Source organism: Hyperoodon ampullatus (genome assembly GCF_949752795.1).
Source record: "Hyperoodon ampullatus genome assembly, chromosome: 2".
Classification (NCBI taxonomy): domain Eukaryota; kingdom Metazoa; phylum Chordata; class Mammalia; order Artiodactyla; family Ziphiidae; genus Hyperoodon; species Hyperoodon ampullatus.
In genome coordinates, this window is record NC_136915.1 from 100,131,995 (window position 1) to 100,259,147 (window position 127,153).

Below are 127,153 nucleotides of genomic sequence, written 5' to 3' on the forward strand. Positions count from 1 at the left end.
TCCTTCCCTCCGTTTTGTCATCTGTAAAATGGGGACAATAAAAGTATAAATGTCATTACATGTGAAACTCAATTGACTCAGGAAAGGAAAACTTAGCTGTTGGAGAGCTACCACATGCTAGAATAATAGACCAGAATCAAGAAAATGAACATTAATAAGCCATGCAATTAAAAACTAATAACAGCACAGAGAATACAAACTTCATAACAATTCCCATGAAAAAGACCCAAAAGTTTTAATTAGCCACAAGCTCAGTCTGAAACAAGAGTGGGACACATTTACCATGAGAAGCTTATGCAATTATAGATTATATAATAATAATTATTAACATATACTGAACACTTACTATGTCCCAGGTGATACTCTAAGTTTTGTACTTTACCCATTTAATGCCCCCAGTTACCCTATGAGCTGCTACTTTCATCTCTAGCTTATAGATGACAAATCTGAAGGAGAGAGAAGTTAAGTAAATTGCCTATGGTCACAGAGCTTATTAATAACAGTGCTGGGACAGAAATAGCAGAGCTGTGCACACTTCAGACCACATCTGGAGTTACTGGGTTCGTTCTGAGTACCATGTCAGATACAGCCACATTGTCCCTACCCAGATGCCACCTCAGCCTTCAACTGTTCTATGCCAACAGGTTAGGAGGGGGAGGTTAGGGATGGCGTAGCTTAGAATTAAGCCACCCACTTAGGTCCAGGCTCTAAAGGCCAAGCCATGACATCAAGACATTCACATTGTCCTTCAGATCATCTTACTGCTTATCAGACAAGAGATCCTGTGCCTCGTGGAAGGGCCTTGGGTGCCCTATTGCCCCTGAATTGTCCCATCTCTTCCCCCTCTCTTCTCTCTCAGCCCATTCACTTGAGCCCGATAAATTGATGGCTACCTGCCATTAAAAATGATGGTACCAGAAAGTGAGGCAAGCTGGATATTTCTTTGAAGTCTCATACCTTCTAAAAATTCATGCAAATTTTGTACTCTCCGTGATATATCTAGGTTTGTTTTAATATAAAAATGATATTTTAGGCAACTTACCACTGAGTAAAATTGATGCTCTGGAGTGATGAATCACAGTTTTCATAGAACTCCTGGCACACTGCTACATGTCCCCAGTTTGAAAAGTTCAGAACTGCAGACGCATATTTCATAACACAGAAAGATGTCCAGGGCATATCATAAGGTAATAAGAGGTTACCGCACAGTATGAACAGTAGGCTTCTATTTTTTGTATCCCCTCTGGAAGGCTACGTGTTACCTCTGGGTTGTAAGACTGTGGGTGAATTTTATTTTGCTCTTTTTGCTTCCTATATAATTTTTCTAAAATAAGCATATATATTATTTGTGGGGGCAGAGTATGGGGTTTTGTTGTGGTGGGTTTTTGCAGGGGGTTGTTAGTTTGGCTTTTTAAGATTTAAGAGTTCATGACCACCTGAATTTTCCAGACACTTCCTTCAGCTGGCTGTACCTTTCAGACCCTGAGATCTTTGCCCTCTGAAGCAGGGGAGTCAAGTAAAATAAAACACCATACACTCAGATTTAACCAGACATCCTCCCTGGCACCCCACCTTGCTCTTTGTCAACTTTGCCGGCAATGACCTTGAATACCTAGGATACTCACACAAGTCCCTCTCACCTTTGAGGTTTGCTATGGGACACCCCAGTGGTCAATCCCAACTCTGCTTAATCTTGCAGTAAAATGTTTCTGTGTCCTCCCCACACCCTCCCAACAACCAGCTCCTGCCTCCTCACCTCCAGCCTTAATGCTGCTGGCTCACATGTACCCTGCAGGTCTAGGAGTAAAGGCCTCCCCACATTGGACTGTGTAACTCACACTGGATGCGCCTGAATGTTGTCACAACTCACTGCACATTTGGAACCTATGGCTCAGCTCTCAGCTTCTTCCCCAGAAGTTGCCCCACTACAAGTTAGTTTCCCAGTCTTCTGTCCCTACTTCGTACCAGCTACAGGCTGGGACTTCAGCTGGGCTATCAGCTAAAACATCTACACTTGGCCTCTCCATATGGTTTTTCACTTGGGTCAGTTTGGGATTCTTCACAAAACGGGAAGTTCCAAAGAGAACAAGATGGAAGCGCATGGTATTTTTATGACCTTACCTCACACAGCAACACTTCTGCCATTTTTCATTGGTCATGGCAGTCATGAAGGTCTTCCCAGGTTCAAGGGAAGGGAGAATAGACCCCATCACTTGATAGGAAGAATGTCACCACATTGCAAGAAGAACGTGTGGGATGGGATATGTTGTGTCAGCCATCTTTGAAAATTGTGATCTACCACAATTACACAGCCAGCAAATTGGGTAGAGCCAGTATTTGAACCCAGATCAGCCTAAATGCAAAGCCTGTGCTCATAAACCATGGCAGTACACTACCAAGAGAGTTTCATAATGCCTCAAGCTCTGAGTCTGGCATACAGAGTACAACACGTCATGAAGACGTTAACCAAAAGCATGTCCAGAAGAGGGAGGCCAAGATGATGAGATGCCCAGAAACAATGACATATGATTTAACAAATAGTTGAGGAGATTTAGCCTGAAGAAGACAAAACTTAAAAGTAACTTGGAAGCTCTCTCAAATCTACTAAAGATGAATCTGTGGAAGAAGGAAGAGATTGTGTCTTGCCTCCTCCAGCGAAGGAGGAGACAGGCAGAATCCAATCCACTGCAGCAGTTCAGTACACATGGCAGAGCACTGGCTTTGAAACCTTACTGGTTTGGTAGGCAAACCAGGTTTACCTCCTGGCTGCACCTCTTAGGCAAATCACTTATCTTCTCTAGGTCTCATTTTCCACATCTGTAAAATGGAGATAATAAAACCTATCTTACAGGGATGTTGTAAAAATTAAAGATGATACAGGTAAAGTAATCTGACATACAGTAATTACTCAATAAATAATAGCTGCTATTTTTGTTCCTGTTGTCATTGTTGTTCATTAGAGCTATTCAACAATGAGATTGGCTGGCTTTCAAAAACATGAGGTCCCAGAAAGAAATTTTATACTTAACAATGAGAAGTATCTAGATGGAATGTTGGACTCAAAGCCAGGAAGCTCTGGGTCCTTGCCCACCTTGGGCTCACCAGTGATGAAGGCCAACCCAGGGGGACTTCATTGTCCCTTGAGTGGACTTAGCCTTGGAGCCTGCTGGAGCCCTGGTAGCACCGTCTAGGAGAGAACAAGAGGAAGCCAGGAAGGCATTGGGCTGAGAAGGCAGCACTGGATCCCTGAGGGAGGCCTGGGTATAGGCAGCAGAGGTCTTTGGGCCAAGGCAGTAATAGAGTCAGAAAGATGTCAGCGGGACTCTGGAAACATCTGTCTAGATTGGATCTACCTAAGCAGGGCTCCTGGGGAGTCTACAATCCCAAGGAGAAGGACATGGTGAGAATGTTATGAGCTGGGGCCCCAGACATCAAGGGTGACCCCAATAAGCACTGATTGCAAATCAGGAAACCAAGACCTAAATCAGATCTTATAGACTGGCAAACAACATAGGGGCAAGAGAGAAGGTAGTGAAAACAAGGGGGGAAGGGGGAACCTGATAAAAATAAACAAACAAAAAATAATAATTTGTATAGCACTCACTATGTGCCAAGCATGGTTTTAAACATATTATGAATGTTAACTCACTTCACCATCACAATGGTCCTATAAGATATGTGTTGTTATTATTATCCCCATCTTACAAGTGAGGAAACCAAGGTATAGAGAGGCTGTTACTTGCCTAAGTTTTCACAGGTAGAAGTTGTCAGAGTCAGATTTGAACCCAGGAAATCTGGTTCCAGCGTTGTGATCTTTACCACTCAACTCTGGCGCCTGTCCAGGTGCATATACCACTTAATTTAATTTTAGAGGTAATCATTATTGCCTCTGTTTTCAGAGGAGGAAAATAGAAGCTCAGAGGAATAGAGAAGCTTCCCCAATATCAAACAGCGAATAGAGAACTGAGGCAGGATATTAACACAGGTCTGTCAGCTCCTGCAATTACAAGCAGTCCTCTGTTTAACAGGCACAAGGACTTAAGACCCACCAAAGGATGTTTGGTACCAGCTAAGAGCGACAGGAGCAATTGATTCCACTTGCTATAGCCAGGCTATGAGCCAAAGTTGTCCTGGCCTGCCTTGGGCTGAGTGGGTCAAATTTCAAGGTCATGGTTGGGTCTCAGTGCCCTTACAGGGACAATGTCCCCAAGATAGGTCAGCAGTTCCCTTCCCCCAACTTGCCACATCTCCCCCACAAATGCAGGCATGCCTGGGCTTGGTGTCACGTGATAAATTCCAGTCTCTGACAGCAAAACTCCCAGGACCCATCCCTGTCTGCCTATTAAACGGCAAGACCTTTCCCTGACTCAACAGGGAAAACTTCGGAGGAAAAGGAAAAAAGACTGGGTTTCCAGAACATTAAACTTCCATTGCCACTACTGCCTGCCAATCTCCCTGCTAATCACTTGGAGCAAAAAAAGCCAGTGCACATTGGAGGGCGCGGGAGGTGGGGTAGATGCTCACTGCAGCACTGCCTGCTGACAGTCCTTGTTTCTCCAGCAGAAAGGGACCTTGAAAGGTCAGTTCATCCCTCCTCCTGCCCTGGCCCAGACTCACTTCACGCAGAGAAAGAAACCTGGCCTAGCCAAAGGGACAGTTCTCCCTCCATATTTGGTAACAAAAATATCAACCAGAGTTTATTCGAGAACCAACAGATATTTAGTAAGCACTGTCCATGCGCCAGGCACTGGTCTGATTAAATAAGGTTCCAACCCTCTGTCTCCATAGTTTATCATCAGGGGCTTAAGGACCAAAGAAAGGAGTAGTCCTCAGATTTGAGGATATAAATACTGAAAGCCTTTCTCTGTCACTGTACTCCACCGCCTCCACCAGGACCTCACAAAGCACACATTCCTTCTGCCTTCTTTGCTGGCTTTCTTTTTCTGGGAAGGATTTTCACGTACAGCAACAGACTGCTCCAACACAAAGGTTCAGTGGAGTTTGACCAGCAGTTAGATAGAGTGAAAAGATCACTGAACTGGGTCACAGTGTGAACCTGGACAAGTCACTCAACCTCAGTGATTCTTAGTTGTGTTATCTGTAAAATGGGATTACTTATACCACCTTCTTCATAAACTGTTCCTCCCATTCCAATCTCTTTAAAGAAGCCTAGCTCACCATGCTGGCATATATGATAAGAGCATATTTTAGAAAAAGTGCACAAAAAAGAGTAATCCTAGGGTGTGGGGAAATGGGCCCTTTTGTGCACTGCTGGTAGGAGTATAAGTTGGTGCACCTTTTATTGTGGGGGGGAGGAGGTGGCAATACATTTGAAAGAAAAATTATTAAACTCATCCTTTTCCTCAAAATCTTTTTTCCAGGAATTTACCTTAAGGTGTGTGAAAAGATACACATCATAACAATGGTCATTACAACATCAATTATAATTATTCCATTTTTATTACATCATACCTACAAAAAGTATATGTAATAGATATTTACAGGGAACCCTCCTACACTGTTGGTGGGAATGTAAGTTGGTGCAGCCACTATGGAAAACAGTATGGAGGATCCTTAAAAAAATAAAAATAGAGTTACTATATGATCCAGCAATCCCACTCTTGGGCATATACTTGGAGATAACTATAATTCAAAAAGATACATGCACCTTTATGTTCATAGCAGCACTATTCACAATAGCCAAGACATGGAAACAACCTAAATGTCTATCAACAAATGAATGGATAAAGAAGATGTGGTACATATACAATGGAATACTACTCAGCCATAAGAAAAGAACGAAATAATACCATCTGCAGCAACATGGATAGACCTAGAGATTATCATACTAAGTGAAGTAAGTCAGAAAGAGAAAGACAAATACCATATGATGTCACTTACATGTGGAATTTAAAATATGACACAAATGAACTTATCTACGAAACAGAAACAGACTCACAAACATAAAGAACAGACTTGTGGTTGTCAAGGGGAGTGAGGGGAGAGGGATGGATTGAGAGTTTGGGATTAGCAGATGCAAACTATTATATATAGAATGGATAAACAACAAGGTCCTACTGTATAGCACAGCGAACTATATTCAATATCCTGTGATAAACCATAATGGAAAAGAATATAAAATATATATATATATTTATATATATATATATGTATATATGTATAACTGAATCACTTTGCTATACAGCAGAAATTACACAACATTGTAAATCAACTCTACTTCAGTAAAAAAGAAAAAATAGATATTCACATTTTAAAGAAGTGCCATAATAAAAAAATACATAGCCAAATATCCAACACCTATCTTAATAAAATATTCACAATACATTTAAAGCCCCCTACATGCCCTATCCCTTCCTATGCATCTCCCTCCTCCTACTCCAGTAACCCACTACCCCAAATTTTGTGCTAATTATTCCTTTCCTTTCCTTTTCTCTATAGTTTTATCACACATCTATGTATCTCTTAAAAAAAGAAAAGTTTCATTTTTCCTATTTTCGATCTCTATCCAAATATGGTCAATTTGTGTACTTTTGTTCATGATTCTAGATCTAACTTGATTTTTAACCCCACAAATTATGGGGTTGTGATGGGGGGATGATGATGATGATGGTGATTTTATACAATCAATATTTATTTATGCATCTATGATATCCTTTCTTCACCATTCATTCTTGCACTTCAAAACTCCTCCTGGGATCATTTTTCTTCTTCCTGGTACATATTTGTATAGGTTCTTTTAGCAAGTGTCTCTTGGTAATCAATTGTATCACTTTTCTTTTTAAAACATTTTTAACTTGTTTTTATTTTGCCCTCACGTTTAAGAGAAAATTTTACCAGGGGTAGAATTCTAGCATATTTTCACTTAGCACGTCAGAGCTATCATTCCATAGTCTTCTGGCTTCTGTTGTTGCTGTTGATGAATAAGCTGTGGGTGGAATCCTCATTGCTTTGTAGGTAATCTACCTTTTCTCTCTAGCTACTTTTAGGATCCTCTCTTTTTCTTTAGTGTTCTGTTTTTCAACAAAATGTTGACTTCTTTATCTTTATCCTGTTTTGGATGCACTGGGCTTGCTAAACTGAGGACTGATGTCTTTCATCAGGGCTGGAAACTTTTCCGTCATTATCTTTTTTAATGCTTCTCTCCCATTCTCTCTGTCATCCTTTGACACTCCAATTATACATATGTTATATCTCCTCACTCAGTTCTTTATATCTCCTCACTCTTTCATCTCTTGTCTTCCTACTGTATTCTAGGTCATTCTTCAGGGAAACTTCCAGATCACTAATTATTTCTTCTTAATTCAGTTGTGTCTAGCTTATGATTGCATACATTGAGTTGTTCATTTGAATGATTATACTTTTCTACTTTCTAAAATTGTATTTTTTCCCTTTTACATCTGACTAGGTTATTCTGATAGTCTTTTGTTCCCTCATTATACTTCCAATACTCTCTTTTATTTCATAAACAAATTAAATATGTTCATTTTATATTCTGAATTGGCTAAGTACAAGTCATTACAGTCTTTGAGGAATTTGTTGCATATACTGAGCCTCATTCACAGTCATTTATTTCCTCATGTGTTTGTTGAATTTTTATTGTGAAGTCCATGTGCCTTGGAACTTTATCTGTGGGACTTCTCTGAGGCCAAGGTTTAAAGAGTGTTCTTTCAGAGAGGATTTTCTTTCAAGAACTGAGGCTCTCACCAATGCAGGATAATTCAAATTTTCAGAATGGAGTTTTAGGTAAATTCAGGTTTAAGATTAGGAATTCTCCAAGAAAAAATTTTTCTTTATGTTCTTTCTTCTGTTCCACCAAGAGTCAAGGATGATAGCAAGTATCTTCATAAACTTTCTCTTTATGTGGAGTGTGTTTTTTACAGAGTCCAGGCTGCTTGGGCACAGGGCTGCATCTCCCATCTGTCACGTATATGGTCCATATTACCTATTAAACTCCAAATAGACTCCAAGACAAAGACCAGCTCTATAGTTTACTTATCCTTTCAGCTTCATATTTTCTTGTGTTTTTTGTCTCTAAGAAATTCTCTTTATTTTGTGTCAACTCAACCATGTACTCATGCATTTTCAAATGAGGAGGAAGTATATATATTCCATCATTTGGGGGGCATACTGTCCCTGGAGAAGTTTCATGGAACATCTAGTCCACTATATTTAATGAAAAGATAACTGTAATTATATTTATTGGCAAGGGAAAATGTCAACGTAAAGAGTGAGTATAAAAAAATTTTATATAATAGTGTTCTCTTTGAATCATAGTTTGTTGAGTAATGCTTACTTTGTCTTTTGTGCTTTTTTCCATACTATTTAAATTTTTGTGATGGGAATTTATTATTTTAACAAAAACAATTGTCTCGGTTTTACTCACACTATTATGCAGATATGCAAAATATTTGTGGCTTTTTTATTTCTCTGTAGCATGCTTAACTGCACTTCTAGAAACTCCATTCTAGCAGGAATTATAGGACGAAGGAATAGGAGACTAGTGGACCAGACCCAGTATATGGGTCTCCCCAGAATTGCTTGGCCCTACTTGCCTCTCTCCTCCACCTCATGTTCAACGTGTAGCCCTAGCCACCACTGCCTCATCTCCTAAAACTACCTGCTGTCTCAGCCTTCTCCAAACTGAGGGCTTCAGCAGGTACTCCTTTGTGCCTGCCATGGCAGGAGCCACAGCAGCTCTGGTGACCAGGTCTGACTCAACAAGACCTATGAAAATTCTCTTTCCTCTCACCACTTCCAGACTCAGATAAAGGGGTGTTTTTACTTAGTGCTTTGTAACAAATTATTCAAAAACTTGGGGCTCAAAGCAACAAACACTTATTACCACACGTTTTCTGTGGGTCAAGAATCTGCAAGTGGCTTAGTTAAGTCATTCTGGCCAAGGGTCTCTCATGAGATGGCAGTCAAGATGATGACAAGAATTGCAGTCACTGAAGGCTTGACTACACTTCAGTGAAGTTGGAAATTGGAAATCCATTTCCAAGATGGCTTACTCTCATGGATATTGGCAGGAGGCTTTAGATCCTTACCACATAGGTCTCTCCATAGGCTGCTTAAGTATCCTCACAACATGGAAGCTGGCTTCTCCAAGAGCAGGTAATTTAAGAGAAAGGAGGAAGATGCAAGCACCTAATCTCTGAAATCACACACTGTCATTTTCACTTTATTCTATTGTTAGAAGCAAGCCAATAAGACCAGTGCACACTTGGAGAGGAATTAGGCCTACCTCTTAAGGACAGTATGAAAGAACTTGTGATAAACAGACCTATCACAAGCAACGAAATTGAAACTGTAATTAAAATCTTCCAACAAACAAAAGTTTAGGACCAGATGGCTTCACAGACGAATTCTATCAAATACTCAGAGAAGAGCTAACACCTATCCTTCTCAAACTCTTCCAAAAAATTGCAGAGGAAGGAACACTCCCAAATTCATTCTACAATGCCACCATCACCCTCATATCAAAACCAGACAAAGATATCACAAAAAAAGAAAATTACAGACCAATATCACTGATGAACATAGATGCAAAAATCCTCAACAAAATACTGACAAACAGAATCCAACAACACATTAAAAGATACACCATGATCAAGTGGGATTTATCCCAGGAATGCAAGAATTCTTCAATATACACAAATCAATCAGTGTGATACACCATATTAACAAATTAAGGAATAAAATGCATATGATCATTTCAATAGATGCAAAAAAAGCTTTTGACAAAATTCAACACCCACTTATGATAAAAATTCTCCAGAAAATGGGCATAGAGGGAACCTACTTCAACATAATAAATGCCATATATGACGAACCCACAGGCAACTTCATTCTCAATGGTGAAAAACTGAAACCATTTCCACTAAGATCAGGAACAAGACAAGGATGTCCACTCTCACCACTCTTATTCAACATAGTTTTGGAAGTCCTAGCCACAGCATTCAGAGAAGAAAAAGAAATAAAAGGAATACAAATTGGAAAAGAAGAAGTAAAAATGTCACTGTTTGCAGATGACATGATACTATACATAGAAAATCCTAAAGATGCCACCAGAAAACTACTAGAACTAATCAATGAATTTGGTAAGGTTGCAGAATACAAAATTAATGCACAGAAATCTTTTGCATTCCTATACACTAACAATGAAAAATCAGAAAGAGAAATTAAGGAAACACTCCCATTTACCATTGCAACAAAAAGAATAAAATACCTAGGAATAAACCTCCCTAAGGAAGCAAAAGACTTGTACTCAGAAAACTATAAAGCACTGATGAAAGAAATCAAAGATGACATAAACAGATGGAGAAATAGTCCGTGTTCTTGGATTGGAAGAATTAATATTGTGAAAATGACCATACTACCCAAAGCAATCTACAGATTCAGTGCAATCCCTTTCAAACTACCAGTGGCATTCTTCACAAAATTAGAATAAAAAATTTTACAATTTGTATGGAAGCACAAAAGACCCTGGATAGCAAAAAGCAATCTTGAGAAAGAAAAATGGAGCGGGAGGAGTCAGGCTCCCCAACTTCAAACTATACTACAAAGCGACAGTAATCAAGACAGTATGGTACTGGCACAAAAACAGAAGTACAAATCAACGGTACAGGATAGAAAGCCCAGAGATAAACCCCACACATATAGTCACCTAATTTATAACAAAGGAGGCAAGAACATACAATGGAGAAAAGACAGCCTCTTCAATAAGTGGTGCTGGGAAAACTGGATAGCTACATGTAAAAGAATGAAATTAGAACACTCCCTAACACCATACACAAAAATAAACTCAAAATAGATTAAAGACCTAAATGTAACACTGGACACTATAAAACTTTTAGAGGAAAAACACTCTTTGATGTAAACCACAGCAAGATCTTTTTTTGACCCACCTCCTAGAGAAATGGAAATAAAAACAAAAATAAACAAATGGGACCTAATGAAACTGAAAAGCTTTTGCAGAGCAAAGGAAACCATAAACAAGATGAAAACACAACCCTCAGAATGGGAGAAGATAGTTGCATATGAAGCAACAGACAACGGATTAATCTTCAAAATATACAAACAGCTCATGGAGCCCAATATCAAAAAAACAACCCAATTAAAAATGGGCAGAAGACCTACATAGACATTTCACCAAAGAAGACATACATATGGCCAAGAGGTACATGAAAAAATGCTCAACATCACTAATTATTAGGGAAATGCAAATCAAAACTACAGTGAGGTATCACCTCACACCGGTCAGAATGGCCATCATTTAAAAATATCTACAAATAATGAATGCTGGAGAGGGTGTGGAGAAAAGGGAACCCTCCTACACTGTTAGTGGGAATGTAAATTGGTGCAGCCACTATGGAAAACAGTATGGAGGTTGCTCAAAAAACTAAAGATAGAGTTACCATATGATTCTGCAATCCCACTCCTAGGCATATATCCAGAGAAAACCATAATTTGCAAAGATACCTGAACCCCAATGTTCATAACAGCACTATTTACAATAGCCAGGACATGGAAGCAACCTAAATGTCCATGAATGGTTAAAGATGAATGGATAAAGAAGATGTGGTGTATATATACACAATGGAATACTACACAGCCATAAAAAAGAATGAAATAATGCCATTTGCAGCAACATGGATGGAACTAGAAATTATCGTACTAAGTGAAGTAATGCAGACAAAGACAAATACCATATGGTACCACTTATATGTGGAATCTAAAGAAACGATACAAATGAACTTATTTACAGAACATACTCACAGACATTGAAAACAAACTTATGGTTACTAAAGGGGAAGTGGTGGAGGGATAAATTAGGAACTTGGAGTTAGCAGATACAAACTACTATATATAAAATAGATAAACAACAAGGACCTACTGTATAGCACAGGGAACTATATTCAATACCTTGTAATAAACTATAATGGAAAAAATTATGAAAAAGAATATTTGAGAAAAAAAAGATACTCTTCTTTCTTCCTCCACATCCTGTCCCAAACACTCAATCTTCCCCCTTAATAGGCAGCTCAGTTTGGAACCATTTTGCTGATTTTGAACTTAGCAGTCCTTCCAGGGTGTGAGTTCCTATACTTACCCCTTTGATCCAGAATAAGAAAGAGCTCTCTCCAGCCCCATTGTCTCACCTCACGGTTAGGAAATAGAGATCAAACACAAGGATGTTTTAAGACATGAAAAGAAAAGCTGTATGTGAAGTCATTTTGCAAACTGTAAAGCACTGTAAAAATATCAAATATTATCTCATGAAAGAAGACTTCTCAAACAGCTGAGAAGAGTACTTCTACTAATGTTGTCTCTCTAGATACTTGTCTTTTGAATGATGACACTTGTCCCCAGGGGCCAGGAAGGATCAGGTCAGTATCAGGAGGGAGGCTTCTTTAAATCACTGATGAGAAAGGATGAAGAAAGCGGGGGCACGTGTGGAAAGTCATTTTCAGATGCATCTCATCTGCCTGGACAACCACTGGCTTCAGGCATCCACTAGTGGGGTAGATTAGAGAAGCTTAAGGAAGGCATCCAGGGAGGTGCAAGTCACAATGCTGAGATGGTGGCAAACCAGAACCCCAAGACCTTAAGGCAGACCACTTCTGCAGTCAGGGGCAGAGATATACCCAGGCCGCACTCTAAATTCACTCTGCCGGGCAGAAGAGGAGCTGATTCATGTCTCCAGCAGGTATGCCAGAGAAAATTCAAATTGATCAAAAATTAAATATTCATAGGACACTATTCATTAAGATTCATCTCACTGAGTGGATGAAATGAGGCAAGGGAAGAAATTAGCTTGCTTGAGAGTGTCAAAGTGATTATATGATTAAATTGCAATTTATAATTTCTCCTTCAAAAAAAGCATTACTTCTTTCTTTTTTGTGTGTGTGTGGTACGCGGGCCTCTCACCATTGTGGCCTCTCCCATTGCGGAGCACAGGCTCCAGACGTGCAGGCTCAGTGGCCATGGTTCACAGGCCCAACCACTCCGTGGCATGTGGGATCTTCCCGGACTGGGGCACGAACCCCTGTCCCCTGCATCGGCAGGCGGACTCTCAACCACTGCGCCATCAGGGACGCCCAGCATTACTTCCTGACTTGTGTTTACTGCGCCCCCTTATTGTTTAGGCCTGAGCGGAGGGCGCTCAGGATTAATGGAAGATGGGAAGGCTCCAAACACAGTGCCTGGTCTCCATCCTTCACCCCTACCCACAACTGACTCCAAAAGAGGCCCTTCACCCAGGCTTGAGGCTTTGCTCTTCATGCTAAGAACAGGGCCTCCAGAAGCAAGCGACAACCTCCTCAGAGAAAACCAGACAAATCCCCACAGGGCCACTTGGCTGGATCGTGTCCAGGCTCAGGCCACTGTCTCTTCTTCCTGTTAGAAAAAAAAAAAAAAATTATATATATATATATATATATATATATATATATATATATGAAATACAATTTTCCTGTAGATCGCCAGTGTCCCTACAGGGCATATCTAGATGGCCCTTAGGGAAGTCCCCTTCCAGCCATCCTCCATATTCTTCCAGAAGGAGGTATCCTTCTTGTACTCTTGGGTCTCCCTCCTGAACTTGATGCAGAGCTGTACAGAACCTCCTTGAGACAAAGTCAGGGTCAGGTAATGACTTGCTAAGCTCACCCACTGAGACTCCATCATTGAAGGTTAACAAGCCAGTTCCCCAGTTCCTACCAACAAAGGTCCCTGGGGAAGTAACCAGAATTCAAGAACCCAACATTCCAGGGACAAGAGAGTAGGCGTTCCCTCAGGGAGCCCGCAACCTTCAGCTGGTGGATCCTCTCCACCTCACTCCCGCATCTGGTGACTCCCAAATTAGGCTAAGCCTGAATCCAGTGAAAACCAGGGACACTCCCAAAACCCTGTCACACAGAAACTAGGCAGCTTTAGTTTCCCAAGTGAGTTCTCCAGAACCCTAAGGATCCTGAGGATGCAGCCACCCTGGGGGTGGAGGGGGCATGCAAGGAGCAGCAAGCTCCAACTGGAGCCCTGTTTTATTTGCTTCATACATTACGCTTCTACGTGTGATTTCATTTCAGGAAAGGGTTTTGCTGCTAAAAATAATTTTAAACCACCAAATTAGATGACCTCTCATAAGCCCCTTCCAGCCCAGAAGCTTGATTCTGATTCTCTGACTTCAGTGGTATAAAAACAAGATGTACTCTGAGCTAGACAGTCTCCATTTTCTCCCCTTACCACTCGCTTTGAGAAGATATGCAATCTGTCTGTCTGTCTGCCTTTCTAGAATCCAGAGACTAGCTAAAATGCTATGTATGGGTACGGAGGCAGATGGCTAACTGTTTATCTCACTCTGTCTCTCTGTCTTCTCCCATCTTGTCCTCTCACTGTCTCTATAATTCTGTGTGTCTCTACTGCTATTGCCCAGTGAAGATTTAGAGGCTGGCTCCAGCAGCTGAGAAGGGTGGTATTAATTCCAAGCTTGTTTCCAAACACCAAGGAGGCCTGTCCGGGTTAATTAGTTGTGCAGGCTTTTCTTCAAGTGAGCGAGCCGGCAGGGTTTTTTACAGCTCTGTCACTGCGGTTATTTTTCGTTTTCTGTTTTATTTGGAAATACATTCATCTGACAATAAATAACATCCGCCATGACTAAGGCCAATAAAAGCAGTGAGCAGCCCCTCCAAGGGTTTGGGGGGGCCATGGTCAGAAGACTTTGAGGCCCAGTCCTCCTACCCCAAGAGGTGTTTCCAGGCCCTTGGAGAGGCAGGGAGGATGTAGGTGAGGCCAGTGAGAGGAGGCTAGAGGAAGAGGCAGGACCAAGGTGTGTGGACATGGCTACAAGTGAAGAAGAAATACCCGCTGGTGAGCAGAGCCCACAGCAAGGGGGCAGGGGCCTGAGGGTCTCGCATAAAAGCATTGAGGGTGGGCCTGCCTCATGATAGGGTGAAGGCAGAAGATTTGGTTCCAGGCCCCAATGCTGTGTGATCTCAGGGAAGTGTCTAACCTCCATGATTCAGTTTCCTCACTCTTATAATGAGAAGGATAATAATCACTTTCTACTCAAAGTGGTTACAAATACATAGGAGACAATGGAAATAAATATGCTACACAAACAAAAGAGATTCTCCTCTTTCAGATGAAAAGAATTGCTCAGGTAGACGATCCTGGAGTGTGTGGTCAGGACCCTAGGCCACCCCAGGAACAAATTAATCTGAAAATGTTAGAGAAGGGATTTGATGAGGAAGCATCAGCCTTCTGTCCAGAGGGTCTGTACTGATGACTTCAACATGATCACAGAGTTTGGCCCATTTACAAGTTGACCACAATCTCACCATGGCTAGTTCAGCTCTTGCACAAGCCCCAAAAGGGCAGATTCTGTTAATCCAAACAAAAATTATTATGGGAAGTATTTCACACTGATCTACAAGTAGTTACTTAGGGCTTTAGGTATGATAGAGGGGGAGGGGGAAGGGTGCAGAAGGACCACAGCATAAAACCAAAGAGGCAGAACAAAATATTGGTAGAGGGTATGAGCTTGGTATTTAAATCACCTGTTTATATCACTTTATGACTATAAACCTTAGAGAAGCTATTTAACATTTTTACCTCCTTTTAGTTTTCTCATCTATAAAATGGGCATAATAATGGCACCTAGCTCCTTGGATTGTGGTGTGAGGACTGAATGAGATGAAGTAGGTGACATGCTTAGGACAGTATATGGCACATGGCAAGAGTTCAATAAACACTAGCTATCCTTATAACACATAAAAACTAGGCAGGACGCGGATAAATAACTCACACATGTATGAACTTACTACCAATTGAGAGCCTGAGTGCACAGTAAACAATTTCAGTCTGATGGGATTTAATCAAGGAATGCTTCCAGGAAGAAGAGCAACTTCAACACAGTTAAAAGGAGAAGAGACAGGATATTTTTGTGTACTGCTGGGCAGATCCTCACGTGTTTTCCCATTAATGCTAGAATTGCAGCCAAGGACACGAGAGCCAAGTAACCCACAGAGAAGTACTAGCAAGCCGCCAGCAGATGGAGCCAGCCTCCTCCACACGGAGCTGATGGAGGCACCAGAGCCCCTGAAATCAACCAGCATCCAGCCCACCTCCAGTCAGAATAGAAAAGGACCGAGAGACAAGGAGAGAGTCCCCAGGCCTGTGGGGACAGTTTAGGCCTTCTTCTCTTCTCTTCTGTGGAGAAGAGATGGGAGTGTTTTCCTGCCCCAATACAAAGGGAAAGAGGATGCACAGACCCCACCATGCCTCAGAGGCTCAGAGCATTGCCAAAGAGTCCTTTGATTCCGGGAGCCAAGGGCTGCAGCCCAGTGCTCTGTCTGTTCCACTTCTCCACTGTAAGAAAGAAGAGCAGAGCTCTTGACATTCATAGCCTGAGGTCTAGGATTATACTTGAATATAAAGACTGATACCCACTTCAGGCCTGGAGATTCTGAAATTGGGAGGCCCACGGCAATAGCCTACCCAGCAGAGCTTGAAGGGACTTGGTATAGCATGACTGGGAAGAAGATGGGAGGCAGCTCTTCCATCCTAGATCCAGGTGGCCCTTGAAGGCCACAATCACTCCAGCAAGCCCTGTAGCTCCATGTGGAGATGCACAAAAGTCAGCTCCAGGGCAGAAGCCAAAGGTTTGCCCAGGTTGCTGCTGAATCAAAAGTTGGATACCTAAGCCAGAGAATGGAGTAGTTGGTAGCCTATATCACTGGTGAGGCCAAAGGGAGGTATAGCTGAGGGGACTGGGGGTAAGAGGAAAGGATGGTCCTCAGTGATTGAGGAGGGCTGTGGTGAAATCTTCAGCTTCTAACAGAACCAGAAAGAACCAAGAAGGGATAAAGGATGCATGACACCTCCCTTGCCCTCATAAGTCATGTCAAGAGGCCTCTTACTCCCCATCCCTCCTTCCAACCTCAAACAGAGATGCTAAGGCCTTGAAATGGAGGAGGATGGGTGCCTTCAAGCCAGTCCCCACTTCCCTTCCACTGCCCCAAACAACAAGGGCCCAGCTCTAGCTTATGCTGGCAGGGAGGGAAAAGAAGAGCTTTGAATCAAGTTTGCAATGAAAGTTTTAAAAATGTAAAAGACTGAGTCTTAATTACCGGAATGAAACTGTTGTAGTAACCGAAAGTGGCTGGAAAGTTATGGAACCGGACCAAGACATCGTTAAGGGAGCTGCTCCCAGCAGGAAAGAGAGATTTGGCTCCGTATAGCCAGGGGAAGTTACTGGAAGAAATAAAATTGTTTTGTGCTTATATTCCAACAAGTTGAGACTCCCCAGTAAATCAGGCCCAATTACATGCACACAGGAAGTAAGAGGACCTTGGAGACCTGTGTCCCTATCGTCAGAGCACCCTGAGGAAGGATAATGACTCGCACAGAACACATCCTGCTCTTTCCCGTTCAGGTGCTGTCTCGCATCCCAGGGTAGAGACCTTAAGTGAAGGAGGGGAAATATGTCCTCAGGCTTTTAATGAGGCACTTAGAAAGAGGAACACGACCGTTTCTTCTTACAGGAATCATCAATGGATGTGCTTGCAGGCAGCTGAAAGAGATGGTGCAATTTGCTTACTTCTGGTGCATTCCAGGAAGCATTACCTCTGCCTCATACTAACATCCTCCAGTAGTCCCCGCCTGGAACAACCAACAACCGCAGAGGTCTTTTGAGTTTCCAGGCTGCAAAAGGCAGGAGAGGAACAAGTCAGGGGACACTACCGGCCCTGGGACACAGAAGCAGCACATCCAGAGGGTCAGAAGACTGCTGTAGGGGCTTGATCCTCTAGTGGAAAATGAGAGGAAACAAAGTTTCTAAAGAGCAGGGTGGGAACTGGTTCATAGAACAGGGTGTTCCCTTGGCTAATTTCCACCTAGGGGAAAGGGAGGAACATTACTGAATGCCTGGACTGTATCAGGCACCATGTTCATCCTCACCTTGTTTAATCCCCCCACAACCCTGTAAGGAAGGCGTTCTCTCCATTTTACAGCTGAGGAAACTGAGTCAGAGTGGTTGCCTAAGGTTACATGTTGCTGGGATATGAACCTCAGGTCTGTCTGTATAGCATACATGGAGATTTACTACTATTGCCCCTTCAGTAAAGGACTTGCTGCCCTGCTGCCAAGAGTGTTGGTTCTAGTTGCCCCCAGCAGTTAGTTTCTTCAGGGACCCGTCAGCTTTTGAGATACAGTCATGCTCTTCTCAGGGGTGGCTGCCAGCCAATGGATGAGCAAAACCGTGATACACAAGCCTAGCCCTTGTCTACCAACATGGAACTCCTCTAACAAGAATTTTGCCCCAGAGTGCCCCCATTGGACTGGCAGAGGCTTCGTCAGTTCTGCTTCGCAGGCTGAGACCTCATCCTGGCCAATCCTGCTTCCTGCCTCTTCCTTTAACAGGTGTTACTCCCCTTTTGTACACTTAACTCCATTTTAGCATCTGGTTCCCAGAGACCCCAGCTGGAACTCCCAAAGGTCTGACTCCTAAGCTCCTACTCATTCGACACTTTATCCTCACTTTCACTCACCCTTGAAGCAACATTGCTGCAGCCCAGAGAATGGCTTCTTATTGGTAGCCTTAGCTTCACCCCTTTCAGAGGAAAGCTACTAAGGTATAAGGATTAGAGGAATTCCCCAACAGTTAGTTATCCTTGACTATTAGTTGCTCAATGCTCAAAGTCAGTGGTTAGCATTCAACCGTACTTTGAACTCTAAGTCCAAGTAAACAATTGCCCTCACTTTCTCCATTTCTCCCATGTCAATTCCACCCCTTTATTTGCCATAAAATGGGGTTGAGATATAGTTTTATTGTATGTTGTGCTTAATGAGAATGCTTTATGATTCCTGTCTTCCATATAAAAGCAGATGAGCACAAACAAACCAAAAAAAATGTATAAATTGTACTTCACCAAAATTTAAAACTGTGGGGCTTCCCTGGTGGTGCAGTGGTTGAGAATCTGCCTGCTAATGCAGGGGACACAGGTTCGAGCCCTGGTCTGGGAAGATACCACATGCCGCAGAGCAACCAGGCCCGTGAGCCACAACTACTGAGCCTGCACATCTGGAGCCTGTGCTCCGCAACAAGAGAGGCCGCAATAGTGAGAGGCCCACGCACTGCGATAAAGAGTGGCTCCCGCTTGCCATAACTAGAGAAAGCCCTCGCACAGAAATGAAGACCCAACAGAGCCAAAAATAAATTAATTAATTAATTTAAAAGAAAAAATTAAAACTGTGAAGCAAAGAGAATACTTCCTAATTCATTCTATGAGGTCAACATTACCCTAATACCAAAACAGATAAAGACATTACCCAAACAAAAACCAAAAAACCTACAGACCAATATATAATACACCACAACCACATGGGATTTATCCCAGGTATGCAAGGCTAGTTCAACATTTGAAAATCTATTAATGTAATCATCACATCAACAGGCTAAAAAAGAAAACTCACATGATGATATCAATAGAGGCAGAAAAAGCATTTGACAAAATTCAACAGCAATTCATGATGAGAACACTCTGTAAGATAGGAATAGAAGGAAACTTAACCTGATAAAGAATATCTATAAAAACCTACATCTAATATCATACTTAATTGTGAGAAACTTGAATCTTCCCCACTAAGATCAGAAAGTAAGAATTCCCCTCTCACCAGTGCTTTTCAACATTGTACAGAAAGTACTACTTAATGCAATAAGACAAGAAAAGGTATACATTTTGGAAAGGAAGAAATAAAACTATCCTTGTCCACAGATGGCATGATCATCTATCAATGTGTAGAAAATCTGAAAGAACTGACCAAAAAAAAAGAAAAAAACTTCCTGGAACTAATTAGTAATTATAGCAAGGTTGCAGGATATAAGGTTAATATATAAAAGTCAGTCACCTTCCTATATACCAGCAATGAACATGTGGAATTTGAAATTAAAAGCATGATGTCATTTACATAAGCATGACCCAAAAATGAAATACTTAAGTATAACTCCAACAAAATATGTACAAGATCTATATAAGGAAAACTACAAAACTCTGATGAAAAAAATCAAAGAATTAAATAAACAGAGAGTTCTATTTATTCAATAAATTCCATATTCATGAGTAGGAAGACAATATTGTCAAGATATTATTGTTCTTTCCAATATTTCTTTCCAACTTGATCTATAGATTCAATGTGATCCCAATCAAAATCCTAGAAAATTATCTTGTGGTGTTGATAAACTGATTGCAAAAGTTATATGGAGAGACAAAAGACTCAGAATAGCCAACACAACAGTGAAGGAGAAGAACAAAATCAAAGGACTAGTAGTACCTGACTTCAGGACTTCTTAAAGCTACACTAATCAAGACAGTGTGGTATTGGCAAAAATATATATATGCAAACAAGTCAGTTGAACACAAAAGACAAAAGAAAGGCCAGAAATAGACCCACATAAATATAGTCAACTGATCTATCATAGAGGAGCAGACACAATACAATGGAGCAAATAAAGTCTTTTCAACAAATGATGCTGTGACAATAAATATCCACAGGCAAAAAAATAATAATAATTTAGACATAGACTTTGTACCCTTCACAAAAATTAACAAAAATTGATCATAGACCTACATGTAAAACAAAAAACTATAGGAACTCCTGGAAGATAACACAGGAGAAAACTTAGACGACCTTGGATATGGCAATGACTTTTTAGATAACAACATGAAAGGCATGATCCATGAAAGATAAAATTTATAAGCTGGGCTTCATTCAAATTGAAAATATCTGTTCTCTGAAAGACAATGTCAAGAGAATGAGAAGACAAGTCACAGCCTAGGAGAAAATGCTTGCAAAAAAACCATATCTTATAAAGAACTGTTATCCAAAAGTACAAAGAACTCTTAAAACTCAATAAGAAAACAAACAATTACGAAGTGGGCCAACGACCTGAACAAACACCCTACAAAGAAGATATACAGATGGAAAATAAGCATATGTAAAGATGCTCCACATCATATGTCACCAGGAAATTGCAAATTAAAACAACTAAAAGATAACACCACACACCTAGAATTGCCAAAATCCAAAACACTGACAAACCAAATGCTGTCAAGGATGTGGGACAACAGGAACCCTCATTCATTGCTGGTGGAGATGCAAAATGGTACAGCAGCTTTGGAAGACAGTTTGGTGGTTTCTTACAAAACTAACCATACTCCTACCATACAATTCAGCAATCATGCTCCTTGGTGTTTACTCAAAGGAGTTGAAAACTTATATCCACACAAAAAAACTGCACACAGATGTTTATAGTATCTTTATCCATAATTGCCAACACTTGGAAGCAACCAAGATGTCTTTAGTAGGTGAATGGATAAATAAACTGTAGTACATCCAGACAATGAAATATCATTCAGTGCTAAAAAAAAAAAAAAAACTGAGCTATCTAACCATGAAAAGACATGGAGAAACCTTAAATGCATATTACTAAGTGAAAGAAGCCATAATGAAAAAGCTACATACTTCCAACAATATGAAAAAGCTATATGCTTCCAACAATATGACATCACAGAAAAGGTAAAACTATGGAGACAGTAAAAAGATCAGTGGTTGCCAGGGGCGAGAGGTGGGGAAGGATGAATAGAGCATAGTCAATTTTTAGGGCAGCAAAAATACTCTGTATGATACTATTATGATGGATACATGTCATTATACATTTGTCCAAAACCATAGACTGTACAATACCAACAGTGTACCCTAATGTAAACTATGGACTTTGGGTGATCATGATGTGTCAGTGTAGGTTCCTCAGTTGTAACAAAAGTACCACTCTGGTGGGGGATGTTGATAATGGGGGCATAATGCACTTTTGGAGGGGCAGGGAATATATGAGAACTCTGTACCTTCCTCTCTATTTTGCTGTGAACCTAAAACTGCTCTGAATAAAAATGAAGTCTTTTTTTTGTGGTATGCGGGCCTCTCACTGCTGTGGCCTCTCCCGTTGTGGAGCACAGGCTCCGATTGCGCAGGCTCAGCGGCCATGGCTCACAGGCCCAGCTGCTCCGCGGCATGTGGGATCTTCCTGGACCGGGGCATGAACCCATGTCTCCTGCAATGGCAGGCGGACTCTCAACCACTGCGCCACCAGGGAAGCCTGAAGTCTTTTTTTAAAAATTTAAAACTTCAAAGGACACTATCATGAGTGAAAATAAAACCCACAAAATGGGAGAGATATTTGCAAACATATATCTGATAAGAAACTAGTATCCAGAATATATAAAGAAATCTTACAACTCAGCAATAAAAAGACAGATAACCCAATTAAAATAGGCAAAGAATGTGAATAGATATTTCTCAACAAAAATATACAAATAATAAATACATGAAAATGTTCAACATCATTAGTCATTAAGAAAATGCAAACCAAAACCACAATAGCATACTACTTCACACCCACAAGAATGGTTATAATTTAAAAAAAAAAAGAAAGAAAGAAAAGAAAAGAAAGAACAATAACAAGCATTGGAGAGGATGTGGAGAAATTGGAACTCTTATGCATTGCTGCTAAGAGTGTAAAATAGTACAGCCACTTCAGAAAATGTTTGTCAGTTTCTTAGAAAGTTATACATAGAATTACGATATGACCGAGCAATTGACCTCTTCAGTATATACCTAAGAGAAATGAAAACATATATTTATACAAAAACTTGAGGGACTTCCCTGGTCATCCAGCAGTTAAGACTCCACCCTTCCACTGCAGGGGTTTGATCCCTGGTTGGGGAACTAAGATCCCACATGTCATGCAGTGTGGTCAAAAAAAAAAAAACAAAACAAAACTTGGGGCTTCCCAGGCAGTCCAGTGGTTAAGACACCATACTTCCACAGCAGGGGCTGCGGGTTCAATCCCTAGTAGGGAAACTAAGATTCCACATGCCGTGTGGTGTAGCCAAAACAAACAAAAAAACAAAGACAAAACTCATACACGAATGTTCATAGCAGCATTATTCATCATAGCCGAAAAAGTGAAAAGAACCCAAATGCACATCAATTGATGAATGGATAAACTGTAGTATATTCATACAATGGAATATTATTCAGCCATGAAAATGATTGAAGTATTGATATATGCTACAACATGGATGAACCTTGAAAACATTATGCTATGTGAAGAAGTTATAAACAGAAGGCAATATATTGTATAATTCAATTTATATTATATGTTCAGAATAGGCAAATTTATAGAGACAGAAAGTAGATTAGTGTTTGCCGGGGGCTGGGATGAGAGAGAAATGGGAGTGACTGTTTAATGGGTACAGGGTTTCTTTTTGGGGTAATGAAAATGTTCTGGAGTTAGATAGTGGTGGTGGTTGCATAACTTTGTAAATATACTAAAAACCACTGAAATGTGTACTTTAACGAGTAAGCTTTGTGGTATGTGAATTATAGCTCCACAAAAAACCCCTAAAACTGTAAAATTTATTTAAAAAAAGAAAGAAAAGAAAAAAAACTTTTATGAACTTGGGTTAGGAAAAGATTTTTTAGAAATAGTACCAAAAGCACAATCCATAAAAGAAAAAAATTGATAAATTGGACTTCATCAAAATAAAATTTTTGATCTATGAAAGACACTGCTAAGAGAATAAGATAACAAGACATATACTTGGAGAATCTCTTTGTAGAACATGTATCTGATAAAGGACTCATGTCCAGAATATATAACAAACTCTAAAAACTCAATAATAAGAAAGCAAACAACCAGTTTTTTAAATGGGCTGAAGATTTGAACAGACACTTCAACAACAACAAAAAAATGGCAGATGGAAAATAAGTATATGAAAACATGCTCAGCATAATTAGTCACTAGGGAAATGCAAATTTAAAACCATAAGAGGTACTGCTGTGTATCTATTGGCATGGCTAAAATTAAAGAGATGGCCATACAAGTGTTGGCAGAATATGTAACAGCTGAAACTTTCATGGTTCAACCATTTTAGAAGACTGTCTGGCAGGTTTTTCTTATTTTTAATTACACATATTCCCACCATACTCCAAGATATTGACCCAAAAGAAAAGACAAAACAAGTGCATAAAAGACTTGTATAAAAATGTTCATAACAACTTTATTTGTAATAGCCAAAAACTAGAAACAACACATATGCCTATCATCAGTAGAATGGAGAAACAAATTGTGGTCTATTCATACAACTGAGTACTACTCGGCAATGAAAAAGCATGAACTATTGATACACACAACAATACGGACGAATCTCAAAATACTTATGCCCAGCCAGACAAAAAAGGAGTACATATTATATGATTCCATTTATATAAAATTTTAGAAAATGCAAACTAACATATAGTGACAGAAAGCAGAGTAGTGGTTGCCAGAATCAAGAAGGGGAAGAGGCAAGAGAGGGTGGAAAAGAGAGAATACAAAGGGCACAAGGGAACTTTCAGTGATGGATGTGTTCACTGTCTTGACTGTGGTAATGGTTTCATAGGTATGTTAAAACTTATAAAGTTGTGGGAGGGATAATTAGGAGTTTGGGATTAACATATACACACTACTATATATAAAATAGATAACCAACTAGGACCTACTGTATAGCACAGGGAACTATACTCAATATTTTGTAATAACCTATATGGGAAAAGAATCTGGAAAAAAATAAATATATATGTATGTATAACTGAATCACTTTGGTGTACACCTGAAACTAATACAACATTGTAAATCAACTATACTTCAATAAAACAATTAATTTTTTTAACTTATAAAATTGTAAATTTTAAATATGTGCAGTTTATTGTATACCAGTTATAACTCAGTAAAGCTAGAGAAAGAAAGAGCATTCATGAGTGAAGATATAACTTATTGTACAATATCCTACAAGGTGGGAAAAGTCCCACTTAGATTCTGCTCCCAAAACTTTTAGTGCTTTAGGATGGAATGATCCCAGAAGGCCCAGAAAGCTGACCCTTCCCCAGATCTTTTATACAAATTTTTCCTTTATCTTTTACACAAATTTTTCCCTTATTAAATTTTTCCCTATTCCCTTCCCACACATCTTTCAAGCCCAGCTCAAATCTAATCTACTCCTTGAAACTTTCCTTGACTTCTCCAGGCAAGGTTTGTGGCTCAGTCTGTGCTCTCCTAGCACCTGAGAATCCAGTAATATATCCCCTTGACATCCTAGGAGATAAGATTCATGGTTTCAGCTGATCCCCCCAAATCCTAAAGGTCCACCACTTGCACTGACTTCTCATTTTACTGAGACACAAATTTGATTCCAGCCAGTTATGAAGTCCCTACAGAGGAGGGACTGGAGGTAGGTAGGGGCTAGGCGAACTCATCATCTCAGCCTTCATAGCTCAACTCAGCTTGCTTGGTCTCTACTTGTTATAAAAGTTTTTTTTTTTCCCTTTAAGAAGAATTGACTGCCCGATAAAAAGCTATCAGCCTGTGGTGGAAATGATGAGTGAGTGAAGCAGTCCAAAAAAGCGATGGTTCTTAGCCAGAAAATAGCTTTATAAATTAATCTTTTATTAAGAATCTGGGTTTAAGACTGTGTGCCTGGTGTTTCGTGAATGTGGCTGGGACAGCAGAAGGAGGTGAGTGGAGGCCGCATCCAGTCCCTTCACCTTCCTTCAATACTTTGTTTTTAAACATTGGAGTTTTATTTGAAAAAGAAGTTTGGTTTTGCATTTAAAAATGACAGCATTGGGACTTCCTTGGTGGCACAGTGGTTAAGAATCTGCCTGCCAATGCAGGGTACACAGGTTTGAGCCCTGGCCCGCGAAGATCCCACATGCCATGGAGCAACTAAGCCTGTGCACCACAACTACTGAGCCTGCACCCTAGAGCCTGAGAGCTACAACTACTGAGTCTGAGTACCACAACTACTGAAGCCTGCGTACCTAGAGCCCATGCTCCACAACTAGAGAAGCCACCACAATGAGAAGCCCGTGCACCACAACGAAGAGTAGCCCCCACTTGCTGCAACTAGGGAAAGCCCCCTCATAGCAATAAAGACCCAACACAGTCAAAAATAAATGAATTTATTTTTTAAAAATGACAACATTGGGGGACCTTCAAGATGGTGGAGGAGTAAGATGTGGAGATCACCTTCCTCCCCACAAATACATCAAAAATACATCTACATGTGGAACAACCCCTACAGAACACCTACCGAACCCTGGCAGAAGACTTCAGACTTCCCAAAAGGCAAGAAACTCCACACATACCTTGGTAGGGCAAAAGAAAAAAGAAAAAACAGAGACAAAAGAATAGGGACGGGACCTGCACCTCTGGGAGGGATCTGTGAAGGAGGAAAAGTTTCCACACACTAGGAAGCCCCTTCACTGGCGGGGACGGGGAGTGGGCAGGGGGGAAGCTTCAGCGCCACGGAGGAGAGCGCAGCAACAGGGGTGCAGAGGGCAAAGCGGAGAGATTCCCGCACAGAGGATTGGTGCTGACCAGCACTCACCAACCTGAGAGGATTGTCTGCTCACCCGCCAGGATGGGTGGGGGCTGGAAGCTGAGGCTCAGGCTTCAGAGATGAGAACCCAGGGAGAGGACTGGGGTTGGCTGCATGAACACAGCCTGAAGGGGGCTAGTGCACCACAGCTAGTCGGGAGGGAATCCGAGAAAATGTCTGGAACTGCCTATGAGTCAAGAGACCATTGTTTCAGGGTGCGCAAGGAGAGGGGATTCAGAGCACTGCCTAAAACGAACTTCAGAGATGGGCGTGAGCCTCGGCTATCAGTGCGGACACCAGAGACGGGCATGAAATGCTAAGGCGGCTGCTGCAGCCACCAAAACTCCTGTGGGCAAGCACAGGTCACTATCCATACCTCCCCTCCCGGGAGGCTGTGCAATAGGCCAGGGTCCTGTGATTCAGGGACAACTTCCCCGGGAGAACACACAGCACGCCTCAGGCTGTTGCAACATAATGCCGGCCTCTGCCACCACAGGCTCACCCCACATTCTGTACCCCTCCCTCCCCCTGGCCTGAGTGAGCCAGAGCCCCCAATCAGCCACTCCTTTAACCCCATCTTGTGTGGGCAAAGAACAGATGCCAGAGGGCAACCTACATGCAGAGGCAGGGCCAAATCCAAAGCTGAACCCCGGGAGCTGTGCGAACAAAGAAGAGAAAGGGAAATCTCTCCTTGCAGCCTCAGAAGCAGCGGAATAATTCTCCACAATCAACTGGATGTACCCTGCATCTGTGGAATACCCAAAGAGACAATGAATCATCCCAAAACTGAGGCAGTGGACTTTGCGAGCAACTGTAGACTTGGGGTTTGCTATCTGCATCTAATTAGTTTCTGGTTTTATGTTTATCTTAGTTTAGTATTTAGAGCTTATTATCATTGGTAGATTTGTTTATTGATTTGGTTGCTCTCTTCTGTTTTTATATTTTTTTCCTTTTTCTCTTTTTGTGAGTGTGTATGTGTATACTTTTTGTATGATTTTGTCTGTATAGATTTGCTTTTACCATTTGTCCTAGGGTTCTGTCTCTCTGGGGTTTTTTGGGGGGGTTTTTTGGGGGGTTTTGGTAAAGTTTTTAGCGCTTGTTATCATTGGTGGATTTGTTTATTGGCTGCGTTGCTCTCTTCTTTCTTTATTTATTACTTTTTTATTTTAATTTTTTTATTTTATTTTTTCTTTCTTCCTTTCTTTTTTTTTTTTTCTCCCTTTTCTTCTGAGCTGTGTGGCTGACAGGGTCTTGATGCTCCGGCCAGGTGTCAAGCCTGAGCCTCTGAGGTGGGAGAACCGAGTTCAGGCTGCTGGTCCACCAGAGACCTCCTGGCCCCACGTAATATCAATTGGCTAGAGCTCTCCCAGAGATCTCTGTCTCAACGCTAAGACCCAGCTCCACTCAATGACCACCAAGCTACACTGCTGGACACCCTATGCCAAACAACTAGCAAGACAGGAACACAACAACACCCATTAGCAGAGAGGCTGCCTAAAATCATAATAAGTGCACAGACACCCCAAACACACCACCGGACACGGTCCTGCCTATCAAAAAGACAAGATCCAGGTTCATCGACCAGAACACAGGCACCAGTCCCCTCCACCAGGAAGCCTACACAACCCACTGAACCAACTTTACCCACTGGGGGCAGACACCAAAAGCAATGGGAACAACAAACCTGCAGCCTGCAAAAAGGCGACCCCAAACACAGTAAGTTAAGCAAAATGAGAAGACAGAGAAATATGCAGCAGATGAAGGAGCAAGGTAAAAACCCACCAGACCAAACAAATGAAGAGGAAACAGGCAGTCTACCTGAAAAAGAATTCAGAGTAATGATAGTAAAGATGATCCAAAATCTTGGAAATAGAATGGAGAAAATACAAGAAAGTTTTAACAAGGAAGTAGAAAAACTAAAGAACAAACAAAGAATGATGAGAAACACAATAAATGAAATTTTAAATTCTCTAGAAAGAATCAATAGCAGAATAACTGAGGCAGAAGAACAGATAAGTGACCTAGAAGATAAAAAAGTGGAAATAACTACTGCAGAGCAGAATAAAGAAAAAAGAATGAAAAGAACTGAGGACAATCTCAGAGACCTCTGGGAAAACATTAAATGCACAAACATTCGAATTACAGGGGCTCCAGAAGGAGAAGAGAAAAGAAAAGGGACTGAGAAAATATTTGAAGAGATTATAGTTGAAAATTTCCCTAATATGGGAAAGGAAATAGTCAATCAAGTCCAGGAAGCACAGAGAGTAACATACAGGATAAATCCAAGGAGAAACATGCCAAGAAACATTAATCAAACTACCAAAAATTAAATACAAAGAAAAAATATTAAAAGCAGCAAGGCAAAAGCAACAAATAACATACAAGGGAATCTCCATAAGGTTAACAGCTGATCTTTCAGCAAAAACTCTGCAAGCCAGAAGGGAGTGGCAGGACATATTTAATGGGATGAAAGGGAAAAACCTTCAACCAAGATTACTCTACCCAGCAAGGATCTCGTTCAGATTCAATGGAGAAATTAAAAGCTTTGTAGACAAGCAAAAACTAAGAGAATTCAGCACCACCAAACCAGCTTTACAACAAATGCTAAAGGAACTTCGCTAGGCAGGAAACACAAAAGAAAGAAAAGACCTACAATAACAAGCCCAAAACAGTTAAGAAAATGGGAATAGGAACATACATATCGATAACTACGTTAAATGTAAATGGATTAAATGCTCCAACCAAAAGACATAGACTGGCTGAATAGATACAAAAATAAGACCCGTATATATGCTGCCTACAAGAGACCCATTTCAGACCTAGGGGCACATACAGACTGAAAGTGAGGGGATGGAAAAAGATATTCCATGCAAATGGAAATCAAAAGAAAGCTGGAGTAGCAATTCTCATATCAGACAAAATAGACTTTAAAATAAAGACTATTACAAGAGACAAAGAAGGACACTGCATAATGATCAAGGGATCAATCCAAGAAGAAGATATAACAATTGTAAATATTTATGCACCCAACATAGAAGCACCTCAATACATAAGGCAAATGCTAACTGCCGTAAAAGGGGAAATAGACAGAAACACAATCATAGTAGGGGACTTTAATACCCCACTTCCACCAATGGACAGATCATTCAAAATGAAAATAAATAAGGAAACACAAGCTTTAAATGACACATTAATCAAGATGGACTTAATCGATATTTAGAGGACATTCCATCCAAAACCAGCAGAATACACTTTCTTCTCAAGTGCTCATGGAACATTCACCAGGATAGATCATATCTTGGGTCACAAATCAAGCCTTGGTAAATTTAAGAAAATTGAAATTGTATCAAGTATCTTTTCCAACCACAACGCTATGAGACTAGATATCAATTACAGGAAAAAAAACTGTAAAAAATACAAACACATGGAGGCTAAACTATACACTACTTAATAACCAAGAGATCACTGAGGAAAGGAAATCAAAAAGGAAATCAAAAAATACCTAAAAACAAATGACAATGAAAACACAACGACCCAAAACCTTGGGATGAAACAAAAGCAGTTCTAAGAGAGAAGTTTACAGCAATACAATTCTACCTCAAGAAATAAGAAAAATCTCAAATCAACAACCTAAACTTACACCTAAAGCAATTAGAGAGAGAAGAACAAAAAAACCCCAAAGTTAGCAGAAGGAAAGACATCATAAAGATCAGATCGGAAATAAATGAAAAAGAAATGAAGGAAATGACAGCAAAGATCAATAAAACTAAAGACTGGTTCTTTGAGAAGATAAACAACATTGATAAACCATTAGCCAGACTCATCAAGAGAAAAAGGGAGAAGATTCAAATCAATAGAAGTAGAAATGAAAAAGAAGAAGTAACAACTGATGCTGCAGAAATATAAGGATCATGAGAGATTACTACAAGCAGCTATATGCCAATAAAATGGACAACCTGGAAGAAATGGAAAAATTCTTAGAAAAGCACAACTTCTGAGACTAAACGAGGAAGAAATAGAAAATACAAACAGACCAACTACAAGCACTTAAATTGAGACTATGATTAAAAATCTTCCGACAAACAAAAGCACAGGACCAGATGGCTTCACAGGCGAATTCTATCAAACATTCAGAGAAGAGCTAACACCTATCCTTCTAAAATTCTTCAAAAATATAGCAGAGGGAGGAAAACTCCCAAACTCATTCTATGAGCCCACCATCACTCTGATACCAAAACCAGACAAAGATGTCACAAAGAAAGAAAACTACAGGCTAATATCACTGATGAACATAGATGCAAAAGTCCTCAACAAAATACTAGCAAACAGAATCCAGTAGCACATTAAAAGGATCATACACCATGATCAAGTGGCGTTTATCCCAGGAACGCAAGGATTCTTCAATATATGCAAATCAATCAATGTAATAAACCATATTACCTAATTGAAGGATAAAAACCTTATGATCATCTCAGTAGATGCAGAAAAAGCTTTTGACAAAATTCAACACTCATTTATGATAAAAACCCTCCAGAAAGTAGGCATAGAGGAGACTTATTTTAACATAATAAAGGCCATATATGACAAACCCACATTGTTCTCAATGGTGAAAAACTGAAACCATTTCCACTAAGATCAGGAACAAGCAAGGTTGCCCACTCTCACCACTATTATTCAACATAGTTTTGGGAGTTTTAGCCACAACAATCAGAGAAGAAAAAGAAATAAAAGGAATCAAATTGGAAAAGAAGTAAAACTGTCACTGTTTGCAGATGACATGATACTATACATAGAGAATCCTAAAGATGCTACCAGAACACCACTAGAACTAATCAATGAATTTAGTAAAGTAGCAGGATACAAAATTAATGCACAGAAATCTCTTGCATTCTTATATACTAATGATGAAAAATCTGAAAGAGAAATTAAGGAAATTCTCCCTTTTACCATTGCAACAAAAAGAATAAAATACCTAGGAATAAACCTACCTAAGGAGACAAAAGACCTGTATGCAGAAAACTATAAGACAATGATGAAAGAAATTAAAGATGATACAAACAAATGGAGAGATATACCATGTTCTTGGATTGTAAGAATCAACATTGTGAAAATGACTACACTACCCAAAGCAATCTACAGATTCAGTGTAATCCCTATCAAACTACTAATGGCTTTTTTCACAGAACTAGAACAAAAAATTTCACAATTTGTATGGAAACACAAAAGACCCCGAACAGCCAAAGCAATCTTGAGAAAGAAAAACGGAGCTGGAGGAATCTGACTCCCTGACTTCAGACTATACTACAAAGCTACAGTAATCAAGATAGTATGGTACTGGCACAAAAACAGAAATATAGATCAATGGAACAGCCCAGAGATAAGCCCACGCACATATGGTCATCTTATCTTTGACAAAGGAGGCAAGAATATACAATGGAGAAAAGACAACCTCTTCAATAAGTGGTGCTGGGAAAACTGGATAGCTACATGTAAAAGAATGAAATTAGAACACTCCCTAACACCATACACAAAAATAAACTCAAAATGGATTAAAGACCTAAGTGTAAGGCCAGACACTATAAAACTCTTAGAGGAAAACATAGGCAGAACACTCTATGACATAAATCACAGCAAGATCCTTTTTGACCCACCTCCTAGAGTAATGGAAATAAAAAACAAAAATAAACAAATGGGGCCTAATGAAGCAAAAGCTTTTGAACAGCAAAGGAAAACATAAACAAGATGAAAAGACAACCCTCAGAATGGGAGAAAATATTTGCAAACAAAGCAACTGACAAAGGATTAATCTCCAAAATATATAAGAAGCTCATGCAGCTCAATATCAAAAAAACAATCTAATCCAAAAATGGGCAGAAGACCTAAATAGACATTTCTCCAAAGAAGATACACAGATTGCCAACAAACATATGAAAGGCTGCTCAACATCACTAATTATTAGAGAAATGCAAGTCAAAACTACAATGATGTATCACCTCACACCAGTCAGAATGGCCATAATGAAAAAATCCACAAACAATAAATGCTGGAGAGGGTGTGGAGAAAAGGGAACCCTCTTGCACTGTTGGTGGGAATGTAAATTGATACAGCCACTATGGAGAACAGTATGGAGGTTCCTTAAAAAACTAAAAATAGAACTATCATTCGACCCAGCAATCCCACTACTGGGCATATGCCCTGAGAAAACCATAATTCAAAAAGAGTCATGTACCACAATGTTCACTGCAGCTCTATTTACAATAGCCAGGACATGGAAGCAACCTAGGTGTCCATGAACAGATGAATGGATAAAGAAGATGTGGCACATATATACAATGGTATATTACTCAGCCATCAAAAGAAACGAAATTGAGTTATTTGTAGTGAGGTGGATGGACCTAGAGACTGTCATACAGAGTGAAGTAAGTCAGAAAGAGTAAAACAAATACCATATGCTAATACATATATATGGAATCTGAAAGAAAAAAAAAGATGGGTTCTGAAGAATCTAGGGACAGGACAGGAATAAAGATGCAGATGTAGAGAATGGACTTGAAAACACGGGGAGGAGGAAGGGTAAGTTGGGACGAAGTGAGAGAGTGGCATGGACATATATACACTACCAAATGTAAAATAGATAGCTAGTGGGAAGCAGCCGCATGGCACAGGGAGATCAGCTCGGTGTTTTTTGTCCACCTAGAGGGGTTGGATTAGGAGGGTGGGAGGGAAACGCAAGAGGGAGGAGATTTAGAGATATATGTATATATATAGCTGATTCATTTTGTTATACAGCAGAAACTAACACACCATTGTAAAGCAATTATACTCCAATAAAGATGTTAAAAAATAAAATCTTAGTTATACTTTACAGCATTTTATGGGGAGAAGTTATACACTACAGTGGCATTAACAGGATTGGAAATTTGAAAAGGCTTTGGGCCTTGCCCCACAATAATGTCAAAACCTCCCAGTAGCTCTAGTGAGTACTCATCACAATGCATTATAATCATGAGTCTAGACTCTAGAGCTGTATTTTCTGGGCTCAAATATCAGTTCACTTCATAGCAGGGTGGGTGACGTTGAACATGTTGCTCAACCTCTGGGTACCTCGATTTCATCATCTTTAAAATGGCAAGTAAAATAGTACCTGCCTAATAGAGTTGATTTATATGATTCAATATGGCAATACATAAGAAGCACTTAAGTCAGTGTCTGGCCCATCAAAAAGTGCTCAATAAATGTTAATAGTTAGTCTGAGGATTTCCTCTGGGGCAGAGTTTATTAGGGACCTTTTCAAAATTTTCTAGTTCTCCAGTGGCTCATATAGTTCCTGGCACATGGTGTGTGCTCAATAAGAGTTAAAAGAATGGGTGAATGACTCAGCAAGTGAATGAGCTATGGCTCTGCCACTTTGTTCCTAAAGCCAAAATTCTGTCTGGTGTAACGGAGGCATTTGGCTTGGCTTATCTGGTATCCAGACAGCACTAATGTGGTCAACGTCCCCACCACTGTCACTTTCTCCTTTGCTATCAATCTGTAACTATGAGAATCATGGTGCTGTGACTGGAAGGGGCAAGAGGAACAGAAAGGTTGGTGGAGGATCATAGCTGTTTCCCATTTGACAATCATGGTAGAAAGATGACACCTAGAATCAGACAAAAGTCAACTAGAGCAGAGCTGCCTTGGGATTCAGCTGGCACCCTTGCCCCACTAGAGTTTATTCTCAACCCAGCACCCCAAGTGACCCTATTAAAACCTAAATTAAATCATGACACATGCCTGTACAAAACCCTCCAATGGTGCCTCATCTTATTTGGAATAAAACCCAAAAATATCACAATGGCCTATAAGGCCCTACATGCTCCAACCTGTGCTCTCTCCAGTCTCATCTCCTACCTTGCTCCTCTCTGCACACTCCACTCCAGGTTTCTTGCCGGATACTGACCTTCTGGCAGTCCTTCAAACACACCCAGAAGACACCTGCTTGCCGTCTTTGCACTCTCTGTTCCCTCTGCCTGGTATGATTTTCCCCAGCAATTCATGGTTCACTCTATCACTTCATTTAGGCCTCAGCTCAAATGCCACCTCCTCAGAGAGGCCTTCTTTGTCGACCTGTCTAAAACACATGAGAGCGGGGACTTTGTCTGTTTGATGCATTTCTCTATCCCCAACACCTTGTCGGGTGCCTAGCACATAGTACTCAATAAATACTTCCTGACTATTAGGTGAAGAAAACCCCAGGAATCCATCTGCTTTCAGCTTCTGTTTCCCTCCCAGGGCTGGGTTCTCCCTACCTGGAAGCTTCTCCCTGTATTGGGCTGTCTGTGTCCGAAGACGGTTCCTGCACCCCCAGGAGAATAAGGTAGATTCAAGTGTATTATTGGAACAAGAGGGAGCTGCTCGTTGGTGCGGAGACTCAGGGGTCTCTGGCTTGACAAAATGAATTCACCTTTGCTGGTGTTTTCAAGAAAAGATATGAAGTATAAGATGTTAAAGAGACAGAAGTACAGATTATCGTGACCCATTAACAACTAAAGTAATGGAGGGGGACAGAGACTGAAAAGAGAAAGAGAAGGAAAAATCTGAATCATTGTTGATGTTCTCCCTGGGGCAGGACTCAAGAATATGCATTTAATAAGTCCCCTGAGTGATTCTTAAGTAACCAGCTTAAGACAGGTCCTTAGAAAGGCTTTTAGAGATTTAGTATAGTATAAGGCCATACATTACGTGAGAAAGGCATGGGCCATCACAGCCAAATAGACCTGGGTTCAAATGCTGCCATCATTACTTATCATCTGTGTAACCCTCTGCTATTATTTAACGTCTCAGATCCCATTTCTAGTTAGAGTCGATAATGACATCTATCCTATTGCACTGTTGTGATGATTAAATCTCAACACATGTAATGTGCTTGGAACATAGTAGATACTTAATAGGTAGTAGTTTATTACTGTTGTTTTTTATGGCCTCTGTTTTCTGAGTGCTTACAACCTCCCTACAATGTTGTATTGACATTCTTGCCCCTCTACTACGTGACCTCACAGAGGTGAAAACATATAGTCAAAAGGCCCAGGGCTTCCCTGGTGGCGCAGTGGTTGAGAGTCTGCCTGCCGATGCAGGGGACACGGGTTCGTGCCCCGGTCCGGGAAGATCCCACATGCTGCGGAGCAGCTGGGCCCGTGAGCCATGGCCACTGAGCCTGCGTGTCCGGAGCCTGTGCTCCGCAATGGGAGAGGCCACAACAGTGAGAGGCCCGCGTACCGCAAAAAAAAAGTCCCAGTTCTTCTGCATACAGCAAAGTCTTCAGCCCATACCTTCCCTAGAATTCTTCTTCCCTCCTCTAGCATAGCTCAAGGAGCATATTTTTGCTTTTACCCATTAACCATTAATAATCCTTATATTTTTAGTCTTCACTCTACCAAGGCTGTCACATATATTTCAGGACAAAAGCTTGAGAAGGACGTGGAACAGACCCCATGATCACTCACCCACAGACGTCTGGCAAGTGGCCTGTGTGCATGTCTAGGACGTGGGTGTGCTTGGACTTAGAACTCCCCACCGCTGTGCACTCTCCTCTAGGCTACATTCACCATCATCAAGACCTCCTACCTTTGAGGGCAAAGAGGAAAAAGAGGCAGGGAGTACCTCTCTCCTGTTGCTTCCCGCCCCTCCTGCTTCCTTCCCCTCCCCTCTGGAGTACTGGTTGGAGAATGAGAGGGCAGCCAGTGTTGCTCTCCTAGCTTGGCTGCACAGACTGCAAGGACGGTCTTGAAGAGCCTCTCCCATCCATATCAGAGGTTGGCTAGCGTCTGTCTTCCGGTTCTACTCAAGGCTGCCAGCCTTCTGCAACTCCACACTCCCACCTGCTGGACGCTGCCTTGCGCGGATCCTTACTATCTGGGCTGTACTACTGTTTTCTGTGAATCCCTACTGTTTTCTGTGAATCCCCTACGCCACCCGCCCCTCACCAGGGCTGCTTTGGGAGCCACAGAACAGGGTGAAATGGAGGAAGAACGCCTATATCTTTCCCAGTCTTACTGTAAATCTTAATCTATGATATTGCGTGAACTCTTTACTCTCTCTAAACTTCAGTCTCTCCCAGGTTGTAACCAGAGAAAGATTCAGCACTGAGTTTCCTGCCTTCCTAGCATGAAATGGACTAGAATAAGACACCCACTCTGCCAGATGGAAAGAACTGGGGCTTTGGAGAGGAAACTGCTATAAATTTGAGAACTAGGGGGATAAAAGCAGCAGCATTCTCAGTAAACAAATGAAGAAACTAAGTCCCAGAGAATCAAAGTAAGCAGCTGCAGGGAACAGACTTTATTTATTCATTCATTTATTCAATTACTCAGTCAGATATATTAGTTGAGCCCCTACAGTGTGCCTGGTACTCTGATATATGGATGAGAACTCCGTTGTTGGACTTTAAGTCCCTTTGCTGGGCCACTCATTACCTTTCTCCTCTCCAACTCCTTGTCACAGTTTTCCTTCTGAATGTTTTTCCCTGTGCTCTTGGTAACCCTCATTCCACTAAAAACAAATTCTACATCCACAACACCCTCCAAGAACTTTCACTATATCCTCCCCCTCACTGTAACTAAAACCTGGCCTTGCCCCAAGGACACAGGTTCCCTTGCAGCCCTCTTGTGTGGAGGCCGCTCTCCCTCCCACATGAGTTCCATTTTCTAGCCAAGAAGGGTACACTTGGGGTCAGCACTCTCCCCTCCTGCCCCCACCCTCGCTGGCAGTTTCACACTATGGCTTTTCTACCCTCATTTAAAGCCCTCCTCAAACGGAATGGTTCATTGCTCTCTACCTCTTCCTTTACTGTCACTGACCCTGGCCCACACCAGCTGAGGACTGTCTCCACTTACCCTTACTCATTGACTCCCACCATGGTTCTGAGACAACTTGCTGACACCAACCCATCTGACATGCTAACCTCCCCTTAATTTTATCCTGATTACTTCAAATAACCTTCTATGCTGCTTTCAGCCACACTTTCCAAGGCCACACTTGGACCATTACTAACATTGCTCTATCTCTCAAAAATTAAACTTCAACATCCCACTTGGACCACAATCCCTCCAGCTCTATTCTATTCTTCCCACTTCACCACTCCCTAACCTCACTGAGTTCCAGCACCTTAACCTCTTTATTGCCTCACAGTTTATCTTCCTTCCTCCCTCAACCCCAGGGCTCAGTCCTTGGAAAACCAAGCTAGACCTCTGGTCAACAAGCTGAATGACTTCTTGTCAGCCTCGTCAGCACCCTTGCTCCCTTTTCCTTCTACTCCCAAGCTCTGGAAAGCCCTGACCCCAAGTCAGTCCTACAACTGCATGCTCTGCCCTTAAGCCTGGACTTCTGGGTCCTGCTGGAGAAAACTGTCTACTCTGGCACACTTTGGTCTTCTGAAAGGTTCTTCAAGGGCTATTACAAATCTGCCTCACTCTCCCCAAGGCCTCAGCAGATAACCTGTCCTCGTACTTCACTGAGAAAAGTAAAGCCAAGAACTCCCTCAGCTTCTCATCCTCCTTCTCTCATAAACACATTCTGACTACCCACCACATATCCTTCCTTATGGTCTCCAGGCTCAAAGGATGCTCCTCTCCTTGTTCAGAGTCAGCCTTTCCACCTGGGCCTAAATTATCTTCTGTGTCCTCACCACCTCTGAAATTTCTATTCCCCTCTTTTATTTGTGTATCAGTCAGGGTCCACTCAGGAGACAGAATACAAACCGGAATGGGAACAAACCAGAGGGATTTTAATATAAATAATTATTAACTATAACAGGGGATTACCCTCCAAGGAGAAAGAAAGAACTCAATGAGATACACAAATACCCGATATAGGGAGCAGCCAATACCTCTAGGACTGAGCCAGAAGAGGCCCCACCCCCTCAGCTGATATCTAGCCTGTGTTGGAAAGGGTGAGACCTTGACCCACTGGACAGCAGAGATGTTGTGCCAACAGAACTCACCAGGAAGCCACCCTCTAAGGTACATGAAAAAGCCATCTGCATGGAAGGTCTGTTCTGTAGAGCTTGAAAGGCCACCATACACTGCCCAGGAAGCCATCTGGAGTGCCAAAGGACCTCCTTGAGGAGGTGCTGCCCTGCAGAGCTTGCTGGGAAAATACCTGTTAGGATGGTGGATTAGAAAGCCACACTCTGGTATGCTGGGAGAAGGTGCCCACAGGGAGAAGCCATCTGCTGCTGGCCACCATGTGTGTTGCTGGTTACCACACTTGCAGCGGGCCACCATGAGCTGCTGGTGCTCTGATGCAAGAGCCTGCCAAGAGGAACACACAGGAACCAGGAAGAGAAGCTCTTTCCTCCCAGTATCTCTTCAGTGCCCTCCACTGAAAAAGCTTAACCTTGTGCCAGCTGGCAAAGGAAAAATGTAAACAGGGTCCAGCTCCATTTCCACAGAACAGGCAATGAAGAGTGTATTTGGAGCAGAGAGGCAATACATTGAAAACTGACTTAGTATCTTCCACTTCCCTTTCTTTACCAGCTTCTTTCACTCAGCCTACGAATATGTGCAAGTATTACCAATTAAACACACACACACACACACACACACACACACACACACACACATCTCCAGTCCCTATGCTCCCCATTAGTTATGACAATCTTTCTCATTTCCTTTTAAGTGAAGCTTCTGGAAAATATAGTCCTCACTTGTTGTTTTCTCTCTACCATATTCCTGTCACTCCTTTTTCTACTTTAACCTGGCTCCATCTACCACTCTCCACATAAATTTCTAGAGACCATCTCATCTGTGAAACTCAGAACATAATTTTTAACCTTACCTTTTTTTTTTTTTTTTTTTGCGGTACGCAGGCCTCTCACTGTTGTGGCCTCTCCCGTTGCAGAGCACAGGCTCCAGACGTGCAGGCTCAGTGGCCATGGCTCATGGGCCCAGCTGCTCCGCAGAATGTGGGATCTTTCCAGACCGGGGCACGAACCCGTGTCCCCTGCATCAGCAGGTGGACTCTCAACCACTGCACTACCAGGGAAGCCCTAACCTTATCTTTTTTATTTAACATCTAAGCACTTTAGGCTGTTGACAACTTCTCTCTCTTTCCTTGGATTCTGTGACATTCCTTGTAGTCGATTGCATTATTTGCTCAAAATTTTCTCCTCTTCCAGTTTTGCCATGTTTCACTGTGGGCAGAGAGTACTTCTCTGCCCCTATTTACTTTCGGCTTGGCTATGGGACTTGCATTGGCCAATGACATGTAAATTGAACTGAAAATTTGTCAGTTCCAAACAGAGACTTTTCTCCTCGCACTCTTGCACTCCAGCCCTCAGCCATACAAAGCAAATGCCCAAGCCAGCCACTTCATCAAGCTGAGTCCAGAATGAGAAACACATGGAGTAAACCTGAACACAATGCACAGCCTGGATCTGAGCTGCCAGAACTTAAGGAAAAGAAAACACCTGAAAGGAGTAGGGGGGGAAATCCTCAGGGTTCATCTCCCAACAAGAGAGGAAAACTTCCTAATTTACAGTCATCAGGTAGAATATTCAGAAGGGTATTGCTTCAGTAGTGGGCAATATTAGTCATAGATTAAAAACAGTTCTGGGCATGCCTAACAAAGCAAGCCTCAAAAGGACAAAATAGTTTCCAAATAACTTAACTACATTACAGAATAAAGCTCAAGTTATACTTATAGGAATACAAAAACATCCAGCACCCAACAAGGTAAAATACATAATGTCTGGAATCCAATCAAAAATTATGATACAGGGCTTCCCTGGTGGCGCAGTGGTTGAGAGTCCGCCTGCGGATGCAGGGGACATGGGTTCGTGCCCCAATCCGGGAAGATCCCACATGCCACGGAACGGCTAGGCCTGTGAGCCATGGCCGCTGAGCCTGCGTGTCCGGAGCCTGTGCTCCGCAACGGGAGAGGCCACAACAGTGAGAGGCCCGCATACTGCAAAAAAAAAAAAAAAAAAAAAATTATGATACAAATAAGCAGGAAAATTCAATCCATAATGAAGAGAAAAATTCACCAATGAAAACTGACCTAGAAATGACATAGATAATAGAATTAGTAGACAAAGACATGATAACAGTTACTAAAACCATATTCTATACGTCAAGAAGGTAAAGGAAAGATTAAGCATGTTAAGTGAAAACATGAAAGACATAAAAGACTCAAGTAGAACTCATAAAGATAAAAATGAAAATATTTGAGGTGAATAACAGCATATTACATACTAAAAAATAAAAGATTAGTGAAGTTCAAGACATAGCAACAGAAAATTATACAAAATAAAACACAAAAAGAAAAAGGACTAAAAAAAAAAAATTACCAGAGCATTAATGAGACAACTTCAAATGACCTATTATATATGGAATTGGACCCCAAAGGAAAAAAGACAGAGAAGTCAGAAAAAATATGAGAAGAAATAATAACCAAAATTTTTCAAAAATTTATGAAAATCATAAGTGCACAGATACAAAAATCTCAATGAACCTCAAGCACAAGAGACATGAAAAGCCAAAAGGCCTCATAAAATTACATCAAAACATAAAGTGCTTAGGGATAAATTTAACAATATATATACAAAATTCATATATGGAAAACTACAAAACATTACTGAGAGAAACTAAATACCTAAATAAATGGATTGAAAGGCACAATATCATTGTCAACTCTCTCCAAAATGATCAATAGATTCAACATAATTCCAATAGAAATCCCAGCAGTCTCTATTTTGTAGAAATTAACAAACTGAATTTATAATTTACGTGGAAGTTCAAAGGACCTAGAATAGCCAAGAACATTTCTTAAAAAGCTGGAGCTGGGCTTCCCTGGTGGCGCAGTGGTTGAGAGTCCGCCTGCCGATACAGGGGACACAGGTTCGTGCCCCACTCTGGGAGGATCCCACATGCCACGGAGCAGCTGGGCCCGTGAGTCATGGCCACTGAGCCTGTGCGTCCGGAGCCTGTGCTCCACAACGGGCGAGGCCACAGCAGTGAGAGGCCCGCGTAACGCAAATAAAGAAAGAAAGAAAGAAAGAAAGAAAGAAAGACGTTTATTTACCTAATGAGCCCTTGCATGTAAGGTGACCAAATGTCCCTGTTTGCACAGGACAGTCCTGTTTTACACCTGTTGTACTGATGTCATGATTAATAGCATCCCTTTTACTCTCAAAATTATCCATGTGTGGTCATAGAGTAGAATAAGTATTTACATGGCACTCACTTACTTTATGTCAAGCATATAAACATTAACTTATTTAACCCTGAAAGCAGTTCTATGAGGTAAAAAAACATTTTTAAAATAATGAAGCCAAGGCATAGAGAGGTTGATTAGCTTACCCAAGGTTACACAGAGTCAGTGTCTGAGCCAGGATTTCAATCAAGGCAGTCTGGCTTCAATGTCCTTGTTCTTAACCACGATGGTAGGCTAGCTATGACAAAGCTTTAAGAAATCATTTAATAAATATTGTTCATGCTTTCTATATGCCGACACTATGCTACAAATTATGAACACAACCATGAACCAGGCAGAGTCCCTGCTCTCAAGGAGCTTTTAGTCGGGGGAGACACAGACACAAGTAAAAGGACAGGAAGTACAGGGTGCATTGAGAACAAATAGAATGGGGCAGGGCAGGGGGGTCAAGCGGCATCTAATCTGGCCTTAAAAGATCACAGAAAGCTTCCTGGAGGAAGTGACATCTGAGGAGAGTCCTAAAGAAAGAGTAGTTAGCTGGGCTGGAAGAACGAAGAAAAGGCCGTGCAGGCAGAACAGCACATCAGAAGGTCCTGAGGCCAAAGAGATCATGATGAAGTAAGGGAATTCAAGTAGTTCGGTAAAGCTCTAGTACTGCCTGGGTCCAGGGCAGTTGCAAAAGTTAGAGCTGAAAATTCAAGTAAGCAGAGTCCGGACCAAGAAGGGATGTCGCTGATATCCTCACGTTACACTTTATCCTGAAGTTAATGGGAAACCCATGACTCTCTAGGAACTTAAGCAGAGAAGTGACCTGATCAAATTTTCACTTTAGAAAAATCACTGTGGTTTCTGTGTAGAAACGAATTGAAGAGGGAAGAGCTGGAGTAGACACAGGAAACCCAGACAGAAGGCTGTTGTCAGGATCCATAGGAGAGGGGAAAGTGGCTTGCACTAAGGTAGTGATAGGAAATGTGGAGAGATGGGGTGGATTAGGAAGGTAGAACAGGCAGGACTTGGTGACTGGCACGATGTGGTGAGTGGGAGGAAAGGAGAGTCATGGATGCCATGCAGCTGTCCTAGCCTATCGGAGTCTGGAGCTCGAGTCATAGATTTATTTGAGAGTCATCTGAGCAGAGGTGGTAACTGAGCCATTGGATTAGGTGGTTCACCCAGGGAATAGTGTAAAGTGGGAAGAGAAAGAAATGGCCATAAGAAGAATGGGAAGGAGAGGCAGGAGACCGACTAAGAGAGGATGATGTCATCATAGCCACCAAGAGAAGAAGGAAAAGGAGAGCAGTGTCTAAGGCTGCAGGGAGCACAAGTTAGGGCCCAGACACATCCGCATGGTTTATCAACAAGATGGTCATTGGAAATCTTAGGGGAGCACTTGCACAGTGCAAGCGGGAGTGAGGCTACAAAGGGATGAGGACAGGATGGAAGGTGTGGATGAGTCTCAGAAAGCTTGGCATTAAGGGAAGGGAGAGAGTGGGGGAGGTGGAAGTGGGGTCAGGTCCTGGAACAGACACCCAGCTCCCTGCTTTCTTACTGTGTCCTCTCCCTCCCTAATCCTGCCCACCAGTTCTGCTGACAAATACTGTAGGAGAACAGATGGCCATAATAGAAATAGTTAAGAAATCTCACTAAGTTCGTATTGCCATTTCCATGTTTTATAGTACTAGTCACCTAGAGAAGCCCCTCATGGACTTTATTCCTGATGGCATCTTCTGCTAGGCTGGCAGCCATCAGGGCAGAACTAGCATTCATCTCCATTAGCATCCATCCAGGAGACCATCTGTCTCAAGGGGATTATCTGTATTCCTGAGAACCACCCAAATGGGTCAGTGGATCCCTTTTGGACATTTCCTCAATCCCAAGATCATTTATTTGAGTAACTACCAGAGCCCAGGCACTCTTCCAGGAACTGAGGATTAAAAAGTGAGGAGTAAATCATGGTCCTGGAGGATCATCCTAAGGGGATTTTTTGGGAGGGGCACCTGAAATCTCTGAGCTTTCCAGGCACCTCCAAGGGTATGCCCCTAGGTTTCCCCTAGAAGGGTTTGCAGTAGTTTGAAATAGGTCATAAAATGTTATATGTCCCACCACAGAACTCAGGATTATCACCACAGTTGGACACTAGGAGAAATTATTTATAGAGCACTTTTATAAATACTGCACTTTCACTCATTCATTCATTCATGCATGCAATCAATCCATAAACATTCATAGAACAACTACTGTGTACCAGGTACTGTGTTAAGATACTGGAGATAAGAATCATGAGTGAAATAGACATGATCTCTGTCCTCGTGGAGCATACAAAAGAGTTATGAAAAGCCACATTAATCAAAATAACTGTACAAATGTATAATTACAAATCATGACACATGCTACAAAAGCAAAATATTGGAACCTACTCACTCTGTTGGGCTAAGGAAACTTTTCTGAGAAGGTAACATTGAGATGATGTCTGAAGGATGCATGGGCATCCTTCAGAGGGTAAGAAGAGGGTAGGAAGAACAGCCCAAGAACAGCCCAAGAACACAGAACAACATTAGCAAAGACGTTGAGGAACAGAAAAGCAGCCATCATTGGAGAAAAAAATTATTCTGACACTTGTTAAAATGGTAAGGAGGACTTCCCTCAGGACTACTGGAAAAGTGTCAAGACTATGGCAGTAGGGGAGAGAGATCAGGTTCAACTCCAAATGCAAACGGACGAATGGGAATTTATAACCCAAAAGCAGAGCGAGGGGGCTTCCCTGGTGGCGCAGTGGTTGAGAGCCCGCCTGCCGATGCAGGGGACGCGGGTTTGTGCCCCGGTCCGGGAGGATCCCACGTGCCGCGAAGCGGCTGGACCCGTGAGCCATGGCCGCTGAGCCTGTGCGTCCGGAGCCTGTGCTCCGCGGCGGGAGAGGCCACAGCAGTGAGAGGCCCACGTACCGCAAAAAAAAAAAAAAAAAAAAAAAAAAAAAAAAAAAAGCAGAGCGAGGAACTCAGTGGATGGAAAATCACTAAGAGGAGATATCAAGGGCAGGGAGATTCCTGTTAAACCGACTTAACAGGATTCCTGCTGAAGGCAGGCCAAGGACTTAGACATCAAAGGTGAGGGATGAAGCACTTCATCAGATATGATGGGTGTGAACTGACTTAGCAGGATTCTTGCTAAAACTGGGCTATGCAGGCCCAGAAAGGCCAGGGGGTGAGGGTGAGGAACCAATGTCAAGACCTAAACTAACCAAACCTAACTTGGTGAAGGAGAGAGTCTTTATCCCCAGTTGTCTAGGGCAGAGAAAGCAACAGGAAGAGGGGTAGTAGATGATTCTGGAGAGAGAAGCAGGAGCCAGATAATGAGGGCTTTGTGAATAGGGTTATCCTAAGACCCCTGAAAAGTTTCAATGGGGAGGAAGGGTTGTGACATGATTGGATTGTGTTTTCTTAAGATCTACTCAGCCTGCTGTGTGGAGGATGGAATGGAGGGGGAAAGAAGAAGGCTAGAAGACCACTTAGAAGGCTGCCACTGCCCTGGAGAAACAAGGTAATGGGCAGACCAAGGTGGTGATGGAGGTAGGAATAGAAGTTATGGAGTTGAGGTATTCAGGAGGTGAAACTGACAGGCCTGGGTGATACAGTGGTGGCAAGGAGAAAAAGCATCAATAAGTCTCCCATTATCTTGCTTCCTCTTTACTACAACCCTGTGAAATACATTATTATTTTCTCAATTTATGATAAGGGATTTGAAACTCAAAGTAGTTAATGACATGCCGGGGTCACACAGCTAGTAGGTCTGGCTCTCAAGTTACTCCCTTTCCATGATGCTACACAGGAGTCAACAATCTGTTCCTTGTGGAAGATTCCACTCCCTTTTGTGCCTCTGAAAGCTACACCTAGTCAATACCTCAAGCATTTGTACTTCACCCTCAACATTCCCTGTTTGCTTATGCAATAGCATAATAAATAAAATATTTTATCACAGAAGCTGCTGCAGTTTGAGTCAGTTGACCTCCAAGGACAGTATAAATAGATTCCTCTGTTGGAGAAAGTATCTTCATGGGCTTATCTGGCTATGAAGAGTGAGGGTCCCCGGAGAGAACTGAGATGAGAAAAGTTTGGCAATAAGGAATTAAGTCGTTCGGCATGACAAAGAGGAATTTTGCAGCAGGTACAATGGCCATCATTGTAATCTTAGCACCTGGCACACAAGAGCCAGTGTGTATTTTTGTTGAAACTCTGGAGGTAGGGCCCAGCAATCTGTGATTTATCAAGACCTTCAGGTGATTCTGACACACCCTCAAATCTGAGAACCTCAAATCTTTAAAAAACCTTTTTAACACTGTCCATAACATACCAGGCCCCCAAATCCTCAGTGAACAGCTGTTATACACAACAGTCTTTTGTTAGTAATGCTTTGGGCCCAAGCATTACAAAGGACAAAGACCAGCCATTCCAGAGTTTCTGACAATGACCAGCAGCAAGGCAAGTCCACGCCAAGGCAGAGTTGGGGCCAGGTTACAGAAGCAGCTGCAGCTCAAACGGTCCCAAGAGCAATTGTGAGACAAACCCTCAAATATGTAGTAAACATTCACTATTTGCTTCCCAAATACCCATCCCCTTTTTTTTTGGTAATAAATGAATAGATAAATGAATAAATGAATGAATTTTCATCTGTGGTTATAGCTTTTCCCCACACTTAATGCATAGCTCTAGATAGAGCACATGACCTAGATCTAGCCAATCAAAGCAGCACATGCCCTGGCCACAATGATTGAGTTCATGGTTGAACACACAGTCTAAGCAGAGCCAAGAAGACAGAGTGGGATTTTTCTCAGACATCTGGGAAAAAGGGAGGTTCTCCTTCCTATTGAATATGACTGGATATGAAGCCGGAACTCCTATGTTTATTGCCCGTTGAGGAAGAAAGCATGTCTGAAAACAGGAGAAACTCTACAAAAGTAGAGTTGAAAAATACAGAGAGAGCAACCTGGTGCTGGTAACATTTTTGAGAAGCCAGATCAAGCTTCATCTGAAGGCAGTCTACTCCTGGACTTTTTTATTGCATGAGCCAATAAAAACTAGCTTTGGCTAGTCTGGATGGAGTTTTCTGTGCTTTACATCTGGAGGAGTCCTGATTGTGGTGTAATACAGTGGGTTGAGTTATTTTATTTGGAAACTGTGGCTACAGAAAGCAGGAGAACTTGGGTCAACCAGCTACACAAATGTACCTCCCCTCAAGACTATGAGTACCCTGAGGTCTGGAACTGTGTGTTATTTCTTGTGGTAATGATAATAGACACTCAATGATTGTTTTAGGAATAAAGTGGGGGACAAGAGGAAGGCAAGGTGGCAGAAAGAAAAGGGGATGAGAAATGTATAGATTTCTCCCAATGGTGCAGGAACCCTCAGTCTCCTGGTCACTTTGCTCAGGGTAGACTAGACCCTGCAGGGGCCCAGCAGAAGCCATGAAGCAGGAAATGAGGGCATAGAAGCTTCTGTCATCAGGCTCCTCCAAAGGACCACTTACCAGGAAGTTGCCTAGAAATGATGGCACATCATTTGTAGGGTCATTACTTTCCCTACAAATATTTCTCCCTTTTGTGAACAACAACGACCCATTCAGCCCACTATGTGGTGCCTCAGCTGAAACAACAGACCAAAGGGAATGTGTAATTGGCTTTCATCAGATTGAAACCATAGGGCAGCCTGGCCAAGCCGAGGCTCTGTCTCTGGCCATAGCACAGAAATTATTTACTGCTTAATGTCAGGCCATGTGTGAACAAGAAGAGGGAATAGAAGGGGAAAGGAAAGAAGACCAGCCTTCCAGCTAGCTTCAGCCCTTCTGGCAAGGCTACTCAGCCTAGAGCTTTGTCTGAAGAGAGAGACAGAAGGGGGTCTGGCTCCAAACTTTTAGGGAAGAAGGCACCTGGGGCAGAGGAGGAACAGGAAGAGAGACAGAAAAGGGAGGGTTTGGAAGAGAGGGAAAAAGTTAACCTTTAATGAAATAAGTCAATTTACAAATAAAAAACAGTAGCCAACTGATAGCTTCCCCGCCCCCATTGGCCTGCACGAACCCTTGGAAATAACAAACATAACGTCAGTCAGTTCATCAACTCATCATCTGGTGTGTGTTTTTCAATTATAATTTAATAATTTCAAAGATTAGAATGAAAATGAAAACTTGAGACTCATCCAAAGGGACATAGAGTATTCTTCCAGGGACCTATGACTAATCTGTATTTTGGGGATAGAGGAGGAGTTTAAAATAACCCAAATCCTTGGGAACTTTGCTGGGTGATTCGGGAACTCCATGATTTTTCTCATCTACTTCCAGGAATTTTCTACCTGGGCTAGACTGTACCCCACTTACCTTTCCTTTTTGCCCCTCAGTGAGCTTTGTGTACCCCATCCTGGCCCACCAACTTCAGGGGAGCATGTGTATTCCACACAGGATGAGGGAGACAGGACTCAGGGTCCTCTGGGTGCTCTCCCCAAGGACCCTAACAGCAATATTGTTGTGCAGTTCCCAGGGTGCTGCCCTATTATGCATCTCCCCAAGCAAACTGTCCCAGGATCCCATGGCCTTCAGCCTTGGCTTTTTCATTGCCATTGTATCTCAGGAGCCTATCTTTGGATCTGAAGATCCAAAACACCACATGGCCTTAGTTTCCTGGTCCTGGGGAAGGGCTGCCAGGCAATGCCAGTAATGGCAAGAACAGTGAATCACACAGTCCTAGGCTCAGCCCACCTCTACCACCCACAGCTCCATGAGGCAGTGGTGGAATGGAAACAGAGACAGAAAGACCTACCTCTTTGATCTCAGGCAAGCTTCTCAGTTACCCCTTTCTTAAACTATCGAAATCTCAGTGATCTCATCAGTAAAATGGAGGTTATCGTAATTATTTTAAAGATTTGCTAGGAGGATGAAAAGAAATAATGTGCCTGGTGTGAGGTAGGCACTAAATAACTGGTTGATGTCGTTATCATTGTTACTATTTTTTTTTTTTTTTTTTTTGCGGTACGCGGGCCTCTAACTGTTGTGGCCTCTCCCGTTGTGGAGCACAGGCTCCAGACGCACAGGCTCAGCGGCCATGGCTCACGGGCCCAGCCGCTCCGCGGCACGTGGGATCTTCCCAGACCGGGGCACAAACCCATGTCACCTGCATCGGCAGTCGGACTCTCAACCACTGCGCCACCAGGGAAGCCCCATTGTTACTATTATGTGACCTTTGGCAAGACACTTAACCTCTCTGAACCTGCTTTCTTATGTGAAAAACTAGAAGTAATAAGAATTATCTCTTAGGATGATTGCAAGAATTATATATGTAAAGGAATGTATAGATTATATATGTAAGGATTACAAGGGCAATACATGTAATATATGTAAAGCACCTGGCACAGTGCCTGATACATAGTAGACACGCAATGTTAGATTTCTTTCCCTTTCCTTCCCAACCTCCCTCTGTGAAATCCAGGATAAGAGTTTCCTGGCTCCCTCGTGGTCAAGCTGGCCCCAACACTTAGCTTACAACCAGAAGAATCTGTCCCTGAAGGTGGTTCTTCCGAACTTCTGGTCCTTGGAGCACCCTACCTGCTGCGCTCTCAGCCCACACCCTTAAAAGAAAAAACTGTCTGCGGAGAGGCCTCCGCGGAACGCGCGGCGACGGCCAAGAGGGAAGCTGACAGCTGCAGGACTCGTCGCTGAGCACTAGGGGGAGCAATATGATCGAGAACACGGTGAGGGCCACGCCCAGAAATCTCAACTTCCCCTGTGCCCCAGTCGCCCAGGTCGGGCTGATCCAAGCTAGAAGAGAACCTTAAGGACTACTCAGAAAGGCCTTTGTGGGAGCAAATAATGAGAGAAAATGTAGGGAGCCGCGGAGAGCACACTGTCATTCCCACTTCAGCCTGGTCCCAGCCTCGAGAGCTCTCTGCCGCTGCTAGACTGCAACCTCAGGATCCCCTCCTGGAGGAGCCGGGTGGGGGCTTGAGGAAGAAGAGGTAAGGGAGCCAGGCCAGGTCACTTTTCCCAGTCACTCCAACTTTTACATCTAGCTCACCAAGCATCTTAGTAAGTCTCAGTGGGTCACAGCTAGAAGGAGTCCTATAGAGCCCCAGATGCTCAACCCTCAGATGTTCAGCTGGAGGGCAAGGACCCAGAGAGGTGAAGGAGTTTGAGCAAGATCTCCCAGGTAGTTTATCATCACTCCTCATAGGGCTTATCAAATACCTTCATGTCCATTATCTCGCTTGCATATTCACAACCACCTGGAGGAACTATTATTCCATTTTACAAATGAGGAAACTGAGGTTCAGGTAAGTGCCCATAGCTCTCCTCTTCCCTACTAAGTTTTCATTGCCACCCACTGTTCCCTTCTCTCTTGCTTTCCCCAGGAAGATTGCTACCCAGCTCCAGGTATTACATAAATCAAAATTTTAAAGATTTATTGCATTCCCCATCTTTCTAACCCATCTAGTATGATGGAGAGATGACAGAGCATAGTAATTGTGAGGGTGGACTTTGGAGTCAGACCTGAGTGAATATATTCCATCTTCATCACTTATGAATTCCATGACTATGGACTTCTTTGTACCTCAATCTCCTCACCTGCAAAATGGGAATATTCACATCTATCTCCTGGAATTCTTTTAAGGGTTAAATCAGATGTACTGTGAAGCAATTTCATAGTGCCTGGCATATAGTAAAGGCTTGAGAAATGCTTCTAGCATATATAATTATCATACAATTATAGAACTGACATGATTGTTAGGAATTAGTTCACTACTTTCATGCCATTACCAATGAAGCTAAATGGAGTTAAGTGGGGGTGTTACTGTGTGAAGTAGTTTTGCATACTGGTTTGAATGGTTCCCATCCCCACCCCCCAGAATCCATGTCCATCTGGAACCTCAGAATGTGAACTTTTTTGGAAATGGGATCTTTGCAGATATACTGAGTTAAGATGAGATCATACTAGATTAAGATGAGTTCTAAATCCATTATGACTGCTGTCCTTATAAGAAGAGGAGAGGACATATAGAGACATCAAGTCACAGAGGGAAGAAAGCCATGTGAAGACAGAGGCAGAGACTACGGCAATTCAGCTACAAGCCAAGGAATGCCAAGGTTTGCCAGGAAACCCCATAAACTAGGAAAGCAGTTTAAGTCCCATAAACCCACCCCTACCAACACCCCTCACCCAGGAACCGACCTGGTCAACACCCTGATTTCAGACTCCTAGCCTCCTGACTGAGAGAGAATACATTTCTGCTGTTTTAAGCCACCCAGTTTGTGGTAATTTGTTACAGCAGCCCCAGAAAACTAGAGTTTGTGACAGAGGGAGAACTCCAGCGGAACTCACAGTTTTTTGTTTTGTTTTTTTTACTTCCAGTCTAGCCCTCTTTTACTCCATCATTGCCTCCCCAAACCAGCAATAAACATTTATGGTACATCTACCTAGGAAGTTTACTTATTTGGAGAAAAATTAACACACACTATAATCTTTAGCACTTCTTACTGTTACCTGACACACAGTAGGCATTTAATAAATACTTACTGGCAAGTTGATAAAATAATAGATATAAAAATGGTATGTTGTTTTATACAAATTTAAGAAATTAGTACAAACCCACTTTCTACCTGTGTATGTACATCAGTGTGCCAGACTCTAATTTACACATTTTATATATTTGAAGAATCACAAAACTTCAGGTTCACAAGTCCTGCCCATGCACTAGCTCCTGGGGTGATGAATTAAAAAGAGAGTAATCTGAATACCCTCAGGACTCAATCCTACACGGTGGGGATGATCTCATTCTTGCTGGGTCCTCCCACACTCACTGAGGAGTGGACAAGTGGGAGCTCAGGGAATCAGGGGAGCTGCCGGTTGCTGTAAAGGAAGAAAGCACCAGGTCAGCCTGGGAGTAGAATGGGTGGTGGTGGGTTAACAAAGGGAAGGAGGGGAGGAGGGATGAGCTGATTCACTGGGACAACTCTTAGAGTGACTCAGAAGCCAGCAGAAAATAGCCTGTTCTCCCACATCTGCCTCATTGTCGGGCAATGAGGCACTTCCTCATTGCACACCCGTAAGGCAGGGCAAAAGGGAGGAGGAGGAAACAGAATTTTTCAAATTCATGGGCCTAGTCCAGCACTTAAACTCTGTGTTTTTAACCGTTTCAGACATTTTGTTTCAAGTGACGTTAGTATTTGTTGTGCACCTACTATGTGCCTGGCCCTTCATCTCGCCTTTCAGATCGTCGGTCTCCTGAATACAGGGAATGATGTCTTTCTGAAGTTCTGTATTTCCTATTTGTTACTTCAGAAGCACTTGGGCTGCTGTTGAGCACCTCAGTACAGTCTTTTTGTCCTTCATATATAGAGATGACCTTCTCCAGCCAGCAGTCAATAGGGGGAGGCATGGAGCTTGTTTCTGTCTCTAATGCTGGATTTACAGTCATCCAGACCCACTCTGGACCAGCCCTCCTGTGAGAGCCAAGTGTATGGTGAGCAGAATATAGCACAGGTTTGAAATCACACATCTTGTTGGAAGGTCTTTATTTACCATTTACTAGCTCTATAGCTTTACTTGATTTCTCTGAATCTCAGTCTTCTCATCTGTAAAATGGGAACCAATGATGTCTATCTTACAGGTTAGGAAAGATTTTTCATTTGGTAGTGAAGATTAAATATCATTATATGAAAGTACCTGGCACAGTGATGACATTAATACCAGTTTACTTCCTTCAAACGTATCAATGATTGCAGACTGACCACATCCTTCCACCAGACTCTAAACTGCATGAGGACAGGGCTGCATCTGTCCTGAGATAGTCTGCCTAGGTGAGTACTAGGCCCCTAATACTGTCTTGCTTAATAATAATTGTTAATATTAGAAATAATATATTAAAATTAATTTAAATTATTTATGCATTATAAATATTTAATTGTAAGTATTTATTATATTATATTTAAAACAATGTGGTTATTATTCTCTTAACCAGTTGAATCAATCTGTGAACCGGAAAAGGATCCAGAAACCTTGACCTAAGGAAGGGGTGCATCCTCTCCCGTTTCTGGGTTATTTGGTGCTGGTAAGGCTTGCTGCGACCACCAGCAAGATCTGCATTCCTGTGTTCACGAGGGACAGGCATTCCTGTGTTCACGAGGGACAGGCATTCCTTGCATCCTCTACTGTCCTGTGTCCCAGCGTCACTGCAAACGTGGTAACCCACAGCATAATGGAGCCAAGGACACAAAAAAAGTCCCCTCATTTGGAAAACATAGCGTAGAAAACCATGACACACAAATTTTATTCATTCGACTTCTACCTGGAAGGCAGGTCTGGCTGGGTTTGGGCTACCCGGTGTCCCCGCTCCAGGGGCTCCAGAGCTACTATTCTCTTCCAAATGTAATGTGAAAAGAGAAGGGGGGGGTCTCCGGGTTTTTCATCTTTGCGCCCTTGTTTCTAGCACAGGCTTCGTACGAGAAAAAAAAAAGAGAGCAGGCAAGCCACGTTACCAGGTTTTCAACAACCGGTTTTCTAAAGCAGACCCAAAGCGCACTTCATTTATTAACATTTTGGATGAAATGAAACGTTAATGTGCCCGATCAATCAGGGCACCCGAAACCCGCCGTTCCTAAACTGCCCGTAGCATGAGCGTAAACACGAAGCACTCGCCACCGTCCGGTCCAGAAATCACTTAGAAGGTGGAAAGTTGCAGAAGCCGGGCCGTGAGGGTCGTAAACCCACCCCCGAGCCCGGGCCGGAGGACTACGCTTCCTCCCGGAAGTGACGCGCGCTCAATCCCAGCTAGGCTCTCCCCAAACAAAAGGGATTTTGGGGCCCCGGGAGGAGCCTAAAAGACATTGGAGAAGCCCCTCCTCCAGCCGGAGCGGATTGGTGTCGGGGCTGGAGAGGCGAGAAGGGGATTGGCCCTGCCGAATGCCAGGGCTCTCGCCAGGCGGTCGAGGGGCGGGGCCTCGGGGGGCTGTGGATGGAGCGGCTGGCGGAGGCGGCAGGGAGCGGAGCCCCGAGCGCTGGGAAAAGGTAGGAGCCGTTGGCGCCCGGGCTTGGCGGCGGCTGGGAGGCCGGGTTCTCGAGAGAAAAGCAGGGGTAGGACCACCGGTGTCCTCCCGCCGCCGTCCCAACTGCCGCTCGCGCCCATCCCTTGAGGGGGCGGAGCCGTCTCCTCTACCTCCCGGTATTCCCTGAGGAGGCGGCTCCTCAACCTTCGAGGAGCCACTTATTGTCCCCCGTCAACCCCGGCTCCCCAGAAGGGGCTGCCCTCCTGACACCCTCCGTTTAAAGGGCCCCCTCGTCCAGCCCCTTAACCTTGGGAGAAGGCGTACGGGTTCCCATTCTGTAGACTGCCGTCCCCACCCCCATTTGTCTGGCCGCCCCCGGGAGGCCAGACATCCCTTCCTACACCTGTCCTGCTCGCTAGGGTGGGACCAGAGCTAGTTTCATCCGTAAGATAAAAATCAGTGTTTTCAAAAAAAAAAAAAGAGAGATGGGGCGATGCAAAAATCAGAGACCCGACCTAGACTGCCAGCTCCGCGGACGAAACGGCCTTCCCCCACTTGGGTTCTTCCCATCCCCCATTCTCTGATCCTCAACCTTCCGCCTGAAGCCCCTAGGATCCTCTTTTCTCCTGTGGGGCATCGAGGGCTCACCTGCTTCGGGACCTTTTTAGTCTCTGGAGGAAGGAGAAATAGTAACCTTCCCTGCCCCCCTTTGTACCTTTATTTCTTGAGGGAGAACCCAACCTCTAAGGGTTTTTTTAGGTTTGAGTTGCGTTTCATTTTTGCTTTCCACCCTGTTTCTTCCCTGAAAACTGGATGAAAAACCACCCTTTTGTATTTCATAGTGAGGTGGGCGTGTTGGATATCTACAGAGTTGGTTTTGTGTGGGTAGGAATGCAGTGTATATTGTTGGACTGTCAGTGAATAACAGCATGCTTTCAAGTGAAACAGTACAGATAAGTAAATAAAGAGCTTTAGATTAGGAATGAGCATCTCCTAGTCTCGGGTGGGCTGGTCTGTTGCTCAGGGAGACTGCAGTTAACCTGGAAAGTATAGTTCTGTTGAAACAAAAGGCAGGAAGTGTTTGAAGAAAATTCAGGTTCAGTGGTCTAGGTTTATGATTAATCTGGTCTGGTGGCCTTTGGTTACTCTGTAGCCCCTATTTTATGGTGGGTTTTTCCGTGAAACTGATATGTATATGATGTTGTTGATTGGTTTTACAAGACCACTATCATCTACCAAAATTCAGAGGATGAAAATTAAAAGCACATTTTAAATCTCAGCGATAAGGATAAATAAAAGCAAGGTAAACTCCAGCTATTCACACACATGTGACTACCAGAGAGTGTCCCTATAGTGTGCTCATAAAGGCCTTCATTTCAGCAGGTGCAAAATATTGATGCTTTTGGCCTAATGTTAATGCCATTGAATCCCTAGTAATCATCTATTGCTAGCACTTTCATATATTAAAATTTGCCATTTTTTTTTAGCATTGTTTCTTTGCTTTCGGTCTGAAGTCTGTCTTACTACTGTTATTTATAGCCAAAGATAATAACCATGGGATGCAAGGAGTTGGAATCATGGGGGCAATTATAACAGCTGTCTTTTACCTTCCTGATTAGAGTCTCTGAAGGTAGACTTTCTGAAGGTAATTAATTTTGAATAGTTAGGTTTGAAGTTTTCAGAGCCAGTCTCAGTGCTCACAGATCTGCTCAGTGATTGTTTCCAGATCTCCGATAAAAAGGCACAAAGAAGAAACTGTGGAGGGTCTCTCCAGCAAACACAAAGTGTACTGCGATAGGTGGATAAGGGCCCTTAGCAATAGCAGCAGAAAAGAACTAAAAGCAGAACAGGAATTCCCAAAAAGATATATCTTATTACATGAGCAGAGAACAGAAAACAAACTGAGGTTAGAGACTAAGGAAACCAAAGTTGTGGTGATTGCCAGGGCCTTAATGAGCAGAGAGGAAAAAGCAAATAATGCTCTTTGATTACTTGGCACAATAAGCAGGATCTGTTTGATACACATTTGGGTCTTGGAAATCTTTCCTTTAACTTTTTCAACACCTGTTTGGTTATGTCAGATGAAGAAAAACATTGTACGCAGAGATCTTTTAAGGTATATTTGTAATCTGCCTCATTAAATTATAAATTCTTTGAGAGAGGTATTAGTATGTTTCGTTTCATCTTTGTACCTTTCACAATGCCTAGTATATAGTTTGACTTCGTGAGCGTTTGTTGAACTTAGTTTGAAGCTGACCCCTTCAGGTAGACTAGAAGGATAATTTACTGATAAGATATGGCACATCTTGTTAGTATAAACAGTCCATAAAGAATTTAATATTAAATATTCTTCCTGTTTAGCATTTAAACAAAGGTGAAGAATTAGTGTCTGATTTTAGTTATTGGTTGGTTTTATTTTAAATATTTCAGTATCTAGCTCAGATGCCTAAGTAGGGGAAAATAAAGCTTGTATATGTCATGATCTCAGACATCTGATACAAGGATTTTTAGGCCACTGAATTGGTGTTTAGTGGCATGATACAAGAAGCAGAGATTTATTTCTAGAGGAAGTTTGTCCAGTCTATGGTGGTTGACCCCAGGAATAGCTTGTCAGCCTGTTACTAAAGGCCATTTTTTCTTATTTCCTGGATGTTTGCTGATAATAACTAAAAATCAAATCTTCCTAGTTTTAGTTCAAAGCATTTCAGTGAGAAAGTGGCTTATTTATGGTGAGGCTATAAAGTGTGCTGATTTACAGCACAGACTTTAAAGGCAGACCTGAGTTCAAATCCCAGCTCTGCTGCTCTTTTGCTGTATGACCCAGGGAAATGGCAGTTTTTTATCTTCACCATATCTCAGTTTCCTCAGCTGTGACTTAAAAATGACTTTCAGAAATTTTTTTTTAAAGATTACATGAACATGACATATAGGAAGCACTCAGTAACTGGTAGGTATTATTGCCATTACTATTAGCACTTTGCATGTGAGTTAAAGAATTTAATATTAAATATTCTTTTACTCCTTTAGCATTTAAACAAATGTGAAGAATTAGTGTCTGAGTTTAGTTATTGGTTGGTTTTGTTTTAAATATTTGAATATATAGCTAAGCTTCCTAATTAGAGGGAAACAAAGCTTGTATATGTCATGATCTCAGACATCCGACAGAAGAGTTTTTAGGGCAGCGCATGTGTCTTACGGTGTGTGTGTTTCATAATTATGTCATGTACCTTATCTTCCTTAAACGTTTTGGCCCTGGAAAAGGAAAGGCAAGGGATTCAACCATCTGATGTCTTCTCTCTGAATTGTCAGTTGTTTCACTCCACACTGTCTTAAGTACCTTCACCCTCAGTGTCATATAAATGGTTTTGTGGATGCCGTGATTATGGTGCAGGGTTGTACCGTCTGTGAGATTTAAGGGATTTTCAATGGTAATTTTGATTGACAGTGATTTTTGCCTTTTGAACAACTCTTCTACTACCCTCAGAGTAAGGAGCAATCATAAGAAAAACTCAAATGGGTATGAAGAAACTATGGAAAGGGAAGTTAAGAGTGGAGGTGGGGGAGTGGAGGACAGGGGGTTGTGGGCTGAGGAAAACAGGACTACAAGCAGGCATTGAAGTAAAGAATGTAGTAATATGGTTTCTCGACTATTTCCAAACTCTGTATTTCAAGTCCAAAGCCAGAGCTTCCACTCTAAATGTGTGCTTTGCTGCTAAATGAATCATTTCTGCCTTTTGGAGCCACAGAGAATGTAATCCTTAATTGTTACTGAATTTAAAGAATATAATCCTTAACTGTTAACTGAGTTCAAATAGAAGCTAGGAAGGAAAATAGGAGAGCACAGGACGACGGGGTTTACAGACAAAAAAGATTCCTGACCCTGGGCCTTGGGAGCATCTGCATGGATCCTTTGTGCAGAGCTGCTAGGGAAGGAGAGGCTGCAGTGTGCTCTGGGTCTGCTCGCCTAGAAAGGTGAGCCAGGGAGGAAGGAGTGCAGAGGGAGAAGCAAACAGGGATGAGTTGTTTTAATGAGAAATAAGATCTATAAATTATAACAGAGGAGAATGAACTGACGGGTAAGTTGTAGAAAAAAGGAGCACTAAGTTTGGGGTTTTTTGAAGGAAGGTGTTCCCCATTCCTTGGTTTCTGCCAAGTAGTCCTTTCTGTTGTAGTGGGTTGAACAGGAGTGAGAACAGAAACAATCTGGTTCTTAACTGGTTTAATATTTGATGGTACAAACAAGATCTGGTCTAGTCCTATGTATCAGCTTCTTCTCATTGCCTCTTGTTTTAAATTGAAGACACAGAAGAAATTTTCTGAAAAGGCTCCACCCCTAAAGACTTCTCTGCTTCTAAACCTTTAGCCTTCGCCACACTCACTGAGTCTGAACACGTTCTTCTTGGGGGTCTAGTTACTTCTCATTCATTCAGCATGTCTTGCATCACAGTCATTATTTCCCCCCCAAAACCCGTTCCTTTTCTAACATCCCTGTTTCTGTTAATGGCATCATCATTATAGTCACCCAGCCTTAAAAACCTCAGCTGATCTGGGATTATTTCCCCTCTTACCTCCTTAAAAAAACCAGTACCAAGTTACTATACATTCTTTATAAAGTCTCTTGCATCGGTCTTTTTTTTTTTTTTTTTTTACTATTCTTACTGCCATGATCCTAGTTCACACACTTTAACCTCATACCTGTACTGTTAAGTTTTCTCCCAACTGCTTTTTCTGCTTCCAGTTTCTCTTCAGTCAAATCAACTCTGTATGTCAAGCTTTAGCCTTCCTGAAACTATATTTTTATTGTGACATTCACCTAGTTAAAAATGTTTAGTGGCTTCTTATTTCCCAGAAGATAAAGTGCAGTTTTGTACACTGTAATTCAAGGTACTGCACTGTACATTTCTTTCCAGCCAGCATGTTTTGATTACCCCTTTGAACCAGAGACTGCTGGGTGCTAAGTTTATCAAGCTGAATAAGACAGAGTATTTGTCTAGAAGAGCAGAATCTTATGAGACAAAAGACAGCTATATAAATAGATGAATTGATGTAATAAAATGTGAAAACTGCTCTTGGGTTATGAATAAGATACATATCCATTATGCATTTAATATGATTTCAAAATAGCTGTGATATTTTTAGAAAACGCGTTTATCAGTATTATGAGTTAAAATTATAACTTGATTAAAAGCTGTAGAAATTCAGTGGAAGGAAAGGCAATCTTTTCACTTATATCCTAAAGTCACAAAAAGCCAGTCTAGGCAGAAGATTGTCCTTTTTCTTTCCCACGTAGTGTGCAGATAATCATTGGCCTGAATACGTGTTGTGTGTGTTCCTAAGCTGCCTTTCCCGGGAACTGGCCAGGCCATCTCCTTCTTGGAGCAGATCAACCTACCAGGTTAGAAGGAGTAAACTTGTTTTGATTTCTAAATTAGACACATGAGTGGTAGAAAGTGAGAACTCATTGGAAAAAGGAAAACTTCGTTATCCGTACAGATGAAACCAAATATATGCTCTCCAGGGATGAGAAATGAGAGAACTGACCAGTCACTAACTCATTTAAACCATTCAGTATCCCGTTAGAGTATGTATTGTCATCGCCATTTTATAGATGAAGAACTGAAAGCTCAGAGGTTACGTGGATCAAGGAAGTATGAAGTGGTAGAGCCAGGATGCAAACTTAGGTCTGTAGGGCTCCAAAGTCAAGCACTTTCCACTGCAACACACTGCCTCCCAGAAGAGTTACTGTCCCCAAAAAACCTTGGAGCAAAAACAATTGCTAGGTCTGTTGGTCATTTTCAACTGATATCAAATTGTTAAACTTTTTAAAAAATCAGTGGTCTGATTTAGAAGACAGAAGTTAAAAGGCAAAACAACATCATCAGTTATAATATTCTGTTACAGGCTTTTGTGAAATTTTTTTACAGTTCAGGGAGAGTCAGGTTATGGGCATAGCTAAAACACAGATACCTTGACTGTATTACAGTTCATCCTCCACACCATATGCTCTGTTTCTTCCTGGTTTGAAATCCTGATGGAGTCAACAACTTCATCCAACATTAATGTTGAATATTTGAAGGGTTCTTGTATTCCAGGCTGCCTGTAGAATTGAGGCCCATGAATCATTTTACTGGAAATAAGATCAATCTACATATTATTGTTCCCTCATTGTGGTATTTTACAAATCATGGTGGCATTATTTCAGAAAAGCAAAAATTTAGGGGAATGATGGACAGATAGATGATATAGACAGATATACGTATTTCAATGAAATCATGTTATAATTTCATTGAAATAAATAAAGCCACTGACAAATATACCTGAAATGGTAAATACTGCTGGTAACTTTCTGATATTAGAAGACATATTTTTAATTTTAATGAAAAAATGTGTTAATGTAAAAACTATTCTTCATTTTCATTAACGTACATTCCAGTAGCTTAACTAATGTAGCTCTTCTGGTTTGGTCTTGTCTCAGATGAGAATACTTGAAAAGGTGTAAACGGATATCCAGGTAGACAGACCTGTTTTTTAATAGCGTTGTGCCAGATGTCCTCATTTTGGGGGAGAGATGTTTGTATGCTTGTTTATGGGCATGAGGCCACTTCCTCCCTTTCTTCAGGATGCATATAAATGTTGTTGGCAACATGTAGGAGAGACAATGATAGAAACAGATGTACACACATAGTAAGTGAGACAGACATTCACACACACACACACAGATACACTAGAGATGTATGAGTCTTAAAACAGAGCTAACCAAAACAAAACCCTGATATCCATCATGGTGTCCCAGAAAGTGGATTAGACTGGATCTTAATAATTTTACTATTTAACTATAATCTTCAGTAATTCACTTAACAACTCTGGCCTCAATTTTCATCTGTAAAATGAGAGTACTAAATTAGATTATTTCTGAGATCCCTTCCAGCTCTGTGAATCATATTTTAGCTGATAAAATGAGAAAATCAGATGTGAACAGTGGTTACCAAGTAGCAGTGGTTTCTAAGGAAGCCTCTGGAATCAAATTACTTAGGTTCAAATTCTATTTCTGCCACATACTAGATGTGAGACTTTAAGTTATTTAGCCTTTGTACCTCAGTTTTCCATCTGTAAAATGGGGATGATGATGATGATGATGATGAACTTGTTGATAATGGTTATAGCATCTATCACCTAAGGTTGTAAGGACGGAATTAATACATGTCAAGTACTTAGAACACTGCCTGGAACATGTTTATGTTTAGCTCAAAAAGTGTGTATCTTTTTTATTATTGCTATTAAGCCTTGAATTCTTCTTAGAAAACTACTCTAGAAAACTCTGAGGAAAAAAATAATCAAATAAAACTCTGAGGAAGTGGTGATTAACATTGGTAAGCTCAATTATACTACTAATTTCTGTACTAAGTATAAATCTAGAATATCTGCTATCCTAGAATCAGCTTTGAGTAGAGTACTGAAAGCATTTTAAGTATTGATCTTAAAGAATAATCAGCTTTATTACAGAACCGGTTTCTTGAGGCCTCCTTCAAAGTCCATATTGACAGTATTGGATAAACAAGCACCTCAATCCCTTAGCACTGTTGTAATTTCTTTGTAAGTGCATTATTCATATTATATTTCAGGATCCTGAAATTTACAATCTCCAAAACTGTTTCAAAACCATTCTGTTTTATATAATCCTATACATAGTGTTGCTGGAAAAAGCAGACTGATAAGACAAAGCAGGGCATTCTTTGTTCAGGCATTCTCATGGTAAGGGGAAGGCTTTGATCTAGTTTCTGTAATAGTCTTTAAAAGTAGTAAACGGTTAGCATGTTGTATTAGTTTGCTAGAGCTGCCATAACAAGTACCACAGACTGGGTGGCTTAAACAACAGAAATTTATCTTCTCACAATCCTGTAGGCTAGAAGTCAGAAATCAATGTGTCAGCAGGATTGGTTTCTTCCGAGGCCTCTCTCTTTGGCTTGTTAAATGGCCATCTTCTCCCTGTGTCTTCACATGGTCTCTCCCTGTCCTGCGTTTTTGTCCAAAATTCTCTTCTTATAAGGACACCAGGCATATTAGATTAGGGACTACCCTAATGACATCTTTTTTTTTTTCTTTTCTTTTCTTTGGCTGCACCACACAGCATGCAGAATCTTTGTTCCCTGACCAGGGATCGAACCCATGGCCCCCCGCAGTGGAAGCACAGAGTCTTAACCACTGGACCACCAGGGAATCCCATGACCTCATTTTTTTTTTATCAATTAATTTATTTATTTGTGGCTGCATTGGGTCTTCATTGCTGCACATGGGCTTTCTCTAGTTGCAGCGAGCAGGGGCTACTCTTCATTGCAGTGCGCAGGCTTCTCATTGTGGTGGCTTCTCATGTTGTGAAGCACGGGCTCTAGGTGTTGGGCTTCAGTAGTTGTGGCTCGCAGGCTCTAGAGCACAGCCTCAGTAGTTGTGGCGCACGGGCTTAGTTGCTCCACGGCATGTGGGATCTTCCCGGACCAGGGCTCGTCCCGTGTCCCTTGCATTGGCAGGCAGATTCTTAACCACTGCGCCACCAGGGAAGTCCCCCATGACCTCATTTTTCACTTAATTACCTCTTTAAAGACGCTGTCTTCAAATACAGTCACATCATGGGGGTACTGGGGATTAGGACTTCAACGTATAATTTTGGGGTTAGAGGACACAATTTAGCCCATAACACGTTATAACACATAGACACATAAGAATACAAATACTCAGATAATATCTTTTACCTTCAACTGAAAGAAGATTGATTTGACATTTGTAGTAAAGCTTTTATTGCATAGTATTGTAGAATTCAGTAAAAAGATTTGTTTTTCTATGTTGGTTTTAGAATCTGTAAATAATAATAGCAGAAACAACTCTCTTTAGTAAATGTACAAAAGATCTGCTTTCATGATCAGAAAATTTATTTTCTGATAATATTTTGACATGTTTTTCTTTACTAGCCTAATCCTAAAATGCCAAAAGTGGAATGAGAGGTACAATTTGGAATGTTGTCACTCTCTTACCCCCAAACACATAAATAACCTTTATGAAAAACCGAAAGTGCCAGAGGGTGGGAAGGCTTAAATCTTGAGATAGTCAAGGTAATGTGTCAACACCTTCCGCCCTCAGATAGGAGGTTGCTTTGGATACATTTTTTTAAAAATAGCAGTGCACTTTTGTCCATTTTAGATTTGGTATTTATAAATGTGACATGTCTATTTTTTTAAATTTCATATATACTGGATTTTTAAGGAAGTACATTATCTAATGGAAAGCTGTCAGAACAGCCACTTTGTATGTCAGTGTTGACTCTTTGAATTTTTAGAATTAACTGGCCTCCCAAATTTTGGTTTTGCTTATGTGTACTGGAAAGAGTCTTTACATAATTGGAGCAAGTTTGCTTTACATCCGTGCTAATACCTTATCACTGATACTAAAAACTTACTGAATGGCCTGAATCTTAGTCAATTGTAGCCCAAGTATAAATTTCTTTAGTCTGATATCTGAGTATATAGTAAAGAATTGATTTTTATCCAGTTTTGCAAGAGTGGTCTCCTGGGTAAAATAACTGATTTCTTTTTTTTTTTTTTTTTTTTTTTTTTGGTGCTAGCCAAATGGATTTAAAAAAAAGATTTATGCAGTTTTTTTTTGAGGTGCTTCTATGTCCAGAAATATCTGAGACTCACCTTAAAAATGTTTTTTCTCTTTCCTGTCCCACATCACCCACCACATAGAAATAAGGCCTTCAGTTCCACATAAAGACATACACAAACCCAGATACTAGATAAACATCTACGTGTACTCCACCCTGCCCTGCCTTACTCCTTACATAGCTGTAGAAACTGGGGTGTTTCTTTTTCTGCCACCCAATCTCCATGTGGTAAAAAGGTAACAATGCCTTCTATCAAAGAATGAGTTCCAGAGCAAAAGCTGAGACTTCCTCAAGAAGGAAGAGGCACAACCAGAACCAGAATGAGTGGATGTTGGGTCAAGGGGAAAGGCTAGAATAAAATGAACAGAGCCCAAGCCAGAGCAGCATACCTCCATGGCAAAATGACCACTGCTGTTCAGGAGGTACAGTGGAGGTGCAGAGCCAGTGTCCTCCTTGATACCCATAATTCTTGTGGCTGTTGGCACATGAAAGTTCATACAGAAGAGATTCATGGACTTCCCTGGTGGCACAGTGGTTAAGAATCCTTCTGCCAATGCAGGAGACACGGGTTCAAGCCCTGGTCCGGGAAGATCCCACATGCCACGGAGCAACTAAGCCTGTGCGCCACAGCTACCGAGCCTGTGCTCCAGATACTGTGAGCCACAACTACTGAGCTCACACGCCACAACTACTGAAGCCCGCGTGCCTAGAGCCCAAGCTCCACAAGAGAAGCCACCGCAATGAGAAGCCCGCGCACCACAACGAAGAGTAGCCCCCGCTGGCCGCAACTAGAGAAAACCCACGCAGCAACGACGACCCAATGCAGCCATAAATAAATAAATAAATTTATTTAAAAAAAAAAAAAAGAGAGATTCATGCTCTCCTGACTGTTGGCCCTGACTTGGTGGGAAGTAGCATGTGAATAGACCATATTGTAAGCTGGGCAAACTCATGTTTGAAATCACTTATTAATAACTTAAAAACAAGTTTCATATGTAGTCTATAAATAGGCTCAGTTTTCCAGGGTATTAAAATATGTGTAACTTTTTATTATATATGTTTATATATTTTTTTAATTGAGAAAACTATAAAGCTTAATATAGCTACAGCTAGCTGTACCACAGTGTAAGATAATATATACAGACAACTTGTCCACAGGTGGTTTTTATTTCAAATTTATAGACTGTAGCATTCCGTAGGCAGAAATATCTACATCTAAACTCTAAGGAAAGTTGGGTCTTGGAGAGATTCTACCGGAAGGAATGAGCTGAGCATCTGGTTGAAACGATCTTGTCTTTCACAGTTACTTAATGGACAATGACAAGTAACAGCTCATTTAGAAAATAAGTGGAGAATGAGTCTGTAGACTACAATATGACATGCCAAAAATCTGGCAGTCATATTTCTGATAATGAATATGAAGTTAGAAACAGCCTTTTTCTGAAAATCTTAGACCATATAATTTATATATTGACAGAAATTGGAGTCGAATGGACTTGGTACTTTAAATACCGTAAATACAAGACAAAATTTATGTTTTATCAAATAAAAATTAGGGCCTATCTTTTTTTTTAAGTTTGTAGGGTCTAATACACTATTAGAAAAACATAAACCAAAAATTACATATAATTCAACACTTAATATTTGAAAATAAATGGGAAAAAGTAGAATCTGGGATGAGTAATAAGCCCTACAAAGTTGAGGTGGTGACAGATTGATTTGTTTGTTTATTGATTGGCAAGAGATGAGGGGATGAGAATTTTCCTTACACGAATTTGGCAGTTTGAAAAGTTCAGTTGTAATTATGTTATTTTTTTATCTGAGTGCATTGTGCATAAGTAATGGTGTTTCAAGCAAATAGGCTTTTATCAATTGAGGGAGAGAAAGTCAGTTTCTTCTGGTGACATTCATAAAATAGTCCTTGAAATGACAGTGAAAAGATTTTGAACGACCTCACCTTCCCTAATTATGATTGCAAAAGGGAAGTCAGATTCCTGATATTTTTTCCTATATTACTCAGCTTCAACTTGAAGAAGTGGCTATTTTCTTCTTTTTGTCTGTATCAACCAACAGCTGTCAGGCCTTATCAACTATAATGACAGTTGACATTCTTGGGATTTACCAATTGTTTATAGTATGGTCACATAGACAATAAATTTCTTATTATTTTGCAGCATTGGACATTTTTCCACCATGCTGATGACATTTTAAATATATTTGTCAATTTTCCCAAATTTTAACTGAAGAAAACCTTAAGAATTTATACTTGAGGACTAAAGTGTGACTGCCAGTTATCAGGTCAGTATCACCCCCATCCCCACCCTCATACCACCCCCAGGAATATCACTGCCATACTAAAACATAATGCAGTTTTACTATCGTTCATTTATATTTCAGACAAAAAGTTACTGCAATGTGTTGTGTGTTAAAATTAGATTCAAATGTAAAGGACAGCAAAGAACTACATTTTAATATTTATAAAGAATGGTTATAGGAATATGCGAAAACAGACCTCTTGGGTTTGAATTACACAGCTGTGGCCCTTTTTTTCCCCTCCTGTGTTGTATTTGTATTATATTTATTTCATGTAGACACCAAGCTAAATAAGTTGATACATTAGCAAAATGTTCCAGATATTAAAATTTGTGTGCAGAAGTTATTTACAAATGTAGAGGTGACATGAATATTGTCCTTTATGCCATTGACAAAGAATAGAATTTTTTCTTGCCTAGGCTAGACTGTTTTATAATTAAAGTGACTTAAGGTTGTTTGAATTTCACTCTTTTATGAGGATGTATATTTATCACAACAGATAAAAACTGTGATTTAGGTACAATCTGTTTTAGTTCTTTGTATATTTACCTGTAATTTTTATTTAATTGATTTCTCTAACAAATAATTCTTGATTTTCACTCATGAAAGCTTAGAATGGAACCATGAAGGACTTTAGAGATTATCTAGTCTGTTTTATTTTACCTGTGAGGAAACTCAATGCCAGAGCAACTAGGTAATTTTTTTTTCTCAAAGCCCTATAGCTATTTAGTAGCAGAGCTGAGACTAAAATTCTATACTCTTCACTCCCAGTCTGTTATATTTTACTATATCACACTGCATCCTTAAGCCACAGTTTTTAGATTTCTAAATGAGAATATTTAAGGAGTATAAAGATATTGAAGGAAAAAAGAGTAATATGTGTAAACACTATCATTTTTAGCTCTATTCCTAGTTGATTTACTCAGTGCAGTTGGTATTTATGGAGCACCTTTACCAAGTGCCCATTATTCTGCTTAACACCAGGGAGGGGTGAAAAAAGGAATAAAATGATAGGATTTTTTCTCTGCCTTATAATCTCCTTGAGAGAGACTAAAACATGAAACCATCAGGAATTGGGGGAAGGGTTTCATCTAAGAAACCAATGTGACTCAAATGGTAGTTTAAATTCCTGATCATTATTCACTCCAGGATGCTATCATCCTTCTTCATTTGTGGTTCCCAACTACAAAAGGGCAGCCAAAGTCACTTATTTCTGAAGTAATTGATCTTGGCTGCCCCCAATTTTGGTAATGCCTTTCTTGGAATTCTTTTGGAAAGTGAGAGAGGATAGTAGTTCTTAATAATTAAACCATTGATCAGCTTCTATCAGGAACTTGGCAAGATGTTTTATTTTTATTAACTCAATCTTTACAACAGTCCTATGAGTTAGATATCATCATTTTACTTTCACAGGTAAGAAAACTGAGAATCAGAAAACTTGCCCAGTCACACAACTAGGAAGATGTTGACCTGGCATCTATCTGACTGCAAAGCCATGTGTTTTTTCCAGCATACCATCTTATGTTAAGTGTAGCTTTATTAGGTTTGTTGTTTTTTTGGTTTTTTAATTATTTTTTAGCTCTTATTTTTAAAGTAACTGTTGTAAGGGCTCTCTAATACTGAAGTGAGAATGTGAGAATCACTTACTAGTCGCTAACCCTCACCAGTTAGAAAGTTAGCAGTTAGAGCTGAAGTTACATTGAACATGTTTTACCATGTGGCAAAAGATTTGTACAGTGTGTCCTGGAGCAACATCTAACAACACAGTGAAGTATGCATTTTCTACATGCTCTCATTCGCTTAAAGGCAGTAGCTCTGGAAGGAATCAATGCCTCTTTTGTGTGCCTCCTAAAATTTAATGTGCTCATAGGAGTTGGGAGTTACTGGAGGGTGTGTGAACTAGTCATGTTGTGATTCACTTAAAAAAAAACTATATGAGAGTGGCAATTTAGAAGTAAAGAGTGGGAGCTGTACTTTAGAAGTTATGAAATGTATCTTACCATACACAATGGTCAGAAGATCCTTCCAAGATTGTACGCCATCTAGCTTCTATCTATGTGTGGTTTGTGAGAAATTAATCTTATGGAAAGGACTGAGTTTATGCCATGTAATTTGCCATTTAACATATTTTAAAAGATGCAAGATTTCATAGAAATGTGAACTTGTTAAGTCAAATAAATTCAGTTTGTAGTAGCCTGGCCAATTAAGATGTTTAAACAATATATTTTAAGCAGTCATTTAAAAGTACATTTGTACATGGTTGCATTTAAGTCTTATTTTACTATATGAAATATAAATATTGTGATAGATGTTCTCTGTTAAAGTAGACAATTCAAAAGAAAATTCTCTCCCATACTCCCACCAAACATTATCTTTGCTCAAATTCATTTCAGCCAGTTTCAGAGGGATCCCACAATGTTTTATATACAGTTTTGGAATTTACTTATCTAAAACTGGGATATCTTTTCATGGTCAAACAGTTTTTCATTGAAATAGTATTCATCGTAACAAAATTTTACCTGAACTTCTAGTGAACAAAATTAGTGACTAATTCTTTCTGAGACCTTCTAGAATGTTTGTATATATGCCTGGAGGAAAAATGATGAAAATTTGATCTTTGTGAATGGTGATGAAATCAATAATTAAAATGAATTTTATTTTCTTTTACTGCTCAATTTATGATTAACATCAGAAAGTTCTTATTTTTCCATTTAATTATAACCATTTCCTTTCTTAAAGTATTTTCTACTCTAATTGTTGCTCTTTTCTTATCTGTCTCACTTTATTTTTTCTTTAATAGTATCAAATTAACTCTGTCTTCTGGAGATTGTCTGATTATTGTCCTTGTTTTAGGCTTTCAGGATGAATCTGGAAAAACTCAGCAAGCCAGAACTCCTAACACTATTCAGTATTCTTGAAGGAGAGCTTGAAGCAAGGGACCTTGTTATAGAAGCTTTAAAGGTATGTTTTAAAAAAAAAAAGAGTAAAAAAAAATTAAAAAAATAAATAAATAATAAAAAAAAAGAGAGAGAGAGTGGTCATCATATGTTTGAAAGCCATATCATTGGTTAACTAGGATATTTCTATAGCCCCAGTTGAAGTTGAGAGGCCTGGGTATATATATCAATACTTGCTATAGCAGCCACCTGTATGGTATGATTTTGGGACACTGATGAAGCCTTTCTGCCTCCAAATAGTTCCTTTAGTCTCTCTACCTGATGTCTAGACTTTGAACTTCATTCTTTAGCTTAGTAGCGTTAGCTGTTTCTGAATGCCAACCCCTTGAGAACTTGATGAGACCTGTTTCCTAAAAAATCTATATACACGCATATACCATAATTCAGGATATAATATCTGATAGATCAAGGACCCCATTAAGACCATGAATAGATTCCCTAGATCCCAGATTAAGAATCCTTACTTTTTTTTTCAGTATTTGATATCTGTTAAAATACATGGGGCTGGGGGGTGGTAGACGGCAACTCTACTTTCCACTCAATTTTGCTGTGAACCCAAAACTACTCTAAAAAAGTCTACATAAAAAAAAAAATCAATGGGGCTTCCCTGGTGGCGCAGTGGTTGGGAGTCCGCCTGCTGATGCGGGGGACATGGGTTCGTGACCCGGGCTGGGAGAATCCCACATGCCGTGGAGCGGCTGGCCCCGTGAGCTATGGCCGCTGGGCCTGCGCGTCTGGAGCCTGCGTTCCGCGGCGGGAGAGGCCGCAACGGTGAGAGGCCCATTTAAAAAAAAGAAAGAAAAAAAAAAAATCAAGAGGGCATAACTCCTTTAAAGGGTCTTGAATCTTTTACACCTTGGTAAGGATGTTTCCCAATCTGTCTTGAAATCAGATTTGGAGAGGGGAAGAAAAGAGCTTAAGGCTATCTGTGTGAGTAGTAGGAAGATGATACCCCCGTAGGTGAGGAGAAATGGCCAAAGAAGATGAGACTTGGGCATGCTGAAGAAAGCATAGTCTCTTCTGAAAACTATTGCTTTTTTGTTTTCCCTTAGAGCTTTGTAATGTGTGATAAGTGATTTCCAGTGGTTTCATTTCTCCGGAGTGCATGAGGCAGTTCCCTTCTGGTATGGGGTAGAGTCTGACTTATTTTCCTTTTCGCACTTACTTCAGTCTTGTTTTGCATGGTGTCCCTGGGGATCATCTGTTTATGGCTTTGACACATGTCTAGTCACGTGATAAAGTTCATTGCCCAAGTCTTTGCCTGTCATGCCACTAAGCATGACTGTGTGACCTTGGTAAAGTCATTCAGTCTGTCTGAAACAAAGCTTCCTTGTCTGTATTAAAAAGAAATGATTAATAACTAGTATTTCTGTGTAACATTATAATTTGCATGGCATTACAAATACCCCAACAGTGTAGGATTCATTTCTTCTTCTCCCTTTATTTATATTCTCTCAGTACATATCATGTACCCCATATCCAAGGAACAGTCAGTGGTAGCTAATCATTTGAATTGATGTCTCTAGTGGGCCCTCAACAGTGCCTGACTTTTTAATGACTCCCCTGCCAACATATATTACATAAAAACGTTCCCTCTGCTTGGTGACTCATTTCTGCCACATCCACAGGTCTTCCCCTTTTGTCACTATTGGGGATTTCTCATCCTTTCCCTGTACGTCCCTGAAAACTATTCTATTTCTCATAACCCCATCCCACTATTACCAGTAGTCCTAACCTGATTAAACCCAGGACACCCTCCTATTTATTTTCACATGTTTATCTGATCGATCAAGAGAAAAGAAAAAGAAGGATTGAGGAAAGTTTGAGTTAATTCCTAATCCTCACTCCTAATGCCTGTTGTTTTTCCTACTTCCTTCCCTTCTTCTCATCTGAGACCTCTGGCTCTCCTCTCCACAGGAATTACCAGCCTAGACCTGGAAGAGTTCCACTGCCTAGGCTGAACTAGAAAGTGCATTGTTCGTGTCCTTTTAGAACTCAGAAAGCATTTTCCAGGAGCAGCATTATTATAAATAGCAATCAGATTTTAGAAAACTACAATAGCTTGGTAGCATGTGTTAAATAAATAGCCTCACCTGAGGATCTGTCCCTGTTTGCACTGGGACTCCAGGAAGAAGTCTCCTGTAAATATCGCAGTTGACTTATACAAGAACTTCTGGGCCTCACCCCTCTCATAATTGGGGTAGGGGTTGGGGAATGGCTGCCTCTAACAGAAAAATTAGAGGATGACCTTATTTTCTCTTTGCTTTTTAGCTTTAGAAATGATACAAACCTGTGGAGCTTTATGTTTGTTTTATTGAGCATATAGATGCTCAATAAATAGTTGTTGAACAGATGAAATGTATGCCATTGTTTTAAAAGATTGCCATAATATTTCAAAATGAATGTTGTGAATTATTAAATTTTACAGCCTGCCTTATGTGTGCTTAAACAGACTGCCTTCTGGTTTTAATGTTAACAGATGCTAAGGTGCTTGTTGCATATGTTTTCCTAAAAAAATTTTTTTCTGCGTGAATCCAATTTTAGATACTTTAGGCAGCTTCTGACAAGTTGAAAGAGCAGCTTGAGAAGCAAGAGCTATAATTAAGAGAGCATTTTGATATAAGATACCATTCAGAACCAGGCACAAGTGTTGTATTTAGTCTGTGCATACAGCCTGTAAGTGGTAAAGTTCTCTTCTGAGGCTTAAACTATAGGCAGTTTAGGTGAAATGAATAGCTTCACCAGAAGTAATACATCTTTAAATAGTCTATTGTTAGATAAAATAAGTAGCAGCTGGGGGTCAAAATTGTCTCAGTCCTTTGAGAAAAGCAACTGCCATACCAGATTCTTAAAGTTAAAATGAAATCTTGTTTTATTTGTGCAGTAGGTTTTTGTTTTGGCTTGGGTTTTTTGTTATTTTTGTTTGTTTTTGGTTCTGTAGTATGTCAAGATTTCACTGCATTCTTTCTATATAGCTCTTGCTTAACAACAAACACTTGCTCTTCTTGGACTAATATGACAGCTCACTAATTTTCTTCCTTTTAGTATTCTTTCTTAATTCATGCTTAGTTGATTGAAAAGGTTTTGGTCTTTGTCCTAAATAGCTATGATTGGTTTTTCCTTTATGTTTAAGTAAAAAAAGCTTATCTTTTTTTCTTCTTACCTTTAAAAGAGATTTTTCTTAGACATAAAATCTATTCTTTAATCTTGCATCTCTGAACAAAACCATATGGTTCACTGTTGCTGTTAAATAAATAGTAGGTCACATTGGCAAGGGTTAGATTTATATAAGGATGTATTATAAAAGTTCCTGTAGTTTGTAAGTAAATCCTACCTATAAAGTTATAATTGTAAAAGAGCTTCATTCATTTTCCAAAATTTCTGCAAAGTTTCAGATTGCAACTACACCCTTGTAGAGCACCCATAATTCTTTTTCTCCCCGAAATTTTACAGAAGAGTGAGCCTCCTCACTCTTCTGTTGCAGCCTAGACATGTTTGGCATAGAACCAGAGAAGTCAATAGAAAATAATGTAATATTCAGCCTCTTCTGTATTTGAAGTCTAATTGTTACAGAGGCCATTTATACAGTATTTGGTCCTAATTGAACTTTATATAAAGTGATTTTCTGTTTTAGGAGGGATTACATCAGAGAAAAGCCTTCTTCATGAAAGTCTCTCCCTTTGACCCGACCACTTTATTTTCATGAATCAGAACACTATGGGAATCCCTTCCACAGTGAAAACAGATTACATTGCTCATGAACTGTCCAGGGGAGTTTGGGGTGGAACCACACAGTTCAGCAAGAGAGGCCCAGTTCATTAATTCTAAGAAAATCTAGGAAAAGCTTCCCAGCAGTGTCTGACTACTCTAGAAGAAGATGAGGGAACCTTAATTTTTAAAATTTGGAAAATAGATTTGACTGCCAATAAAAAGTCCAATTAAATAGTTTGAGTCTTCCACATTGGGTATATTATATCTGCATGTCTCAGATCTGATGCAGACTACATTAGCTATGACTAAGTAGAATCTACCCTGTATTAGTATCATTTTATTTTAAAGCATTCTTTAAATTGCTTCTGCAATAATAAATGGTAAAGTATTACAAGTTTCACATAGAATTAGCTTAAAGAGTCTTGAATTCCTTTCCACTGATACCTCAGTCATAAAACAGGTATAAAACTCTTTTAATGTCTAGGATATAACTTTGTTTGTTTTGGCCAAAGGCCATTGGAGAATTCCCCAGGCAAGAAAATTTACAGACAAAAATGTTGTAGACAGGACAAAGTTAGAAATATATTTAGAGTATGAGACTGTAATATTTAACTACTGTGAGTTTTTTAAACAGCCAGAATTAAAAATAAAAAATCTAAATGTTACATATGTGTCTGTGTTAACAATAAATGATTTATGCTTGCCAAAAATATTCTTAAAATAATAATAATTATAAGAGTCTTGTGGCAGTGCCAAAAATATAGAACAAACAAAAGTTATGGAAGGTGCTGTGGCTCAAGAAAATTACAAATACAAGTTCACTGTAGGTTGAATCTGACATCTGCTTTTGGTCATGGCCTTGTGCTTATTATGGAAGCAGGTTATTATAAAGGCTGGTCTGAGATGAGGAAAGTAAAATTGAATTTAGCAAAAAACATGCATTGTCCTATACTAGTAAGCTTGTCAAGTGTGTTTGCATTAAAAAAAAAAAAAAAGAGATCCATGAATATACTTAAATGTACTCAAAGTTGAAGCATTCTTTGTCACCCATAAGCCTGGACCTAACAATTCTTTGACCGAAAATGATCCCATTTTGATAGATGTTTTTAGGAAGAGCTTTTAGGATTGGAATAGGTAGTTTAAATCTTTAATAAACATCACATGAACATAAGCTTATAACCAAAAGAAGTCCAGTTTCTGCATGGATAAGTAGTGGGATATTAAGAAGCAAGTAGAACTTTATTTAGGGAATTGAATTATGGGGTTTTTAGATTTACATTCATAACCTTTACTATGAAACATGTTTTAGAAGGGAATTAATCAGTGGCCATTTGGGGCCAAGTTTTTATGTGTTTTATATAGTTGGAATTGCTGATACTTTTTATTCCTACTCTCTGAGTAATGTGCATACATGAAATCCTAGCTTTTCAAAAAAGAAGCATAAAGATAATTACTAGGCACTCTACAAAACTGTCAACTAGAACATTCAGTTAAGTGTAGCTGTTAAGAGCATGAGCTTTCATATCAGACATACCTAGGTTTGAGCTCTGCCATTTAATTGCTGTGTGATCATAGACCAATTACTTACCCTGTTAAGCTATATGGTAGAATGGTACGGTTATCACAAGAATTAAATGAGGTAGCAAATGCTAATTGACATACTCAGTGCTCATTTACTGTTAGTTATTATTATTAGAACATAAGTTTTAAAGTTCATCCATTTAGGAACAAAGGTATATTCCATAAAGCAAGATGTACCGATAATATGCTGTCCTTCATAAGAAAGATGAGCATTTTAAATTAAATCTTTGTTATCAGAAGGGCTTGCACTGTAGCTTGTTTTTCTTATGGGAATTGATGGTTTTGAGTTAATCCATCCCCACTCACAACCAAAAGCATGTATTTTGAGACAGCTGGCAAGGGTTAAGGGTGTACTGTGGGGCATGGAACAGATGTCATACTGCATTCCCTTCTCTCTCTCTTTATAATGAAAACAGGAAATACAGACATTGTGGAAAATTTTTTCAAATTGATTTTTTTCCATTGATTTCTTTGCTTCTCTATTTGCTCGATTTGACATATTTGTTATATTTTGGTTTTTTTATTTCACTTTACTGAGGTAAAATTGACATATAATAAGCTGCATATATCTACTGTATACAAATTGATGTTTTGATATATGTATCCCACATTAAACCATTACTACAATCAAGATAGTACACATGGGGCTTCCCTGGTGGCGCAGTGGTTGAGAGTCCACCTGCTGATGCAGGGGACACGGGTTCGTACCCTGGTCCAGGAAGATCCCACATGCCGCGGAGCGGCTGGGCCCGTGAGCCATGGCCGCTGAGCCTGTGTGTCCGGAGCCTGTGCTCCACAACGGGAGAGGCCACAACAGTGAGAGGCCCGCGTACCGCAAAAAAAAAAAAAAAAAAGATGGTACACATATTCATCACCCCTCAAATTTTCCTTGTGCCCCTTTGCAACCCCTTTAGCTAACCTTCCCCACACACACCCCCCACACCCCAAAACCACTAATCCTCTAGAGATTAGTTTACATTTTCTGGAATTTTATACAAGTAGAATCATACAGAACGTAACCTTTTTTTGGGGGTGGGGGGGCCTGGTTCTTTGACTCAGCATAATTATCTTGAGATCCATGTTGACGTTGTATTGATAGTTCATTCCTCTTATTACCAAGTAGTGACCATTGTATGTATGTACCACATTTTTTGTCTGTTCATCTGTTAGTGAACATTTACATTGTTTCCAGTCCTGGACTATTGCAAATAAAGCTGCTATGAACATTCATATATAAGGCTTTGTATGGACATGTGCTTTTATTTCTTTTGGATGAATACCTAGAAATGGAATGGAATATGTTTAACTTTTTAGGAAACTGTCAAACTGTTTTCCAAAGTAGTTTTACCATTTACATCCCGCCAGCATGTATAAGAGTTTCATTTGCTCCACATCTTTACCAACACTTGATATGGCCAGTCATTTTAATTTTAGCGTTCTAATAGGTATGTAATATCTCATTACAGTTTTAGTTTGCACTTCGCTATTGACTAATGATGTTGAGCATCTTTCCGTGTGATTATTTGCCATCTGTGTTGTTTTCTTCATAAAATATTTGTTCAGATCTCCTGTCCATTTTTTAAATTGAGCTGTTTTCTCATTACTGAGTTTTGAGCATTCCTTATATATTGGGATTCAAGTACTTTAATACGCCTTGCAAATATATTCTCCCGGTCTGTGACTTGTCATTTCATACTCTTAACTGTGTCTTTTGAAGAGCATAAATTTTTCATTTTGATGAAGTCCAATTTATCAACGTTTCTTTTATGGATTTTGCTTTTAGTATCACATAACTAAGATTTAGTGTCATATAAGAAATCTGCCTAAACCAAGGTCAGAAAGGTTTTCTCCTATATTTCTATAATTTTATAGTTTTAAGTTTTACACTTGGGTCTGTGATTCAACTTCAGTTAATTTTGTTATATGGTACAATATATGGATCAAATAAAAATTTTTTTGCATATGGATATTCAGTTGTTCTAGCCCCATTTGTTAAAAAGACTGTCCTTCCTCTGTAGATGGCCTTGGCACATTTGTCACAATCCATTTTCTCTATATTTTGGGGTTTATTTCTGGACACCCTGTTCTGTTTCATTGCTCTATTTGTCTACCTTGATGCCCATACTAAGTTAATCCTCCAACTTGTTTTCTTTTTGAAAGTTGTTTTGGTTATTCATGGTTCTTGGCATTTCCATATAAATTTTAGAATCAGCTTATCAATTTTTCCAAAAATCCTATTCGAATTTTAATTGGAATTGGAATTGGAATTTTAATTGGAATTGGAATTTTAATTGGAATTGCATTGACTCTATAGATCAGTTTGGAGAAAACTCACATCTTAACAATACTGTATTTGCTGATCTGTGAACATGGTTACTTCTCTCCATTTACTTAGATCTCTCAGCAGTGCTTTATAGTTCTGATTGTATAGGTCTTTAACATCTTTTGTCAGATTTATCACTATTTCATATTTTTATGATTATTATAAGTGACATTGTTTTAAATGTAAATTTCTGATTGTTTATTGCTGTTATACAGTCGTGAAATTGATTTTGTATATTGATCCTTTATCCTGCAACCTTCCTAATCTCACTTATTAGTTCTAATAGCTTTTTTATAAACTTCATTGAATTTTCTACAATCATGTTTGCAAATAAAGACAATTTTACTTATTTCTTTCTCATCTGATTTCCTTTCATTTCTTTTTCTTTCCTTGTTGCATTGGCTAGAACCTCTAGTACAATGTCAAGTAGAAGTAATGTGGATATCTTTGTCTTATTCCTGATCTTAGGGAGGAAACACTCAGTCTTTCATCATTAAATATGCTGGCTGTAGGTTTTCATAGATGTTCTTTATCAGTTTGAGGAAATGTCCTCCTATTCCTAGTTTGCTGAGAGTTTTTATCAGGAATGGATATTAGATTTTGTCATGTGCTTTTTCTGTATTTATTGAGAACTTAATTTTTTTTTAAGATTAAAAGCTCCAAGGTGTATTGTTTCATAGGTGTTATTACTATCTATACCTTCACCCCATTTATTAAGCCATTTCAGGTAACTTCAAGTTCATAAATTTACAATGAGGTTATAGAGCCCAACCAGGATGGGACAGAGTCTGTTCCAAGTTACGGGGGGACCACAGGGCTCCTCAGTTATATCTCTTCAGTGATACACCTGTGCTCCACTGTTTCTTCCTGCACATCTGAATGTGACCTTTTGGATTCTCTGGCTGTGGCTGATTTAGTCTCCTGATTCTAATGCTGTGCTGCTTTGTTGCCTAGAAGGTTGATCCGAGCTTCCAGGCCCCCTCTCTTCTTAGGCCTCAATTATGTACTGTGAGGTTCAGGATAGCTGGCCAATCTGAAGACTGGGAATGCTTGCTTAAAGGAGGAACTGCCATTCCAGCATAAACTGTCCTTAATCCTACAGCAGAAACTGTGTTCATTCTGGGAATGGTGAGTCCTAGAAGATCATGACCAAGAAGCAGATGTCCTAAGGGGCTTCCTCTGGGAGTTTTTCCCCAAGAGGGAGCCATGTGGCCACCTGCTTTTTGTCACATTTCTAATAGCTGCTCCATTTCCTCAAGGGCTGTTGTAAAATCATTTACTTTACTGTTACATAAGGTCTGTTGTTTCAGAAACTGGGCCCTTTCTTCTTTCGTCTTCAGCTTTTGCATTAAGACCTATCCTGGGTTGAGGCCCTTGCTCTCCAAAATTGCCAAACAGTTGTCCTGAAACTTCCCCAGCAGCTCCACCTTTTAGGTCAGGTCCTTTAGCTCTCCCTGAGTTTCAGTCAACTTTTGGTGCAACTGCTTGTTGATGGCCTCTAAGAGCTGGTTCTTATCCTTGAGCTCTTCCCCTGATTTCAGTTTACTCAATAGTTTGTAGCTCTTCCTGGTGGCAGTATCTATAGCTTTAACCTGCCCATTCTCTCATCTTGGTTTGATGATTTTTGTAACATTGTTATCTGAACCTCCTGAATGAGGTCTGGAAACATCAACTTCTTTGGACTTAACAGGAAGTAGGTTCTTAGAAGTGGCTTGAGTTTGTGCATCTGTGGGCAGGCCACTGCTGATAGCACAGAGGAGGGCTGCAGGGTGTACACTGTCTTAACCACTCTGTTCATCATAATGAGGTGGCACTGCTGGGGCCTAGGTGCCTGCTGCTTCTGTCCTCAGGCCTCATCCGAGAACTTAATTGGTTTTTAGGTCCTTGTTGTTTTTCTGAAATATTGTCTGAAAAAGAACTTCATCCCCTTTCTTATTGACCTTCTCTTAGATCAAGTACATTGATGTGGAGTAACTTTTTCAGCTTTGTTCTATGGCTTTTTAGAAACTAGAATTCTCTAACTTTATAATTTTGTGGAGTAGAGTTTAGTAATTAAATTATTTTCCCAGTGGCAAAAGTTAATTGTAACTTAAAAATCATAAACATTTCCAAAAGAGAAACCTGAAAAAAAACCTCTGCTGCTTTAATGAACTGCTCTCCTTTAAAGCAACTTTTATCCTTTGACTTTAATAGTTTTGATAGTTTATTGGCTTCTTATGATAAATAATTTTTCCAAAGAAGAAAAACAATATGTACATTTTTTTCACCTTCTGACAGAATATTATTACCACTTTCCTAGGAGTAACAAAAGCAGTTTATATATTTGAAACAAGCTTAACTATTATCTTTTTAAGTTAAATCATTTAAATTGTGTTTTAGTATATCATATCAATAGTCAGGAAATAGACATCAAAATGTACTATTCCTTTATTATCTCCCAGAAAACATTATTTTTCTCAGTGTTAATTTGGACCACAGGAAGAAAATTTATTTTAAAGGAGGCTGTATTTATTACTGACATCCCCTATATCTGAATGCAGCTCCAGAGCCAGTTGTTGAAGAATAGGTAGAAATACTGTTATTTCTGTTTTGTGCTTTTGAATAAAAAAATTCAACATTGGTTTCTTTTATTGAATTTATTGATCTCAGGACACCTATTTATTGAGGAGAGTTGCTGCAGTCTATATGGTTTTATGTGAAAGTATATTTAGAAAAAAACATTTTCTGTAAGTTACTTCAGATTACCCACCAAACATCCCATGATAACATAGTTATATTGATCTAGCTCCAATAAATTCTTTATAAAAAGTAAACTCTTGGTTAATGGCTATATGAATTGGTGGTACCCACATGGTGGACTGTTATGTGGCTATTTTAAAATATGATGCAGGGCTTCCCTGGTGGTACAGTGGTTAAGAATCCGCCTGCCAAAGCAGGGGACATGGGTTCGAGCCCTAGTCTGGGAAGATCCCACATGCCGCGAGCAGCTAAGCCCGTGCACTACAACTACTGAGCCTGCACTGAAGAGCCCGTGAGCCACAACTACTGAGCCCATGTGCTGCAACTGCTGAAGCCTGCACGCCTAGAGCCCATGCTCTGCAACAGGAGAAGCCACAGCAATGAGAAGCCCGTGCACCGCAACAGAGAGTAGCCCCTGCCCGCTGCAACCAGAGAAAAGCCAGCACGCAGTAACGAAGACCCGATGCAGCCAAAAATAAATAAATAAATTTATTTAAAAATATATATATATGATGCATATGAGGAACTTCTAATGACATATAGTGTTCCTACAGTGTAATGCTAAATTTATGAAGCAGATCATAACATTAAATATATCCTTTAGAATCGAATAGAATAAAATACCTAGGAAATAAACCTACCTAAAGAGGCAGAAGACCTGTATTCTGAAAACTATAAGACACTGATAAAAGAAATTGAAGACCACACAAACAGATGGAAAGATATATTGTGTTCTTGGATTGGAAGAATCTGCCTTGTTAAGATGACCACACTACCCAAGGCAATCTACAGATTCAATACAATCACTATCAAATTACCAATGGCATTTTTCACAGAACTGAAACAAAAATTTTTTTAATTTTTATGGAAACACAAAAGACCCCAAAGAGCCAAAACAATCTTGAGAAAGAAGAACAGGGCTGGAGGAATCACACTCCCTGACTTCAGACTATATGATAAAGCTACAGCAGTCAAAACAGTGTGGTCGGGCTTCCCTGGTGGCGCAGTGGTTGAGAGTCTGCCTGCTGATGCAAGGGACACGGGTTCGTGCCCCGGTCCAGGAAGATCCCACATGCCGCGGAGTGGCTAGGTCCGTGAGCCATGGCCACTGAGCCTGTGCGTCCAGAGCCTGTGCTCCACAATGGGAGAGGCCACAACAGTGAGAGGCCTGCATACCGCAAAAAAAACAAAAAAAAACAGTGTGGTACTGGCATAAAAACAGACACATAGATCAGTGGAATGGGATAGAAAGCCCAGAAATAAACCCATGCACTTATGGTCAGTTACTCTACAACAAAGGAGGCAAGAATATACAGTGGAGAAAAGACAGTCTCTTCAATAAGTGGTGCTGGAAAAACTGGACAGCTACATGTAAAAGAATGACATTAGAACATCCTCTATCACCGTACACAAAAATAAACTCAGAATGGATTAAAGACCTAAATGTAAGACCGATACTCTAAGACTATTAGAGGAAAACATAGGCAGAACACTCTTTGACATAAATTGCAGCAATATTTTTTTGGATAGGTCTCCTAGAGTAACAGAAACAGCAAAAATAAACAAGTGTGACCTAGTTTAACTTAAAACCTTTTGCACAACAAAGGAAACCATAAACAAAATGAAAAGGCAGTCTATGGAATGGGAGAAAATATTTGCAAACAATGCAACCAACAAGGGCTTTATCTCCAAAATATACAAACAGCTTATACAGCTCAATATGAAAAAAACAAACAACCCAATCAAAATTCGGCAGAAGACCTAAATAGACATTTCTCCAAAGAAGACATGCAGATGACCAATAGCCATGTGAAAAGATGCTCAACATCCCTAATTATTAGAGAAATGCAAATCAAAACTACAATGAAGTACCACCCCACACTGGTCAGAATGGCCATCGTGAAGAAGTCTACAAATTATAAATGCCAGAAAAGGTGTGGATAAAAGGGAACCCTCCTACACTGTTGGTGGGAATGTAAATTGGTGCAGCCACTGTAGAGAACCGTATAGAGGTTTCTCAAAAAATCTAAAAATTGAATTACCATATGATCCAGTAATCCCAGTTCTGGGCATATATCCAGACAAAATTATAATTCAAAATGGTACATGAGGAATTTTCGTTGTGGCGCAGTGGTTAAGAATCTGCCTGCCAATGCAGGGGACATGGGTTCGATCCCTGGTCCGGGAAGATCCCACACGCTGTGGAGCAGCTAAGCCCGTGCGCCACGACTACTGAGCCTGCGCTCTAGAGCCCACGAGCTACAACTACTGAGCCCATGCTACTGAGCCCACGTGCCACAGCTACTGAAGTCCATGCGCCTAGAGCCCTTGCACCACAACAAGAGAAGCCACTGCAATGTGAAGCCTACACACTGCAACGAAAAGTAACCCCACTCACCGCAACTAGAGAAAGCCTGTGCGCAGCAACAAAGACCCAACGAAGCCAAAAAAACAGGATACATGCACCCCTGTGTTCACAGCAGCACTATTCACAATAGCCAAGACATGGAAACAACCCAAATGTCCATCAGCAGATGAATGGATAAAGAAGATGTGAGATATATGTATGTGTATATATATATATATCTCCACTAGATATATACTCAGCCATGAAAAAGAACAAAATAATGCCATTTGCAACAACCTGGATGGACCTAGAGATTGTCATACTAAGTGAAGTAAGTCAGACAGAGAAAGCCAAATATATGATATCACTTATATGTGGAATCTAAAAAATGATACAGATGAACTTATTTACAAAACAGAAGTAGACTTGCAGACATAGGAAACAAATTTATGGTTAGCAATGGGGAAAGAAGAAGGGAGGAAAAAATTGAGAATTTGGGATTAACATATACACACTATTATATATAAAATAGAAAAAAAACAAGGACCTACTGTATAGCACTGTAAATCAACTATACTTCAGTAATCAATCATTGTCAGAAAAAGTTTTTTAAAAATAATATATATATATATCCTTTAATCTCAATTATAAAGAATAACATTTATTATCGTATATATAATTATATAACATTTGTGTGTGTGTGTGTGTGTGTGTGTAAATGACTCAAGCGAATAGATTGACATTTGTAGTTTGAGTGTGGTTGTCCCTGGGCGTGGAATCATATTACATTTTAATTTTTTTCATTAAAACTTCTGTATTATATATAAATAATTTAAAATCAGAAACATTTGTTTTTAAATAGCAGAAATCCTGTACAACTTCTTGCTCAATATCTGTTTAGTAAAACTCACTCTAAGAAGGTAACTTAACCATATATTATTTACTTTGTTAGGAAAAGATATTAGAGCTATATAGAACCACAGTTGAATTCTTCCTTTTTTGTTGTTCCTGATATTGTTAATATTATTCTTTTCCAACCCAGTCTAAATGACTGAATTTTCTCTGTCTGAAAAACCTAAGTTACCAAGTTATCCAATAAAGAGATCACAAAGTTTAGGGGGAGAAAAAAGAAGGCTGCGATAAAGATATCATACCAGAGTCTAAAGAGCTGTCTTTCAAACTTTTTTTTTTAACATCTTTATTGGAGTCTTTCAAACATTTTTTTAACATCTTTATTGGAGTATAATTGCTTTACAATGGTATGTTAGTTTCTGCTTTATAACAAAGTGAATCAGCTATACATATACCCCCATATCTCCTCTCTCTTGCGTCTCCCTCCCTATCCCACCCCTGTGCATGGCCACAAAGCACCGAGCTGATCTCCCTGTGCTATGTGGCTGCTTCCCAGTAGCTGTCTGTTTTACACTTGGTAGTATATATAAGTCCATGGCAATCTCTCACTTCGTCCCAGCTTACCCTTCCTCCTCCCCGTGTCCTCAAGTCCATTGTCTATGTCTGCATCTTTATTCCTGTCCTGCCCCTAGGTTCTTCAGAAACTTTTTTTTTTAAGGTTCCATATATATGTTGTAGCATATGGTATTTGTTTTTCTCTTTCTGACTTACTTCACTCTGTATGACAGTCTCTAGGTCCATCCACCGCACTACAGATAACTCAATTTCATTTCTTTTTATGGCTGAGTAATGTTTCATTGTATATATGTGCCACATCTTCTCTATCCATTCATCTTTCAATGAACACTTAGGTTGCCTCCATGTCCTGGCTATTGTAAATAGAGCTGCAGTGAACATTGTGGTACATGACTTTTTTTTTTTTTTTTTTTTTTTTTTTTGCTGTACGTGGGCCTCTCACTGTTGTGGCCTCTCCCATTGCGGAGCACAGGCTCCGGACGCATAGGCTCAGCAGCCATGGCTCACGGGCCCAGCCGCTCCACGGCACGTGGGATCTTCCCGGACCGGGACACGAACCTGTGTCCCTTGCATCGGCAGGTGGACTCTCAACCACTGCTCCACCAGGGAAGCCCCCATGACTCTTTTTGAATTATGGTTTTCTCAGGGTATATGCCCAGTAGTGGGATGGCTGGGTCGTATGGTAGTTCTATTTTTAGTTTTCTAAGGTACCTCCATACTGTTCTCCATAGTGGTTGTATCAGTTTACATTCCCACCAACAGTGCAAGAGAAATCCCTTTCCTCCACACCCTCTCCAGCATTTATTGTTTGTAGATTTTTGGGTGATGGCCATTCTGACTGGTGTGAGGTGATACCTCATTGTAGTTTTGATTTGCATTTCTCTACTGATTAGTGATGTTGAGCATCCTTTCATGTGTTTGTTGGCAATCTGTGTATCTTCTTTGGAGAAATGTCTATTTAGGTCTTCTGCCCATTTTTGGATTGGGTTGTTTGTTGGTGTTTTTTTTTGATATTGACCTGCATGAGCTGCTTGTTAATTTTGGAGATTAATCCTTTATCAGTTGCTTCATTTGCAAATAATTTCTCCCATTCTGAGGGCTGTCTTTTCGTCTTGTTTATGGTTTCCTTTGCTGTGCAAAAGCTTTTAAGTTTCATTAGGTCCCATGTGTTTATTTTTGTCTTTATTTCCATTTCTCTAGGAGGTGGGTCAAAAAGGATCTTGCTGTGATTTATGTCATAGAGTGTTCTGTCTATGTGTTCCTCTAAGAGTTTTATAGTGTCTGGCCTTACACTTAGGTCTTTAATCCCTTTTGAGTTTAATTTTGTGTGTGGTGTTAGGGAGTGTTCTAATTTCATTCTTTTACATGTAGCTGTCCAGTTTTCTGAGCACCACTTATTGAAGAGGCTGTCTTTTCTCCATTGTATATTCTTGCCTCCTTTATCAAAGATAAGGTGACCATATGTACATGGGTTTATCTCTGGGCTTTCTATCCTGTTCCATTGATCTGTATTTCTGTTTTTGTGCCAGTACCATACTGTCTTGATTACTGTAGCTTTGTAGTATAGTCTGAAGTCAGGGAGTCAGATTCCTCCAGCTCTGTTTTTCTTTCTGAAGATTGCTGTGGCTATTTGGGATCTTTTGTGTTTCCATACAAATTGTGAAATTTTTTGTTCTAGTTCTGTGAAAAATGCCTAGGGATTGCATTGAATCTGTAGATTGCTTTGGGTAGTATAGTCATTTTCACAATGTTGATTCTTCCAATCCAAGAACATGGTACATGTCTCCATCTGTTTGTATCATCTTTAATTTCTTTCATCAGTGTCTTATAGTTTTCTGCATGTAGGTCTTTTGTCTCCTTAGGTAGGTTTATTCCTAGGTATTTTATTCTTTTTGTTGCAGTGATAAATGGGAGTGTTTCCTTAATTTCTCTTTCAGATTTTTCATCATTAGTGTATAGGAATGCAAGAGATTTCTGTGCATTAATTTTGTATTGATTAGCTCTAGTACTCTTCTGTTAGCATCTTTAGGATTCTCTTTGTATAGTATCATGTCATCTGCAAACAGTGACAGCTTTACTTCTGTTCCGATTTGGATCCCTTTTATTTCTTTTTCTTTGATTGCTGTGGCTAAAACTTCCAAAACTACGTTGAATATCAGTGGTGAGAGTTTACACCCTTGTCTTATTCCTGAATTTAGAGGAAATGGTTTCAGTTTTCCACCATTGAGAACAATGTTGGCTGTGGGTTTGTCATATATGGCCTTTATTATGTTGAAGAAAGTTCCCTCTATGCCTTTCTGCAGGGTTTTTATCATAAACGGGTGTTGAATTTTGTCAAAAGCTTTCTCTGCATCTATTGAGATGATCATATGGTTTTTCTCCTTCAGTTTGTTAATATGGTGTATCACGTTGATTGATTTGCGTATATTGAAGAATCCTTGCATTCCTGGAATAAACCCCACTTGATCATGGAGTATGATCCTTTTAATGTGCTGTTGGATTCTGTTTGCTAGTATTTTGTTGAGGATTTTTGCATCTATGTTCATCAGTGATATTGGCCTGTAGTTTTCTTTCTCTGTGACATCTTTGTCTGGTTTTGGTATCAGGGTGACAGTGGCCTTGTAGAATGAGTTTGGGAGTGTTCCTCCCTCTGCTATATTTTGGAAGAGTTTGAGGAGGATAGGTGTTAGCTCTTCTCTAAATCTTTGATAGAATTCGCCTGTGAAGCCATCTGGTCCTGGGCTTTTGTTTGTTGGAAGATTTTTAATCACAGTCTCAATTTCAGTGCTTTTGATTGGTCTGTTGGTATTTTCTATTTCTTCCTGGTTCAGTTTTGGAAGGTTATGCTTTTCTTAGAATTTTTCCATTTCTTCCAGGTTGTCCATTTTATTGGCATATACCTGCTTGTAGTAATCTCCCATGATCCTTGTATTTCTGCAGCATCAGTTGTTACTTCTTTTTCATTTCTACTTCTGTTGATTTGAGTCTTCTCCCTTTTTCTCTTGATGAGTCTGGCTAATGGTTTATCAATGTTGTTTATCTTCTCAAAGAACCAGCTTTTAGTTTAATTGATCATTGCTGTCATTTCCTTCATTTCTTTTTCATTTATTTCTGATCTGATCTTTATGATTTCTTTCCTTCTGCTAACTTTGGGGTTTTTTTGTTCTCCTTTCTCTAATTGCTTTAGCTGTAAGGTTAGGTTGTTGATTTGAGGTGTTTCTTGTTTCTTGAGGTAGGACTGTATTGCTATAAACTTCTGTCTTAGACCTGCTTTTGCTGTATTCCATAGGTTTTGGGTACTTGTGTTTTCATTGTCATTTGTTTCTAGGTACTTTTTGATTTCCTCTTTGATTTCGTCAGTGATCTCTTGGTTATTAAGTAGTGCATTGTTTAGCCTCCATGTGTTTGTATTTTTTACAGTTTTTTTTCCTGTAATTGATATCTAGTCTCATAGCGTTGTGGTCGGAAAAATACTTGATACGATTTCAATTTCCTTAAATTTACCAAGGCTTGATTTGTGGCCCAAGATATGATCTATTCTGTAGAATGTTCCATGAGCACTTGAGAAGAAAGTGTATTCTGTTGGTTTTGGATGGAATGTCCTCTAAATTTAATCAGTTAAGTCCATCTTGATTAATGTATCATTTAAAGCTTGTGTTTCCTTATATATTTTCATTTTGGATGATGTCCATTGGTGAAAGTGGGGTGTTAAAGTCCCCTTCTATGATTGTGTTACTGTCTATTTCCCCTTTTATGGCTGTTAGCATTTGCCTTATGTAGTCAGGTGCTCCTATGTTGGGTGTATAAATATTTACAATTGTTATATCTTTTCCTTGGATTGATCCCTTGATCATTATGTAGTTTCCTTCTTTGTCTCTTGTAATAGTTTTTATTTTAAAGTCTATTTTGTCTGATAGGAGAATTGCTACTCCAGCTTTCTTTTGATTTCCATTGCATGGAATATCTTTTTCCGTCCCCTCACTTTCAGTCTGTATGTGTCCCTAGGTCTCAAGTGGGTCTCTTATAGACAGCATATATATGGGTCTTGTTTTTGTATCCATTCAGCCAGTCTGTGTCTTTTGGTGGGAGCATTTAATCCATCTACATTTAAGGTAATTATCGATATGTATATTCCTATTCCCATTTTCTTAACTGTTTTGGGCTTGTTATTGTAGGTCTTTTCTTTCTTTTGTGTTTCCTGCCTAGCGAAGTTCCTTTAGCATTTGTTGTAAAGCTGGTTTGGTGGTGCTGAATTCTCTTAGCCTTTGCTTGTCTGTAAAGGTTTTAATTTCTCTGTCGAATCTGAATGAGATCCTTGTGGGTAGAGTAGTCTTGGTTATAGGTTTTTCCCTTTCATCCCTTTAAATATGTCCTGCTGCTCCCTTCTGGCTTGCAGAGTTTCTGCTGAAAGATCAGCTGTTAACCTTATGGGGATTCCCTTGTGTGTTATTTGTTGCTTTTCCCTTGCTGCTTTTAATGCTCTTTCTTTGTATTTAATTTTTGGTAGTTTGATTAATATATGTTTTGGCGTGTTTCTCCTTGGATTTATCCTGTATGGGACTCTCTGAGCTTCCTGGACTTGATTGACTATTTCCTTTCCCATATTAGGGAAGTTTTCAACTATAATCTCTTCAAATATTTTCTCAGTCCCTTTCTTTTTCTCTTCTTCTTCTAGGACCCCTATAATTTGAATGCTGGTGCATTTAATGTTGTTCCAGAGGTCTCTGAAACTGTCCTCAATTCTTATCATTCTTTTTTCTTTATTCTGCTCTGCAGTAGTTATTTCCATTATTTTATCTTCCAGGTCACTTATTCGTTCTTCTGCCTCAGTTATTCTGCTATTGATTCCTTCTAGAGAATTTTTAATTTCATTTATTGTGTTGTTCATCATTGATGGTTTGCTCTTTAGTTCTTCTAGGTCCTTGTTAAATGTTTCATGTATTTTCTCCACTCTATTTCCTGGATTTTGGATCATCTTTACTATCATTACTCTCAATTCTTTTTCAGGTAGACTGCCTCTTTCCTCTTCATTTTTTTGGTCTGGTGGGTTTTTACCTTGCTCCTTCAACTGCTCTGTGTTTCTCTGTGTTCTCATTTTGCTTAACTTACTGTGTTTGGGGTCTCCTTTTCGCAGGCTGCAGGTTCGTAGTTCCCATTGTTTTTGGTGTCTGCCCCCAGTGGGTAAGGTTGGTTCAGTGGGCTGTGTAGGCTTCCTGGTGGAGGGGACTAGTGCCTGTGTTCTGGTGGATGAGGCTGGATCTTGTCTTTCTGGTGTGCAGGACTGTGTCCAGTTGTGTGTTTTGGGGTGTCTGTGACCTTATTATGATTGTAGGCAGCCTCTCTGCTAATGGGTGGGGTTGTGTTCCTGTCTTGCTAGTTGTTTGGCATAGGGTGTCCAGCAGTGGAGCTTGCCTGTTGTTGAGTGGAGATGGGTCTTAGCGTTGAGATGGAGATCTCTGGGAGAGCTTTCGCCATTTGATATTACATGGAGCCAGGAGGTCTCTGGTGGACCAGTGTCCTGAACTCAGCTCTCCCACCTCAGAGGCACAGGCCTGACACCTGGCCGGAGCACGAAGACTCTGTCAGCCACACGGTAATTATTCTTTCTAGTGTTGGACCAACAGTGGGGCAGGGAGAGTGGTTTGTCCAAGCTTAAATCCAGCTGGAGGAGGTCATGGAGAGGACCAAATGGCTGGTTGAACGGAGAGGCAGACCCAGGCAGTTCCGTGACTCGACTGTTAGGTTAGCAGGGGCGCCTTCCCCACATCCTCCAAACCTTTTATTAAATACATTTCATCATTTTGCCACAATCCAGGACACACAAACACACCCACATACATATATTAACTAAAACAAAAATTTCACTAAAATGTACAGTGTATGTTTTATTATACTCTGTATAATATTTACACTATACCATGCTATACTACACTATTTTCTTTTGTACTTTATTTTTCTTTAAATGCTGACTGTGACCCCGAGTAACCTATTTTCATGATCCACATCTAGAAATTTTTGCTGTAGATATACTTAGACCTATACAATAAAGTGTAAGTGTAAGGATATTTATTGCAGCATTGTCATAGCAGCAAAATGCTGAAAACAACTTACGTATTAGGGTTCTGGTCAGTAAATTATGGTATATTGTACAGTAGAATACTATGCAACCCTTAAAGAGAAGATCTTTATGAGAGCTAGATCTTATTATAACATTCTCCAACGTATAGTAAGTTAAAAAATAAGGCACAGAACAGTGTGCACAGTAAAAGAAAAAAGAAACAGTATTAAGTTGTAACTGGTGAAGCCAGAAATACATCTCACAAAGCCTCTTCCTTCCTTCCCCTTGACTTGGTTCCCTTGAGAATGGTAGGAGCTCCCAAAATGGTCTGCCCTGGGAAGGGAATGAAATTAGTGAAAGGAAAGTACCAGGTTTGGTGGTAGGGTACTCTGGCACAAAAGAGCCAAAAGAAGCAGGAAAGGCTGGTCATATGTATGGGATGTTTATAAATTGGGTATCTGTAAAAAAGAAGACTACATTCTTAAGTAATTAAGTATCTTTGTTGCATTCAAAAAAACATTGGGCCTCATACAACAATGAACTCAGTAATTGTCTGATCAGCTATTTGCTATTCTCTAAGATAATAGTAAATGAAAAAATAAGACATAGCTTTTTATCACATGTCATCATTTACATTACAAATTGTGGCATTTAGGAGGTTTAAGAGTAAAGGTGCCAGAAAAATAAGCACATTTATCATTTAACTGGCATCTTCCTATGGGCTGTTTTTCTTATGTCTTTGAGGAAAGAAAGGGGGAATTCAGATTGTAAAATGCTACCTATTTAGAGAATATACAGTTCTCTAGCAGTTGGGGAAAGCTTCAGAAAAGAGTATAGCAGTGGGGAATTTCATTGCATTTTCAGCCTGAAACTAAAACAAATAAAAAAGGGAAACAGCTTATTCCTGTTATTTTGACTTCCTCTTATTGTGTCTTCCTTGCATGTGTTAGCCTTGTGATTTGGGATTAATCAGAGGTTATTTCTAGTTGCCCCCATAAAGAGAAAAGAAACAAAGACAAAGAGGTTGCTTCTAAAGTTAAATCCTGTGGTCCATCGTTAAGTATTTCAGTTCAGCTAGTTGTCAGAGTAACTTGAAAAAATAGGAGGAAACCATCTTGTGTGTTCACTGAAAATCTTTATGGAAGAGGAGCATTTATAGAATCAAGCTGAGAATTTTATTATATAGGAAATTATTTCCTTAGAAAAGCGCAGCAGTAAATCTATTCCACCAAACTATTCTTGTATCTGCACAAGGATGCTCATTGCAGTATTGTTTAATACAGTATTTGAAAACTATAAACAGCCTAAAATATCCATCAGTAAAGTATAGGTGTGTAACTGGTACATCCTTATTATGGAATATTATGTAATTGCTTTTTTTTTTGAAGAGGAAAAAAAGTTATGTACTTACTGACTTAGAAAGTTCTCTAAGACACAATAAGTGAAAACAAGTTGCAAAACAGTTTTATAGAAAATAATATCTCTGTAATTACACACACACATACACACCCCTACACACACATCTGTGCTTGGAAAAGGTCTGGAAGGATGCCCATCATACTAAGAACCTTTGGAAAAGAAAGAGAGATTGGGTTATGTTTAGGAAGGACTTCAGCTTTATCTATGGAATTAAAATTTTATGAGAAAATAGTCATTCACTAATGATGAAATTAAAATAAAAATTATATTTGTAAGAAATATAGTGCAAGCAATGGGATGGCAAGGAGTTAAGAACAACATTTACTTTTTACCGATCTTCTAGATAGTTTATACTTCTCACAGAAGTCTGTGTTAATTCGAATATATAGTTAAGGGAGTAGAGACAAGTATAGCATGCCTAGGGAAAGCATGAGCTTGCTACCTCTGTATCCCTGATTTTCTCCCCAAAAAAGCAGACTAAATTTCTGCCTAATTTTCAAATTCTGCCTTTGTGCAGGATACCTAAAAGTTATTCGTCCAGAGTAGATTCTTTCACAGGTCATGGACTCAAATTAAGTAAAGCTGACAACATATGTATGAGAAGCCACATGATTAAAATTTTAGGAAATTTTAATATCATAGCAAGAGACCTACAGCCCTTCAAAGTACTTTTCTTGTCTTCAGTTTCATGTATGTAGTTCATAATATTTCATCATTTAACAACAACAAGGGACTTCCCTGGTGGCGTAGTGGTTAAGAATCTGCCTGCCCATGCAGGGGACTGGGGTTCGAGCCCTGGTCCAGGAAGATCCCACGTGCTGCGGAGCAACTAAGTCCGTGTGCCACAACTACTGAGCCTACGCTCTAGAGCTTGCGAGCCAAAACTGCTGAGCCTACGCGCCACAACTACGGAAGCCCACGTGCCTAGAGCCCATGCTCCACAACAAGAGAAGCCACCGCAATGAGAAGCCCGTGCACCGCAATGAAGAGTAGCCCCTGCTTGATGCAACTAGAGAAAGCCCACACGCATCAACAAAGACCCAACACAGCCAGAAATAAATAAATTTATTAAAAGAAAAACAACAACAACAAAAAGTATTTTCTGCCTCAAAAATCATCTTCACCCAGTGAGTGCTAAGATATGCATAAGTTCCAAAAAATTTTTTTAATTTAATTCACTACCTAACGTGTTGTCTGTTCAACAAAAGACTGAATTCATTGGTAGAAATGAGTAAGAGATAGTGTTACTATTTAATTCATAAGTCTCTTCTTACTGATTTGAAACTTCATGTATAGAACTTCTCATATAAGCATACCTAATAAATTTTTGTACAGTTGAATCATACTTAACGTGATTTATCTTTTTCTTTGTACTAGATTAGTAATAATTTGTCTATTGTGCTGATACGCTTCACAGATTATATATTTTCATCTCTCATTTCTTTATATTTCATATTTCTTTTTTCAGTAAATATAAGCTTCATGAGGGGCAGGTACTTTGTTTATCTTGCTGCATTGCATACCAGATATCTAGAACCTAGTAAGTTCTTCAGAAATATTTGTCATCCGAGAGAGTAAGTTAAGTCCCTTTAAGTTTAACTTGAATGTATTCAAGCCTCAAAAAATAGGTTGCCATTATACCGTGAGAAAACCATAATTCAAAAAGAGTCATGTACCACAATGTTCATTGCAGCACTGTTTACAATAGCCAGCACATGGAAGCAGCCTAAGTGTCCATCGAAAGATGAATGGATAAAGAAAATGTGGCACATATATACAATGGAATATTACTCAGCCATAACAAGAAATGAAATTGAGTTATTTGTAGTGAGGTGGATGGACCTAGAGTCTGTCATACAGAGTGAAGTAAGTCGGAAAGAGAAAAACAAGTACCGTATGCTAACACATATATGTGGAATCTAAAGGAAAAAGAAAGGTTCTGAAGAACCTAGGGGCAGAACAGGAATAAAGACACAGACGTAGAGAACGGATTTGAGGACACGGGGAGGGGGAAGGGCAAGCTAGGACGAAGTGAGAGAGTAGTGTTGACATATATACACTACCAAATGTAAAATAGATAGCTAACGGGAAGCAGCTGCATAGCACAGGGAGATCAGCTCAGTGCTTTGTGACTACCTAGAGGGGTGGGATAGGGAGGGTGAGAGGGAGACGCAAGAGCGAGGGAATATGGGGATATGTGTATACATATAGCTGATTCAGTTTGTTATACAGCAGAAACTAACACAACATTGTAAAGCAATTATACTCCAATAAAGATGTTTTAAAGAAATAAATGCAAGAACAAAGGCCAAAAAAATAGGTTGCCATTTATTAATTCATATTTTTGAGAAGAGAGGCTTACCTATAGTAATATATTTTGCCAACTAAAACTTGTCACTTGCCATCTGGTTCTACAAGAATAGAGTCACTAGCCACTGCAGTTGCTGACCTTCAACACACCCTGAAAGGAGTTCAGGGCAGAGCTCAGGAATGAGGCACTCTGTGCCCTGGAAGAAACTGTCAGAACAGGCCTTCAGGTAGATATTTTCAGGAGAAAATTTTACAAGCCCAATTTCTTGCATTTTCTCATATCTAGAAAAGCACTGAAATCAGTAGCGGAGACATCTGCTCCTCTGTGACTAGCAGCAACCTTCTGCCAAAATGTGTGCTTGATTGCACGTATTCCCCTTCACCAAAATATATATATGACCTTCCCACTTACCTCTTCAGAGCATTTCTTCAGAGCTATCTGAGAGGCTGTCTCCCAGGCTATAGTCTTCAGTTTGCCCCAAATAAAACTTAACTCAGCTCTCACATTGTGCATTTTTTTTGGTTGATAAGTTTCATAATTTTACTGTTGCTGATAATTCCCACTCAGTGACATTATTTATATCTCACCCCTGTACTAAGAAAGAACAATTTGTTCTTCAGACAGGAAATTATTGCTTTGTGTTTGTTTCCATATTTTTAGTAATGGATAACAAATAATTAGGATATGCACCTTTTTTCACTATGTATCTGTATTCAACTAAAAAACAAAAAAAATCAACTGACATTTTACCTCAGTGTCCTTTCCTATCAAATTGAAATCTGCATTCCCTAAGAGGTTAGTAAGGAGAGTTTTGAGAGCATCAGAGAAAATAGTTAGTACTTTTTAAGAGTACAGTGTTGCTTATCTTTCTTCATCTATCTAGATATATTTACAAAAAATATTGTTCCCCACACTTTTCAGCTAAGGACCCCTGTGGGCATCTGTCTACATTACACGTCCTTTCTCTTTCTTTCAGAATATATTTCTTTATCCCCCGTTTCTCCAGTGTTTTTGTTTTTGTTTTTGGCTTTCACAAAATCTTCATTATCCCCCATTTCTCTGCTTTCCAAATTGATAGCTCTGAGTTCTTTTCTCTTTAAAATCTTCCTTTCAGTCTCTTGTCCTTCCCTTCCTCACAGTATCTTTCGTCAGTGGGACGAATGACTGTCATCTACACAGCAGACCTAGAAATCATTAAAGGAAAAGAGCGCTAAAACAAAGTCTTAAGAGGTTTAAAATAGAGCCAGTTTTCCTGTTCCTTATGGGATTAAAATGGGGAAAGGGTCTAGGTTATCCCGTTCTTGTGTTTGGTGACATTTAAAGTTTCCTAATGGTATCACCCCTTTTTAAAATAAAAAGGAAGGGCTCATATATCTCCAAACAAAGATCTCCTGTTCTGATCCAGGCATGTTCTGATCCCCTTCAGTGGACTTGTATCGTGAAGATGAGGGCATTCTTGGGTTGGAATAACTTGGAATTAATAGTAGCAGTGATCAACCTTCACATGCTCAGTTTCACCATGTATTCAGTGCTTTACTGTAGTGATGAACATTACCAGTTCACATTTTAAATTATCATTAAACACCCTACGGTGTACTTACAGCCCACTGTTACTTTTCAGTCTTGGCTTTTTTACTCCTCTCCCCATTCTGTTCTCTAAAGAAAAGGGATCCTTCCCTGACTGGAGTCCCAAGCCACCTGTATGACTGCTGGTTGAAACTGAATAGCTAGCTACCTCCCTCTACATAAGGCTGCAGTGACAATAGAAATTGCCATCTTCCCATCCTCTGACTTGTGACATGGAGCTTGTTAGGATGTATAATTAGCATTGTCCTTGCTTCCGTTTGCCTGCCCTGATGTCTTGTTCTCACTGCGTTGTGGTTCTCAAACCATACTGGTCCCCTTTTTTCATTCTCCCCTGTCTCTACACTCCCCTTGACCCTCCTCTCCCCCACAAGCTTCTTATTCCTGTTCACTTGGTACACTTTTAATTGTGAACACTTTTACTTCTCAGCCGAGTAAGAACCCTTTTCCCAAGGCCTTACATTTAAGCAGCTTGTTTCTTGCCATTTTTCCTTGTAGTATCAGTCTGTGTGTGTAATTTAAGAATCTTGCTTCAAACAAATTTTTAGAGTTAAGACCTATATCCCACAATTATACAGCTTCAAATCCTCCCTCCTCAGAATCCCCTAACTAGAGGAAGAAGACACCCTTTCTCATCTTATTTAGTAAGCTCTTTTTTACTATTTTAACACTGAAGTTAGTTTCTACACTGTCTGTTAATACATAGTGAGTAAAAGAGCCAGAGCACATCTCTAATAAAGATGATTTTCAAGTTCATAGTCACTTAAAGTATCACACAGTTACAGTCTGCGGTCTGGGTCTCCTTCTGTAACACTTCAGAGACAGTTTTTGGGTTGTGCCCCCTCAACCTCATGGTGTTTCCTGTGATTCATTAAATTGCTAATAGTCCCATTTATCTGCCAGAACCCACCCACTTCCAGGGTTGGCCTTTTCCTTCCTATTCCTTATGAGTGTAAGGGCTGAGTCTTAGAAAGTTCTGATCAAACAAATTGTACTTGGTGTTCCTCTAAACATTAATGGTATTGTTTAGAATACATTTAAATACTCAGAAGCAGCTTGTTTTTTTCCTGCTCTTAGGCCTTAAACTTGTGTGGCAAATTTTAAGCTCCTTGAGAGCAGCAGTTTAGTCAAATCTATATCCCCCTAATATTACCCACATCACTTAGCATGTATAGTACCCAGCAAACATTAAGTATTCAATATAAGCATTCAAAGCATGTGCCCCTGTGAATCAACCATACATCCAGAAAATCTTCTCAGGCTTCTCCAGTGCTATTTTTGATTGTCTAACCCTGGTAACACAGACTTTTTTTTTTTACATTTTGTATATTTGATGTTAGGCCAAACTTCTCCTGGTCTGTAGACTTCTTCTATATTAGTTTAAAATTCATTAGTTTAAAATACTAATCCTGATTCCTTATTACTTCTATTAGAATTCACATGTTTATTATAGCTTAAACTGTTTAAAATTATAGATTCAGGGTCATACTTCTTAGGTTCTTCATTCTATTCTACTGTTTTTCAAACGTTTTTGGCAGGGCCACATAGTAAAAACTAGACTTTGCATTGTGACCCAAGGGACACACCAACATGTGCACATACACACACAAATATACACACACCTATATTCTTATGCAAGAAGAAAAGTTTCTTGAAATAGTACTCACAGCATTCAGTGCTCTACAATGTTTTCAATCCTGTTCTATTTCATTTTTAAGCTAGTGATCGAGACCTACTAAATTGAAATTCATTGCTATGAAGTCCTGGGGAATATCTGTTTATGTGTATTACTCATTCAGTTAACATATTCAGTACTTACTATATACCATTTACTGTTTTCTCCACTTCTTAACTGGCTTTGTGACCTTGGGAAAGTCACATGTTAATGTTCAGTTTCTTCTGTAAAATGGAGATACAGTGCTGTCTACCTGCAGAGGAATGCTGCTAGGATGAGATGAGCTATGTAAAGCACTGAGCACACTGCTCAGTGGGTAATGAGCACGCCAGTGTGAGCTCCTCCCTTGTTGCTTCTCCTGTTGTTATTACTATTAAAATTACTTTGGTTTGAACTTCCCATGTTTCTGAAACACAATATATAAAGAATATGTTACATATAACTCAATTTTCCTTTAACTCTCACTATATATATGTTTTTAAACTAGAGATATATTTTAGATATAGTGAAATGCACAGATCTTAAGTGTTCAGTTCAATAAGTTTTGACAAATGCCACTCCATTTGACCTACACTCCTATCAAGACATAAACATTCTCATCACACCAAAAAGTTATCTTATGCCCCTCCCTGGTCATTTGTCCCCCCTTATATCCAGATGTAACCACTGTTCTGATTTTCTTCACCATAGATTAGTTTTGCCCATTAGAACAGAGTCACAGAGAATATATTCTTTTATGTTTGGCACTTTATTGTCCGATATAATGATTTTCAGGTTCATCAGTGTCATTGTATGTATCAGTAATTTGTCCCTTTTTATTGCTGAATAGTATTCCGTTTCATGAATGCATCACATTTTACTTATCTGTTCTTCTAGTGATTGATATTTGATTGTTTCCAGTATGGGGCCATTATGAATAAAGCTACTCCGGATATTGTGTAAAAGTCTTTGTGGATATATGTTTTCATTTCTTTTAGACGAATACTTAGAAGTGGAATAGCAGGTAGGCATTTTCTAACTTTATGAGAAACTTCCAGATTAATTTCCAAAATAGTTCTACTGTTTATACTTCCACCAGCAATGTGAGCATTCTAAGTTACTCCACATATCCTTTATAACATTTGATGTTGTCAGTCTTAAATTTTAGCATTTTTAATGGCTATATAGTACTATCTTATTATTTTAATTTACATCTCCCTGATCACTAATGAGTGATCACTTTTTCATGTGATCTCCCTGATCACTAATGAGTGATAACTTTTTCATGTACTTATTGGCCATTCATATATATTTTTAGGTCTGTGATCCATCCTTCTTTTTGTGTATGGTATTAAGTAGGTGTTGACTCTCATTTTTTAACATCTTTACTGGAGTATAATTGCTTTACATTGTTGTGTTAGTTGCTGCTGTATAACAAAGTGAATCAGCTATATGTATACATATGTCCCCATGTCCCCTCCCTCTTGTATCTCCCTCCCACCCTCCCTATCCCACCCCTCTAGGTGGTCACAAAGCACCTAGCTGATCTCCCTGTGCTATGCGGCTGCTTCCCAGTAGCTATCTGTTTTACATTTGGTCGTGTATATATGTCAGTGCCACTCTCTCACTTCGTCTCAGCTTACCCTTCCCCCTCTCTGTGTCCTCAAGTCCATTGTCTACGTCTGCGTCTTTATTCCTGTCCTGCCCCTAGGTTCTTCAGAACCTTTTTCTTTTTTTTTAGATTCCATATATATGCGTTAGCATGTGGTATTTGTTTTTCTCTTTCTGACTTACTTCACTATGTATGACAGACTCTAGGCCCATCCACCTCATTACAAATAACTCAGTTTCATTTCTCTTTATGGCTGAGTAATATTCCATTGTATATATTAACCACATCTTCTTTTTTTTTTTTTTTTTAATGTATATTTTTTATTTTTTTTTTGGCTGTGTTGGGTCTTCGTTTCTGTGCGAGGGCTTTCTCTAGTTGTGGCAAGTGGGGGCCACTCTTCATCACGGTGCACGGGCCTCTCACTATCGTTAACCACATCTTCTTCATCCATTCATCTTTCGATGGACACTTAGGTTGCTTCCATGTCCTGGCTATTGTAAATAGAGCTGCAGTGAACATTGTGGTACATGACTCTTTTTGAATTATGGTTTTCTCAGGGTATATGCCCAGTATTGGGATTGCTGGGTCGTATGGTAGTTCTGTTTTTAGTTTTTTAAGGAACCTCCATACTGTTCTCCACAGTGGCTGTATCAATTTACATTCCCACCAACAGTGCAAGAGGGTTCCTTTTTCTCCACACCCTCTCCAGCATTTATTGTTTGTAGATTTTTGGATGGTGGTCATTCTGACTAGTGTGAAGTGATACCTCATTGTAGTTTTGACTTGCATTTCTCTAATGATTAGTGATGTTGAGCATCCTTTCATGTATTTGTTGGCAATCTGTATATCTTCTTTGGAGAAATGTCTGTTTCGGTCTTCTGCCCATTTGTGGATTGGATTGGATTGTTTGTTTTTTTTGATATTGAGCTGCAAGAGCTGCTTGTAAATTTTGGAGATTAATCCTTTGTCAGTTGCTATGTTTGCAAATGTTTTCTCCCATTCTGAGGGTTGTCTTTTCATCTTGTTTATGGTTTCCTTTGCTGTGCAAAAGAAGTTAAGTTTCACTAGGTCCCATTTGTTTATTTTTGTTTTTATTTCCATTTCTCTAGGAGGTGGGTCAAAAAGGATCTTGCTGTGATTTATGTCACAGAGTATTTTGCCTTTGTTTTCCTCTAAGAGATTTATAGTGTCTGGTCTTACATTTAGGTCTTTAATTCATTTTGAGTTTATTTTTGTGTGTGGTGTTAGGGAGTGTTCTAATTTCATTCTTTTACATGTAGCTGTCCAGTTTCCCCACCACCACTTATTGAAGAGGCTGTCTTTTCTCCATTGTATATTCTTGCCTCCTTTATCAAAGATAAGGTGACCAAAAAAAGAAAAAGAAAAGGTGACCATATGTGCATGGGTTTATCTCTGGCTTTTATCCTGTTCCATTGATCTATATTTCTGTTTTTGTGCCAGTACCATACTGCCTTGATTACTGTAGCTTTGTAGTATAGTCTGAAGTCAAGGAGCCAGATTCCTCCAGCTCTGTTTTTCTTTCTCAAGATGGCTTTGGCTATTCGGGGTCTTTATTGTTTCCATACAAATTGTGAACCTTTGTGTTCTAGTTCTGTGAAAAGTGCCATTGGTGGTTTGATAGGGATTGCACTGAATCTGTAGATTGCTTTGGGTAGTATAGTCATTTTCACAATGTTAATTCTTCCAATGCAAGAACATGGTATATCTCTCCATCTGTTTATCATCTTTAATTTCTTTCATCAGTGTCTTACAGTTTTCTGCATGTAGGTCTTTTGTCTCCTACAAACCTAGGTAGGTATATTCCTAAGTATTTTATTCTTTTTGTTGCAATGGTAAATGGGAGTGTTTCCTTAATTTCTCTTTCAGATTTTTCATCATTAGTGTATAGGAATACAAGAGATATTTGTGCATTGATCTTGTATCCTGATACTTTACCAAATTCATTGATTAGCTCTAGTAGTTTTCTAGTAGCATCTTCAGGATTCTCTATGTATAGTGTCACGTCATCTGCAAACAGTGACAGTTTTACTTCATTTTCAATTTGGATTCCGTATATTTCTTTTTAATCTCTGATTGCTGAGGCTAAAACTTCCAAAACTATGTTGAATAGTAGTGGTGAGAGTGGGTGACCTTGTCTTGTTCCTGACCTTAGTGGAAATGGTTTCCGTTTTTCACCATTGAGAATGATGTTGGCTGTGGGTTTGTCATATATGGCCTTTATTATGTTGAGTTAAGTTCCCTCTGTGCCTACTTTCTGGAGAGTTTTTATCATAAATGCAGGTTGAATTTTGTCAAAAGCTTTTTCTGCATCTATTGAGATGATCATATGGTTTCTTTCCTTCAGTTTTTTAATATGGTGTATCACATTGATTGATTTGTGTACATTGAAGAATCCTTGCATTCCTGGGATAAAACCCACTTGATCATGGTGTATGATCCTTTTAATGTGCTGTTGGATTGTGTTTGCTAGTATTTTGTTGAGGATTTTTGCATCTATGTTCATCAGTGATATTGGCCTGTAGTTTTCTTTCTTTGTGACATCTTTGTCTGGTTTTGGTAGCAGGGTGATGGTGGCCTCATAGAATGAGTTTGGGAGTGTTCCTCCCTCTGCTATATTTTGGAAGAGTTTGAGGAGGATAGGTGTTAGCTCTTCTCTAAATCTTTGATAGAATTTGCCTGTGAAGCCATATCTGGTCCTGGGCTTTTGTTTGTTGGAAGATTTTTAATCACAGTTCAATTTCAGTGCTTGTGATTGGTCTGTTTATATTTTCTATTTCTTCCTGGTTCAGTCTTGGAAGGTTGTGCTTTTCTAAGAATTTTTCCATTTCTTCCAGGTTGTCCATTTTATTGGCATATACCTGCTTGTAGTAATCTCTCATGATCCTTGTATTTCTTCAGTGTCAGTTACTTCTCCTTTTTCATTTCTACTTCTGTTGATTTGAGTCTTCTCCCTTTTTTTCTTGATGAGTCTGGCTAATGGTTTATCTATTTTGTTTATCTCCTCAAAGAAACAGCTTTTAGTTTTATTGATCTTTGCTGTTGTTTCCTTCATTTCTTTTTCATTTATTTCTGATCTGATCTTTATGATTTCTTTCCTTCTGCTAACTTTGGGGTTTTTTTGTTCCTCTTTCTCTAATTGCTTTAGGTGTAAGGTTAGGTTGTTGATTTGAGGTGTTTCTTGTTTCTTGAGGTAGGATTGTATTGCTATAAACTTCGGTCTTAGACCTGCTTTTGCTGTATCCCATAGGTTTTGGGTAGTCGTGTTTTATTGTCATTTGTCTCTAGGTATTTTTTGATTTCCTCTTTGATTTCTTCAGTGATCTCTTGGTAATTTAGTAGCGTATTGTTTAGCCTCCATGCGTTTGTATTTTTTACAGATTTTTTCCTGTAATTGATATCTAGTCTCATAACATAGTAGTCGGAAAAGATACTTGATACGATTTCAATTTTCTTAAATTTACCAGTGCTTGATTTGTGGCCCAAGATATGATCTATCCTGGAGAATGTTCCATGGGCACTTGAGAAGAAAGTGTATTCTGTTGGTTTTGGATGGAATGTCCTCTAAATATCAATTAAGTCCATCTTGTTTAATGTATCATCTAAAGTTTGTGTTTCCTTATTTATTTTCATTTTGGATGATCTTGTCCATTGGTGAAAGTGGGGTGCGAAAGTCCCCTACTATGATTGTGTTACTGTCGATTTCCCCATTTATGGCTGTTACATTTGCCTTATGTATTGAGGTACTCCTATGTTGGGTGCATAAATATTTCCAATTGTTATATTTTCTTCTTGGATTGATCCCTTGATCATTATGTAGTGTCCTTCTTTGTCTCTTGTAATAGTCTTTATTTTAAAGTCTATTTTGTCTGATGTGAGAATTGCTACTCCAGCTTTCTTTTGATTTCCATTGTATGGAATATGTTTTCCATCCCCTCACTTTCAGTCTGTCTGTATCCCTAGGTCTGAAGTTGATCTCTTGTAGGTGGCATATATATGGGTCTTGTTTTTGTATCCATTCAGCCAGTCTTTGTCTTCTGGTTGGAGCATTTAATCCATTTTCATTTAAGGTAGTTATCGCTATGTATGTTCCTATTACCATTTTCTTGTTTTGGATTTGTTATTGTAGGTCTTTTACTTCTCTTATGTTTCCTGCCTAGAGAAGTTCCTTTAGCATTTGTTGTAAAGCTGGTTTGGTGGTCCTGAATTCTCACAGCTTTTGCTTGTCTGTAAAGGTTTTAGTTTCTCTATTGAATCTGATTGAGATCCTTGCTGGGTAGAGTAATCTTGGTTGTAGGCTTTTCTCCTTCATCCCTTTAAATATGTCCTGCCACTTCCTTTTGGCTTGCAGAGTTTCTGCTGAAAGATCAGCTGTTAACCTTATGGGGATTCCCTTGTATGTTATTTGTTGCCTTTCCCTTGCTGCTTTTAATATTTTTACTTTGTATTTATTTTTTGATAGTATGTGTCTTGGCATGTTTCTCCTTGGATTTATCCTGTATGGGACTCTCTGCGCTTCCTGGACTTGACTTTTTCCTTTCCCATGTTAGGGAAGTTTTCAACTATAATCTCTCCCAGTATTTTCTCAGTCCCTTTCTTTTTCTCTTCTTCTTCTGGGACCCCTATAATTCGAATGTTCGTGCGTTTAATGTTGTCCCAGAGGTCTCTGAGACTGTCCTTAATTCTTTTTTTTTTTTTTTTTTTTTTTTTTTTTTTTTTTTTTGTGGTATGTGGGCCTCTCACTGTTGTGGCCTCTCCCGTTGCGGAGCACAGGCTCCGGACGCACAGGCCCAGCGGCCATGGCTCACGGGCCCAGCCGCTCCGCGGCATGTGGGATCTTCCCAGACCGGGGCACGAACCCGTTTCCCCTGCATCGGCAGGCGGACTCTCAACCACTGCGCCACCAGGGAAGCCCCTTAATTCTTATCATTATTTTATTTTTATTCTGCTCTGTGGTAGTTTTTTCCACTATTTTGTCTTCCAGGTCACTTATCTGTTCTTCTGCCTCAGTTATTCTGCTATTGATTCCTCCTAGAGAATTTTAAATTTCATTTATTGTGTTTTGCATCATTGTTTGTTTGCTCTTTAGTTCTTCTAGGTTCTTGTTAAACGTTTCTTATATTTTCTCCATTCTATTTCCAAGATTTTGGATCATCTTTACTATCATTACTCTGAATTCTTTTTCAGGTAGACTGCCTGTTTCCTCTTCATTTGTTTGGTCTGGTGGGTTTTTACCTTGCTCCTTCATCTGCTGCATATTTCTCTGTCTTCTCATTTTGATTAACTTACTTTTGGGGGTCTCCTTTTCACATGCTGCAGGTTCATAGTTCCCGTTGTTTTTGGTGTCTGCCCCCCATTGGGTAAGGTTGGTTCAGTGGGTTGCGTAGGCTTCCGGATGGAGGGGACTGGTGCCTGTGTTCTGTTGGATGAGGCTGGATCTTGTCTTTCTCGTGAGCAGGACTACATCTAGTGGTATGTTTTGGGGTGTCTGTGAACTTAGTATGATTTTAGGCAGCCTCTCTGCTAATGGGTGGGGTTGTGTTCCTGTCGTGCTATTTGTTTGGCATGGGGTGTCCAGCACTGGAGCTTGCTGGTCGTTGAATGGAGCTGGGTCTTAGCGTTGAGACAGAGATCTCTGGGAGAGCTCTCGCTGATTGATATTATATGGGGCCAGGAGGTCTCTGGTGGTCCAGTGCCCTGAACTTGGCTCTTCCACTCAGAGTCTCAGGCCTGACACCCGGCCAGAGCACCAAGACCCTGTTAGCCACACAGCCAGGTACATGGGGAGTTTCTTGACTTTTGGGAAGTCTGAGGTCTTCTGCCAGTGTTCAGTAGGTGTTCTGTAGGGGTTGTTCCACATGTAGATGTATTTTTGATGTATTTGTGGGGAGGAAGTTGATCTCCACGTCTTACTCCTCCACCATTTTGATGGTCCTCCCTCTCATATTTTAAAAGCTGTATGGTCCCCTGAATAAAAGAGATTAAGATCTAATAACAGCATTAAAAATTATACTTTCGACTTGTGGCAGCAGCGGCTCAAGTGGCCGAAGCAAGATGCGTCAAAATCAGAGTGGTGGTCATGGTCCTGGAGGTGGAAAGAAGGATGACAAGGATAAGAAAAAGAACTATGAATCTCCTATGCCAGCTAGAGTGGGGCAAAAGAAGAAGAAAACAAAGGGACCAGATGCTGCCAGCATACTGCCCCTGGTGACATCTCACACTCAGTGCTGGTTAATATTATTGAAGTTAGAGAGAATTGAAGACTATCTTCTCATGGAGGAAGAATTCATTAGAAATCAGGAACAAATGAGGCCTTTAGAAGAAAAGCAAGAGGAGGAAAGATCAAAGATGGGTGATCTGAGGGGCACCCCAGTGTCGGTAGGAACCTTGGAAGAGATCATTGATGACAATCATGCCATCGTGTCTACGTCTGTGGGCTCAGAACACTACGTCAGCATTCTTTCATTTGTAGACAAGGATCTGCTGGAACCGGGCTGCTCAGTCCTGCTTGGTCCTGCTCAGCCACAGGTGCATGCTGTGATAGGGGTGCTGATGGATGACACAGATCCCTTGATCACAGTGATGAAGGTGGAAAAGGCCCTCCAGGAGACCTATGCTGATATTGGAGCATTGGACAACCAAATCCAGGAAATTAAGGAATCTGGAACTTCCACTCACTCATCCTAAATATTATGAAGAGATGGGTATAAAGCCCCCTAAGGGGGTCATTCTGTATGGTCCACCCGGCACAGGTAAACCTTCTTAGCCAAAGCAGTAGCAAACCAAAACTCGGCCACTTTCTTGAGGGTGGTTTGCTCTGAACTTATTTAGAAGTATCTAGGTGATGGGCCCAAACTTGTTCAGGAACTGCTTTGAGTTGCTGAAGAACACGCACCATCCATCGTGTTTATTGATGAAATTGATGCTATTGGGTCAGAAAGGTATGACTTAAATTCTGGTGGTGAGAGAGAAATTCAGCAAACAGTGTTGGAGCTGTTGAACCAGTTGGATGGGTTTGATTCAAGGGGAGACATGAAAGTTATCAGGGCCACAAACCAAATAGATACTTTGGACCCAGCACTTATCAGACCAGGCCACATTGACAGGAAGATCGAGTTCCCCTTGCCGGATGAAAAGACGAAGAAGCGCATCTTTCACATCCACACGAGCAGGATGACACTAACCCTGGACGACTTGATCATGGCTAAAGATGACCTCTCTGATGCCAACATCAAGGCAATCTGTACAGAAGCTGGTCTGATGGCCTTGAGAGAACGTAGAATAAAAAAAAAAAAAAAAAGGCACCCCTGAGGGACTCTATCTCTATTGGACCACAGTTGCCTTCCAGGAAAAGGTTGGAAGTGTGTCGATCCCTCAGAGGTGTGAGGTTGGGGAAGTTTCCCAGGAGTCCATGTTCCAGCTGATCTTCTTTAGCACAGCATCCTGAGTACCTTTTGAGCATGATGTGTAGGACGCCCATCCGGCTCTCTTCATATGTTGGTCACGTGCAGTGCTCTCTTCCCAATAAAGTGTGCTCTTTCTCAAAAAAAAAAAATTATACTTTCAAATTCTTAATTTATATTCAGAGCATTAATTTGTTCAGGTCTTATAGAATCCCTTACACATTTTCTTCTCCACCTCAAAAAGTTTTTTATTTAGACCCAGTCCAAAATGTATATGTAACTTGTTTCAATCACATACATAGACTAAAATAATAAAACAGAACAAAGACAAAAAAAACTCAACACACCTATTTCAATTTCATTAGGAGTTTTCTCAGGACTCTCTCAAATCTGAATGTTGAAGCAGCTACATTGTTCTGTTTACCCATATTCTTATTCTATCAGTAAGCAGTCGACTAGCTAGAAGTACTACACTTGTAGCTATTTGTACTAAACTTACCATTTTTAGTCTTCAAAAGAATTTATTACACTGTAGTCAAATAATATTGTAACATGATCCTCTGAACTTATGTAAATAATTGCTTTTATAAATATATGTGGTTGCAAACTGACCCCAAGGGGAATCTTTTTTTTTTTTTAACCGGGATGATGAACGTTTTATTAAAAATACAAGGGGAATCTTTGAAGCTCATCTGCTTCAAAGTCAGTTTGCTAAATATATATATCGATATTACCTTAAGTGATTATACTAAGTAAATCCTAGATTTTACTAACAGCAAAATAAAATATTGACCTCACTAAAATGATGAGAATAAGGAGAGGCTAAGACATCAGGAAAGAGGCTGGAAAATAAATATCTGTTACGTGTCTTGGGCTTAAGGCAAAATATAGGATATAGGAAGAAGAAAGATATATTAAGTGCTTTTTCCTTCAGATCACTTGCAATCTAAGTAGGTTGAAAGAAAAGACAGAAAAGTGAGAAGTGTTTAATAACAATGCAAGAGATAAATATCAATTGACCATATTATATAATATGTCACATGCCAGTTCAGGATTGATTGCTAAGTAAATAGAATGTTATTGGTTATCCAGGTTCCTGATACATTTTTAGTGATGTGTTACTTCTAAGTTATCTGGGATTGGTGAATTTCGTTTTGCTTTTAATGGAGATTTACTAGCCTGATCCAGTTTTACAGAATCTTAAGTCTGTAGGGTTGAGTTTAAGTCATTGACTCTAAAACAGGAAAATCTATATTCTAAATTTGGTTATTGAAAAAATTAATTCATATTTATAGTACTTTGTGTCAGGTACTATAGGAAGCATTTTACATTACTCATTTAATTTTTATAACAAACCTATAGGTAGATTGTTACTCTCATTCTACGGATGAGGAATCTGAGGCACAGAGAAGTTAAGGTTGTTACTAAAGGTAATACAGAAAGTGGTAGTGACAGGATATAATCCCAGTTCTGTTAGACTCTAGGGCCCAAAAGTATTAAAGAAAATAAACATATAGAAAAGACCAGATTTGAGAATACAGCATTTATGGTTAAGTGGAAGGAGCACTCAGTTTTCAATAATATATTAGACGTATTTTTTAAATGATGAAAATTTTCTCTTTTTGCTCCCATGTTAATTTTTTTTTTTTTTTTTTGCGGTACGTGAGCCTCTCGCTGTTGTGGCCTCTCCCATTGCAGAGCACAGGCTCCGGATGCGCAGGCTCAGTGGCCATGGCTCACAGGCCCAGCCGCTCCATGGCATGTGGGATCTTCCCGGACCGGGGCTCGAACCCGTGTCCCCTGCATCGGCAGGCGGACTCTCAACCACTGCGCCACCAGGGAAGCCCTCCCATGATAAATTTTGTGCCATTTTCCAGAAATTAGTTTAATTCCAATGAGGCCAAATCCTCTTTTATCAATATTATCAAACAGTAAAATCTGGTTTTCTTTCAGCAAGTGAAAAGGAACTTCCAGAACAAAGGTTATACTTGTAATGTTGTTATCATCTTTATCCAGAATGGTTGCTTTATTTCCAGTTGTTCAGGCAGCTATTTATAGTTTATTAGGGACTCCAGAGTATAAATGATTTGAAGATTAATAGATTTAAATTGTGTGTAAAAAGGATTCCTTTTAACATGCTTTTGATAACATTAATAAAAACCATTTTGGAATCATGTTTTTTGTCTTTCTGATCCCTGACATAGAAGTATTTAGATATTTTTTAAGGCATAATGTTTATATTGCTGTTTACTTTTATAAGCATCACTTCAGAATTGGCAATAAATGGCAAAATTGCATATCCTAATACAGTTCTGGTATCAGCCTGAGTCTTGAAAATAAAACCTTGTACTTAAATATAAGCCCCCATTTAAATGGGCCAAATTCTTCACCTTTACGTTTGGAACCACCTTTCATGTTGGTGATTATCATCCAAAGAATCAAGAGATTGATTTCCTATTTTAAGATTGAAATATATATATAATTTATACCATTATTGGGACTTCCATGGTGGCATAGTGGTTAAGAATCCGCCTGCCAATGCAGGGGACATAGGTTCGCTCCCTTGTCCGGGAAGATCCCACATGCCGCGGAGCAGCTAAGCCCGTGCGCCACAACTGCTGAGCCCATGTACCACACCTACTGAAGCCCGGGCGCCAGGGCCTGTGCTCTGCAACAAGTGAAGCCACTGCAATGAGAAGGCCGAGCACCACAATGAAGAGTAGCCCCGGGGGGCTTCCCTGGTGGCGCAGTGGTTGGGGGTCTGCCTGCTAATGCGGGGGGCGCGGGTTCGTGTCCCGGTCCGGGAGGGTCCCGCGTGCTGCGGAGCGGCTGGGCCCGTGGGCCGTGGCCGCTGGGCCTGCGCGTCTGGAGCCTGTGCTCCGCAGCGGGAGGGGCCGCAGCGGTGAGAGGCCCGCGTACCGCAAAAAAAAAAAAAAAAAAAAAAGAGTAGCCCCGGCTTGCTGCAACTACAGAAAGCCCGCACACAGCAACGAAGACCCAATGCAGTCAAAAAAAAATATATATATATATATATATACTATTATCTACATATAATATTATTGAACTATTATTTATGTATATATGATATATATGTATATGTTATTTATTATAATTAATGAACTATTTATTTATTATAGAGAGATGGTGATTGCTTCATATTTCTTTTTGTAGTTTATCACAGCAAAGCTGAAATTTTTGGAGAGCAAACATGGCATATCCAAGGATATTATGTGGTTTTATTTTAAGCTTTCAGTAGTGGTGTGTTTCATTCAGCCTGTAACAGTAAAAATAAATGAGTAATAGATGACTCGTATGTTTTGTCTGCTATAGTAATATCTTCTATCATTGAATCTGTCTAACCAGCCAGTTACTTTACTGTTGTCTGAAATAAAGATCATTGTGTTTTCTGACAATGTAGGAATTTCTGTTCAGTTAAAATATATGTTGTCATTGAAGTAAAAATAATGAAATTGCAAGAAATTGATTGATTTTAGCTGTACTCCTGAACCCCTCTCCCCCAAAGTGAAATCCAGATCATTTTAAAGTTCTTATAAAATAGCTGGAATTTCATTAAAATATTAAAACTCAGCCTTGATAGTTTTTAGTATAGGTACTTAGCCTCTAAATTTTGACCTGAAACATAAACGGTAGTGGTAGCATGTCTAGTCATTCACGTTGATAACCAGCCTCCACGATGGCCCCCAGTTGTCCTCCCTCCTGATATTCACACCCTTAAGTAGTCCCCCCCAACCCACATTTACCAGGGTTGGTCTGTGTGATTGCTAGAATACACCAGAAATGATGGTAAGTCACTTCTGAGATTAGGTTACAAGACAGTGGGACTTCCATCTGGATGTGTCTATGTCTGTCTGTCTCTCACTCTCTCACATCACTTGCTCTGTTGGAAGCCAGTACGTGCAAGGAACCAAGGCCTAGCCCAACAACTAAGCTTGGAAATGGATCCTCCAGCCCTAGTCATGCCTTCAGATGGCTGCATCCTTGGCCAGCAGCTTGACTGCAACCTCATGAGACACTGAGCCAGAAGCACCCAGCTCAGCCCTCAGCCCCTCCCAGATTCTTGACCCTCAGGAACTGTATGAGATAAAAAATGTTTACTAAGCCTTTAAATTTGGGAGTAATTTGTTATTCAGGAATAGATAACCAGTGCACACCTCCACTAAAGCTCTTCTTTCATTTTTCAAATCTTAACATCTATTTTTAGTTATTGTTGTTATTATTTGTGCCGTTAAATGTGTAATACGTACAATTCACCTGACTGAAGCGTTAAGTTGGATGGAAAATACTGTATTCCATCTCCCATTTTCCAATCCAGTGTTTGGTGTAATAAATACATAATTCACTTTTCCCATGTTCGGGTCCCATATTAGAATGTACTTAAAATAATTGTTTTGTGACAAGGAGCCTTTTTTAGATTATTCCGCAGATTCTTATCATTTATGTGTGAAGCTACCAATTTTGTATAACTTGTAATTACTATGCAAGTGATTATACAATTACTGTGAAATACTTCAAGAGAAAACAGACAGCTTAACAACTATTCTCAGAGAAGTCTGAGACTTCACCAAAGAAGCTCCTCATCCATTACTTGTAACTCTGTGATGCTTATTAATTCTACAGGATAATAACAGTGTGGGTTTTAAAAAGTCATATTTTTAAGGATTAGTTAAGAGAGAGAGCTTCTTAGCAGATGCAGCTTCTTAGCATCATCAAGATCATGAATTGTACTCCCAGCTCTGCTCTCCCATCCCACTTTCTCCATGGTGTTCTGAAAAGGAAAAGGTCATAAAAGTACTCAGGTTCACTTTTTCCTTTTTGCCCTACTAAACCAATTTTAGTACCAATAATTGTTTCTTTTCCATAGCTAATCATACAGAAACGGTAATCATGAATAAAAGATGTGACAGAAAAGTGGAATTTCAACTTCTTAAAGAGTTTTTTTTTTCTCTTGCTTCCTTTGTCTGTGTTTTTCTAAACGCGGATTTGCCTTAGGACATTAATAGCTACAAATAGATACTTTCAGTGAATCCTGGGTTATCAGTCTTTTGTTTTTATACCTGAACTTAAAGAAAGAGATGTTCTTAATGAAAAGAAAACATTGATGAGTCCCATGTTCTTTGACATTAATGCTCTTAAATATGTAACTAAAAATTAGCTTTTTTGTCTATTCTTGCCATGATTCCTAAAAAACAGTAATAAAAATAGCCAATTTTGGAATTGGTCTTGTCTTCCTCTATCCTAAATAGACAAGATTATTTTGAAATTTTACTGAAAATTTCCTTTTAATTTGGACCTAAAAAAAAATAGGATTCTGTCTTTCAAATCCCTCCCCCCTTCAATTCACATGCTCACATGTGCACACCCACACACACACGCACACTTGTAATAAGGTTAGGAGGATGGTTATCAGTAACTTAAAGGAACAAACGAATTTCACTCTTCAAATATTTAGTATACAAATGTTATCCAAATACTCCAATAATGTCATCACTTCAGACAGTTGTAGTCCTGCCAGAAGTAAAACCACCAGGGCTTCTAACTCTGCTTTGAACATCTGCCAACTGATACCAACACAAATTTGTCAACACAAATTTGTAACACAAGGCTGATTCCTGAGTCTTGAACTTGGACAGTCTCTAATGAAGAAGGAGGCATCAAATTTTCAGCACTGAAACATGTCAGAGAAACCCCATGTTTGCTTTATTTTCTTGAGGGTTTTTGTTTTTTAAGCATGGTCACTGAATTGTGTATTTTTCTTTTCAAATGGGTTCCCATTTGTGGGTGGTGGTAGCTCCTGATGAAATAATTTTTAAAAATTGAGAAATAACAGTAGTTTTCGTAACTAGATTTCATTTGAAAGCTTAAATTATATAGTACTTTGCTATGATTTTTGAGAAAGTTTCCTCAACCCTCTATTAACACTTCTTTTTTTTTTTTGTAAAATGTCTCAGGAAACATTTAAATGTCTGTTTAGTAAAGTAATTGTTAATTTCACTCTGTTCACCTGCCCGTAATATATGATGCTTATATGAAATAGTACTTCAAGTCTTTCCTAGCAGATATAAGAGGGAAGCCTAAGAATCTCCTTTCACTCCCTTCCTGATCATTCGACCTGACTTGGCGCCCAGGCCCAAAGCCGTAGGCCAGACTCCAGGCACCAGCCCACATTCCCTGCTCAAGTTCCCTTTCATCCCCAAAGCTCACCAAGCCCTGAAGGGGACAGAAAGGAGGATGGAAGACAGCTGAACAGAGGTTAGAAGAGGGGAGTGGAATTTGGCAGCAGGTAGAAGGACTTTGTCTGCACCTCTAGTGGTGAGTGCCTCCACCACCCTCTTGACCGGCCAAAAATTGAGTGAAGTTCTATGTGGACAAATCAGAAACAGTCCTCGATTATAATGTAAAAATATCTTTAGTATCCTTTACCTGTCTACAGCCAGCTGGTTAGGTCTCTAAACATAAACTCTTAAAGGTATTATGCTTACCGTATTTTAAAAATGTAAATGCCATAACACAGAAAAGATAAGATATACCTGTTGGTAATAGAAGCATTCATAAGCTGAGGCAGTAAGTGTGGTGGTTAAGGTCACAGACTCTAGAGCCAGGCTGCCTGGGTTTAAATCCCAATTCTGACAGCTTGCTAGATGAGTAACCTGAAACAAGTCACTTGACCTCTCCGTATTAATTTTCTCATCTGCAAAATGGAGATGATAGCACTACCTTATAGGGTTGTAAAATTTAAATAATCTGAACCTAAACACTTAGATCAATGTCTGACTGGTACTTAGCTTTACATAAGTATTTGTTCCCATTAATATGCTATGCCCCTTTTCTGATGTTGTTTCTATACTTAGATGACCCTGTCTGATTTGTAGTCAAAAGGTTACTTCATACTCACACCACTACCTTTGATGTCTAACTACTAGCAGATCCCCTGCTCAGCAGTATTTGAAAGCAAAATGCTTATTTTCCTTTCTTTCCCAGGCCCAACACAGAGATACTTTCATTGAAGAACGCTATGGAAAATATAACATCAGTGATCCTTTAATGGCACTCCAGAGAGACTTTGAAACACTGAAGGAGAAGAACGATGGCGAGAAGCAGCCAGTCTGCACAAACCCGCTCTCGATTCTTAAGGTGGTGATGAAGCAGTGCAAGAACATGCAGGAGCGCATGCTATCGCAGCTGGCTGCCGCTGAGAGCAGGCACCGCAAGGTGGGTTCACCGCTGACATGCGCCTGTAAACTCCTGAAATGCCTGACACTTTCTTGTCAGCTGCCAGCTCTCACAGTAACTTAACTGGGAAGTCTCACAGGTGTAAAAAAGCCCCTGAGCTTACCTAAGAGCCAGGAGATAGAAAATGCAGGTTATTCCAAATGTTAAATTTAGGCAGTGTGCCAGACGCATTATTTCAGATGGCATTTCTTCTTGATATGACACTCCAAAACACTTGGTATGTTTTTTCAACTCTTGGTCATCCAAACTTTGGCAACAAACTGGGGCTTGACCAAGCCTTGTAGCTGAACGGAGTGTTCCCTATTTGCTTACTTAAGTGATAAATAGAAAGATTAACAGGTATTTGGGGAATGCTGTATCAGAGAGAGAGAGAGAAAGAATTAGAGAATTTACCTGACTATAAACATACAAGCCAATAGATTATTTTCATTTATTTCTAGTTTTGAGTTTTATTGCATTTTACTTCTCATGAAACCATAAACAGTCCCTAGGGTTGTTTACCTTAAAGCTGTTCTACCCTGTTAGGAAAGAGAGAGAGAGAGAGAGAGAGAGTGTGTGTGTGTGTGTGTGTGTGTGTGTGTGTGTGTGTGTTTCCTAGGTCTTACAGCCCCTGAGATAGGAAGGCAAACCTGTGCTTTCCTCTACCTCATCTCCTTGGAATTCTAGTGCTTGTGATTTCATTCCACGACTTATCATTTATGGCTCAGATTTGGCCTGGAAAAAATGCTTGGCTAGAGTCTGCATTTTTAAGAACTATTGGTGTAGATTTATATCAACAAGGGGGGACATCAGTGCATTTTGTAGGAAGCATTTTATTCTGAAAAAATTGGGTTAGCAGCTGCAGTTTGATGGACCTTCGTTTACTTTTATGGTTACCTGCTTTAGAGAGCCATCTGCTTAAAATGCATCTGACAAAATGCTTAAGGGCTTAGGTCTTGCCCATGATTTTTCTTTCCCTTCTCAGAGTCCAAACAAAAGGCCAGAGTGGGAGTTCTTAACCACGAATGGGTCTCAGATGTTCCATGATCCCCCAGAAAATATACAGAATGAGTTTATGCATTTTGTAGAAAATGAATTTTTTCCCCATATCCTTACTTGAATTCTCAGAGGTATCTCCAAGACCCAGAAAAGTTTAACCTCTGGACTAGACTGAAGTAATCTGAAGACATTTATGCCCCAATTTAAAAGGTGTCAATGAGTTTGAGGTAGTTGCCTAAATTTGGGGGCTTTTACATAATATTATAAGAAAACCTTCACAACATCCTTGTTTGATAGGCAGGCCTGTTTTCTATTTCATACATGAAGTAACAGAGTGGTACTGAAGGGCTGGCTGGCTGTCATGCCCTTTGAAGGTGTAGTGTTGGGATAATTTATGGTTCTAGGTGATTGGGGAGAGGAAGAGTTAAAAAATTCAAAATTCCCTAACACTGTATTTCAATGTAAGATAGTATTAAATATTTTAAAACAGCTGCCTATCTGATCTTATGTGTTTTATCAAAGTAGAACACTGACTTTGTTAGACATCAAACTAGAGGCTTATAATTAGGGTGCATATAGTCCCAGTTTGCCTGAGAGAATTCCAGTTTAAGTCTGTTGCCTTGGCATAGTTGTTAACAATACCCGCTTTGGCTCTCAGACATGTTAGTGGTTTGAACAGTCAATTATGTGGTTACTCCGCTTATTACGAAAAATAGGGTTCCCTAGTCCACCGCTTCCCATTCTCTCTCCTCCTCAATATTAGAGACAACCACTTTTTTCTTTTAACTGTTTATTTTGGCAGCTAACTTCCATATTTCTAACTGATATACTGCTGTCTCTTGCTTTATCAATTTTAGACACATATTTACTTTCTTTTATTATAGATGTGGATTTCATTATCTTACACCCCACCTCCCTTCTCTCCACCCCTGCCATCTTCCCAAAACAAACATAATACCCTTTCCTCACCCTCATTCTCTGTCATATCTCTTATTACTAGATCTGGAGCCTGTCACATTCTGTTTCTTCAGAGGATAAACATCTGGTGTATTCCCGGGCAGTAGATGCCTGGCTGAGCATTCTGTGTACAGGAATCAGGTTGCGGGGACGAATAACTCTTCTGAAAATACAAACTTGGAGCCAGTGCCCTTGTCTTCTCTCCTACATCTCACCTCTCCGGTGCAGTGTCTGCCACCTGCAGGTTCCATAGGTCCTTGGGGTCCTGCAGCGCAAAGCAGCTTCCTCCCCCATACCAAAGTAGTTATCACTCCTCCAGCCACTTTCTTTCTTCAGAATGTTGTTAAAATTTCTTGTCTGCCAGAGTCTCTCTTTTTGACTTTGTGGGTTTTTACTCTTTTCATCCCATTTCTATCATTTTAGACGGCTCTCCAAAGGGAGAGGAGATGATCTACCACCTTTAGCCAAAAGCTGTTCTTTCTATTAAGTTGCAAAAGTTTTCTTTTTTTTTAACCAGAAGGAAATACACCAAAATGTTTTCATTTTTGTATTTAAAAAGGAGTCCCAGAAAGTTTTCTCTCTCCTTTAATAACAGTTGTTAGTGAGGAGAAACAATAGGAAATGGCCATTGGGATGACAGTGCTCTGGCCTAGGGAGGTCTAGGCCAAGGCATCTCTGAAGCATGAGCAGAAGCTACGAAGAAATCCATAGCCACTGGAATATTATGCAGTTGTAGGCAGGATTATGTGGGGAAATGTCCCTTTAAATTTGTATTCTTTTTTTTTTTTTTCAGTACGCGGGCCTCTCACTGTTGTGGCCTCTCCCGTTGCAGAGCACAGGCTCCGGACGCGCAGGCTCAGCGGCCATGGCTCACGGGCCCAGCCACTCCATGGCATGTGGGATCTTCCCAGACCGGGGCACGAACCTGTGTCCCCTGCATCTGCAGGCAGACTCTCAACCACTGCGCCACCAGGGAAGCCCTAAATTTGTATTCTTAAAATTGGGCTTAATCCCTTGGCACAAGGATAAGTGGAATGGGATAGGCAGGTTAATTAAAAAGCCTTGTGGGGCTTCTCTGGTGGTGCAGTGGTTGAGAGTCCACCTGCCGATGCAGGGGACACGGGTTCGTGCCCCGGTCCGGGAAGATCCCACATGCCGTGGAGCGGCTGGGCCCGTGAGCCATGGCCGCTGAGCCTGCGCATCCGGAGCCTGTGCTCCGCAACGGGAGAGGCCACAACAGTGAAAGGCCCGCGTACCGCCAAAAAAAAAAAAAAAAAAAAAAAGCCTTGTGAAAAATCTCCACTTAAGATCTCAATAATTGAGCCTTTTCATATGCAGGATAAAGTCAAGAGAGTCTTTTCACCTCTTATCTACTGTACACGAAATGCATATATTAATTAAGCAAGGCACAGTTAGGATGTCACCTATTTGAAATGTTTAATTTTAGGCTTCACTCTCTGGTACCTCCAGTGATTTGAACATCAAGGGAGAGCCTCAGCTTGCAGCTTGCAGCTTTCCATGGTCCTGCCTTGCTTCATCACCTACAACTGTCCCCTAGTCCCACCAAACTTTTCTTAATTCTCTGAAACCTTCTCAGCCCCTACAGCTAATGAGTTGCCCTCTTCTATTTACATGCCACTTCGTGTTACCTCGGATAAGTATGTACTGTACTGTTTCCTAGCACATAGCTTGCATATCTTTCACCCTTCTAGACAGTGTGCTCCTTGATGGCCCTGACTGGGATTTACTTATTTATTTATCTATGGAATGATCTTGGGTGCTTAGAAAGACACTTAGTATTTAATTGTACTCTAAGTGTGACTCCTTGATATTTGAAAATGATTTTTTTTTAATTCCTTAAAGGTAATCCTAGACCTTGAGGAAGAAAGGCAAAGGCATGCACAGGACACAGCTGAAGGAGATGATGTCACCTATATGCTGGAGAAGGAAAGAGAGCGGCTGACTCAACAGGTAATTAAGGTGGAGGGGCTCAGAGCAGCATTTGCCTAGAGTAGCATTTCTTGAAGATTATTCTGCAGGGTGTAAATTGGTGTTGCTCAAAAAAAGGGGGCTTTGTGGTCAAATAAGTCTGGGAATTACTGGATTAAACAAAGTTAAAGAGGTTTCTAACTTCAATTTGTTAGACCCTTTAGTATGCAGAAGCACGCTGTGAGTCTTCAAGAACAAGATAGGGTGTTCTGTGTTTAGCAAATTTATGTTTTCATAAAATCTTTTAACATAGATCATTCACTATGGGACTGTCGTTCCATAGAACACACTTTGGGGAACACTAACTTTGAACTCTCCAACTTTTTTTGACTTAGGACTCCTAGTAAGAAATACATTTTACATCACAACTCAGTATATATACACATATATACATATGCCTGAAACAAAAATCTCATGAAATCGTACATAACCCTTACTGCTTATAATACACATTGATATTTTTGCTTCTATTTCATCTTTTTTTATTTCTGATCACGGCTCACTAAATGGTTTTGCCGTCCATGAATGAGTCTCAGAGTTTGAAAAACACTGACTAAAAGGGTTCCTTCAACCCTTTCCCTCTCACTCTGTGCCTTAAATAAGGTTGGAATGATGATTAAAGCAGATGGCATTTGTATAAGAAGAATGATTCAAATGCAACTACTTACGTTTGTTTGTTTTTAAGACCAGAAAGAATTATTACGGAAGCTTTCAAAGTTTTCAGCAGCATTCATCACAAAATCTGGTTGATACGGCTTTCTGCTGTTTTGATTGGCTCTAATCCCCTGAACTTTCCATAACATAAAACACAATGATGATTCAGATTCCCACTAATAATTCTGAGACAATAAGAACTAGAAGTGCCTCCTGAATCATCAAAGAAAGATTAAGTCGTAGTGTGTACATTTTTATGTTAGGTGTTATGATACTTAAATATTTGATGTAAGCACATGGCATACATGGTAATCCCATGTGCCAGAGAACAGCTAGCTTGATACACTCTACTTGATAACAGTTTTTCAGTATCTCTTTGTTTCCTTACTCTAACCAAGATGTGTGGTGGCATTCTTTTGTAGTTGGAATTTGAAAAGTCCCAAGTGAAAAAGTTTGAAAAAGAGCAGAAGAAGCTCTCCAGTCAGCTGGAAGAGGAGCGCTCCCGCCACAAGCAGCTCTCCTCCATGCTGGTGCGCGAGTGCAAGAAGGCCACCAACAAGGCCGCTGAGGAGGGCCAGAAGGCAGGAGAGCTGAGCCTGAAACTAGAGAAGGAGAAGAGCCGGGTGAGCAAGCTGGAGGAAGAGCTCGCTGCTGAGAGGAAGCGGGGCTTGCAGACGGAGGCCCAGGTGGAGAAACAGTTGTCTGAGTTTGACATTGAAAGGGAACAACTGAGAGCAAAGCTGAACCGAGAAGAGAACCGGACCAGAACTCTGAAAGAAGAGATGGAGAGTTTGAAGAAGATAGTGAAGGACCTAGAGGCTTTGCACCAGCAAAGTAGCCCCAGCGAGCAAGTGAAGAAACCAGTAACCCTGTCTAAAGGCACGGCAACTGAGCCACCCATGCTAGTGTCCGTATTTTGCCAAACGGAGAGTTTTCAGGCAGAAAGAACCCATGGGAGCAGCACAGCCAAGGTAACAGCCACAGGGCTGCCTGGTCCCACCACTCCTGCTTACTCTTATGCAAAAACCAATGGACATTTTGACCCAGAAATGCAAACTACCAAGGAGCTGATTACAGGCAGCAGTGTAGAAAACCAAGCGCCTCCACAAGAGAAGCCTGTGGGATTGGCCCAAGAGAAAGCAGTAGAGAATGGTGGGTGTCCTGTGGGAATAGAGGCTCCAGTCCCAGCGCCTGGTCACCTCCCTTCCGGTGGGAGCTCACTGTCTCCCAGCAGTACTGCCTCTTCCTCTCTCACATCCTCTCCTTGCTCTTCACCAGTGCTAACTAAGCGCTTATTGGGGTCATCAGCTAGCAGCCCTGGCTACCAGTCATCCTACCAAGTAGGGGTCAACCAGCGGTTCCATGCAGCTCGGCACAAATTTCAGTCCCAAGCAGATCAGGACCAACAAGCTAGTGGTCTACAGAGCCCTCCATCCAGGGATCTATCCCCAACCCTCATAGACAACTCTGCCGCCAAGCAGCTGGCCCGAAACACAGTCACCCAGGTGCTCTCCAGATTCACTAGCCAGCAAGGACCAATCAAGCCCGTGTCTCCCAACAGCTCTCCCTTTGGCACAGACTATCGAAATCTGGCCAACACTGCCAGCCCAAGAGGTGACACCAGCCATTCACCTACTCCAGGGAAAGTGTCTAGTCCTCTGAGCCCCCTGTCTCCAGGGATCAAGTCCCCTACCATCCCCAGAGCTGAGAGAGGAAACCCTCCGCCCATCCCACCCAAGAAACCTGGCCTCACTCCTTCTCCATCTGCTGCCACTCCACTGACCAAACCTCATCCCCAGGCATCCTCTTTGACCACCACAGAAGACCTTGCCAGCAGCTGCTCTTCTAATGCTGTTGTAGCCAATGGCAAGGACGTTGAGATACTTTTGCCTACCAGTAGCTAGTCCCTAGGAGGGAGTCTCCACACTTGACATTCCATCAGATTTCATCCAAGAGCTCAGAGTCAAACCATTGAGTCAGATCATGTTATTTATTTTGATAGTAGCTGAAACTATCTGTATAATACATTTAATGTATTTCATCTTTTTGTATTTTTTAGGTAGAAACTAAGTAGTTTGGGTTTTTATGATTCACATCTTTGTGCTAAAGCTAGAAGGGCACCTCAAAGATGTCTAAGCTTTGCAGTCACCATCGTGTTATGATGGAGAAAGCTAATTGAGTACCAGGTGGTGATTTCCTGTCTATCTGGGGACTAGAATCACTCAACACTCATTTTGAATTATGTGGAAGTGGCTCATGCAGACTTTTTATTCCAGATGAACATGTTTTAAAAGTGCCTGAAATTAGACTGCCATATGAATGTGATTCTGCAGCAGTAACACAAAATGCATCGTTTAACTGCAAAAAATGAGATCCTCTGTGAATTCTGAATGTTAAAAACCAACACTGCTTTTAATCCTCTTTTACTGTTTTTTAATACAAGCTTTGTGTTCAAAAACAAGGCTGCATAAGTAGAATGGGAATCCTAAAGGTGGGTGTGAACTCGCCACAAAGCTGAGCTTTATAGAGCCCTTGAGAAACCCTCCTGAACATTAAGCAGTTGGGGTGCTGATTTTCTTGTACTTTTGAAAGATTACATCGCTCCCAGTTTCCTGCGTAAGTTTTTGAATACAGTGAAATCACATCTCCTTTAAAAATATCTACAGGCATCTACTGTTGTGTAAGGAACTTCTGATTCCGATTGCTGTTACTTGAATAGGAAATGGTTACTCATTCTGTATAAAAGTTTTGCAACAGAATGAGATCTTTATTCTGTAATGAAAAAGCAATAACTTAAAGTTCACTGTCTTTGTAATATTATAAGTCAGAATTATACAGGTTTTAGCAAATTGTTACACTTTTCTCCAAGCTGCCAGCATTCTGTGTCTATCTGTGGAACCAAATTAACTTTTGCCTAAATGGAAGTATACATATATCTGTATAGATAAACACCCCTTTTACGTGTTTAACATACACACACTTAAACACATAAATAATAGTGTGATTATATCTTTGGAGTTTGCAATATAGCATAAAGGACGAGTAGAAATGCATGTTAAGATTACCTACCAAAGCAACTAGATATAGCTGGGACCCAGTCAATCACAGGAGGACTCTTGTCCACCAGGAGGGGAAAATTTCAAATGAAATCAGGTCTTCAGCATCATAAGAAGACAAGGCCAAACCAACCCAGTGTCACAAAACTCAACTGGTCATATAAATGAGTGAAACAGGTCGGTCACTCAAGTGATGTATGACAGCTGGGAGCAGTGGGAGCTGTAGCAAACTGAAGTGCCCAAGTACCATTACAAAGGGCACCCCCTGTTCAGTTTCAGCTGCTTGTTGCCATGCAGGAATGCTAGACCCGGGTTACCAGCTCCTAAAATTTTTACGAAATCCAAATTTTCATGAGAAACATTCTCATTTTTAAATATCAAGAACTGATCCAAAAATATTTAAATACTGCTAGTTAAACACTTCTGCAGCTGGATTTAGCCCTCAAGCTGCCAAGCTGCAGCCTCTTTCATTCTAGAAACTTCGGTCATTTCCATCACAGCAAGTTTGTGAGGACAGAAGCCTCCAGACTTTCCAACCTGTTGGCTAGCACAGCCAACAAACTCGGCAGAGTATAATGACTATTCTCTTCCAAACAGGACTGTCTGCAACCCAGCTCAGACATGGTGGGTACATGGTTTTGTGTCCACAAGGATGAAGAGGCCTTGGTGTCCTCACATACATTTTTCTAGCCAACATCTATCCAGCAGCCACTGACCTGCTATAATTTAAATCTATTTCCTCTTAATCCAACATGAGTTGATGGGGGAAAAGCAACTGATGGAAATCAAGATAAATCACTATGGAGTATATTGGTGTCTGCACAGCTTATGGTTTGACTAAAGATTAAAATACTATTAATCAAAAAATTAAAATACTATTAATGCCCCAGCGTGTCTACCAAATGATAAAGGGGTTATCTTAAACTTCCCAGAGCAATCATGCATTAAATTTTATTCCCGTGCATAGTCATATGAACTGGATGATAAAATAGCTGAACTTTCTAAGCAGAAGAGGGGGCTATACTCCCAGAGTGTTATTACCTCTTGCTTTAAATGGTAATCTTACAAATTGCATTGTGCTCTTCTTTTGTTTTGGCATAGATATATATATAGAGAGATACTATAAGGAAGTTTATTTCTTAGGAAGTGCACTGAATAATGTATTTCTTTTACAGTGTAATATGGGGGTGGGGAAATGCAAAAGAAATGTGTATTTTTGCTAGTTGCCTATCTTCTGAGATAAATAAGCACAATACTGCAATGGATCCAATAATCCAGTTAGGTATTATAGATTAGTATTTAAGTTTGCTGTAGATTGTGTGTGTGCTAAGTAAAAGTTCTGTGATTCACAATTTTGGTCTTAACCCATGTTGCAAAAGCTATGTTACTGGTCAACAGATGATAATGCTGTGCAGTGCATAGCACAAGCATTAACTAGTCCTTAACATGTGTAAAGCCAAATGTACCGTGCAGAAGTCTTCACCTGTTTTTATAGCAGACTTCATTAAAACAAGTTAAATCCTACTGTCTGGGCAAAAAATAGTCTTGTTTGTACGAAATGAAGACTGTTGCACAACAGGGCCGATTTTGTTGGGGAAGGAGCAGATTGGTGAAGAGGGAGCACTCACTCCTGGCTTTAAAAAAACAAACGAAGTCAGTGACCCATCCAGGTTAGACCCCAAAAGGAGCTGGGACATTTGTTTTCCTTAGAATCTTAGAGCTGGGAGAAGTCTTCACAATAATCCAGTCTGTAATTTTTAAACCATTTGGGGATTCTGGACCTTTTGAGAATCTAAAAATAGCTAGACTCTATCCCCAGAAAAATGTATATGCTTATGTGCAAAATTTGGTTGATGGCTTCACGGTATCCAGAGACCCTGAAGCCGTCCATGAATCATGTACTCTAAGAATGCCTGATCTTGGGCTTCCCTGGTGGCACAGTGGTTGGGAGTCCGCTTGCTGATGCAGGGGACACGGGTTCGTGCCCCGGTCCAGGAAGATCCCACGTGCCATGGAGCAGCTGGGCCCGTGAGCCACGGCCGCTGAGTCTGCGTGTCCAGAGCCTGTGCTCCGCAACGGGAGAGGCCACAGCAGTGAGAGGCCCGCGTACCGCAAAAAAAAAAAAAAAAAGAATGCCTGATCTTTTCCAGCCCTCTCATTTTACAAATGACTAATGCATCTCTTGTCTCCTAGTCCAGTGCTGTTGCTGCTACACTGTTAGCAAATGCTAGTGTAGCCAGACAAAAGCACTTGAAAATCCTTTGATGTACAAAAGATGTTCAAACAGTGTGGATGTTTACATATCTAAGTTCCCGGCATTTAAGCCAATTAATGATCATTACAACAAACACAGGGTATATCCATTTTTTCATAACAGCCTCACTTCAGCAATGCTGCCTTGTCGATTTGTGTGTGTGTGTGTGTGTGTGTGTGTTTGTGTGTGTGTAATTTATAAAGAGCGCTTCTGATGCTTAGCCCTTGAAACAGAACTTCAAATGTCTTTTGAGAAATGCTGCTTCAAAATAGTTTGTGTTTTCATAATGCGTCAGAGGTAGGCATTGAGCATTGTTTGTTCCACAGGAGTAATTTTAATTTAATTGCTGTAAAACTAGTTGAGAAAACTTGAGAGCCTGTCCACCCATATGCTCACATATCAATGGCCAGTTCATTGGTGCAAGTAAAGAAGGAGAAAGGAGACTGGGGTAGTGATTCTCAAACTTTATTGTGCTTAAGGGAATCCTGCTAACAATAAGGATTCCTGGGGATTGGGCCTAGGGGCCAGGTGATGCAAGTGATCTGAGGATCACATTTTGAGAAATAGTGCCTCATAGCCCATACCTGTTCTTTCACAAGAACTTACTTGCCTCTAACCTAAGGAGATGTCTTGAGCTCTGGAATCTGTTTTGCTAGAATGTCAATGATACTCGGAGTCAAGTGCCTACTTGGATTCTAAGCACCATGTTAATGATTCCACACACATATTCCCTTACTAATTTGCCCAAGGGTGCTGTGAGGTGTTATCATCCCCAGTGTGCACATGAGGTAGTTGAAGACCAGAGATTTGTACTAGAGACCTTAGTAAGTGACAGGGCCTGAATTGAAAACCCAGTACTTTGCTCTTTCCACTACCTGTTTCCCAAATGAGAATCTCCTGAGTCACTCTTAACGCCAGTTCCAGACCCTTCCCCCTGGAGATTCTGATGAGTAGACCAAGGTGGAGCTCAAGGTTAAGTGTCTGGGATGCTTCTTAGCATGAGGCAGGTTTAAACCTTGCAGGACACCATGCTACTCCTCTACCACCCTAACCTAGAGACCTTTATCAGGTCAAGTAAATGGAACAAAAACAACATCTTAATTCCCCTCAAGCAACTCATGTTTCTTCGATATTTAAGATGAGACAGAAACCAAAGTAGCTACCGTAGAAAACCTCAAGGTACTCACGCTCTGGTTGGGGGTTGCACAACAATACAAAAAGTTACCAGAGACAACTGAATAATGCAAGTGGGGTTTAAATGCCATATAGGGTCGTTAAAGGCGGTCCTAGCAAAAACAGATCTTTGTGGGCAGGAAAAAGTTAACTAGAAAAGAAGCAAATGTCTTTTCTCTCACCAAAGCATTACTTACCTGGAGTTCTGCACTGTCTCCCTGTGTTTGCATTGTTTCAGTTGGCTTGTCTTGGTCTTAGGATGAGGTCAGAGAGAGGCACAAGAGGGCCCCAAGAGCTGAGTCCTGTTTCAGGGAGACAGCAATGTGGTGTGCTCTCTGCAAGGGCTTGGGCTGGTATAAGAAGGAGCTCCCAGGCCACAGCACTCTCCAAAACATTCTCAAATAACTTGTAGGGAAGACCTAGGAACGGCCAAAAGGCAAGTTGAGAAAGGACCTTGCTGCGTTACACATAAATGTCCCCCTCCTACCTTCTAAATCTCTATAAGCAAAAGGGAAAAGATGAGCTTCGAGAAGAATCCAATGGGTACTTCTGGGACACCTACAAGTGATTCCCTTGGAGGGATGTGAAAGCAACTTTTCCTTTTCTCCCAATGGTGTGACTACTTGTGCTGCCATTAGACTGGAGGGGCACAGGGAAGGTCTCGTGGCTCTGCACACCACTGTGAAATGGTTGGCTTGGAGAAATTACTGGGAAGTGTTGCAACAGGCCTTATCCCCGACAGGAGTCCTATTCACTAATTCAACATGGCAGACACTCAGGTCTCCCTTCAGGAATGAAAGATTTATTTTCCTAGCTGCAGAAAATGCTGACAGGAAACAGCCCTTGGCTATAAGCCCCTTATAGGAATTGCCTTAACTGAAAGAAAGCAATTTGACCAAGGTCACATCTCCATCCATGGGCAGTTCATATCTAAAGATTGTTTGATATGGAATATAAAGACCTGGTCTCCTTGTCCCAAATCAAGGGAGCTCTGAAGGGACATCTCAGCTTCAAAACCCCCTGTAGGGTTGGCTGAACCCTCCACTGAGACTGTGTTGCAGCTCAACTTTCCTGCCCCTTCATTTTCCTCCCCTCCCCTCTCTTCCTGTGGATCCCAAGGGTTCTCTCTGGTAAGCCTCTTGCACCTTAATCTCTCAGACTCTGTTCTTTCTAGCCATGGTTAAGTCCTCTAAAGGTGGGTGGACACATTTTCTGAGTATTTTATTTGGTGCCAAGCTCTCAATCAGGTATATTACGTACGTTATTTCATTTAATCAACTACTAAAAGAGGCAGGTTATTCCTGCTTGACCCATAAAGTAATGAATACCTACTGAGGCACAGTACATTGTTCAAGGTCCTACAGCAGAGCAGGGCTGAGACTCAGCGGCACAGCTGGGATTCAAACCTTCATCCATTTGGCCTTCAAGTCCAGTCTCCTTCCAGTGGCCATACTATAGTGAAAACTATGTAATACATTTGGGGAGTTCAGAATATTAGCTTATGGTCAGTCATACACCTAAGTATGAATCCACTGGTTCACTAGCTTTCTTTGGAGACTTTGAGCAAGGAACAGGACACTGAAGGAGTGGGGGCTTTGGTAGGGAGAAAGGGGGATGATCGCCTACACACATGGAGTCATCAAATGTTAGAGCGAGAAGGAAGCTTAGAGACCCTTGATTCTAGCTCCCTCGTACTACAGATGAGGAGAACGAGGCCTGGGTTGAAAAGTCAGTCTGGCTCCCTCTTTCTGCTTCAGCTACCCACTCCTTCCCTAGCAGACCTGGGATCAGAATTCCTAGCCCAGCCCTAGCTGCTCCCTCGGGCACTCCTTCCTCCTCTCACCTGTTGCTCTACAATGTCTGACCATTGATCCTGTTCACCTGGGCTTTGTCCTCTGCCTTCTGGCCTAGGGCTGCTTGCCATCCTGGTTGCCACAAAAATCCTGTCCTCCTGTCTCTCAACCAGTTTGACAGCTGAGGTGAGGCTGGGAGTGGGGAGGATTGTGGAGCTGCTTCTCCCAGGCCATGCCTCCATCTGTAGCATGAGCTCTGGGAAGCACTTACTCATAAGGCATGTCTTGTCCCTCAGGTGTGGACAAGAAGCCACTGAAGCCATGAGCATCTATCCCTCCCCGCTTGTGAATCTGACCTGCCACACCTGCCTGTGTAGGAGAGGGTGACTGAATACATGGGGAGAGACACCTCCTCATCATGCTTCTCCTTTTTCACCTGAACTCAAACCCATAGCTCTCCCAGGAAGGGTCTTTTGCATTCTCAAAAGACTTACCCATCTCCGTTCTCTGTAGTGCCCACTCCCCACTCCCAGCCCACCTAACCCAAATCAAAGCCTTTCAAGACCACTTGGGCCTCAGAGCAGATAGGGTGTCCTCAGGGTGGTACGGTGGTGGCCACAACATACAGGCCCCTTCTTCATCCCTAGTGTGTTTTCCTCTCCTGAGTCTTGGTGAGTCAGCACCACAGGGCCACACACAAGGCTCCTATTCAGGGCTCATTTTCCTTCTGCTCTAACTCAGATCTTGGCATCTCTCTCTCTCTCACACACACACACATACTCTATGTGAGCCTTATTCTCACCATGGGAAAGCTCTGCTCCCTGCCCCGGTCTCCTTGGTTTCCCCCAGTATCCCCCCTACACACACACACACACACACACACACACACACACACACACACACACACACACACACACACACACACACACACACACACACACACGCCTGCCAACATTCCTCATCCTTACCTTCTGGGAGTTTTCAGTCCCAGCTGGATACAAACATAAAGGAGGTAGAGCAAAATAGTAGTGTTAAACTATTAAATCCTCATTCACGTATTTTCAACTGGTGTTTGTTGTTGCTGTCTCTTTGCAGACCCTGAGCTATACTGAGAAGGACACACATACACACACACACATTTGCTGTGCCTGCCTGTCACTTATTCAGGTTATGTTTATTAAGCACTGACTCTGTGTGAAGCCTCATGCTAAAGACTGGAATTTACACACTGATGGGGGAACAAGCCTTGCAGATGTGACATCTCAGGGCAGTGCTGGGCAGCAGGTGCCCCAAGTGGGTGATGAGGCCCCAAGTGCCTATGAAGTTCAGTAGAGCAGGGAAATCTGTGGGTCTAGAGACATCGGATTTAAATAAACAGAAGGGAGAAGGATCGTGGTTTGCATTGATAGGGGTATGTGTATAACCTATGTATGTAGGACGTGGGGATGCAAAAGTAGGAGGAGCAAGAAAAGTTCAGAACAAGGACTCTGCCATCCTCTGTGTAACCTTGAGCAAGTCAATTAACCTCGCTAGCCTTCATTTCAGCATCAATGTAATGAAGATATGAGAACCTTCCTCTTAGGGTTTTGTGAGAATTAAATGAGATAAAGCAGGCAAGTACGTAGGTCAGGGTGAGTAGTCTGCAGATGTGCAGCCTTTGTGAAAAGAAGCAGCGGGCGAAAGGGCGGCTCCAGGGCTGCGAGTCCGGAGGGGAAGCTAAGCTGAGAGGTTGCCACGGGCAGCCCCGCCCTTCATCGGAAAGCTGAATTGCTAGCGCCCCCTGGTGTTTCAGTCGCTAAGATTCTCTCTACACCGAGGTGTGGCCGCACACCCACCTCCTTAGAAAAGGACGGGTCAGCGGTCTGGAATGGACCCGCTTCAGACCGGCTGGCGCGGGCGGGGTGCGTCCCCTCCCCACATCCGCGCTCTGCCACCTCCCTGATGGCCTAGTCGGGAGCTCAGCCACAGTCCCCGCCTTAGGCACGGATGGAAGCCCAAACTAGTAGAAGGGCAGAGCATACCAGAAACTGCTTCATAGGATTGTGACCCTTAACTGAGCAAATCTAAGACTCCAAACTAGTTAGGGCATAAGTAAGCACTCAGAAAGCGACAGCTACTAGTATTATGTAGCTCCTAATAGTAGGTGATCCATAACTATTTGTTACACAGGGGTCAGGATGACTCTATCAACATTTATTTATATATTCATTCGTTCATTTAAGTATGCTTCAAA

General features: G+C 40.5%; 1 protein-coding gene and 2 pseudogenes across 6 annotated transcripts; 2 read left to right on the top strand and 1 right to left on the bottom strand.

The window, feature by feature from the left end:
- Positions 1–52,168: 52,168 nt before the first annotated feature.
- Positions 52,169–118,548, top strand: CTTNBP2NL (CTTNBP2 N-terminal like; the record flags this gene model as incomplete). 4 transcript variants are annotated; one of them, XM_079698662.1, is made up of 6 exons in its annotated part: positions 52,169–52,327; positions 52,443–52,517; positions 68,524–68,631; positions 111,815–112,045; positions 115,865–115,972; positions 117,067–118,548. In XM_079698662.1, the coding sequence occupies exons 3-6, from the start codon at positions 68,533–68,535 to the stop codon at positions 118,546–118,548; spliced, it is 1,920 nt and encodes a 639-aa protein (XP_079554788.1). In that variant the 5' UTR covers positions 52,169–52,327; positions 52,443–52,517; positions 68,524–68,532. The 4 variants fall into 4 exon arrangements, 2 of the variants coding, with proteins under 2 accessions (XP_079554788.1, XP_079554789.1); XM_079698663.1 differs by lacking the exons at positions 52,169–52,327; positions 52,443–52,517 and having other exon boundaries at positions 68,281–68,631; XR_013810739.1 differs by lacking the exons at positions 52,169–52,327; positions 52,443–52,517; positions 111,815–112,045; positions 115,865–115,972; positions 117,067–118,548 and adding an exon at positions 53,661–53,724 and having other exon boundaries at positions 68,524–70,053.
- On the bottom strand, positions 77,469–78,040 carry LOC307048586 (small kinetochore-associated protein-like; annotated as a pseudogene). The gene has a single exon. The product of its transcript is annotated as a small kinetochore-associated protein-like (transcript).
- LOC307049223 (26S proteasome regulatory subunit 4-like) lies at positions 103,467–105,152 on the top strand (annotated as a pseudogene). The gene has a single exon. The product of its transcript is annotated as a 26S proteasome regulatory subunit 4-like (transcript).
- Positions 118,549–127,153: the final 8,605 nt, after the last annotated feature.